General features: G+C 38.3%; 2 protein-coding genes across 2 annotated transcripts; one reads left to right on the forward strand and one right to left on the reverse strand.

The window, feature by feature from the left end:
* Positions 1 to 14526: 14526 nt before the first annotated feature.
* Positions 14527 to 22832, forward strand: PPIC (peptidylprolyl isomerase C). Its single transcript, XM_030969240.1, has 5 exons — positions 14527 to 14681; positions 18488 to 18601; positions 19096 to 19189; positions 20856 to 21040; positions 22273 to 22832. The coding sequence occupies exons 1-5, from the start codon at positions 14583 to 14585 to the stop codon at positions 22399 to 22401; spliced, it is 621 nt and encodes a 206-aa protein (XP_030825100.1). The 5' UTR covers positions 14527 to 14582; the 3' UTR covers positions 22402 to 22832.
* A 1533-nt stretch (positions 22833 to 24365) lies between these two features.
* On the reverse strand, positions 24366 to 111479 carry SNX24 (sorting nexin 24). The gene is made up of 7 exons (XM_030969241.1): positions 111371 to 111479; positions 66295 to 66378; positions 59478 to 59582; positions 30607 to 30701; positions 29463 to 29495; positions 28535 to 28599; positions 24366 to 25201 (listed from the first exon to the last, which is right to left on the reverse strand). The coding sequence occupies exons 1-7, from the start codon at positions 111428 to 111430 to the stop codon at positions 25131 to 25133; spliced, it is 513 nt and encodes a 170-aa protein (XP_030825101.1). The 5' UTR covers positions 111431 to 111479; the 3' UTR covers positions 24366 to 25130.
* Between the last annotated feature and the right edge of the window lie 5583 nt (positions 111480 to 117062).

Raw genomic sequence — 117062 nt, forward strand, 5'->3', positions numbered from 1 at the left:
AGGCTATATGCAGTCAATGGGAAACTTTAAAACCACTTTTCTTTTGCATTTAAGCAAAAATGGAAATAGAAAGCTGGGCTGAAAATATATGTTTCTTAGTGTAATTTTGTCTTGTTCTTATTACTTCTGTCCATTCTTCTTTTTGTCCTGTTGTCATTTCTTATACAAAATAAACATTAACTACTTGTCTTTTCACTGAGTCTTCTCTTAACACTTATGCCTTATTTCCAGGATAAACAAGAGTATGTCTGTTCTCCAAGTCCTGTTGAATTTACTGCAGTGATCATGATACGGGGACAAAAGTGTTGTTAAGGGTCTAAGCACCCAAGATTTGATCTATACTGGTTTTGTGGTGATACTGTTTTGAACTGGCCACAATGCACTTCTTGACACCAGACTTTTATTCCTGAGTCAAGGCCTTCTGGAGTCAGCTGTGTACGAAGGCAGCTTTGATGGCACCTGAAGTCAAGCCAGGCATTCATGATTTCTGTTCACTCACTCTCTCTAGTTCCATGGGCATCTCCTGGCTACCTTTTTTTTTGACAATTTCTTTCATAATTTCTTTCAGCACTTTCTGGGCTGATATATAAAATTATGACTCTGTTTTGAAAGGAAAATCCTCAAAATACAAAGCTCTTTTTTCAACTGCCAATCTTTTTTATGAGAGAAATGGAACTGCCACTGAAAATTCTAAAGTTTAACAAGTAATTGAGTCTGGGTCAGAGATGGATGTGACAGTGTGCAAAGCCTGCACATTGTCCTCAGTCTGAGTCTTCTTTACATGGATTATTGTAATTTCTGCTGCTTCAGGACTGGCAGCTGCCAACAACAGAGGTCTGGTGCTCCTTCAATTTTGCCGAGATATTGTTTGTAATAAAATAGCTAATAATTCATGATCTATGATCATTTCTACTGAGAAGGAGCCTGTAGCTGATTCTGTAACAGACATTTTCTTTCTTACTGAAGGCAATTTTGAAAAACACTTCTTTGGGAAACCCAGAGTTCTATTAACAAACAATTCTATTAATCTGAAGCACAATACCTTCCCAACACATCTGCTGTTCCAAAGGCAAAATGCAGATAATTTGCAACTGGTTAGTAGACTACAATTTTAGAATCAAGGAAGTAATTTAACTGAATTCAACTGTTTGAATTGTGCATGTGCTCCGTCTTATAATCATTCCCTGCATAATATTAGTGACAGCAAGTGATATTACTCATAGCAGCCAGGATTGCTCATGCCAAAACACTTGGTTTATTTTGTTGCTTTTCCCTGCTTTCCCACACGAGGCATGACTATAGCTTCTGCAACTCTGAATGCCTGTGAAGACCCTTTGAAAATGTGCCTTCCATTAAATTTACTTGTCTTGCTGACATTACTGCTAGGTAGACACATAAATGCAACATTAGCAGGCGATAGAAGCAGGAATTTAGGGAAAGACAACTGCTTTCTACCTCATTCCACTCACTCAGACAATACATGACTTGGAAGATGATTCTGCTGAAAAAGTAGATGCAAAACTGGACAGGAGCTTAGTGACTGATGGTCTCCTCAAAGCCTCAGGCAGTCAGCTTCAACTGAAGCAGCTGAGATTGTTCAAGATCTCAGCAAAATTCACTGTTTGCTTTATCAGGTACCTTGCCCAGCAGGGAGAGACACAGCTTCCAGGCAAGATAAATGTTAAATAAAGCAGTTGTAGATACTGACACTATCTGGTTATCCAATTTCAGACAGGATGCCAAGGCTTCAACGAGTGTCACAGAGCTCCGTACACTACTGCAAAGAGTATCTCAGGCAGGTAGTCAAAGCATCAACTCATAGCACACTTTTGCCCTTACTGTGATTCAGAACGAGCTAATTGCACAGCAGCTCTCTTGTCAGCATCTGGATGTCTTAATAGAGGAGGCAATAGCATCACTGGAAAATGGAGACACAGTTGTCATGGTACTGCTGGAAGCTGCTGCCAAGGGAGCTCACCATTTTCTCTCATAACTTTTGAAAAATACAATGGAATCTGCAATGGAGCCACTGATGTGTATGTAGCAATGAGGTAGACAGATGAGCTACATTTTTTTGTAAATCTCTGAAAGTGTCAGTGGGAAAAGAAGAGAAGGAAGGAAAGGGAATGTGAAGTCCTAACATCATGTTTATCCTGGTTTGCCACAGTATGAACTAGTCTTCTTGGCTTCTTCACAGATGGTCTGCTCCTGTTCCAGTGTTCATAGAGGAAATCTGTCTAATTATTTGATCTGAAATCCATGGTCATCTTATTTTCCTCCAGAAATCAGGATTAGGATACCTTACAATTTTTCTTATTCAGCTGATGGCTAAAATACAGCTTGTGATAATATCTGTAGTCACACAGTCCTATTCTAGGTCTGAAAGGAGAAGAGTGAATCACACCTCTATCTTTGAACTGGTAAGGCAGACACAACTATGGATTCATTTAATCAGATCATGGCTGTGTAATGTCTCTTCTACCACTCATATCTTCTGGCAGAAAAGACCACATGTGGACACTCTTAGTCTCACTAGAAAAACATCCTTAGCCAAGTTGATCCTTAAAGGCTGCCAAATATATAAATCTTACACCAGCAAATGTAAAAATCCTACTCAGATAGAAAATGCAATTAATGGGGAAGCATCACAGACAGAAGACAGAGAGAAGAGAGGGTCAGCCAACAAGGACACTCCTGCTGGAATGCTTCACTGTTCCTGTGCTCTGGAATATCCTGCTCTGACAGAGGCAAGCACAGTGGTTAGAACTGAGTTTACACTGATGCTAAAGAGGTAGAATAAAGATCCAAGTCCTAATTTACATTTCACTCACTTTTGGAATGAACTTATTTTGCTTTTGTAAATAGTTTGAATTTAATTTTTTAATGACATTGTAATTTATGAACCATGCCATTAAAAGACAACACTTTAGCTGTGGATGACATTATTTATCCTTTAGGGGAACATTTGCTGCATTAGGCATAATATACATAGCCAATGTGTTTATGAAACAAGTACCAACTTTGTCTTCATGTTCAGAAAGATTTACTGATTCAAATTTACAGATTGGTGTCCTAAGTGTGAAAACAGTAGTTTGCACGTCACATGATATATCCATCTGCTTTTACAGCAGTGTTTAAGCACAACAGTTGTGAATATACACTGGATTTACAACACCACTGAGGTCTTCTACAAAGAGATACATATAAAGCTGTCACTTCCCTGACTATGTTGTCTGAAGTTGGAGATTTTTGACGCAGAACATTGCTGAGTCTAAAAAAGTCCTGGCTTTCCTGTCAATGGGGAGAGAGACAGAGCCCCGAACAGGGAAAAGCTTTCCTAGAAACAAATTTTAAGTATTCATTGTGTCTTCAGCAGCAGCTACAACTGGCAGTCTTAGAGCTGACATTTTTGCGCTTGTCAGATTGATGGAAGCAAAGATATGAAGAAAGAGATCTGTAAAAAAGTGAGTTTCCTAGAAGCCTGCAATGCCAATGAAATCATAAGAATGCTAATGTTTAAAGAAGCCTGAACATTTTGGAACAAAGCAGTACATGGACTTTATCAATCTGATGTTTTAATGAGAACAAAAATGCCACCAGTAATTTGCCAAGCCAAAATTTCTCTATTTCTAAGAATACCATTGACATATCCTTAGATACAATCAGAGAAACATCTGCTTTGTTTCTACTCTGATGCTGTTTCTGCTAGAAACCAGGGCTGTATTTTAAGATATGTAAAAACTGACATAAAAATAAGTCAGCTTCCAGGTAGCTTTTGTGGGATTACATTTAAATCCACCAATGTCTATTTTGAACTGAAAACCAGTAATCAATGTAAGTCTTTGGAGCCTCTAATGAAGATTGTCTAGAATTTAATGGATCAAATAAGGGAGACTCTCCAATCTGTTTTACCATACAAATCATTATTTTGTCAACCAAAACTGTGGGATATACCATCCAACTCATTATGATATTAGCATAGGCTTCCAGACACAGAGAAATATGGTATCCAGCAAAGTATAAGGAATCTAAAAACTGAAAGAAAAGCAATGCTTTCAATGGTGTTAACAATTACACTAAGTAATTTGGCACACGAAATACAATGTGAAGTTTTATTTCTGAGAGCATTTCCCAGTGAGGTGCTATTAACACATCTGATCTTTGAGCTATTTATTCCAGGTTCCTTTGCTTGCAGTGACAAATCTGATCACCTTCATGGAATCATAGAATAGTTTGTGTTGGAAGGGGCCTTCACAGGTCAGCTAGACCAAATGCCTGCCATGAGCAGGGACATCTTAGACTAGACTAGGTTGCTCAGAAACCTGCTCTGTTTGCTCAGACCAACTGAAATTTCCCAGACTGTTCCTACTTATTTCTTACAATTCTTCATATCAATGGGCGACAAAACCAAAAATCAGTAAAACATTTAATGACAATATACTAAGAAAAAGTACTGACATTTACAGCTCAACAGTCTTGCTTCACAGGAAACACAGAGAACACAAATGGCAAGTGGTAAACTTGCCATCAGCATCAGTTTCTGACGAATTAAAAATTGAGAAGTGACAGCTGTATGAGCAAATTTTCATTCCAGACAACTGCATTTCCATACATTATGCATATTCTAAGTATTTTGTAAGAAATTCTTGTTTTAAAATGCCTTTGTGGTCTTCAGGGCTTAGGAGGTTGATGACACTTTTAAAAAATCACTAGAACGCTAGTCTTTTTCAGTAGCTTAACTGTAAAATATAAAAGAAGTACTGAAAAGTTCCACTATGGCTGAAAGCTCCTTTCCCAAAAGTGAACAATGTATTTAAAATCCCCAACTTTTCATGTCAGACCTCCCGGTTTCTCTGTTGACAAAGGGAATTCAAAGCTGAGATCCTCCACCTATCCCCGAACACCAGAACTGCGACTATGGAGGTGCACTGGGTCTGGCTGAGGTGGGCTCTTTTCTCACAGCAACCCTTGCCCTGCTGTGCTGTGAGCTGGTGGCTGCAGAGGTGCTGGCCGTGCCCTGGCTGCTGCTGAGTGGCTCTGGCACAGCACCAGCACTGTCTCCCCAGTATTCTGCCTCCCCCCTCACCCCAGCAACTGGTACGTGTACTGAAGCCGTAACTCCTGGGAAGTGGCTGGATAACACCGGCATATGGAAAGTAGACAAGAGATCTTTTGCTTTCCTTTTCTTCCATGCACAACCTTTGCACTTTCTTTTTTTTTTTTTTTCTGGTTAAACTTCCCTCTTCTTAACTCATTGCTCTTTTCTCCGTCTTATTTTCTTCCCCCTCATTCTGCTGAGGAGAGTGATAGAGCAACTTGGTGGGCATCTGGTATGCAGCCAAGGCCCTCACCCCACAGAGAGGTCCGGCTGCCATCAGTGCAGCTCTCCAAAACTCTGAATCAGAATTTTTTCCAAATTATCTACAATTCCTTTCTCAAAAATAACTCACACCTCCATTCATTACAAGCATTACAATGATGAAATGCAAGGTTGACTGCTGGAATAAGTCACTGGACAGAAAACATAGCATTTACAAAGCACTTGAGAGTAGGATTTTTATTGAAAAAAATCACTTAGAAAAGATACAATTGACTTAGCATAGACAATGGTTAGAGAAAGAAGAATAGTTTCAATGGTGTTTATTTGAACATACACAACAAACACCACTAAAATGCCAATACATGCACAGTTATTGTATTGTGCTCATCAGAATATTTTCTTTTTCTTTTATGTACGAGAAATCATTACATTTTCCTAGATACTGTGACATGGAAATTCTCAATAAGCATCACTGTAGAGAATTTTACCTCTGACTGACTGTAGCACTGTTCAAATAAAAGACACTAAGTAAAAACACCAACTATATATATTTGCTAACAGTTGACCACTTAGTGCCCACCTTGTATGCAGGACTATTGTCCTTTCCTTGATCCTTACACAATCTTGGCAGAGTTCCTCTAGCTGTTGCACGGGCTTAATATACAAAAAAGCATACAAAATTATTTCATATAGATAAAGGATCATGGTAAGTGCTTCTCAGAAATTTGATCTTTGACTGGCAAGATCTCCAAGAAGAATATTACAGCACTAATAAAATACTTTGCCTTCTTCAGTGTGTATTTTCTGAAAGACCTGAAACATGCAACAAATAAGGCGGTATCTAAGTCAAGTGTATGCAGTTACCTGTATATACATAAGAATAAAATCTTAATAAAAGTTAAAGTAAATATAGAGGTGAAGAACTAGACATAAATCTTTCTTAAGGTAGATTAAGATATCTTTTTTACACAGTGTAATCTGTCAGATAGCAAACTAATACATCTTTTCAGAACCACTGCATCTTACTGAATAGAAATTAGAAAGAAACTAGACAGATGAGGTCCTTGACCAGACACTACTTTTAACATGGTAATAACAATGCAGAACTTCAGGGACACCTAAATTACACCTATTTTTTCCCCCTGTATCTTCTAACCCACATTTCCTGTACTAATGAGGCTAGCTTTGAAATTCTGTCAGCACAGCAGGCTCCAGAGTGAGTTGGAGAGAGAAATATCATGCTTCTTCACCTTTCACTCATCTTGAAACAAACTGCCAATATATTTTCCTTCCATTTAAAACTATCCTGGCAGCAGCTTCTTCCCTTGTTCTAGATGATCAGGTCTTTTCTAAAATGATCAGTTTTCATACAAAATCTCTCTAATTATTCCATAGTTTCCTTATGATTTGTAAAGGAAAAACTCTTGTCATTTTAATTTTCCTTTTCAACAGCTTCAAGTTTCATTTTCCATTTTTATTACTACAACCTCATCTGGTATTTGGAAGGTGAGGGCCAAACCCATTCACATGCCTTAGCACTGCTGGTTATGTTTGTTTTCTTCTGAGTGCTACTCCTGGGTTGCCATTTACCTCCTGGACAATTAATGAGCTTTCACTGTTTCACTCTTCCTACCCTTCTTTCCCTGTCTTTCTCCTGCTCCACCACCAAGCACAACAGTAAGAATAATAATTGCAAATATCACATGAAAACAACAAACTTGTGCCTATTCTTCACCACAGACATGTGATGGAATGATACTTATTCAGTTTCCCATTTCCATATTTGAGGAAGGAATTATCTTTTTTCTTAAGACCCCAGAAACACAGACTATATATATTTATATTTGCACCTCTGGGCATTATCAGGCTGGAAGTATAGATCACTGGAACTTAAATTTGTTGAAAAAGACATACTTTTGAAACACCTATGTACTTACCTTTAGGTGTAAGTAGTTTCACAGAAAATAGATCACAGCCATAATTTAGGGACATGCAATAGTGTTTGGAAAACTGGAATGAACAATGTATTATAATTGGAAGTAATATTTGGGGAAGGGAAAAAAATAGGATGTTATGCAGTTCCAGCTTTTATTTTTCCTAAATTTTAGCTTTTTTGCCTTGAAAACAAAGAAATCTTACTGTACATTTCCTCACAACTATGCTTTACTGAAAAAAAATTCAGTTTTGCCCTAAGGGATCTTATGCAACCACAGATGCTATGAAAACCAGAATTTAAATGAATGACTATGTGCTAAATGAGATGTGCAATTACAGATAGCTCTGATATCCTGTAAACATATAGGCTCAAAATGGTTCTGCCTCCAGCTGCACTATTTTGAAAACACATTGCTGGTATCACCTAAATAAATGCTTTGACCATTAGAGTGGAAAGGGTGACACTTCAAATCGTGTTTGGATACAAAATTTAAAAAGCTTAAAAACTATTCACCAGAAGGAAGACACTTATCCGGAGCATAGGACACATTCATTTTGCATAAGTGCATCAGATGACAGGAGCAGTCTAAGCCATTTTACAAGTGGTTTAATAGAAGAGACAGCACATACAATACACTCCATCTTTCTGAAGTCACATAAAGGAAAAGACAAAAAAACACAAACAAAACTTCCCATAAACCTCTTTCTTCATTATTCAAGAGGGCCATATACAGTGACTTACAATTTGCAGACCTTAAGCCGTTTTTTTTTTAACTGTTGCATCTCAGAATCATATGTCAGGTCACAGTGGCTCTGATCTTTTAACACTTTTAACCATTTTATAATTCAGCTGGTATATAAGATGTAGTGGGGCATTTCTTAGTCTTTATGGGATTAAAGCTTGGCTTTAAACCTATGATTTTATTCTGCCAGTGATACATTAAATAAACAAGACAAGTAACACTATGGCAGTGTGAAACTTTATGGACAAAGATCAGTCCTGGAAGGGATGATACATCTTCAGTGATTCAGCTCTGAGAATCCAAACCCCATTTCGAAGTGACAAAATAAAAATAAAAGCTCAGTTACAGTAGTCTTATGGAACACAATGCTTACTCCAAGTTATATCCTGGCAGCTATCAAGCAGTTAACACCAATGAAAGTGCCTACAGAACCATAAAGCATTATTATGTGTACCAGAATTCTTTTACCTGTATAACATGATATACTAGAGCAATTTGGATATAAAATATCTCTATATAACTACAATAAATCATAGCTCATACCATGCCATAGTGATGAAGGGATGTCTAGAATTACTGCCAATGCTAGTACTACTAGAAATCAAAATCTGTCAGATCCTATACACTCAATAGTTCTCTCTTCTGTACCCATTTTAAATTGTAGAAAGCCTGTAAGAAACAACAAAACATGTCATTACAGACACTATTACTTAAATCGAAGACTGTCAAACAGTAGCAGATTATTCTTTTAAAAGGTTGGTGACTTCAAGAGACAAGCACCCAAATAACACATCAGCCAGCTCTAAAATGCAACATGTCCCCACCATAACACAAACAGAAGACAGCCTGAGCACTGTCTTTGAACGGGCTACATAATCTTTGCCACAACAGCCTTATGTCACCAGAACTACTTAAAAACAAAGGAAAACAAAAGGGGCAAGAAATGACAAAATGTGCTTATCTGTAGTTTCTACTGATGTGTAAGGACAAAGGTAATATTTCAACTAAAAGCTATACATCCAGATGATGCCTGGTCTAATACTTGACCCATGTGGAAAGATAGAAGGAATTGAGGTTGTTTAGTCTACAGGAAAGAAAACTGAGGGAAGAAATGATAACAGGTTTTTTTCAAATCAGCTTCACTGAAGAGGTGAACAAATTGCTCATGGCTAGGAAAGATGGAACCTGAAAGAATGGTTTTCTGTCATAGACCTTCTCTTGATTTTGCACCTCTTTTAAAAATTTTAATATGGAGAAGCTGTCTCTGCAAAGCCCCAGTGCATTCAGTGTAGTTCTCAGCACACTGTATCCAGCTGGTGTAAAGAGTTTGCAAAGACCTCCAAATTCTTCAAGAATGTGATGAATAATTAAAGCAGAAAAATAAAGACTTCATAACAAGTTCTTACACATTGCCTAGCTTCACTGAAAGAATTCCTTTCTTTTCACAGCTAGCACAAAGTTCACTGTTTGTCTGGCTTTTGTGTACTTCCTATTTGATAGTCATGACATCAAACTCCTGCAAAAAGAATGTGTACTTCTTTTAGCATCAGGAAGAGATTTTCTGTGTAAAATTGACTTTTCACTGAACATATTAAGTTTCTGTGTCTTTTCAAGATTTCCTCTTTAAACATTGTTTCATCTTCTTCCAAAAATTATTTAGCAGCATCACCAGTATGCATAAACTTTCCAAGATAATATAAACCAGATCCCATCTCATCTTCTCATCTTGCTGTTTTTAAAGATCTTCAGTGCTATCAAGTACTCCTTTCATTCTTTCTGCCTCATACTGCCCTCTTGTACACGGATGAAACATATTTACATGTCACTAAACACCAAAGTCATCCTTGCAAACACCAACATTTTTATTGAGGGAGAGTGAAAGGGAACTCTTGGGAGTACTGTGACTTGATAGTGTCATTCAGCATACCTACATACACTCTGTATTAAGGAGTATTAAATTAAGGAGCCTCCCATACAGATCATCTTCTTGTGTCTTCCCAGCTTCTTGCTCATTCTTCTGCACCTCCTGGTTTGAATCAATGTACTACTCTGACTGAATTGCTCTGAGACAATACAGTCTCATCAGCCAGCCTTGGTCTTCTTTCAAACTCAAAATCTGGAATTAGCCTTGGCTCCACCTTTTTCCTGATTTCTTTACACATTCACCTGGTGACCCACATGCATTTGAAGTAAAAAAAATGTTCTGTCCCATGCATGTCAAAATTAAAAATACTTCAAATTAAAAGATTAAAAGGTCTAAGTTAGATATTAAGAAAATTCTTTATGGTGGGGGTGGTGAGGCACTGGAGTAGGCTGCCCAGAGAAGCTGTAGCTGCCCTATCCCTGGAAGAGTTCACAGCTAAGTTGGATGGGCTCTGAGCAACCTGGTCTAGTGAAAGGGGTATCTGCTGATGGCAAGGGAGTTGGAATTGGATGGTCTTTAAGGTTCCTTCCAACTCAAATCATTCTGTGATTCTATGATTCTCTAAACAGAGATGGAAATGGTAAGTTTACACCTCCTGAATTTTAACTACTGAGACTTATGTGATTAGATACATATGTGGACTGAAAATGTTTCTGTCACTATTAGACAGAATCCTTAACTATTGTCTAATGATTTTATAAAGCAATACAGTTTTTTTAAAGTTTATACCCAACTACTGGAACAAATCAGTAAGCCTTTGGACTTTGTTATATTTCTGCAGTAAATCTTAATGCCATAGTTAGTTGAGCACCATTGCTACGTGTTTGCAGCGCAAGGAAGGCAGCTGAATCATAATATTAAATTCTCAGTACCTTATCTAACTGGCAGAGAATATAAACACAAGCAGTTTACTCTGAGTAAACTCTCATACTAACATACCTGCAGAAAGCGCACTGACATATCAAAGAATATATCATATAAGACATGTTTCCTTTTGGGCCTGCTTTGATATTTAAAGGATATTATTGTTCAATATTGTGCTCATTAAAAATGGGATCAGAGAAGTGCCATAACCACCTACACACACATGAACTAGTTTTGGTTTACTAAAATGAACAGATCTGAATAGTTACAGGATAAATGTCTTGAACCATGCCCTGAAGCTCCAAATCCCCTAGTGCTGATGGCAGCCCCTAGGGGCAGGGCTTTGGTAAAACCCTCAGTTGTACAAAATGCCAGCACATAGGTCAGACGTCAAAGCCAAGCCCTAGATTAGTCCAGATTGCTCTTTGACTCAGGAAGTACAAGTATGCTTATACCTCTTGAGGAAAAAGGATCTATTTGTGTCAGTCATCTATTAAGCAAGATGATAATTTGGTGCTTCTGCTTGTGTGCTATGTAATGCAGAAGCTGTAACCACATCCTTTGCTGTGCCCGTGAAATTAATTTTTACTGTAGTCACCTGATGAGAAATCTCATTACACTCAGATACACTTGCGCAGGCAGCATGTGGGCAGAATGGAAAAGAGCAGAAAAGTTACATACCCTGTGAAAGACAGTCTGTGATCACCCCACAGATTCAAAAGTGAGCATCAGGGTATGCTATGTTTTGGATTGGATGAGGAATGAATTTTGAAGTGGATCTTTCCAGTGGACCAGCTTACCATGTTTGTTTCAGAGAAGCCTTGCCGTACATGAACCAGATGCCTGACAAATGTCTACATGAGAGAACATGTTCCACAAGCGTGCCTGAACCCTTCAAGTGTTGTAGGCATTTGGTCAGCTGCACAAGACACCTGAAAACACACAGCAAAGACATTGTCTGTTCATGGACAAGTGCACCCTTTGCTGCCCAAAACCAGCTGGACAGCCAGGCCCAGAGAGTGGAGGTGAATGGAGCTACATCCAGCTCCTGGCCACTCACAAGTGCTGATCCCCAGGGCTCAGTGCTGGGGACAGCCCTGTGTACAGTCTGTATCCATGATCTGGATATGGGGATCAAGTGCACCCTGTGTCAATCTGCTGGAAGGTAGGAAGGCTCTGCAGAGGGATCTGGACAGGCTGGATTGAGGGGCTGAAGCGAAGATTATGAGGTTTAACAGAGGAAATGCCAGATCCTGCACTTTGGTCACAACAACCCCAAGCAGTGGTACAGGCTGGGGGCAGAGAGGCTGTAAAGTGGCCCAGCAGAAAAGGACCTGGGTGTGTTGGTCAACAGAGGCTAAATACGAGCTAGTTGTGCCCAGGTGGCCAGAAAGGCCAATGATATGCTAGTCTGTATCAAAAATGGTGTGGCCAGCATGACCAAGAAAGAGATTGTCACCCTGTATTGAGCACTGGTGAGGCCACCTCAAAATCTGGGTTAAGTTTTTGGCCCCTCACTACAAGAAAGACGTTGAAGTGCTGAAGTGGGTCCAGAGAAGGTCAACAAAGGTGAGGAACAATCTGTTGCTCAGGTCAGATGAGGAGCAGCTGAGGGAGCTGGGGATGTTCAGCCTGGAGAAAATTATAACCAGGGGGACACCTGATCACTCTTCACAACAACGTGAGTTAGCCTCTTTCTTGCAAGTAGAAAGCCTTAGGACAAGAGGAAATATCCCTAAACTGTGCCAGTGGAGGTTTAAGTTGGATATTATGAAAAATTCTTTCATGAAAAGGGCTGTTAAGCACTGAACAGGCTATCCAGGGAAGTGGTAGAATCACCAACTCTGGAGGTATTTAAAAGACATGTGGGTGTGGTGCCTAAGGACATGGTTAAGTGTTGGCAGTGCTGGGTTAATGGTTGGACTCAATGATCCTAAACAATTCTATGAGTCTGTGGCTAGAGACTACTACTTGCCAGCTGAGGCACAGTCTCAAGCTGAGGGGTTTGGCAGACATGCAGCGCATGTGCGTGGCGCAGAGCACACACTCCCTTGGGCACTGCACCTGAGCTCTGGGCTGCCTTTGCAATTGTCTGTGTAAGCGCTATGCCATACACCCAGAGCCACAGTGCTGCTGGGTTTAAGCCTGAGCGTGTTTACATAAGCCACTGACAGCTTCCTGCTTGCAGTGTATTGGCATCCATTTCAACTTTCATATGCTGGCAGCTGAGAGGCCACAAAATTTCAGCGTGCTACAATTTACAAATTTTCTAGGGACTGCAGCAGCAACACCATTTGAAACAGGTCCTGAATGCAAATGATTTTTTAGCACGTAATGGCTTGGGAGAAATGTTTGTGTTTGATGAATTCCTTCAGCACTTCTGTTTATTGTCCAAAGCCAGAGGTGTGAGCTGACAAGCAGCGCACCACCACAGCTAACACAAATGAACCCAAAAGTGCCTCACAGGCTCCTGTAGTTTCTAGCACATTAAATACAGCAAACATGAAGACTAACGACCCCCTCCCAAAATCACAGAATCAAGAACTGCTGAGGTTGGAAGGGACCACAGGGTTGTCATGTGGGTTGTCCTAGAGCACACAGTACAGACTGAACCCAGATAGTTCTTCAGTATTTCCAGTAAAGGAGACTCTGCAGTCTGTCTGGGCAATCTGTTCCAATGTGCAGACACGTGCACAGTGAAGAAGTTCCTGCTTGTAATCAGGCGGACCATCCTGCGTATCAGTTTCTGCCTGTTGCCTCTTATCCTGTTTCTGGGCACCACCAGGCAGAGCCTTGTCCATCCTCTTGACACCTTCCCTTCAGATACTCATAGACATTGATGAGGTCCCATCTCAGTCATCCTTTCTCCAGGCTGAGCAGGCCCAGCTCTCTCTGCCTTTCCTCATAAGAGACATACTCCAGTCCTTTCTTTCCCTGCGCTGGAGGGAAAGAAACCTCCCTCCGGGAGCTTCACACTTCCCTTATGCTGAGGAACCTAGAAATGGACAGAGCACTCCAGATGTGTCTTCAGCAGGGCTGAGGAGCAGCATCACCTCCCTACACCTGCGGGCAACACTCTTTGGAATGCAGCCCAGGATACCATTGCCCTTTCCCACAACGGCACACTGCTGGCTCAATCTCTCAAGAGTTTACTGGTTTTGGCTACTTCACCCACCTGTGGGAGCCTGCTGGGCACACAGCCCGGCCGAAGCCGAAGGCTGCGCCCCCCTCCGGTACCGCAGCTCCCGCTGGGCGAGGCGGCCCGGGGGAGGGCACACGGCTCCCCGCCGCCCATCAGAAGGTGCAGCACCGAGCCCCCGCCGAATCCAGCACCCGCCCCAGATCCAGCCAGGGCGCCGGGCCCGTCCTGGGAGTGCCGGGACCGGAGCTCAGCCCCGGCGGGTCACCGCTCCGGCCGAGATGGTGACGACTTCCCCAGGATAGGTGACCGATCCCTGGCATGCGTGACCGCTTCTTGGGATGGGTGATCACTCCCTGGCATGGGTGGCTACTCCCTGGGCATGGATGATGGCTCCTCAGGATGGATGACCGCTCCCCGGCATAGGTGCCCTCTCCTCAGGATGGGTGGCCTATGGCCTTTCCCCCAGGATTGGTGGCCTTCTCCCCGGGATTGGTGGCCTTTCCCTCGGATGGAGGACCGCCCCCTGGGACTGGCACCCTTTCCCCGGCACGGCTGGCCGCTCCCTGGGGCGGGCAGCTGCTCTCCGGAGTCCCCCGCCCCGGCGGGAGGAGCCGCCCTTCCCTGGCGCAGGCGCCGCAGCGCTCGGCCGGCGCCATGGCCCGCGGGGCGCTGCTCGGCGCCGTGGCCTGTCTGTGCTTCCTGGCCCCCGTGGCCGAGGCCTTCAAGAGGAGGGGACCCAGCGTGACAGCCAAGGTGACTCTCGCCCGCCGCCGGGAAGCCTCGGTTCGGGTCGGGCGGGGCCCGCTGCCGGGATGTCCCGCGGCCGTGGCGGCGTGCCGGGGGAGCCGGCCGGCCTCTGCCCTGGCCGCTCCACAACCGGCCCCGCGCCGCGCCCCGGGCACACGGGGCTTGGGGCGGGCTTGGCCTAATACCAGAGCTTTACCGTCTTATTGGGTTTTCTTGGTTGTCTGGTTGGTTGGTTGGTTACTTGGTTTTTAACCCCTTTGGGCATGCCGCCTTTCTGTAGGCGCTGGCACATCGCGGAGCTCGGGCCAGCAGAGCCTCCCTCTGGCTTGCAGAAGTGTAAACTTTTAAATTCCTCATCCCTCCAGCGCTGCTGCAGCCTCTGCTGCTGCCAGGGCTGCTGGTGCTGCCAGTCTGCCCCGAGCGGGACGGGGTTTGACTGCTCTGGGGCTCGTCTGTGCCGTGGGTTTTATTCATTCCTCTTCTCTGCTGAAACTCTGGAGGGGATCCAGCGGGGCGCTACTGAGTTATCGGGGGAGTGCAGCATCTCTCTTGCCGGGAAGGCTGGGGGAGCTGGGCTTGTTCAGTCTGGGGAAGGAATGACTGAGAAAGGGCCTTATCAATGTCAATGAGTATGTTGAGGGGAGGGTGCCAAGAGGGTGGACCAGGCTCTGCTCGGCGGTGCCCAGCTGGTACACAGGAAGTTCCACCTGAATATGAAGAAGAACTTCTTTATTGTGCAGGGCACAAAAGTGACTGAGCACTGGAACTGATTGCCCAGAGAGGCTGTGGAGTTTCCCTCACAGGAGATATCCAAGAACCACCTGGACGCAGTTCTCTGCCCTGAAGAGAATTGATGGCCCTGGTTGAGTGGGGAGGTCGGGTCAGATTGCAGTGGCACTGCCCAGGAGATGGACTTGTGGGCTGTGGGGCTGGCTGGCTGCAGTAGTTAGGAGGCACCTAATACTGCAGCATGACAGCATCTCTTTCCAAAAAATTTTTGTTTGGTGCAGGAGGTGGGATGTTTAGTCCAGCTTTGGAATTCCGTGTTTCAACCCCCAAATGTTTTTCCACCTGCAGTCAGGAGAGAATGTGCCCATGCTGGGAAAGACACCTACAGTTATCAAGGTGTGACAGGGAACGGCAGGGGCAGAACTGCTTGCTCTAGCATGGCTTCAGTATCCTAAGCCATGGACTGTGCATCTCTGTGCTTCATTGCCTCTGTTGTCTGCAACTGCTTACAGTTTCATTGTCATGGACTTCTAGACCACAGATTTGATTTTTTTGGGGGGAAGGGTAAATTTGACCTTCAAATAATCTTCTGGATATATATTCCTATTTAATTATAAATAAAGTACTTTCCTTCTTCATTTCTTCTGCCTGGGCTATAATGTTGTGTTCTTCTCTGATTGCTGTGGCACATAAAGAATTGCATTGCCAATTTTTTGTGTCCTAGGCAGCGGTAACTTTACAGAGCTCATCAAATCACACCAGTTTTCTCTCTTCCAGTTTAAGTAGTTTTCTGTAACCTTTCTTCATATAAAAGATATTCCATACCTGTTGGGCATCTGTTCTGCCCATTTTTCTACAATTTTTTAGGTTGGTTTTATCATTCTGCAGTAGAGAGGCCAAAATTACATGCAGCACTCAGGGTGTGAACTCACAGTACAAATGTAGCTATGCTCATCTCTGTACTGTATCCATTTTAATTATTTCTAGTATTTGTTTTCCTTCTCTGACCTTCACAAGCCCAAAGCCAAACCTTTCACTAAACTACTCAGGATGATTCCAGATGTATTTTGGCCCCCTTGTTGTCGCTTTACACTGTATACAGTAATTTTGCATTTATGAGGTTATTACATTAGCTGGTCTTTAAGAATCATGAGATCTTCCTTTCAAAGTCACTTTAGTTTCCTTAAATAATTGAATGCTTCTGTCCATTTTTTCAGTTAGATGTACAGCATCTTGTGTAAATTATATATGAATCTTTTTATGAGAACCAGCCACTCTTACTGGAGTGTTCATTTTTCATTTCAGTCTTGAAATACTTAACTGCAGATTGTAAATACGATTAAATATTTATAAAAATATTAATAAGACCGAAAATTTGTAATATTTATTTTCTTTCAGAGTTTTTGGTGAAGAATTGAGCCAGATGTTTTTTGAGATTTAAAAATGCTGTATCAACTAGCTCACAAGTGTCTACGTGCTTACTGAATTTCCAGGGAACCTGGAAATACACTCAGGAGAACATGGCTTTTCTATGCAGAAATAGTGTCTAGGGCTACCACATATTTCTGTACTTGATTTTGTGGCCAAAAATGTGCAGAGACACATTTTTAAAAGTACTGGGTTTGTTGCTTAGGCAAGCAGCAGTGCCACGTATGAAGCCTTGTGGCTGTGATAGGCTTGCAGCGTATGACAAACTTGTCTCCTTGTGCTGTCAACAAAGTGTATGATGTTCGTGCTCTGTGGGGTGACTGTTTGGGAGCCTTGGTCTTGTTACTTATATGTGCCCATGTATTTCAGGCAGTCCTACTAGAACAACATTTCCAGGCAAAATAGACAGTGGTTTTAGGAAATGTAGGAAGGCAATGCCCCTTACCTAGATAATCCTGGCGGCACAATTCAGAGAGATTTGTTTATAGAACCGTTAAAAAGTTAGTGAGAGTGAGCTGTTAATACTTTGGGAGCCACACATCTAAGAAGCATGTTATTCAGTGCCAAGTGTCAAGGAAATGAATGAGGTGTATCAAAAGGAATTTTATTTCCTTTATAGCGCTTTTATAGTGTTAGCCAAAAGTTCAACAGTCAAAACCACATAGAAGATCAAGAAATGGTAGAAATGTTTAGTAGGAGAGCGTGAAAGAGGCATTCACATTGGAGAGACTGTGGTCATTTATTATCATTATTGGACTAATTTCTTAACATTACAGACAAGTAATACTTGGTTGAGTGCCACAAGGAACAGCAAATACCACATCATAGGAGTACACATTGCTGTTTCCTAGAAGTTGTAATAGCCTTTATGTAACTTTTTCAGAACTTCAAAATGCCTCATTTCCTGACAGCTGTTCCTATTTTCAGTAATTATTGGAACATTTTTGCACGTTCAAATATGCATTCATAGATTCATTAAAATGTCTTGTAACTCATTTGTCTTTTTGAAGTTGCTTTTCAGTGACATATACATTGAAGATTTAGGCAATCAGCTGAATAATCTGGCCTGGTTATTTCTCTTCTGGGTTTGAATTCATGTTTAGAAAGGCAACTGCTTGCTTGAGCCAAAGGATTTTCTTCCCACTCTTCGTCAATTCAATGGAACTTAGGCTTTTGTGTATACTGATACCTAAAACAGTGAAGATTATGAGTGAATAGCAAATGGTCATTTGTGGGGAGTGTCAGTACTATAGTTCCTTGTTATTTCCCCCATATGGGAATAGAATTGTTGTTCTTCCTTACTTTCATATTTAATTTTTTCCATTCAGCTTTAAAGACTTACATGTTTGGGAAAAATCTTCTTGAACACTATCTTCAAACTTGAGATACAGCAGTTTCACTGAGCCATTAAAAGCAGTAAGAATCAAAATATGTAGTCACCATTTCTCAAACAGTTTTCTGCATAACCTGATTTTGGTGGCTCTAAAAGGGTTTCTCTGAAACAGCACCCTTAGGAATTGCAGGGTACTATTACTACAGACCAGCCAGAAGTAATTTCTTACCACCTTTGAAATTTCTTATCAAGCTTTGAAAAGCTTGGCTGTTTGCTGTGCTCACATCTATATCACTTTTGTTCCCTTCACAAAAATATTCAGGTGTTCTTTGATGTGAAGATCGGAGACAAAGATGTTGGCAGAATTGTAATTGGATTGTTCGGAAAAGTTGTCCCAAAGACCGTGGAGAACTTCATTGCGTTGGCAACTGGAGAAGTACGTTTGTGATTTTCTTCCACTGTGTACTCAAGTTTGGCTTGGGAAAGCAGTGTGTGTGTTTAATGCTGTTTCAGTTGTGAACTGTCAGTCTTCATTCACTGGAGCGTGTGCACAAGTGCTGTCCCCAGGGATGTGCACCAGTGTGTGTTTTCTTAGGTCCTTGGTTTGCAAGATGTAATTACGAGATGCTGGATATGAGCACCTCAATCTGTACCTGCCTTGCAGATCTAGCATGTGGAGTTACTGAGGTCAGATAGAGACAATAAAGTCAAATAAAGACAATGGCTTTGATCAGTTGACTAAATACCTTCTTTGTGGCAGTGCAGTTTAGGCGTTTTTACCTGCATCTCCGTTTAATGTATTTCTAGACAGTATTATATCCCTTGGCGGTATATTCTGTGGAATCTAGCTGTTCACAACTTGTGTATTTCCTATGATTGTATATAGAACTGGATGTTACATTCATTTAAAGAATTATTTCATTTTCTTAGAGAGGATATGGATACAAAGGAAGTAAATTTCATCGTGTGATCAAAGACTTCATGATTCAAGGAGGAGACTTTACAGCTGGAGATGGATCAGGAGGTAACATACTTAGTATCTTCCAGGTTCCCTTTTCTTTGTTCAAATGTCTGCTGAAAGTATGGGCAAACCAGCATATTCCTTCATGGTTTCTGCTCAGATAAATGAAAAAACCCCAAACCAGCCCACATTTGGTTTAGAGCACCTAGTACTTTTCCAAGTGTCTTGTAGCCTAAGCTGCAGCTATTTGGATTATCTGATTTATAAGTATGTGTAGCTCTTCCTTTGTCCTCAATTTTTGCAGATAGCTCTTTTCTGTCTGTGACTTGTCCCCATTCAAGAAGCATGGCTTTGCGTGCTGGGCTGGAGCCACGTGACCAGCTGAGCTGCTCCTACAACTTACCGTCTCCAAAAGATGGATGTCTCCACCCTTCCCCTGCTCTGGCTTTGTGACAGCGCTCCTTCCCTGAGGCACTCACTGATTGCATGTATAGGTGAACCAATCCAAGTCATCCAGCAGAAGTCTAATCCATGATGAAAAAGTGAAAGCGCGTAGAGGGAAGGCAGGTAGGGAAGGAGGAGGCTGTCCTCTCTGCCCTCAGCTCAGTCTGTTCTGAGGAACCTCTGAAATGTGCTGTGAGAAGGAATTTCTTAACAGGGAGAGAGAAAGAAATTAGAAGATGAGGGTCATACCCTCTCCCTGCTTTTCTCTTACTAAAACTGAAACCATAAACTTGCTGGTGCTGTGAGTCCTGGCTGTGTGTATCACTTCTGCCTCCTGAGCCTCCAGAAGAACAGTTCAGTACACTCGGGGGTGATGCCAGCACAGCATCTCTTGCACTGCACTCACTCTGGCTGCAGATTTCTTCTCTTCCTTTACATGCACATTTTTGACATGCTACAATTTGAACTGTCTGCATGATTTTCCTGCTGGGATAGAATGGAAAACATTCATTCCTTTTCATAGCGGTCAGCAATGGGGAAGACCATAATACCAAAGACATAGTTTTAGCATTAAAGGTAGGCAGCAATTATTTGCTTGCTGATGTTGTTTATTGGGATAGCATCTGGTGGTGGTGGCAAAAGTGTCCCCATTGTGCTAGGCACTGGACAAGCAAAGAGTGAGACAGACAGCCTTCTCTTTTCAGAGTGATGGTGGTTTAACCATGACTGATGTGTTTTTTCTCTGAACTATTTTAAAAACATCAGAATCTTTATGTCATGGTTGTACACATATACACCAAATATTTTAGTCTAACTTCCATTTGGTCTTCATATGCTTGTAAACATGCCTAAAGCAATTTCTTAGCATAAGGGAAAGGTTTAAATACTGAAATTGTCACAAAACATTATTTTGTGACAATTACATCTTATTGTTGGTGGCCATAAGTATGTACTTTAATTTGCTGAACAGGATGAAGTATACTATTATTCAGTGGTGTCTGTAAACCAGACCTTTGAAGGTATTCAGCTTGCTTAAATTCAAGGGATAAAGCATCATCAGCTTTGACTGTTCCTTTCTTATGTGTGGTGGTTTAGCTTACCTTTACAGAAAAAATGATTTTAGTTATGGAGTTGCTGATGGTTTAACAGTGATGCTGCTGTGTTTACTCAAACAATGAATCTTCAAGCGCTGAATTCATACTTAATTTTCCCCATTTTTGAACAAATAGCAGCTTTTTTTTCTTTTTATTTTTTTAAAGTCTGCTTTCTTATTTTTTTGTCATAGGAAGAAGCATCTATGGAGAAAGATTTCCTGATGAGAACTTCAAGCTCAAACACTATGGCATTGGATGGGTTAGCATGGCTAATTCTGGCCCAGACACCAATGGATCCCAATTCTTCATCAGTGTGACAAAGCCTTCCTGGTTAGATGGAAAACACGTAGTATTTGGCAAAGTCCTTGATGGAATGGTAAGTTTAAAGTAGTGGTTGATCTGGACAAATTGTGTCCCATTATACCTCTGTTACCCCTGTTCAGAGACAGTTCATTATTCATCTAATATGTACATGGTAGAAAATGATTGTGAGGAGCTCCAGCTGGACAATTTAGAACTGAAATACCAGAAATGGAAACCTGTACCATGCTTTTGGCTTTCACAGCCCTTATTTAGACTGCTAAGCACTGAAATCAACACTTTGCAAATTACACCTTTGCAAATTACAAATGAAGAGAGTTCAGCTCCTCCTTTCAGTAACACTGTTTTCTACAGGCTAAAAAATTTTGTAGTGCATGGTAGTTATGGGTAACACTTTCACTTTAAGGGTTTTTAGAAACATGTGACTGTAAAGCAGGCAAACACATACTGATGAGAGGCCAAATCAAATTTTCAGCTAAAAAATTATGTTTTCAAGTGATTATACTTTTATTAGTCTGGTTCTCCTTACAAATTATTCCTTTTTAATCTGTGTTTTGAAATTATTGAGGAAAACATAAGCTGCTGGACTTTGAGGAGTTTGAAAACCTCATCAGAACACTCGCCCCTCACTCCCACCTTCATACTGAATTCCATTTTCATGATCTATAGTAGTAGCTGTAAATTTTTGAGAAGCTATTTAGACTTAAGTTTCAATTTAGTCAGATTAATGGATAAATATAAAAAACAAGTTGTCAATATACCTAAATTAACTTTGTCCTTTAAAAATACTGGTACCACACTAAAATCTGTATTTGTGTGTTACATGCTAAAGGTAAAAGCAGTAACCAGATTTCTGGAAGCGCAGTTATGCTGTACAATTAGAAAAATAATCATGCTTGCCTTTTGTAATCTCTGGATTCACTTTTTGCTCATAGGCCACAGATATAATCCCGTATGTGCCAGCTTAATCAGCTGAATGTACATTTTTAGTTGCCCCTTCAAAATGTTTTCGTTGGCTGAAGGATTTTCTAGGAGGGCAAACAGCCTTCTCTGTGCTTCTGTCAGCTGTGTTTGATTTACAGAGTGGCATAACTGCTGTGAGTCCTGGCTGGAAATGTGGAAAGAAAAGGATATGGGAAGTTGACAGGGTAAAGGTCTTTGTTCACAAATTGGTTAATAAGCAGTGATGTTAGGTGCACTTTTTTGTTTCCATGGCACCAGCCCTCAGCCACTGGAGTTTCTTTGGCTAAACTGAACATTTCTGTTTGTTCTTTTTTTGTTTGACAGTCTGTGGTGCACTCGATAGAACTCCAGCAGACAGATGAACATGATCGGCCCCTTCAAGACTGTGTGATTGTGAACAGTGGCAAAATAGCTGTAAAGGAGCCATTTGTAGTTGAAGTTGGTGACTGGTGAGACTGATAGTCAGAATGAAAAGTAGAACTTAATCACTTGTCTTTAATGCTGGTTTTTGACCAATCTCAATGATCCACCGAGTTTTCTCCTCAAAACAGCTGAAGTTACATTTAGGCAGTACTTATCATTTGCCAAATACTGAAGGGATATGACTATTTCTATAACAACTTGTTGGAGCTGCCACTCCTTGAAATTCAAGACATATCCCACCAAATTCTAGATCTTGCAGAAAAAGTCTTTAATGAAAAATTATAGCAGTAATTCTATTTTTCCAGGGTTTAAAATATAGTAATTTTGTTCTGTTTGGAAATTTTAGCAATATTTTTGTCTTTTCAACTGAAAATATTTACTGTAATACTACCAGCATTTCTAAAAACTTTAAAAAAATGGTAAAATATAGAAGTGTTTTGAATAAATAAACTTTGCTTTCAGATAAATACTTGAGAGCATTTTTTACTCCACCTCCCCAGAGTCTTTTTTTCTCACCTCAATTGATTCCACGTAATATGCAGGGGGTATTGCTTTTCAGGAGATAAGGTTGTAAGGTTAGAGCAGAGATGGTAAATTTTCCTAATCTAAACATGTCAGTCCCTTCTGTCTTTCAGAAAACCACAGTATTGAGATACCATTCTGTGATCAAGAACAAGCAGCTTTTCTGTCTTATTATTGAATAAGGTAGTCTGTTAGAAACTGATTAAAACAGAAGAATTCTTGTTTTGGTGAATTTTATAACACTTAATTAATGTTACTCATTTTAAAGCTCAAACACTTTTTCTTTACGTTTTGCTGTAAGTTTGAGAACTTTAGGTTCATTTTTTTTGTTATGCTTCATAAGTAACTCTTAAGCTGACAACTGGTAGCTTTCAGAGGAGGTCAGTGTAGGGTAACACTTAAGAGACACCTATGTTAAGTTCAGGGCAGATATATGGATTTTTTCATTTTGAGTGGACTGTTTTAGGACTCAAGGTGGAAGAGGCAGTGCCAAGATCTGATGAAGGGCTCATCCACCTGTAACACAGGCAGGCAGCTCTTTGTAGTGACTCATTTCCTGAAGGGTGTCCTGAAGGAGCTCTGAGGTGTATCCAGAGCCAAAGTGATTCAGGGAAGAAGAGGCTGCTACAGCACAGAGCTTGTAGGTACCTATTGGCATTCTACTCACAAGGAAACAGGAAAAAACTGTGGGCAGGGATTTACCCTAGGTTCTCCTGACATTATCAGTTGCTGTTACAGGATGCTCCTGCTGGTTCTTCATCCACAGCCCTGGGGCCTCTCCTGAAGGTAAATACTGACACTGCTTTTCAGAGACCTGTGAAAGGATTACTGTCCTCTGCAAACAGAACTGGAGGAGAACTTGGCAAGGGCCTCTAAATTTGCCTAGGGCTAGGCAATCAGATTTCCATTTTGCCTCTGATCACTTTTCTTTCTAATAGCTGTTTAAAGTAAAGTTCTCTGAAAAGCAGCTTTGGGAGCAGGTTAGCAAGCAGGAGTGAGAATGCCTCAGTCTGCCAGTAGCTGAAAGCTCTCCTGGAGGCTGAGCTTACAGACCTCCAAGTTACGGTACCTGAACATGTGCTGCAGTCACAGGCCTATCTTTTTTTGAAGTCCCAGCTTTCCACTCTCCCCAGATGGCTTCCAAACACATTTACCAGTTAGAGCAACCTGTGTGTCTCCAGGATCTGACTTAGGTTTGTGCCCAGCTTTACCATTGCTGGTTTTGTGTAACACTCTCTTCTGCTGATGAGCCCAGTGACTTACTCTGTGTTCCATTAATCTTAATTTTTTTCACCAAGACATACAGTTCTGTAAGGCTACCATGTTCAGCTAAGAGCTTTAAATGAGCAGACACACCGGTATTTTCTCACACTTCGTGGGAAGACAGACATCTGTGAAACCCATCTCAGAGAACGGAATCTCAGAAAAACGTCAATAGAAAAATTTCACAAAAAAAACACTGAAGTGGTACATTCATGTCCTAGTAATTTATTTTATAATGTCCAGCAGCACACGTACAAATTTCCAGTTAAATCTGAACATACATATATATGTGTAAGTTTTAGTTTGATCACAATCTTAATAATATTCTTGCTTTAGTTTACCACAGAGTTGTATGTTCTGTGACTTATAAAATGTTAATATATGGAATACAGTCAGCAAGTTGGTGTGGAGAGTAAACAAACACACAAATTAGATGTTATAACTGAATGGAGATGTGCAAAAGCCATAGAGAAGCTCCTGGTAAGTAAAATCATTTAAACTGAAATCTAGAAAATTTCCTCAGAGAGTGCTGTGTGTTTCAGAATGTGAAAGCATGTTTCCAATTCTGCACACACTCTCTTCAGCACTTCTAATCCATCCAGTGCCAGCAATGGGTAATGTGCTGGGAAAAATCCTGGTGCAAAATGGTTTAGTGTTTGCTTTAAGAGAAATTATAGAAATAATTAGTAAAACTTTTCAAAGGTTAGCATAATTCAGTGTATGACTTAGAATATTTAGTGTTAAATAGAGCATGTCAATATATAGAAAGTATAAATAACTTCAATACTGTTGTTTCCATATCTTTTTTAAAAGCAGCAACTGTAATGACAGTGATTTTATTTAAAAAGTCGTAATGCTTGAACTTAATCTGAGATTGTGCCTCTTGCTTCTGAGCATTATTTTCACATCACAGAATTTTATTCCTGTTAATTCTGTTAACCATGACTTCAGCTTCTTCTTGCCTCGTATTACTTCTACCTAGGCAGTAAGTGAGGATAAAATATTCCATGTAGAATGCCGTCTATAACTACGTTTGGAAAGTCATCTGAAAAAAAATGGAAAAAAAAAAGAAAGAAACTTACTTTCTTATCCATGTCAGTACAATATAAATGTGTTTGTGAAACTTAACTAGGTAAGGCCTCATTTACTTTGGGTTACTGCATCACTCAACTGCTTATCCATGTTGAGGATGTGCTATTAGTAATGCTGTTTCAGCACTAAAGTCACTTTAGGGTAGCAGTGGGCATTGCATGAATGCGCTGCCAGATTTGTAGCTTATTGATTTAAAGGGATGTTCTAATACTTAAGGCTGCTAGGTTCCAGCTCTTTATCTGAATCTTTTCTCACAAGGAAGATGGATTACACTGGCAATTCAGTTTCTAACAAAATCTCAATATACTTGAAGAAATTTCTAGATTACTACTGGGAATACTTCAAAGCTGTTTTCTGTATTGTGGTTTACAGCGATGTTTAGACTGAGAAGACTTGAGGATGCCTGTACAAAAATGATTATTTGAGAGAAGAAATTTTCAGGTTGTCCGATCAACATAAAATGTCACGTTACAAAATGTCATCCAACAGTACTTGAAGGAAAAAATTCCCACTACTTTGTTGTCACTGATGCAGAGGAAACTGCCAGTTAATTTTCACGTTCCATTTGGCATGAAAGAATTGCCTGATAGAGCACAATAATAGATCCATGCACATGGATATACACTGTTGAATTAAAAAGATTTTTGAAATGCACCAACATCTGATGTTTTAATGAAGGGTCTATTTAAATCACCAGACATTAAAACTAAGAATTTCTGATCACATCTTACAACCTTAAAATTGTTAGTATACTAGAAATGGATTTCCTGCTAAGAGTAGACGGTTCCTGATGAGGAACTTTCCACATGAAACAAAGCTTCAACTATCAGCCTACAGGTATTCACAAAGGGAAGATTCAACTTTTATAAAATCATTAGTATGTGATAAATTAGATCACCTAATGTGGGTGGGAATTAGGGTTTGCCCCTAACTCTTTCACATAAATAATTTTGGAATTAAAAATACTGAGCAAAGGTAGATTTGGACCCTATAAAAGCAATCCTTAATGTTTTAAATGTGTTATTTCATTGTTATTAATAAAGTGATTTCAGATTACAGATGTTATGAACATAGATACTTTAGGATGTTTTTATGAACGGTAACTTCCCCTGTAAACAAGATATGCATAATTCTACCCAGCTTCTCATAGTAAGTCATAATTATTAATGACTTGCTGATATTTTGAATCCATTAGTGTTTCCTCAAATCCTTTAAGATATCTGTCCCAAATTACCCTGGCATAATAACCCTATGCAGCTGTCATCAATGTTACCAAAATAGACTGGTGCTGTCCTTGTAGATTAAATGTTCCAGAAACCAGTTTTTATTGGTTCTTCTATAACATACAGTATATATAGGAAAATAAGTATTAATTTTCAAAATTATGCATCCTCACAACATTAGATTTAATGTGAGCCTTTTCTGCTTAAAAAATCAAGCATATCAGTTTAAGTTAAATGCAACTAAAGTATACATATATATATCTATATAACTTTAAGTATAAACACAACAAAGCAGTCTTGCAGATCTGTGACCCCTCCATGGCTTAAAGAACCATCAGAACAATTTTCAAACAACTGACAGTAAATCTAAGATCCCACTTTTTTAGCTTCCAAAGTATCATCTCCAGTTTGAAGCACATTAGGTTTTTCCTTCATTTTTCTTGAGAACATTATTTTTTTCTTTTTCCCCACACCCTTACACAAAAAGTAATGTACACTTGGGCCCTCAGACTGTTAAATACATCTTGAAAAAGGGAATCTGAAGATCAGTGAGGTTTTGTAACTGTGCATCTTATTTCTGGAAAAACTGTCTTGCAATTCAACAGTGCTTAAAGCCCAGTCACTAGAGTAATGGCAAGATTGTATTTTATAATGACAAGTCACAGTGCCATGACAGGGTAAAAATGTTCTTTGAGTATTATATTCCAGAAATAGTTTTTTATTTTGTTTAAAACTCACACTATTTCCTGCTTTTGAAATATGTTAACACAGGCATCCCTGTATTCAGGAAAGACTTCTGATTGAAATTCACCTTCTTCAAAGACAACGTATAATAAATAGTTATTTGTTAATGGACACTTACTTTTGGTCATAGGTTGAACAACCTTGGCTGTTTTTACAAAGGAATCAGAGTCTATCAAAGTAAGAACTGATCTGAGAGGGAAAATTTTAGAAAGCTCAAGAAGGAGCACCTGCAGGCAGTTGCCCAGGACCATGGCCACGCGGCTTCTGAGTGTCTCCAAGAGTGGAGACCCAGCACCACTCTGGACAGCCTGTGTCTGGGCTTGGGAAAATATTCCTTATGTTCTAGTCCTATCACTGGGCAGCACAGAAAAGAGATTGGCTTTGTCTTCCTTATGCCTTCCCCTCAAGGATTTAGAGAGATCTTGAGAAAATATCAAGGAAGTACACTCCATTGTCTAGGGAAAGCTAAAAAGTGTTCTTTCCTAAATTTATTCTTAAAAATTTAATTAATTTTAAGGCAGTGTGAGATTTCTACACAGTAGAAATGAAACAAAATGCCACATTAAAAAAAATTATATGCAGCTCAGGGAGAAAATTCTCTTCTGAAAGCATATTACATCTTAAAAATAAATTATTTATTAGAAATAACATGTTCAAACAAGTAAAATGACAAAGCTAAGAGTAACCCACTCTGAAAATGGTACTTTTTTCCCCTGCACACACTGAATTTGAGACAGGGTAAATTCTCTGAATTATTAATTCAAAGAACTTTTTATATTAAAAGAAGACTTTATAACAATTTCCAATGCTCTTTTGAATTGCGTAAGTCTAATGTAAATGTCTTGTGAAATATATCACTTAAAGTACACCTTTTTTCCCCATAAAGAGCTCCAGAGGTTATAAATGATAAGAAATAATAATAATAATCCAAATGGAAATACAAACATGCTTGCAGTAGACCAGCTGTTGTTTAGGGAAAAAGCACTTACAAAGGACTGGGCCTCCAAGTTCAAGACCTTCAGGCAAAACAGCCAAAGGGTCAACAACAAGAAAAGAAAAGCAGTGTTGTTCTTTTGATTTGAATTCTCAGTAGGTTTGCCTGAGAGAACAACTAGGGGGAAAATTCCACCCTTTTACAAATCACCCACCCCACTTAGTGTTTTAATGGTTTCTTACACAAGAACTATCGTTTTATTGGCAGGTTATTAGATTTTGGACCAGTGTCATTTGACTAGGCCAGTATTAATAATAATAATGTGGTTTATGCAGTGCAGGGTCAGATCAGTAAAGTGCTGTTAACAGATGACAGGTTTGATTACCGTTTGCTTTAGGCAAGACATATGGATCCCTTAGGAACAGCAGCACAGGCTGGTGGGACAGTTTGCTGGAAAGGTCAAGAACAGGGATGTCAGTATCAAGGGACAGCAAACAGACTGTTCTACAAACTAGCTTTGATAAAGTGAAGTGGTCGAGCTGCTGGGAACCATGCAGTGCGGTTCCACACACCAGGGCTGCCCAGAAGGGCAGGCTCCATCTCCAAAAAGCAAAGCTTGCTGCTCCTCAGCCATACACTGAGACCCTCAGTGTCAAGCTGGAGTGAAGGGGCTGCATCCAGGAGGACTGGCTTGCAGCTCTGAAACTTCCTGATGCTGCTCTGCTCCCTGGCACGTGGTCATGCAGGCTACAAGACCACCTACAGCCAGGGTCCACAGGCTCTCCAGGCCACCAAGCTGACTCAAAATGCCACCGTGTTTTTACAGCCCCCAAAGCAGTTGCTGTATCCATCACTTGTGGAGAGAAGCCCTTGGAAGCCCCTCAGGCCTGACTCTCACCCTTAGCCATATCACAGACAGCCTCCCCCAGCCCTCTCCACTCTGCTCTGTACATACACATTCCAAGTAGTGCCACCAGATGCAGAAGCTCTATCAAATGCATGGGGAAGAACCCAGATCTTGGATTCTAATTCCTTCTGCTAAATCTTGCTACAAAAAATACATTCCCAGATGTATTTCAGAGCTGGCACTGTTCTGTCAGTTTTGTAAAGAATTTCTCAATGCTAGCATAAGGATGTTCCAGCCACACTAAAAATGGATAGATATAGCACAGCTGATGGTAATATTTAACAAATACAATTTTAATGCTAAACTACTTCTAATTTGTTAACTGCAAGTAACAAATAAAATAAATGGCAATAATTTAAGCAATTTATTAATCAGGTGCCCTATAAAGAGTAGAAATCAAGCTCACCTTGATTCTTCAGATTCTGTTTCATCAAAAGAGCTGCAAGTAAAGTGACAGGAAATTTGGTTACAACAAAATTAATTTTACAATTAAAACCCCCAAATCCTTTAAGAATCACCAAAGGGAGCAATTTGCTGGTCAGTGGCCACATAATGCCACATAAGGAAATATACATGGGAGATTGTATCATTTTATAACCACCACTATTTGAAAATGACAGCATCCATTTTACTGTAACAGATTAATTTCCATCAATCTATCTGTGAAGTGCTGAGGTGTAGTACCACTGAGGATACTGGCTGATGTCATTAACTGCAAGTGAAAACTACAAGCCTGATAGCTTCTGAGTCACTCTGGACACTGCCCTGTGCCATAGAGACCTCCAAGGATAAAAGGGCCTCAAAATTATCTTCAGGTAAATTTGCCTTTTCACTACTATGGATTCAAACAGCCTGCCCCAAAGTGGAAAAGGGCCACGTGGCTTTCTGGGGAGCAGAATGGTAATGCTTCTGAACTATCAATCACATCATCTTACATAGCAAAATAAATTCTGCCTACAAAGCTCACAGCTGCAGATGGTAACAGAGCTTCCAGTTACACTGGTTTGGGTATTTCTGTAGCCCTTACACTCATCGTCCCAAGATTCCCTTCTGCCACTGGCTAGGAACCCTTCCCAGAGGATGGGCAATCAGGTCACTGGGGTAATGTCATCAGAAAGGTGAAAGAACCTCATTTTTGAACACACAGAGTGAGATCATAAAATTATCATGGAATGATGCACTATGTTGTGCAGATGCTATGATCATAAAACACATGCAAAAGCTTTCTATGCAATTTTACTAAGCGCTTATGAATATCTTACATTTCAGTAGATACTTCATGATCTACAAGAAAGTAATATTTTTCTCATCTAAGCTCTCCTTTGCTTTCCAATAATATTACATTACACTTCCCTTCTGTCATGAACATGCTGGATTTATTTTACAACCTTTTGGGGATATATAAACATACTTAACATGAACCTAATGCCCATTTATTTTACAGTGTTAGAGTTGGCAGCAAGACCATTTTAAGTCAATGGAATTGCATCAGCACTGAGTGGATGTGGGCCTTTTGGCCTCCATATATTTTTCGGTAAAGGAGAGCTTACCCACAGCTTTCTGCTTTTGGCAAGGTAGGTACATGACGAACATTCAGAAAGTCAAGAAATATCTTAGGGAGCTCTTCATTTTCTAAAATGACTGTCTGTAAAAAAAAAGGCACAATAGAAACCCCAGTTTAAAAAAATTTTTTAGATATTGCACAGTTCCATTCAAGCTTCTAAAACATTTCTCTCTTGCAATACTTTTCAATTCTCCATTTTTACACCTATTTTGGAATGCCTCATTTTGATAGGAAAACCACAGTTCCTGATGAATCACTCAGAAATACATTCAGCTTATGCTACTACATTCTTTTTCACCTGCCATCACTGGTGCCAGCATATATTCCTCTCAGGCAGAGATGTCTGATTCTGGAACTAAGTTACTGGCATGCTTATTTGTGAATGAAGTTCTGTTTATTTAAAATATAAAATAAAACAGCCTCACCTTAGTGCTTTCATGTTCACCTCACAGAAGACTACCATCTGGCTTGTGAGCAGAAGAACTCTTCACTTTGTGCAGTTTTATTAATGCACGTCTTGGTAAACGACAACAAGGGAAACTCCCTGCTTGGCTTGACAGGTCCACATACAATACACTCCATGTATCTGCCCTACAGTTCTGAATCACAAAGCTCTGACCATGCAGCTGCTGGCCAGACTTGCCACATTCTTCCACAACTGTGATACAATGGCCACATAATGCCCAGACTACATTCTCTGTTTTTCCCTTGATGAGACGATCTATAGTTTTCACAGGGCAAAGAAAAACAGTTCATAAATTCAACCAACGTCTCACCTGAAAGATAAAGCCGCTATTTCTTTACTATTCATACTGACATGCATTCTGAAAACGTGTACTTCACAAGAAAAATTACGCCATAAGCTTTCTTAAAGAGATATCCTTAATGAAGGCCTGGTCTGAAGTGAATGTATGTATGGAAGAAACTTCACTGGATTTAAAATTAAATTGACTACTAGAAGCAAAGCTTTCCATGTTCATCCTGCTCACTTTCCCACCCCATGATAGAAGTAATAAATATAGAGAAGAAACAAGTCTGGAAAGACACGTTACTCTTACATTCAGAAGGTAACTTACTCCTGCGTGTGTATTCTTTTACATTACAATATCACAAGGGAGACACTGGTATATAGAGGATAGCAGGATGACAAAAAGAAAAAGAAAGGTTGGAAGAGACATCTAGAAGTCATCTAGATTTTATAGCAGGTTTTATAGCAAATGGTTTGGTTATTTGTGTAAGGAAAACCTGCTCAATATAAGATGTAATGGACTTAAATCATTTAAAAACAAAAGTATTTGAGAACTGGATTTTTTTATTTTACATTTGCAGGTCTGAATGCAGAGGCTATGCTTTCTTAACAGCTGAGGCCATCACTAAAATTTTTGAATAAAAGATCAGTGAAAAATGCAGCTTTTGAACTTTTCTGTTCCAGATTTTAAGGGATACAACAAACAAGGAGGTCTAAAATGTTGGTAAGTGTTAAGCCTTTCAGTTCACCTCTATATGAAGATGCTGCATTAAAAATGCCACTGTTTGCATTCTGCAAAATCAGCACTCTGCTGCTGAAAAATTTATCCCGTTCTGCATTTACGTTATGCACAAAAGAAAGTGTGGAGGTGGATGCATATTCAGAGAGTGTGTGAATTGCATAGAAATGTGTATGGCTGGATCAAATAAAACCATCTTGCTAATTATATGCGATGAGGAACTGCAAAAAGTTGTAGAAAGATGTTTAAGGGCATCCAGTGCTTATGTGCAACTTCATACATAAACTCTTGACAGCTTTTTCTAAAAGCTGAGCTGCCTGCTGAGGCTGCTGAATGGAGCAGGGAAGAACAGAAGGATACACCATTTTATAAAAGAAAAACTACTGACAGGTCTTACAAGCCTACTTGCTTCTACTTCCACTCACTTGAGATTAATATCTCATTCTATTTTGGTTTGGGTTTCCCCCCCACCACCCATGTATCAAGTCAACCCAAGCTCTGTTAATCCTGGCCTGACCAAATACCTTTCACAAAAAAATGTAAGCAAGTAGTATCCATTTTAGTCTGTTAAGCCATACAGTTTCTTAGTGGTCAATAACTCTGCTTTAGTGATCACTAAACTTGAAATGTAGAATTTGAAGAGAAGCAAAGGCAATTTTGCACTGCATTGTATTTGTACACCACCTCTGCTGATTGGGAATATTGTCATTTCCAGAGTTTTATGAAGGAAGGAATGACTGCATTGACCAAAGGAGTATTTTGCAAGTGATATAATATAATGTGACATGGATTTTCAAGTATTAAAAATAAAAATATGAAGTTTACAAGTTAATTATACTAATAGGGGGCAAATTATCTTCTGGCTTGACTTCATTGGCTTTGATTCAACAAGGGGCGAGGACATAATCTTGCCATTTAAAATACACAGTGGAAACCAAAGGAAAGGAGAAAAAACAAAGCCTGATAACAACAGCAACAACATAACTAAACTAAAACAAAGAAAAGCCAACAAAAAGCCACACAAACCCCAAATCCACCGAACCAACCAATACCACAATAAAACCTCTAGAAGTACCAACCAGCCACAATGGAGTAGGCGTGTGCATGTAGAAAAAAAAAATCTAAGCATTCTCAGCTTCCTACTGAAGTTAGAAAAATTACTCTTAAATCAGAAATGTTATTATAAGAGATTTTTTACTTCTGTCTGAAAACCTGTAAGAAATCCATATTTTGCAAACCTGACCATCTTTACATGATAGGATAGTTCAGAAAAGGAACCAGCAGGTAAAGTTTCTCAACCATTACCTATAATTTGTGATGTAATATGCTCAACGGCAGAGTTTGTTCCAGTGAATATATGATATTGGTTTGTAGGCATGACTAGCTATCTTGTTTGCTCTGCTGCCAGAAACTGAAATATAAATATTTTCAAAGAAATAAAAACTCACACTTAGTTCTTTGTAATGTGAATTTTTGTTGCATCCAAATTCTATCAAGATCATAGCAATGAATTTCAAATATGGGCCTCAGAGTGCTAAGTAAGCTAATTTAAGAAAAAATCCACAGGATGTGTATTTCCTTCCTAAACGAAATAAAACTCCCTCTTCCCCCAAAACTAAACCTAATACAACCTCTAGCAAGTGATTTGGGAAGTGACTCCAGAAATACATTTTTCAACTCATTGATTTCAGCTGAACTAAAAGTGCCATATTTTCTTAGAAAATTGTAAAGGGTATTTATCTTTTACTGTCAAACTTTAATGAACTACGCTGTGCTTCAGGAGAAAAACCTGAACACAACACAACACAACACAAGGGAAAGTCTGATGTTTACATCAGTAGAAATGTCTTTTTCATTGGAAGGGTGCAATTATTATTATGTAAGACAAATCATAAAATCCCCGATTTTTCTACCTTATCAGTTTCATAAAATCATGTTCCCTAAGGATATCATTGATTAGTTGCACATGTTCTTTCAGTGACATCTGAAATACTTAATTGTCGGTTATTTTTTCTCCTTCAGTAAGTAAAATATAGTCACAAAATTGCAAAGGGACTTGTTCTGCCTTAACCTTAGCTAGATGCCATCATGCAGTGGAAAACAGTGCTAAAATATCACAGGATAATGCTCTCCAACAAGGGAGACATATAAACAGCATAATGATTTCCCATGAGTTTCCTTTTTAGAAAATTGTCACTAAAGCCAGGGTAAGTGGTGACATATCTTCACAGAGGACACTGTGAAATCGAACACTGGCATTCTAGTTAGGCCCAAACCTACTCATCAGCCAATTATAACAGTAACTGAACATCTCGCTGAAAACCTGAACAAGACCACTTTGCTAACCTTCAGAGATCATGCCACAGATATGCATCATTTTCTATTATTACTATTATTACTATTATTACTATTATTATTATTATTATTATTATTATTATTATTATTATTATTATTATTATAACTGCTGGTTTAAATAAAGGAAGTTTTTAAAATCAATTTCTTACAGTAATCCATCACACTTTCTTGAGGTTGCTGGAAGAACTGTGGGAAAGGGAGAAAAGTGAGTGGGAGCTGAGTTACAGGGTTTTTACAGACTTTTTACAGACTTTTCTATTCAGTCGGGTTTAGTTTGAAAGGCTGTACTGTTAGGGTGAAAAAGTTCATGACAGTTTTTCCTCTCTTCACAGGGAAAGATGCTTCACAATACCTAATTCAGTGGTGCAGCTAAAATGGGGGAAAAGAAAATCAATACATTCCAGCTACAGTAAGTAGGCTAGAGTGTCAGTCTCCACTGGGACCAAAATCCACATCTTTTAGAACATTTTAGAGTCTATATTCTTCTATTAACCTGCTTTTCCTGAACTGCTTTACACAGTCCCATGAAATGATAAAAAGGTTATCAAAAGAACACATTAGCTAAAAACCAAGTAGACAAAGGAACCAGACTTGAATGATTAAACTTTTCTTTTTTAAAGTAATAGCAGATACAATCATGTTTTATAATATCCATTGTGAAGAACTATGAAGAAACTCACTCCCTTTTTCAGTGAGGCTTGTTAGAGGTTATTAACTGGGATTAATTCTAAAAAGAATTTCCACTTTTCATTACTACCACAAGTATTCACATATGTAAGAATAGAACAAGGTTATCAAACGTGCTTAAAAACCTGTATTCTGTTTCAAGAAACATGCAGATACATGTACAACAACACAGAGGTGATGCTCCATATGAAGCATGAGCTAATTAACACTCCCACACCGTGTATCAAAGGGAAGTCAACAGTAAGAGTGACATCCATGCAGTAGAGCTTGAAAGGGAAACAATACTGACTATAAGGATTATAAAACAAAATACATCCAATGAAGATCCAGAAGTTCCAACTGAGCTATCTGAAAGATAATGTAAAGTCACAAGAGTTTAAAAAAAAGAAGGACAGAGGGGAATTGCACATCTGAACCTCAAGACTGGAGGATACTTCCTGTGAGCTTAAAACTCCCCTCATATCTCATGAGTGACAAATCCATCTATCATAGTAATCTCAAGCTATGCAAAGGATAAATTAGATGAAAGGGAAGCCCAATAATTTAAATGACTACTGGATCATCAGTGAAAATGTGTATGCAGAAATTCATGACAGTGTCTACAACTTACACTCCAAGGCAGTTTACTGATTTTAGTTTAAAAATAGGTCTAAAGATGACAGCACCTTAGCTAGAAAGGCAGTTAAAAACACAGTTACAATTCCAACTAATATTTAACTACTAAGTGCAGACTTGTGGTTAAGTCTACAGATATAACCCATTTCATGTGAAAATAAAATATTGAATTTTTTTTCCAGAAAACTGGGAACATAATTTAGTGGGAGCAAACAGTGAACTTCTCTTCAGTAAAAGAGGAGACTAGTCCTTGAAAGATTAGAAACAAAGTGCAAGAACAGTTCCTTTGAAAAATACAAATGAAAGGAAGCGGTCAATACAATTTCCTGAGACATTGCTCAAAGGATTGGAGGTGAAGACAAAGCTGGATGAGAAATGAAGAAATCAACAGAGCAAAAGGAAAAGAAACAGGCAGAAAGGAAAAAAAAGGGCAGGCCAAGTTAATGACGTTATAAAAACTTAGCAGGAACAAGAAAGGCTTTTAAAAATAAGTGACAGGAAAAAGTAATACAAAGAGTAAATATACCCACTAATGACAGACACAAAATTAGATGCTGATTTCAAAATGTGTAAATTGAAGTATTTTTCAGAAGTAATCGACCACTGGGAACATGAAAAATTAACAAGTAATAAAGACAATGTGAATAGTGGTGGTGATTACACACAGGTGCAGGAACACCTGCATATATATATATATATATATATATATATATATATACGCATATATATATATATGTGTATGTATAAATTAGTAGATCCAGAAAATACACATTCTAGGAAGATACAGAAATTAGGTAGTTAGGCTTGGAAAAGTTCTCTCAAGAGTACAGGGGAAGAAGGCTTATAAAAAAGCAACCATATTTTCTATTGCCATACACAGTAGATTGCAGTACTGTTTTCTAAAAGCTTAAAAGAACTAAATACAAATATGCTATCATTAAAAAAAAAACCCCACTGAACATTCAAGAGAAGCAAGGTGCCTCATTTACCTTGCCTCATTTACCCAGTCCCTCTCCCAGGGCAAGATCCAACTGGCAGTGCCACGGAGCACCAGGATGCTCACCTGAGACAGGCAGCATCTGAGACCTCTTACACAACCCCCCAGACCAACAGAGTCATTGGTAAATGCCAGAATTTCCTCACAAAACACTCTAGGTACAAACCGGCCACAAGAACTGCCTGCACACAGCACAGTTCATATTACCAGAAGTGCATGTGTTTTCCCTGTTCATGAAGTTTCTGCTGTTCACTACCAGAGCTTTATGAGACATCAGTTATCTATAAATTACATTTTGGAAAGCATAAAGGGAAAAGATCACCAAGACAAATAGAGAAAAAGAAAAAGAAAGATAAGAAGCGTAACAAATGTAGTTGCAAATTATAACACGAGGGAAATTTCAAAATTGATAGGTTTTTGCTTTCTGTCAGTCAGGTATTGCCCTCCTTCTATGCTGATCCTTGTGCATCAGGGAGAAGGTTGCATGGGAAAAAGAAGCAAAACCCTGCAACAGATCTGACCAGGTAATTAAATACTATCATAAATACATAATCTACTTTAAAGTGGAAATGTCAGTTCTTCATTTTTCAAATTTGCAAGTCCTAATCTTCCTCCTCTAAATATCAGGGTTTAGTGTACATTCCTGTCTACTTAATATGTGACAACCCTCTTAGAATTGTAGACTTATTTAGGTGGGAAAAGGTCTTTAAGACCAACCCTTACCCAGCACTGCTGAACCCATCACTAAATCAATTTCCTAAGAGCCATGTCTATGTCTTTTAAATAAATATCTCCAGGGATGGTGACTCAACTACTTCCCTGGACAACTTGTTCCAATGCTTGACAACCTGTTCCTTGAAGGAATTTTCCCTCACATCAGATCTAAACCTCCCCTGCCCAAGTAGAGGCCATTTCCTCTTATCCTGCCACTTCTTATCCGAGAGAGGAGACCAACCCCCATTCTGCCACAACCTCCTTTCATGTAGTTGTATAGTGATCAGGTCCCCCCTGAGAAAAATTTTCTCCAGGCTAAATCTGCCCAGCTCCCTCAGCTGTTCCCCAGAGGACTTGTGCTCCAGACCCCTCACCAGCTCCACTGCCCTTCTGGACATGCTCCAGTGCCTCAATGTCCTTCTTGAATTGAGGGGCTCAGATCTGAATGCAGGATTCAAGGTGTGATTGTGATTCGGTGTCACCAGTGTCCAGTACAGGGGGACAATCCCTGCCCTGCTCCTGCTGGCCACACTATTGTGGACACATGCCAGGATGTGCCTTCTTGGCCACCTGGGCACAGTTGGCTCATGTTCAGCTGATGTCAACCAGCACCCCCAGGTCCTTTTCTTCTGTGTAGCTTTCCAGCCTCTCTGCCCCCAGCCTGTACCACTGCAGGGGGCTGTAACAACCCAAGGGCTGGACACAGATCTTCGTCTCATTGAACCTCATCCAGCTGGCCTCAGCCCATCATTCCAGCCTGTCCAGATCCCTCTGCAGAGCCTTCCTACCTTCCAGCAGATCAACACTGCTACCCAACTCAGTGTCATCTGCAAAGTGACACAGGGTGCACTTGATCCCCACATCCAGATCATGGATAAAGACTTTACAGGGCTGTCCCCAGCACTGAGCCCTGGGGATCAGCACTTGTGAGTGGCCAGGAGCTGTATGTAACTCCATTCACCTCCACTCTCTGGGCCTGGCTGTCCAGCAAAGAGTATCTGTTCAAGACATGAGCAGCCGTTGTGAAGCCATCAGCATTCATCACTGTCAGATTTAAACTCAAAATATCCACCATACACTTCCATTTTCCCTTTCTTTTGGATCCCCATCAAAGCATTTCCATAGTTGAGATCATAAAACACACAGAAAGGGATTTGCTTTTAACAGTAACACATCAGCAGGAGCACAGTATTCCTTCAAAGAAAACTTATTCATTTCTGGATTAACAATGGTGTATAACATCTTGTTTATATCTGCTTTAGAACCAGAGAACTAAAAAAATTACAGTAATGATGATGATGATGATGACAGTAACAAAAATAGTAATAGTAATAATAATAATGATGATGGCAATAGAGTACCATGAGAGAACTGGGTATTAAAGTAATATGCCTGTACCAGGAAGATAGTAATAACAATAAGAAGTAGAATTATTGGCAACAAAGATATACACATATGAATGGAAACATATCACAGAACTGCTGTGATTGAAACAGAGAGACTCTGGATAGATGGTTACTGACTATAAACTACAACAGAGGAAAGAGACTCTGTTTCAATACCTACTGCAGCTCCTGAAAGGATAGAGCCTACTTTCATTTCTAAAAAGCTTTCAACAAACCACGCCCACCCCCCACAAAAGCCTTAAGGCAAACTCAGCAAAGATAAATAAGTTGTTACAAGATCCTTGCAAAGATAAGTAAGTTGTTATGAGATAGGTTAGGAGAACACTGCTCTGAGTGATGCATATTGGAAAAAATGTAACAAAACAATCACGGAGCTTAGAACAGCCATTAGTGAATGGGGGAGTGAGTTGCTGATGGCTATAATAGCATTTTCACTTTTTAGCTTCACGAGGAATCTCCCACAGCTCTAACTCATTTTGCTGGCTTTGCTCAGAACAAGGGAAGAGACAGATGTTTGGTAAGGTCTGAGGAACTTATCTATGAAAACAAGTCCTGCTTTCCAAAAGAATAACAATTTTATGCAAATCTTGTATCAAAATTTAAAAGCCATCTGAGCATGGTTTTCTCATCTGCATTATTTCTACAAGATACTGTAACAAAAATGCTATTGAACTCTACAATAACTTCTTATTTTGTATCTCTGACATTTTCTTGTCAGATGTTTTGGGTCAGGGTAAACTCTTGAGAAATGATTCTACATTCCCTTTGAAACTAATTAGACTAAGCAGCAGGTACCCTCTCCAAAGTCCAAACAAGAGAATGTAGAAAGCCCAGGGAATTCACTTCACCTGGGGTTAATGAACTCAATTGTGTCATTTTTGCAGAGGTAAAACAGGGGTAACATAGCTGGCAAAATATATTTAGATTTATATAGTGGTGTTTTTTGGGTTTTGTTTGTTAGTTTTGAGTGTTGGTAGCCCTTTCAGCACAAAACACAATGTTGAATGTACTCCAGGCTGTTTCATAATGTTGGAAGTGTAGTTACAATGAAATTGGCAAGCTTTATTTTAAAAATTCTGAAGCTTACTTAAACTTTAGTCAACAAGAAAATACATGCTGTGTGCAAGACATTTACTTACTTTAATTAGCAAAAGAAAGGTAAAAAATCTGTGTGTAGGGCTGAGTTTTTTTGGTTGGGTTTTTTTTCATCTGAATAGTTAATATACTAACAATTTACTTTGGTATCTTGATTCTGTACTTGAGGGGTGATTGCTAACAATGGCAAAGACGAACAAAGTATATTTTGACCACTGACAAACTTAGAAATGGAGAAAACAAAACTGGAGTCAGTTCTAACAGTACAGGTATAGAACAAGAATATGAATGTATTTGTTTAAATTTGTGAAAGCAAAGGGCTTTTTCCTAGCAAGAGAAAACCCTGTTTTAAAACACACACTTATCCATGTTCTTTATATTAACTTCTGTTTGTGAACATTCTTATGTTTCAAACATTTCCATAGGCCTACAAGAGAGCAAGACCAAATCAACTCAGAACAACACAATAAATGCTGTACTGATAGTATTAGCAATTGATTTAAAAACATCTGTTTTCCTTGCTTTGACAAACATTCATAAGGAATGTCTACTATGTATTGGAACCAACAGGTTAAAGTCAAAGACACAAACAACGTCTTCTTGCCTGCTTATGCCATAGAAACATCATAAGAAATGGTCAAAATGTAATGACACTTAAACACATGGATATTAAAAAAGCATAAGACAGCATTTCATAAATTACACAAGCAAACTGAAATCAATGTCAGAGTGAACAGAAGAACATTTTTAACAGATGCTGATATGCATGTTTAAATTAAATTCTTGATAAATAATTAGCTACTAACTCTGCTTGACAATGTTTTGCCAGGGGTCATAACTCAGTCATTATTTTCATTAAAAAGAAACATAATACAAAAGAAATAGAGGACAGTAGAGCAGTCATAATGGAGCAAATGATTTAATTTTATTTTCCTAAACAATCTAAGAACAGGAGAATGCTCAAGACTGTCCAAAAGCAGCTGTAAGTGTTTCTTGCAGTAAGTCACTGCAGAACAGTCAGGTGAGCAAGAAAGGCTTTAATCTGTAACACTTATCCAGTTTTGTCACCACGAGTCTGAATTTAGCTCTCACACTACAACACTTGTGGATCTTGACAGATGGGTTATTTCTATGTGAAAAGAGACTGATCAAGGACTGTACCCTGATCCTCAATATCACCCACTAAACTACTCTTGCAGGAATAAGACTACAAGTTAACTAAAATGTTTTGTCTTAGAACAAACATGCCTATACTATATTTGCTGACATCCACTTCTATCACATATCTGCATTTTGTTAAAATCTGCCAAAGAATTAGAGATCTTGTTTATGCCAAAATTCTGCGTAAAATATCCTTCCACATACATTTTCAGAGAAAGCTGACTTTGTCATGCCTGCATGTCCTCCATTACAAGAGAGATCCAGCAGCAAATTATTAAATTCTGTATTCTTCAGTCAAATTACCTGTTTGCATAATCAATCCCAACATATTGCAGTATGATTTTGTCTTGCTAATGAATCAACAGTCTTTACACAGGTAGGACCAAACACATATAAATCAAAAAACCACAGCAGTTAAGACTTGTGATGTGGAGCCTGTGATGCTAAATTCTGGCTATTTTAAAAATCCTAAGTACTTGCTTGCTCATGGATTCAGTCTGCATCAGGAATTAATGTCATCAGAACTGCCAGAACTGGACAAAGTAATTCCCTTCCTCTGCAAGCACAGAACTCCTGCTTTTTGTTCGCACAGGACTTCCATGTTTTTCTTGTAAAAAACTCACAACCCTAAAACAACCCTCATAACCCCCCATCCTTTCTTTTTTCACTCCTGCCACCCTGGCAAAAAAACCTCACCTCTCTTTCAGAGAAATGAGCATGCCTTGTTACATGCTGCTCTGTAACTATAGGAGCAAATCAATAGCAGCTGAATGCCATCTGCTTCGGGCAGCAGAACAGCACCAAAAGTGTGAGCAATGCATCTTCCCTTATTGAAAGGTTATTTTATGCAAGTAAACAATTCATCGTCTTCTTGCACGCTTGATGCTCATTTACCACTTTTGATCAATAAAATATGCAAAACAACAAAAAAATTGAATCCTAAGAGTAGTTCTGATGCCAGTGTGATAGGTAATCAATACCAGGTCTCTGTTCAGTAAGGCAGCCAGTAGGGAAACTCCTTTATTGTATGAACCCAGGAGAAAGTGTGGAAATGTGTCTCATACCTATAAAATGCAATAAAAGAGTGAACATCACAACTTCTATCCTGGAAATTAAAAAAAAAATAAAATAAAATAAAAAGGGGAGCCACTATTTTAGTTGTGTTTTCCCCCTAACTATGCAAATGTTACTAATGTCAACTTGCTTGATAATTTCTTGCAAAGAATCAGCTGTTATGGTGTTGCTAGACCTCCACTATCATTAACACAGATATTTGGTTAAATTGTAGTCATTACAACTAGACAACAAACCCTCTTCCTTCTGAAGCTGCTCTACCTTATTAAGCCTCAGTTTTCAATGTATTTATAGTTCAGGTGAACTCAGTTTTTCTGTTAAAAACAAACTGCTATGGGAATTTCTTCTGCACAGTGTTTCTTTTAGTCAGACCACAAACTGCCTTATTACATTAAGCCTCTTGACAATTGATTCAAGTAGAATACTTCTCTCCCGACAAAGAAAACAACATCATTTTTACAGATACTGCAGAACAAAACCTCCAATTTAAACACTTTCCTAAAATAATATAAAATACTTGAAATAACAGCTGCTACCCACAAATGCTCTCTAGTTTAGTGTACCAGATATCCTAACATAAAAAAAAATTAAAATTACTACTCTCTCATTTGAAGATCAATTTTACAGATTGTATCAAAAAGCCACAAGTTATGCTGCACACTTCTGTATTCTGATCCGCACTTCACACCAAATTCTCTTCAGTCTTCTTTCCTGCCTATTTCTAGAAACACAATTATTTGGGTATGTGACCTTTACATACATTTGGTTATTTGAACTGAAAAAAAGCTTGATATTCTTCTGTAGAAGAGTATCTTATGCAGGGCTTCCATTTAAGAGAACTAATCAGTACAATTAAAAAAAAAAAAAAAACCAAAACCAAAAAACCTTGATTTTTTAAATATTTGCAATGCAAGGCATTTTCCAACGCACAGGCTTTGAGAAAAGTTCTATTAAAGTAAAACCAAGACATACTGACTAAAACCCTATTTCACCATAAGATTATAACCAAACAGTAAGTTGTAGTCAAGCAGCAGTACTTCTACATATGAAAGGCAAAAAAAATCTCTCATTAGCAGTTCAGTTCTCATTATTATTGCAAAAAGAAGGCAACTGGAAGAACATATCTGTAAATCAGTGTGTATAGAATTTTTAAGGTAATTACTGGTAATTAAAAAAGAACATATTCACACATATGGAAAAAGTCCTTCTGAACAATCAATGAAGCTTATTGAATGTAAAATAGATTTGGGATTAGGATTTATTTAAATCTGTGAATTAGAGGCACGTTTATAAGCGACAGTTCAAAATTTTTCTTTTATTACCTTGTAAGACCCCAAACATTTGTAGTGCTAACAAGCAACCACCCCTTCTGTAAAATGTAGCTTGGATCATATTCCTCCTGCATCCCTTCTTCAAAAATGCTTATGAGTTTATATGAACTTCAATATATGTCTTGCACACATTTATAGAAGCCAAAACAACTTTGATCAAATTAATAATACAGAACATAGTAGTGAAAGTGCAGTAGCTTGAAGTCAATGACCCAACTAGCAGCAAGGGTATAATTTAAAGTCAGAAATTTCCAGTGCATGCACCGTTAGCCACAGTGAACCTGTTACTGCTCTAAAGGGAATTGTTTGCCTCTTATTAGATTTTCTACAGCACAGCCATAAGTGATAAATGTACTGCTGTACTCACTGTCAAGTTAATCAATGCTGCCAAAGTTTTGTTGACCTAACAGTAATCCATAAAGTGAGCAGCATTTTCTCTATCCCTATGACATCTCGGTCCTCAGTGGGGATACAAATCTTACAACAGCTTCTCAAAAAGAAAAAAAAAACAAAAACAAAGCAAAGCAGGGGGGAAAAAGATATTTTCAAAATTCTGTCTTGAAATTAGCAGACTGTGAGAATGTCTTGCTTCTCTGACAAATTGCTTAAAAATGATGGCCATACAATGGAATCAGTTTGATGGCTAAAATACCAGCAAATGGATGAATTCATGGAGGATAGAGCCTTGTCTACTAAAGAGAAGGTAAAAAACAGCTTCATGAGTCTTTCACCGAAACAGTTGTGAACACGATTTACATGTAACTATAGATTAGTGCACTGGTTGGAACAGAACACATTGCAGCAATTCTGAAGACAGTAATGTGAAAACAATACTAAAAAATCACCACCAATAAAACTTGTCTATTGCTGTGTCTAGCTGTAATTCACAGTCCATGCAAGGCATCACCACTAGAAAGAAGAAAAAGTCAGGAAACAAACCCTGGTAGAACAAGCTGCTCTATAAACAAACTGCTGCCATGCTCTCACAAGCAATTATAGACGTATGAAATATGAATTGCCATTGATTTTTCTTCTAGAGGTCATTCTGTTCCATGTTTTACGCAGTCTAGGCATTTATTTGGGTGGCAAACTGACAGGTTTTTGCAGAATTAACAGAGCAATGTAATCCTTGCTCAATCACAGGTACTTCATTATGGTTCTATTCCTTGACACTTGTCCCTCCCAAAACTCACCAGCAAGAGAGTCCTTCATAAAGGTGAGGAATGATGCAATTACTTGTGAAAAGAGACCATCCTAACTTGGTCAGTGAATGCTTATTTACCTTTCTGTGCTGATGGCATACAAGTGGCATCAGCTGGAAGGTGGCACTTGTCACACCATAGCAGTTCTGTGAACAATGTTCTGATTTGGCTAAAAACTGTCCATATTCTTGTTATTGAAAGAGGGATAACTTCTCCAAAACAGAGAAAAAATATTTCAATTTAGCCTGCTAACAGAAGCAGAAGAATTATCTGTATTTCCGTTAAAAATTATCATAACATTAGAATGCTGCAAGAATGCCAAGATGTTCTCTATAAATCCTGTATTTTTGATGCTATATTCTCACTTAGCAACTACTTGATGTTCCTCACTCACAACCAGAGAACTACTTAATTATGGTCAGCAAACTCCACAAATGAGGCTGAAATTGAGTATCACAGATTAATGAATCATATATTCTGGCATTTTAGACAGCAATCTTCCTTATTTCTATTACTCACTTTGGCACAAATATTTGGTCTCCACGTTTTCCACACAAGAAGAATTTGTAAAAACACGCTGTGTTGCACCTCTTCTTCCCAGTGGTTATTATTTCTCTGAAGGCTCTAACTTACTTTTTAAGAAAGCTGTGGCATCTGAAGCTAGGTAAAAGTGTTATTTAAGTCACACCTCATAGTGCTTCAATGAAAAGGCAACACAGTACTATATACAATGGTACAGAAAGATTAATCAAACTCTAGACTCCACGATGAGCAAATAAAAGCGAGTATGCCATCAGATGTGGATGTAGTGTAACAGTTCAGAAAGGATTTATAGTAGATCTGAAATCCACAAAACACCTATCATTGCCTGTTGACTGGCCACAGAGATGACCTTCAATACATGACCATCAGAAGACAATACTAAACTGACATGTAGATTGAATTGAATAAGATTGAATAAAGTCAAAGGAACAAAATTAAATAGCAGGGAAAAAAACCAGAACAAAAAAGGTTGAAAGATGGAGAGCTGAAAGATTCTGAAGTTGAAAGAATCTGCTGTAGATATAAAAAAAGATAATATGGTGCTTAGAACTGGCAAATATGCTACTGGAAAAATAATTTACATGTCTCCATACACACAGTAACAAACCCATCAGTCTAGTCTGATGATAGACTTCTCTCTGACTTCCTTGGTGAACATCACTGCTCTATAAAACTGGGCAAAAATAATCGACAAACTAAAGAAATTTCGATTATTTTTGGAATTTTTTGCCACTTAAAATTTGGGTTGAGATGTCAAGCCTGGCTGCTGGACCTCTTCACTGAAATGCTATCTATACTTTTACATTAATAATACAATTCCTGAGTTTCAGCATTGAACCCAGTTATCAAGAGCCTCCTACAACATTAGAGGGCAAATTTGTCATAAAACCCACTAATCTTTATTTCCAATACTATGAAAAGACCCCAATATTCTGTGGTAACTTACTCTTGCAGTACCTGTTCTTGTAATTCCAGCACTTAAAACTGGATAACTAATTCAGGTCACATAATTAAACTTGCCTGAATTTGATTAATTATAAAAAAAATTGCCCCTGTAAGGCAGGTAAGCACTACTGCATGGCATTTAAATACAATATCATTACAGAAACACAGATTGCTTCTTAACTGTGAAGTTATACAACTGCTGCTGTTCAAAACTATTAGCACATATCACTGCTTGACCTTGACTGAGCCCAAATACACAGAGAAATGTCTGAAGGGATAATGTGGAGATGGCTGCTTAAATGCTGCTGGTTGCAAGACTGCAGACTCTGAATTCTGTGCAAGGTCTTTATTCTTCCATACTCTCCTGTGGCTTTGTGAGTGCTTTTCTTTACGAGTGTTACATACAGGAACCTTTCCCACTGAACTATGTGTGAGAGCTGGATCCCACAGTGAAAGTCCACTTGAAGATCTGGATGCCTCGACATCCGAAGAAACTAAGAGAAGTTTCACCTGTCTAATTTCTTCATCATTTTGGGGAGATAATCTGAGTTTTTCAGAATCCAGCATTAAGGGGAAGCTGCTCAGAAGACCATGGCTACACAGAAATACAACTGTGATCTTATTCAGGCGTGACTTGCCAGAAAGGATACAAAGAAAAATACTGTAAATTACCTGTATTCTAAGTTCTGTGTCTGTTAAAGCATGCATGTTATCATCAGTTCATGAGCCACTATGACACCATACTATCATGGTTATGAATGTTGAATTCTTCTAATGATGATGATATTCCAGAAATAAAAAAATATGAAGCTCAAAAAATGGAGGATGAACTCTCCCAGTCAGATACACATAAGTGGAATGACATTTTCTCAGAAGGTTTTATTGGGAAAGTTATCACTGACCTTTTCATTTTCCTAGAATAGATGTACCCAGTGGGTTGCAACAGCATAAGAAATAAGATTTTTATCCAACCATATTAAAACTGTAACTCTGCAAAAGTAGACTCCAGCTACATTGCTGCTGTAAAGGCCAGAGATGCACCACACAAACTGATGCTCTAAGAGAGCAGTTTTAAAAGTTGTGGCAGCTTGTATATTTGTGCTGTCAATTTATGGGAATGATGCCAACACACAAAGCAGCAATACAACTTACCTAGCCAAGGTAGTTCTACAAAAACTGAAGAAATTAGTCTATTTCATGTGCCCCCTTCTTGATGGAGTAGATTACTCCAAAGCAGAGTATACAAAACAATTATCAACAAGCAAAAAACTTGTAAAACAATTTTAAACATATTTATACTCGAAGCCTATAAGTTTATTTCAATATCTCAGGTGACAAAGAGACTTTCTCCTCATGATGTGTGCTGTCAAAATGCTGACACCAGCATCCAGGTGCTTTTTCTGTTTTGTCATTAAGAGAAACATCCAGAGGATGCAGAATGATGTTTGCACCATGTGGACCAATGCAATTTGGCATGCACAGGCAGCTGGAAGAAAGGAACACCCATCCAAAAGGTCTAGATATATAGGAACACAAACCTGTACTAAGAGAGAATCAAAATACAGTGTGTAAGCTAAGTCTCTACCAAACACAGGGGTTACTGATTATTAACATAAGCAAAGCACACTTCGAGATTACTGTGTCTACAAACACAAGTGCTGAAGCATATGCAGGGCTTTCTTATGCTTTAGATGCAATTAGTGTGATGTCTCTGAATTGTATGATCTGTGTTTCTCCCATGTCTTTTATTTCTGTATCACATATAAAATTTTCCTTTAGTGCTTAGTGTCTACTCTCAAGTCAGTTTTGCTGCATCAGTGCTTCTTACTGCTTTATGTAAAATTTGCATTCATTGATAATGTTGGTTCAGCCTAACTGTTATACTGAGCTTTGAACTAATTGCTCTCAATTAATCTGTTCCACTCTTTGATAGCTTATTTATCAGATTGGGAAAGATAGATTTAATGGTGCTTGCTGGAAACAAGTTCTTTAATTGGAAATACCTGAGTGCTTAGCTCACTTTGTGCTCTGGCAATTAAGGACAATTTGGAAAAGCGTTTTTCCCCCTACTTGATTAGATATCCAAAGAAGCAGACAAAACAAATGACAACACCACCTAGCAATATTGGTTAAAATAAAAGCCCAGCAGCCAAATTACTTACTATGAGAAATGTGAACCATCCCCATCAATTCCAATGCTGTGTTACATTCATTTTGCTGTATCTTTGCCTCCCAAGTAGGTAAACGACAAAATTTCTTTCAAAATGCATAGCTCTATGCCTGCCTCTATACAATTATCCCTTTCCACAAATAAGCCAAATCAACAGAAGAAATTATTTTTCTTGATTAAGCTCCCACATTTCTCTTGGGATGAAACAAAACAAACAATTAATCTTTCCTTATTTGTTCTCAGAAGAACCTGCATCCCTTAAATGTACAATAACCAAGGTACCTGTGGCAGGCAGTCGGCAGCAATTAGGCTTGTGCTGAAAACGAATGGACTAGAGTCAGAATGCCTAATCTGCTGAGAGTTTCTACAGGAGGGCAAGGTTAGACCAGGAAAATTCCCTTGCTATGGAAACACTGTTAAAAATTACCACCTGACTTCAGCATAATTAACAAGGTTTGGGAATTTATATGAACTGAGTAATTGAAAAGAATTAGCAAGAGATATATACATTAATCTTCGCCAGTTACAACATGCCTAATGAAATTAAAGGTTCTACTTCTGCTTCATGCTTTGTTTCTGCAAACTTTTTTCATCTATAGAAGAAAAAGTTTATTAGATAAAGACAATTTTAAGAAATTAAAAAGAAGAAACTGCACCACAAGCCTCAATTTTTACATCAATACTTGAAAATTTTCCTATATATAACTCAAAGTGTTTATCAAAAGTAACCCTCGAAGTTTCTTATTTTAATGTCCATATTTTCAAAGTCTACAGGAAAAATCCATATCAGAGTTATAAATTTAGGCATCATTCAATATGTATTTGTTTGCAAATGTACGTTCACAGAAATCCAAAACTATCTCAATCAAAAAATTCTGCAATGAATGGGTTTAGTAAAATGAGCTTTTTTACATGTAACTAAATCTATATTATATTTGGAGAACACAGACAATAAGCAGGAGGGGGAAAAAAAAGACAATCAAAAGTGATGTGGGTAGAGCTAGACAATGTTAGAGAAGATAACAAACATTTGTTATTCTTCTAAGCTACCCATGACCACAGGACCTTCCCCCCCTTACTTCACCTTGAAATCCTTCAACATCTCTCAGAAAGGAGTCATCTAAGACTGCATAAATGCCAAGAAAAGGCAGCACACACAGACACATGGGAATTATACCTACTGCAGGAGCATTCAATTTACTACAGAACCAAAGAAGAAGGCTCACTACTCTGCCATAAACTGTCTGAGGAAGACTATTTGCCTCTTCCTCTGCTCACCTCTCTTAGCTACTGATAGACCAGCTCTCATGTTTTGCTTAGCAGTCCTTCTTGCAAAGAATTCTTCTGTTCCTATGCTCCTTCCTTTCAACATCTAAACCAGAAGTTCAAGAATTACTGCTTGTTTATTTCGGTATCTTTCTGGTAATCCTCTGTGATTAGTTCCACAGCTTGTTGGGTTTTTGTTTGCTTGTTTCTCTGGTTTTTTCTTCAGAATGGTCTATATTAAATGATACAAACGATATTGGACAATAAAGTTATTATGGCACACTAGAATCAAGCTTTAATTCAGCTTTCTTATGTATAAGGATTTATTTAACGTTGCTTACACATGTAGCATGAACCTACACTACTTTTTCCCCCAGAAGGAGTTCTTTATCCAAAGCACATAGTAAATGGTTCAGTTATTTCATATTTTGTTTTCTTCCTCTGGCTTCCAAACACAGGCTGTGCCTTATGTGCAAATTCAAGTCCTGATGTAAAAAAATAATTATTCACTTATTCATGAACATTTTCCCCCTGCTCTCATGTGCAATTTATAAATGTGTAAAGAATATTAATGGTGGATCTTCACTCACACAAAGAGTGTATGCAGAAGAATGCTACCAGATTGTATAAAGTCAATGCAATCTAGGTCTAAACTATACTCTAATTTAGCGCTGTATACTACTGAACAACCTTAACGAAACATAGTGTGTTACACTATACCTGCAATAATAAAATACTCCTTCAGCAGAAAATAAGTTTATCCCTTTATTAGCAATTCATTAACTTAACAGACTAATTTTGAAGAAAAAGCTGGGGGAAACCTGAATCGTTCTACCAAACTTCAGTTGGTGATAATAAGACTGCAGGAATTACTGCCCCCTCCTTCCTTCTTTATTACAATGGACAAACATTTTTTGACTTCCTTCCACCTTCACCAAAGACCTTAAGCAAATCTATTAAATACCTATTAAAGAAAAAGAAAATTTACTGCCTACACATCAAATGTGGAGCTGCATTCAGGAAAAGGAAGGTAACTTTTTTACCACAGCTAAATTAATTAAGTATTTCATACTTTGTATGGATTTAGAAGAAATCAGGGCTGTTAGAATAGTCATCAGCAGATTAGAGGAGTGTGCCAGCCTTTGAGTTTTAATACCACTAGTTCTGCTTTCATAGATTGTGACTTAGATAGAGAACTTAATTTCTTTCTCTCTCCTCTTAAATATTTTCCACTTATTCTCAGCATGTATAGTCATGACAGAGACCATTTCTCACTATATGGAAGTGCATGATTAGTACACTTTGATATTCATCCTAAGTTTGGCAAAAGAATGTAATACAATATCATTATGATACACAGTATAATGAAAAGGGAACAAGCACTTCAACATGGTTTCTAAATCTGTCACAACTACTAATATAAGTTCTGTGCTTAACTGAGTAAAATTTATTTTGATCACTCTAACATATAAGAGTAAAATAAGAAAGTTCACGCAGCACAATTCTATACAGCAAAACCAAACAGATTATTGAAGATGAAGGAAAAAAATATTAATCATAAATCACAACACAGCACAAGTTGAAAAGCAAAAATTTAACTCCTAAAACATAAACCAGATAATTTTCTGAGCATACTTGAAAAATGCTTTAAATAATTCTTCATAAATCTCTGCAGACAGACACTTAATAAATGGGTCTCCTTTAAATTATCTACAGAATTATTTTGCTTCCCTGTTTTCTTTGGCCTTCTGCTTCCTCTTAACAAATATGCAATCCTGCATGTGTCAGGCACACTACTTTAAAATCCACAGCCATCGAGACCCAGCTATGTATCTTTACCACCAAAGAAACACGTATGCACAACAGAATCTTAAAAAAGCTGGTCACAGCAATGATGGATTTAAGTTATTAACCGATCAAAAAAAGATGGATGGTGGTCTGCTTTTCTTAATCTACATCATCATCTAGATCTATTTAAGGATATGTGGTACACTAACAAACTTAGTTAAGGTTTCGATAAAATCAGTAGAATAATCTGCCCGGTTACATTGAGACTGTATCGATCAATAAAATCACTTGTACTAGGAAAGTACTGTTAAGTACTGACAATCCCAGCCATTAATATTATTTAACACTCGGCTCACAATCTTTAATGAGGACAAAGAACATTTTGTCTTTTTATACTTATCATACCATTGCTTTTCGAACTCCTTACAGAAGCTGCTCAGCCTTGATTACTGCACACTAAATGGAGTTAGAGACAGAAGACACTGAATAATTTTGGATAATGGAGAGAATTTTCAATGTGATTAATAGATGTGGGTGATTCAACAGACTTTCCAGCAAAACATTAGTTAAATCTTATTTCACTGAATCCAACTTTTTTTTGCAACTTTCTAATGCTAGGCCCTTTCTTCTCAGCATATTCTCCTGTATGTAAAATAAAACTGGTTTCCAGAAACAGCAATCAGGAAGATAAGCATCTCTTCTGGACTTGATGGGAATTTTTTTTTTCTGTAAATAAGCCAATTTGATCTTAAATTCGTTAGAAATAGACCTTAACAGCAAATGTGTATATAGGACAAAGGAAAGGACTGCAGAAACCTTTGTGGTGCCTAATGAATGATACAAGGAAGTCAAAGTAATTTCTATCCACTCCTGCTCACAGACATGGGGAATGGTTAAGCAGAAACCTAGTGGGAAAAAAACCCACAGGTTAGGCACACAGAGGATAAGGTGGAGAAGAAAAAAAATAAGCCCACATTTTGCACAAAACTTTCACAGCTTAAAATTTCAACCTCTGAATTCAGCTTTTAAGTATATAAGCAATTACCTCTCATGTGTAAAGCATTTGGTCTGAAAAAGCCTTTACAAGTGGCTTTGCACAGTCACATCACCTGCATGCCTCTTCATTATCTATCTATCTATCTATCTATCTATCTATCTATCTATCTATCTATCTATCTATCTATCTATCTATCTATCTGTCTCTATAGATACATCTCAATTATTCAAGTATGTCTTCTCAACCACATAATCAACTCCTTTTTCTTTTTCAATAGTGGTCATGATATATACAGGGCTCCGTTCTTGAAAACACAATAATGTTTAAACAAATATAATAACAACCTGAAACACAAGCATGTCTCTAACTGATTTAAGGATTATATAAGAAAGGTCATTGCTTCAGACCAAAGATCCATTTAGGACTGTATCCTATATCCCAAAATGGCTATAAATGCATACCAATGAAGAGTATAAATGTGCAAGACTACCATATAAGACATTTTTCTTCAAAACAAAATCAGCTTCAAAAGTTATTTCCAATTAGAGGACCTTCTATGCTTGATATAGGCTATCCTTTCATATACCTTTCCAGCCTTCCAATTGAACTAACTCAAAATTTTTTGTTCACAACACTCTTTGGTGAAGGTACACAGGTATGTGGGAACAATTAAATGCTTGATACAGAATGGATTTTTGAAAATATATAGGAAAAAAAATTGTAATGAATGGATAAATGTGGTGAATGAACATGGACAGAATGGATAAATGTGATGAATGTGAACTGCACAGAAATAAAATTTAAATAGTTGAATATCATTGAATAATTCTAAGATCATTTTGCCACTGCATTTCCATAATTAAATAGTATGCAACTTGATTCATTTTTGTTGAGCAAAGGCAATAAAATGTCCCATAAAAGTGCACCTATCACACACAGGGATCTCAATAATTCTAAACATCTCCAAAAGCACCAGTCACCTCTACAGATATTACACATGTAACATCAAAAACTGTTCCACTTGGAAAGCACTTACAGATTACATCCGATACTAGAGGTCTGTATCAGCTTAAGCCACAATCAAGATCTTCCTGTCTTTATATGAAGTCCTAGTTTTTATTCTGTTTAAGAGAGCTCAGATAACTTTCATGTCCTACTACAGGACCATTTTTTCCTCTACTTCAAAGAGAAGAGAAAACAATGAAAAACCGTGTACATCACCAAGCATTTCTTTTCCCCAAATAAATTTCTTTTCTTTTCTGATCTTACTCCTACTCCAGAGTTCTGAAGCAGGATTTCAGCTGCAATTATAGAACAAGCTATTTGGCTATTGAAAGGCAAAGCTCTAGCAAACACATTATGTAGAGTACTTGCACACTAGCATCAGGAGCCCAGGTGTCTCATTTTAGAGAAGAGATCTCTCCAGTCTTCTTGACAATGGATAAGGTTATAAATGTCTGACTTCACATTCCTTCTTGTTAGAATAGCAAGAGGTCAACAGAAATTGAATCAGTTAAGCAGTGAAGAACTAATGAAGCTCCTCACAAGGTGATGAAAAACTTTCTTCTTCACAATTTGATAAAAAACCCTGAGAAATCACATTAACACAGCCCTCAGAATGATAGTGAAAAGGGACAACGACTGAAGCTTTAGGAAAGCAGAATTCTTATCCCCAGCTGAATATGAAATGCCATACTAAGTTTGAAATGCTCTGCAACAGAGTTTTCAAATCAACAAAAAGAACCTTTCAGTATTTTCAACTGAATCTAAAACTTTTATGAAGTAACATCACAAAATTAGATCAACTTAAAAGAAAATAGTACAAAAAATTTGTTCATATCCACTATCCAGTCAGGAAAGGCTATTTAGTTATTTAAACTTTACCACAAGGAATTACGTATCAATGCTTATTGAAGTAATTAAAGAAAATCATAGTGGCCCATGAAGAAAAGACACCTTGAGCCAAATTTTCTATATTGACAGTTTGTCCTCTGCAGTCTAACTAACTACAGAAATAGCTCATTTGTCCTCATTTTTTGCAATTGCAGTTGAACTGTTCCCCCAAAAAGAGTAAAAAAAAGCAATATAATAATGTGTACTTTTCTTCTTTATATTTCTGATGAGCTTACTCATAAAGCAACTACACATTATTCATTACATTATTACATTCACTGTTTTCCTAACTCCACCCTGCTGGAAACTAAGACAGCTAAGGAGTATAGAATTGGAATTTTAATTTCTTAAAAGAAAAATTATAACAGATATGGTTTTACTTATGGTTTTCAGGAAAGACTGGTAGTTAAAATATTTTTAAAGAGAATTGCATTCTGATGAATACTGAAATATAGGTCAAAGTGCTTCTCAGATCTCCAGATTATTTCCTTAAATGGAAAACAAATCTCTAGTCATGTTTCATAAATGTCATAATTCATTTTTAAGATTTGGATTCCTGAAACTACTGGAATGTTGAAGTTCATCAAGTCTTCATGTCTCACAGCCAAGGAGCACTTTAACCAATCTTATCTCCAGGAATCAGGACTGTTCTCTTTGTAAAAAGTTCAAGAATAAATAAAAGGCAAGTATGTTTTCTTGACCTCAGCCAAGAGAGAAATATTAGCTCTACATATTAATTCTGGTTAGAGACATATGTACATAGAGACCCTAAATTTATACAGAGAACTTCAGAAGGTCTACAACTCTCTGTTTTATATTAGAGCCTTGCTAGTCACAAGAAGAATTTGTTCAGGTCACCCAGACCACATGAAATGAGTTAGTACTCTGAAATTAATAAAAAATATGGGCCTCCTTCAAAATCTCTCCCTATAAGCAAATTATTTCAGTGAAGACTAGCAGCAGCTATCAAGTCTCATGCTGAGGTGTGGGTGCCACTTCAAAGAGAATTCTGTTAACGATGCTTGTTATCTTGTTGGACTGATGATATCAGCAAATGATGAGATTTCTTTGGCCCAAGGGGGTTGAAAATATCTATTCCATTGAACTTTAAAAGGCAGACCTGTCAAAGGGCAAGTCCCTGGGGTAGACAGACTGGATGGCAATAACATCCAGTGTCAGCTTACTGGGACAAGGATATGACCTAACTCCAAATGAGCAGGTGGCTAGATCAAATTCTTCCCCATTACCAATTCACAGGAAATAAACTCTGTAAAAACTGCATCTCCAACAGTATATAAAATAAAATGTATTTTATTTTATATGTATATTTTAAATGTAACAAATACTGATCTGATCCAAAGCAGCGGCAGCTGCTCTGATAGCCAGTTAGATGAGGTCCCTCCAGTGTCACCCCTCAACGTTCAAAATAAGACCCCAACTACCTGTTCACTTGATGCATCTACAAAATGACTTACTGAACTCAGACACAGTAAAAACTGTGGGAGTTTTCAAGTGATTTATATCTCATTTAAATACACATACAAACCAAATCATATTTCGTATTGCTTTGTGATAAGTCAGTCCAAGATTGGACAGTGGATAAAAAAAACCCAAACCAAACAAACGCCATCCAGAAGCTACAATGCTGGTTATCAATCTGCTTCATCATCTTCCACACTTACCTTCACCTTGTAGTACTTTAAAGCAAATACACTTATCTACACTCACTACCATGAGGAGTCACAGGTTTTCAGGGCAGATCTTTTACGCAGTCCTTCTCAAATTATAGGCGCCACCTTATACAACCAGCTGCTTAAAATCTTTATCTTCTACCTTTCTTCAACACAAAGCTCCTCATGAAGCTTATCAAGAGAAGATATTTCTAACTATAAATAAATATGAAGTCCAAATCTTACTGCATACTAAAACTACTATCAAGAGAGATTTTTGTTAGCAATAGTGTAACCCAGTGCTTTATTTTACAAATTTAAAATCAAAACGACCTGGATTCTCATCTCTGCTGTACTGCAAGCTACAAGATTAGATATACAAGTAAGTAACCATAAAGTTACCTAGCCAATGGCCACTACAAGGTAGTAAAAGCTGGTTAAGTACTCTTCTACTGGCAGTAACAGGTGTTTTGAGATTCAAAGGAGACCAAGGGGAGGCATCATTTTCAACATCCTCAGGAGAGGAAGAGGAGGGGTAGGCACTGATCTCTCCTCTGTAGTGACCAGTGATAGGACCCAAGGGAATGGCCTGAATTTGTGTCAAAGGAGATTTAGGTTTGATATCAGGAAAAGTTCTTCATCCCAAGGGTGGCTGGGCGCTGAACAGGCTCCCCAGGGCAGTGGTCACAGCACCAGCCTGACAGAGCTCAACAAGTGCTTGGACAGTGCTCTTGAGCACATGGGGTGACTCTTGGGGCTCTGCTGTGCAGGGCCAGGAGTTGGACTCAATGATCCTTGTGAGTCCCTTCCAATTCAGTTTATTCTCTGATTCTGTGATTTTCTTATTTAGCAAAGACTAAATCAGCTAAGCTTATGTGCTTTGTGCTGTAGTTTAAGCTCATGCACAGACATTTACCATGATAAACAGAGTAGTAATAGCTTATTTCTTCACACTAATTTGCTTTAATGTTTGGGGCCACAATCTGTCATTCACTTATCTTTGCATCTGTTTCCTCATTAATAAATTAAACATAATCCTTCTTTCCTCTTGTCAGTCAGTTGATTGTTCTCAGTATTCACAAGGACTCTGTAAATATTATACATGCAGTTGAATTACTAAGCATATTAGTGCTCTAGTCAATTGTTTCACAGTATAAAAAACAAAAGTAACACATTCCAGTCAAACTTGTAAAATATGAAAGTCTTACTTAAAAATAGTGTAGATAAATCATTCTTTCAAAATTCTAATAATATTGGTCTACTATAACAAGAAAAAGTCCTGATGCAACCTTTCAAAAACAGAAGTAAAATAAGCAGTCTTATGACAATTAGCTGCCAGTGGGTACTGATACATTAAAAAATAATAAATAAATACTCTTTGTAGGTCACAATTTAATAATACTTCATTTATTTGTAATTTTGGTGCTCTTCAGAAAGATATAATGAAATGTTTCTGAGCTCCTGTCCATCCACTCCAAGAAACAAAAAACATGTGCTGAAAGCATTTAGAAGGGCGGTTTCATCATGAAAAGATTACAAAAAGTAACAAGGTCCTGCCAACTGCAGCATCTTCTGTCTTAGACAGAGGAATGTCTTGCTTTCTTTATTACTTAGTAGAGAATGATTCTACCACCCTCATTTCATGTCAATATTTTTATCTACATTTAATTACAGGCAACTATTTAGCTGAAAATTTCTTAAGAACCCAATTAGGTTAGACCTTGTCAGGTACAGGTCTGTATTTGATGGCCATCTGCATGGTATGAATTCATTGAACATTTTATCTATGTAATACCTTAGTATTTGCATATGGTTCTGGCTGGTTTTACACGAAACAGTTAATGACTGGCATGTCTTCATAAAAATTTATCTGCTGCACAAATGTCTGGCTACAAGCCACTGACTAGTGACAGCAGTAGCCAAACAACTCCTACAGATAAACTGTCAGTAGTACCACCTGAAAACATGTTTGCAATATTTTACATAAATGGTGTTAAATAAAAAACTGATCACATTTTCTGAAATTGTAGTATATTTCTACACTGTGCTTTGGCAAATGCTTGGCACTATTAAAAAATGCCTCATAACTGAAGTGCCTTAGTACGAAATTTTTATTGTCTAGAACCAGGCTCTAATTATCTTAAATGTTAAAATTTTGCTGATGATTAATTCTGCTTTCTACTAGTGGGCACAGAAATTAACTACTATGACAAAAGTATTAACAACTTTTCTTCTTGTTTAAATTAGTATGCACATTGGTATGCATATAACTTAGAGGCTTGTCATGTTTTTAAACAAACGATGCCCAGCAGTCCCTTCCAACCTAAACCACAGCATGTTCCTATGACAGCCAACAGCAATAGAATAGAGGTAGAGTTAATCAAACGTGCAAGACTGCAAAAGAACAAGAACTGACTAACTCTTCCAGTAGGGGGAGATGTTCTTTTACAGTTTATCAGCAATTAAAAGTGATAACCAGATTACCTCTCTACCTTTTTAACGAAATCAGCTGCTTAAGACTAACTGGTACATGTGCCTTGGTAGTGATTATGTCCAAAAGAAAGTTGTATGGAAATCAGAAAAACCAAAAATTCACTGCAAGTGGCCAATATGAGTAAAAATAGAAGACTGTTATTCTTGCCTTCCTCCCAAAACAATTATGTTTTGATATTTTATTTCTATGAACCCCTTCAGTAAAACAGCCCTTGGATTAGTGTAGCTGAAAGTGCAGTGAACTGGGAACATGTTTAGAGGGACACCTTCATCTGGCTTTGCCACCAGAGAAACAGCCATGAACATACACCACAGGACATTTTTTAAAGCAATCATGGTGACAACAGAAATTCCATTTATTAAAAATGAATGTGATATATTCCTGATATATTTAGATGTCTATACAATTGCATCATTCCTGAAGACTCCTTTTATTGTCTTTATCAAAATCGTGACCCATCTAGGTAGAACCTAAGACTTAAGGCAAATGTCCAAACCAAATGAGATTAATATGAGATGACAGGTGCCTATTTCACCTAGAGGAGCAATTCATATACAGGCACGTATAGCAGAGTGATATGAATTTAATGAGCTGATGCTTCCCTAGTCTGTTTAAATACAGGTGAGCTAACTGAAGCTTCCTTATAGTTTTTCTGCAACATTTTTCATTGGTATAGCCAGAACAACTTTGGAAAGAATAACATTATTTTCCCCATTTTAGGCGGAAGAATATGAAGGTTCACCAAAGTCAATGAGCAGCCTTTGGAAAAATCAGGGAAAGAAATGCAAAACAGTCTGGATTTCTAGCTGGTAGTTCTGCTAAGTGAACAGAAATCACTGCTGCTGGTAAGTATACAGATCACTTCCCACTTCTAAAATTGCCTATCAGTAAATGCCACACTTCCTACTTTCTAATGCTGTAGAAATAGATGCTGCTTTTACTTTCAGCAGGCTGCAATGAGACACACCTGCAAGTACAACTCCAAGCCTTGTCGTCGCTGCTCCAGGACCTTGGGGACCCAGTTTCTCACATGCTTTGAAGGGATCTCTGGTGTTCTTATGAACTTCTTGAGCTGCAAGAAAGAAAGAAAGAAAGAAAGAAAGAAAAAGAAAACCAAAAGCATAAAAACCTATGTATTGAGGACAACAGCATGGAAATGAAGTTACTTACAATCATCTCCCTGAAATAATAACAGCTGTCATACCTACAGAATGCGGTTAAAAATCTTCACATCCAGTTGCTCTGGATAGTAAAGAGGAACCCTACTAACAATCTTTCATGACTAATAGCCTGAAAATGAAATAGCAACCACTACATGAGAATATTTGAAATTAGATTTTCCCATTAGTCTACCTGGGACAATACCTCACAACATTACCATGACACAACCGGATATTACCTTGCCAAGTGCAGTGAACACACGATGATGGCTTTTAATTCCAGACTTAGGCAATTATAAACAGGTGTGAAAAGTACAAGGAGGAGTGCTAACCATTTCTCTAGAGAGCTGGCAATCAAGAGAGAAAAATATTGATGCTCTCAAAGTGTACCAAGAGATTGACAGTCTGTGTTTAATATCTTACACAGAGAAACAGCAAGATTGTCACTGATTATATTTCAAAGAAGCTCCATAACTATTCTTCTAAAGATTCCCACAGGAAACCTTACACATGTATCTACATAGATCTATATATAACATGTATCTATATAGATCTATATACACACACACACACACATATATATATTTATATATGTATACATATGATAGTATATACAAAGACAAAAACATTCAACCTGAGAACACTAAAAATCCCCTTGGTGGAGCAACATGTTTTTTTAAAATCAAAAACCATTAATGTTTTACTGAAAACTACAGAGCAAAAATAATAACTGAAATAGACTTTATTGGATTTTAATAGAAGGTGGCATTCTTTCTGTTGGATATTGCCTCTGAGTAAATCTGAAGCAAAGAATGCAAGGACAGAAACTCAAAATTGACTTTGACATGCATACCCATGGGAGACTGAGAATTTACATTTCATCTTTGAGCTTGCTGGGATGTCACTATAGGAAAAAGCAGTGGCAACATATCAACGTCTCTGCAATCACAAGTATCGAAGCTGCAGCCGGGAAACCTCAATTGCTCTGGAAACATTTTGCAACTTCCTTATTTCTTAACAGTGCTAAATTACAATTAAACGTGAAGTGAGAAAAACAACTTGAAAATAAAACTCCAAATCCAGCTACGTTTACTAACTGATCTCAAAAACAGAATACAACCCCCCATTCTTCCCTCTAAATTGATTGGGGATGTTGAAGAAACTTCGGTCACTGCTGTTGCGAACTATGACAGCACCTGCAGGCAAGCAACAAATGAAAAGAACGCTCCAGATGAGTGCAGACAAATCTGAAACTATACAAGCGTCCACCAAGACCCAGCTGCTTACAAGATAAATACTCTGTGGCTGGTAACTCAGCTGATGATTAACAATCCCCTTATGCTCTGTGGCCCTGTTACATATAAAACATCCAAACCCCAACTATTTAATGTGCTGGCATAGATACTGGTTGTACGTATAAAGCCAACATTATACAGATATACAAAAGATATATTAAAAGCCCATTTTCTTATGCTTACAATAATCCAGTCATATATATTGCTATAAATAATTATAACAATGTCAAGGAACATTAAGCCAAACTATGTATGTATTAGCTGTATTGCTTCAGACTTGTCCCAACACAAAACAAAACATTTTTATCTGAGGACTATTACTGCCCACAGTACCTTCCTGTCTGTAACACTGACCTAATGCCTATTGACACGCTGTAGTCTCTATTTCCTGAAAGACCTAAAGATGGTGAACATGATCAAACAAAGAGTTATTTGTCCAATTGTGGAAAGACAATATGATGTAGAGTATACACTAGTTATTCTAAAATTATAGACAACTTGCAAAAAAAAGATGTTTTACACTTCAGTTTTTTGCAAATTTCACTGCAGTGGTTTTAGCATTGTGACCTTCTAGCATAATTGTATTTTAAAAGAACTACCAATATTTATTAACATATGGGGAAAGAAGTATAAAAAGATATTTGGGGATAAATATGAACAAATGGTTGTATTTTAAACTATGTTATACACCTAGAAATAATTTAATTCTTGCTAAAAAACTTTCCAAATAAGAATAATAAAACTTTTGTTCAGACATATATAATACTGTAAAGGGTATGGTGCGTAGCCTGACAGGCAAGGTATGTTGTTCATAATCATGGCAAAACATAATGGTCTATGCAAACTATTTCACAGAAGCCAACATCCGTGGGTCGTTTCTGTGAAAAGTATAAATTGTACTCTTGGTGTAATATAGAAGTCTTGAAAATATTTTAAACCTTTTCCACTACAGCCAGATTACACAGGAAGTGGGGATTTACTTTCTTATACAACTGGAATCTATGAAAGATTGAACCCAAGACAGAAATCCAGATGTGTTCTTGAAAACAGCTTTGTTTAAAAAATATAATTAATCAAAACATTGATTGGCATTCTGATGAATGAATAATGTCTTCTAACAGTCCTCCTTCCTCCCCACAATGCCAGTGAGGCACACTGTTCTCCAGCAAAAGGCATAATCTCCTCATCAGCCTCTACGTCCATTTTCTACCACAGGTGTTCTCTACAGAAACTTTATTTCTCCTGTCTACAGACATCTCCAACATTCAGGGCACCTTGAATATGCAGCAAGTCTAAAGAGACCTTTCCAATTGCCATGTACTCACAGGAATTTAGAATGAAACATACATTTCAAATTAAAGGGGAAGAGAGGAGGATAAAGACCATATTGGCATGCTGATAGCAAACTGATGCAAATACTTTCTCTAGGATTTTTGTAACGCTGAAAGCACTAAGGTTCAGAATATGAGCTGTTCAACAATACTAACCAAAATTTTACAACTTCAAAAAGTAAGACTTATTGGAAAGGTATATTGTTACAAAGATATTATATATGTTTTGCATCTGTGCAGGAACAAATAAGGAAAAGTCTCTATTCCTTTGCAGAGTAATATAAATAGCAAGTGAATAAGAAAACAAAACAAAGTGAAATGTGGTGCAAAGTGCCTGGTTAGAATATCTGTTTTTCAGATTTGTTTATTTTGCTGCTATTTCTGCAGAGAGAGAAAGGGGGCATCACTTATGGTTTTTCTGGTGTTATAAGAAATCTCTGCAAAAGGAGTTATTGCTGTGAAAATGGTGTACAGGAAGACAAATCTGAGAGTGAGACTACGGTCATCCATGACTTTTACGTGGAGTAATTGTGCAGCTCCAGAAATTACAGTGAAGTTAGACCAGCTGTCCCATCTCTCTGGCCAGCTGGGAGAATGCCAGTTATGTGATGTGGACCCTCCACCAGTTCTGCTACATGTCCATCCTGCGATGGGCTGAGGACAAGCCCAAGTACCCCCTCTGCAAGAGGAGCATACTGTCAGTCTTGCAATCATTTCAGCTCGATGATGACTGCTTGGAGCATGTCACCATACCCCTGTGACATGAGTCACCCACCAGGTGGGTGTGGCTCTGGGACATCCATCATCCTGGAGCACCACAAAGGTGGGCTTCAAGAAGGAGTGCTCAGGTGTCCTGTGGGTGGCATCCAGCCTCCGTGTGCTCATTGAATTGCTTTCAGAACCATGGTATGCTCCTCCAGACACTGCAACCATGGATCCATCACGGGATGGAGATATTTGGCAACAGTGTTGGATGAGCCATGGTGGAAGACACCATCACAACCATCCCAACCAAACACAGGATGAATGCAGAGCTGCTGGGCTGGATGCTGGGGCGGTCCCTCCAAAACTGCGTAGTGACATTCATGCAGCAGCGTGCGTGTGTTGCTGTGCAGTGCAGCAGCAGAAAGGCCACCTCCTCCACTGCTGCTGGTGGGGATCCTGGCAGCCACCCGTTGGCTCCCATTGCCATTCTACAGAGCAAGAAGGGCCCCTGGCTGAGTCAGGGAAGGCTGTGCCCAGGGCTGCTACTTCCAAATGGCACAGTAAATGCTCCCCTGAAGGGTCACAGCAACTCCTAAAGAGAAGGGAAAGAGACCCCCAAGGCCTCTCCAGCAAACAAGAGACCAGCACCACATCAGTGATGTTGGAAGGTGCCTTGGAACATGGCTAAAACAGGACTGGGCATCAGCTGTGGAATGTGTCAGCCCTTAAAAGCTCCCAGCCCCAACTCCTGAAATAAAATAAATATACAAATCTATGGGGAAAGTCTCAGTGTTATTAACAGTATAGATTCTGGCCTCACTCTTTTTTGCTTTTTTGCCAGGTAGGATGGAATGTTAATCCTGATGGCTCCTTCTACTTGTGTCAGGTACTGTATCATTACTCCTCTACATGCAAGCACTGCCCAGCTGATCCTGGGACAGGCGTTCCCAGATGGGGTCTCCAGACCCAGCCCATGACCCACTGCTCATCACCCCAGGCCTTTTTCCTCTTCTCTGTACCTTCTGCTCCATGTCCCTGGGCTCTGCTCTCGTACCAGCCTGCACTGCCTGGGGCAGCCTTCCTACAGCAGCACCCAAATCTCTCCTCTTGCCTGGAGACACAATTTGGTGCTGCTCTCTACACCATGCCAGTCATACCCTGCCACAGCAGAAGCCCAAGAAGGGGAATTATAAAGTCCTGCCCCTGTGAAGGAACAGCTGCACAGCTGCCCAGATGGTGAGCAGCCTGGGAAAGGCTTCTGCCCACAGCCACAGGCTTTCTTATCCCTTTTCCATATCCAGCCTTGGTGTTGGCTTTTCTTCTCCTTTGCTTGCAAAGGACCCACCTGTATGTGCTCAGCAGATAGATACCAAGTGGCTGAGGACACTGAGTTTGCTTAGTTTGGAGAAAAGTATGATGAGGGGTGATGTCATTACTTCCTGAGAAAGGGAAGTGGAGCAGGAGGTGCTGAGCATTTCTCCCTGGGATCAAGTAACAGGACATGTGGGAATTGCTCATAGCTGTGCCAGGCGAGGTTCAGAGTGAACATTTCTTTACCAAGAGGATAACCAAACACTGAAAGAAGCTTCCTTAAGAGATGATGTCCTCTTAAGGATGTCCCAAGCCTGTCAGGGACATTTGAACAATGCCCTTAATATAATGCTGTAATTTCTGGTCATCCCTGCATTGCTTAGGCAGTTCGACTATATAATTGTACATCTTTTCCAACTGAAAATATTCAATTATATTTCTAATTCTAATTCTATACTACATTACATTATACAGTACTATACTATTCTAACAATAGGAGACTGCCTACCTGGATAGGGCACATTTTAAGGATATAAATCCTGATTTTTCCCTCTTAATGTGCCCTAGCCTATTTCACAGAATAAATTCTATTCATCTGCTTTACCTTCAACTGCAGAATCATTTTCATCTGTAAAACAAAGCACTCATATATCACAAGGCTTAGTAGTGGGTGAGTGAGTTATTTTACTGTTTCTGGCAGTGTTGCTTATTTGGTTTCATATTTAATATGAACACAAGAATGACAATATCTGAGACATATCTGTAGTAAAACAATAAACAAGGAAATGAGTATTAATAAATGGCAGATGATACCACTACTGAGGCAAGAAGCAAATAGGCAAGAAGCACTAGCACATCTTAATTATGGTGCAGTAAAACAAATGGGTCTTGTCTTTAGATTTTGATGGGTCAATAGTTGCCTTTTGCTCAGACAAGTTTGCTTAAACTTATTCACCTTACAAGCCTGGCAAAATCATCCTCAGGTTAATGCTTCTTTCCTGAGCTAATTCAGGACCACCAGCAAACATAATGGTGGAAATAAACTCCTCTGAAGTTGCACTGGCAGGAGCTGTAAATATCCATGCTGGTGTCTGTTATTTGCAGAGGAAGCTCTTCCACAATGAAGGCAAGCAACGTCACTCAAAGTAGCTGATTGTGCCCACACCCCACTGCCACTCAGACCTACAAACCAAGAGACGTTTAGTTGACCCAGATCCTAGGACTGAAGCTCTTCAGAACAGTCCCACTGCTGTTAATGGGCTGCAATGCTCCTCCAGAATTCTCCTTCACAATACCTGGCCTCCATAAAGTAAAGAAAAAAAAATAAAGCTTGCCTTTCAGCAGCACAACTGCACAGCAGTCTTTCAGTTCAGCTTGGAGAGAAAAATTCATACTTTAACAAACAATGGTCAAAGCAATTTACAGAAGTATTAGTGGATAGCCACCCTTGAAAGCACCAAGCTCCCTTCTATATGTTACTGAGATGATTCAATAGACAAGCTTAGCATTTATTTTATATTACATTAATTGAGATGCTTTACTCAGTCATTTTCGTATCTGGTTTTCTCATGTACAAAAGTTGTTTCCTCATCTTTACATCTGGCAGGTTAGCAACAAAATGTATAGATCTAACAAATTATTTGCCTAACTGGGAAAAAAACCACTCTATTTGTGGTTGACATGGGATTTATTTTGTGACTTTACAAGAAGACAAAAGCATACTACAGACAGCATTTTAGCCATATGGCATGTAAACAATAATCAAAAAGAAAATGAGACTTAGTAATTGTGAGAAATCATCACGTGCTTCTGCAAAACAAAGAAATTGAGTTAGGTAGGAATTAATTTCCAGAGGCATGAATCACAGGATGTATTTTTATGATAAACCATGTACAAGAGAGAGGAAAACCACAATTACAAGAGAGAGGAAAACATCACTGAGGCAAAACAAAGCAACATATTATAAAGTAAAAGATCATTACCTTTTTATGAAGTGCATGGAATTCACTATACCTCTTCTCCACAAAATGTTTCCTTCCACTCACCAGAACTTCTATTTTAAAAACCTGAAAATTATAAATAATAAAAAAGAGGGTAATGTTACTTGCTCAAAACAGTTCAGTGACATGGCTGTGACTGCACATTTTACCACAGTCATTCTTCTAAGTGGTCCCAAAAAACCCAATGTGGCTCATGAGCTGCAGAAGTACAACAGTGATTATTGCTAAATATGGCTGAATCTTCTGTTAACCTGTTCTTTCAACAAACACATAAAAAAACAGCTTAAGCGTGGACTATATGCTTTACATTAAAAACCAAGCATTAAAATATCTCCTTTCAGAAAGATACAGTATACTTTGAACTAATAAAAATAAAAAATAATGGTAGGGACAGAAAAAAAAACAGGGAGAAATTGGAAGGGACAGAAAAAAAGAAAACAGGGAGGGGTTTAATTCTTCTCCCTTTCTTAAAATGCAGCATACTAATACATTCACACATGTCCAATAAGAGCTGGACAATATATGCATTATGTTATGCATGGAAATAGAGAAATAAATGCAAGCACTATATTCTAGGCTGATTTCTTCCTAACCTACAAATTCACCTCTAGTCTCAATTGAACTTGTGCTATGTACGCTCTATGAAAAAACAAAACAAAACGCACACAGGGCAAATGCTTGTTTTCTTTGTATGATACATGTGACAGCTTTTGCTGCTGCCTCTGGAAGGTTGAAAGGCCAGGAGAAGCAACTCTCTGGATCCACTAATTAGTAGTCACTAACATGACATTTTCTTGATTCTCAGGTCAGCAGTTCAGTTTCGAGGGCAAGTGATGAGAAATATTTTGAGGTACTCAAGAAAATACGGTCTATTAAACGAAGACAAAATCAACAGAGAAGTAATACAGAAAAGGTGCCTGTTCTATCTAGGAGTTCTTTGTTTTCTGTTTTGCCCAGAAAATGTTGGAAATAATTATTTTCAGGACAATGAGAAACAATGTTCAGCACAGATGATCACATCAAGACCCAAAACTTAGCCAAATAAAATGTTCTTTGAAATAAACTTGCAAACCGTGTTTATGCCTGAATGCAGAAAAAAGGGGTTTCTGTCACAACATGCCCAGCTAGCATTGATCAGAGCAAACCCTGACATACCATAGTGGATAAACACTTTCTACTGTCCACTAGAACCTGCCTTTCAAACAGGTCAAAATGCTATGGTTTTCACTGGCTAGCCAAACAACATTAAAAACAGACAACATTTTATTTAATCCAGACTGAAATGCTTTTACTTTTGTTTGAACACAGTATGGATAGGACCACAGCCATTTCCCGCCAATATTTACATTACCAAAATTCGTTTGGGTTGCTGTAATAACCTGTGCTACATTCTACATCTTTGAACAGGACTATGTCTGTGTCCTAACAGTACAAGCAGATGATCTTATTTGGGTGCATTGATTTCCTGCCCCCCACCCCCCTTCTATCTAGATTACTTTGGAAGGAAAGCCAGCAACTATGAAACAATTTTCCTCCACACATGAAAAAACTCCAAGGCACCCCTACAACTTTAGGTTCAGAGCTGTAAAGAGAATCATACACAAAGGAAAATCAATGGAGACATTTCTCTTTAGTTAAGTCTTAACATACTAATTAAATGAGAGGAAAATATTATTTACATTTCATATTCTACACACTACATGAAATAAATAGTTTTGCAAGAAACAATTTGTTTTGGATTGCACAAGAACAAAGGAGTTTTTAGGATAACTTGTTAGAAAGAATGGGTAACAAAATATAAAAGCAGTTAAATGAAAAGTGATCATGGGTCTCTAGCTAAGGTGTTGCAACAGTTTTGTATTTACTTGATATTAAATCTCCAGGAATTACGAGGAACTTATAACACCCACTTACACGTAAGTCAGCTAAGACTCACTCACCGCTTTAAGTTTAGCACTTCTGTTGGCTACAGGATTTACCAAACCATTTGGAGAAGTCTAAGGGGCTCCTCCCTCAGCTACAACCACTCCCTTGGCAGGTAACTTTCTTGTGAATCACAGGTTGGCAGTGAAGTTCCATTTTGATTTTATTCATTTGTGTGTCTTCAGAGAAACATCTGTCCCTCTGAAATCTAAAAACTCATTTTTTCATAAAGGAGAATAGTTGGATTATGTGAAATGAAATATAAATCCCTATGTGGACCTTGTTTTCAAAGAACGTATCTATTTTGTTCTGTGTTTCAACATGGGTTAAGAAACCACATAAATGGTTTCAGAACACCAAAAACTATGCTACATTTATTTATTTATTATGCTTCATCCTCTTGAGTTTCATAATTTTTGCAAATGTAATGACATTGAACAATGTACTTGACAGTTGCTTTCACAGAAGGTGAAAGAAGGAAGCATTAGCTTCTCCTGAAAAGTAATGTTATTTCAAAACACAGACACTGCCACCCTTACACCCTCAACTCCTTGCACCAGTGTAAAGGCTTTAACTTGCCCCTCACTATCCAGAGGCCTCAGATCCAGCTTTAAAAGACACCTAAAATTTACTAAAGCAACAGCAACTGCTATGGTTGAAGTTGAGTATCACTGAAAACAAAACCGTGCAAATGATATTTCTAATCTACTCATTGTGGCACCTAGACCTTGGAAATATAAAGAAATTTGTGAGAAATAAGTGGACAACCCAGAAATGTTTTCATCTAATTTAAATCTAAATATTAAACTGATTTACAAAGTAATTTGTAAAGTAGAAATGCAAGAAATAACACAATTATGTTTATAAACTTGTATGATTACATGACTTAACTCAGACTGCATAAATTGCAGGTTTGCCTCATCACTATTTACCGGATCACAATTCACAAGAGCAAATTAAAAAACATATGACTTAGTTTCTGTGCCACTGTTTCATAAAATGACATGGCTTTGTGTGAAAGACAAAAAATACATTAAGCTGAGAGAAAGATAGGATCTCTTAATGGATACAAAATAGCTATAAGCAAACCTCGCACAAATTTAACTGTGCAATTGCAGGCCCTGGCAGAAAAACAATATAAGGAAACTGGTGAACATAGATGAAAGTGCCAAAATAAAGACGGAAGAACTATGGGGGAAAAATTGCAACAGTGCTAGGAAATTACTTTTCTAGTAAAAATGTTCATGTTCCTTGAACAGATAACTCTCAAAAGATAGATGACTTTTTATAAGTGAAAGATACTTAAATGAAAAATGCAAGAATTAATCTCTGAATTAGACAAGCAAAACACTTTTCCCATAGCCATTGGAATACCAGAAATTACACTTCCCTGAACAATTTGCAGTTCACCCTGACTAGGACATAAGGGACCACAGATTTTAAGACACCAATTAGAAAACTCCAAGAGTACTTTGAAACTAAAAACATCTCACTGTTCTTGGTTGCTACCACAATAGTTATCAGTGATGTCCGCACATAGTTACAAGATCATTAGCCATTAAAAGCATTCTTCCAACAGACTTTAAAACACATTAACAATGCACGGGGCAAAAATCTCTGCATTGGATATCAGTATGAATAATGCTCATTTCTTAAGCTAGCAGAATTGCAGCTCTGCCACCGTAATTCATAACCAAATTTGTGATGAAAATTTCAAAAGAAGAATTCCTAAGGTCTTTGTTAATAAAATCGTAAAAACTTTCAGGTCTGAGTATAAAACAAATTTACACATAATTTTTTTCCCCCTCTTCACTTTGTTCCAATTATATGGATTACATTCAGATCCTGGAAACCATTTTCTTTTCTTATTGTTAGCAACCATCCCTGATTTTTGCCATTTTCCTGAATTTATCTGTTTCTGATCATTACCAAACCTCTAAATGAATGGTCCTTTTTCGATACTTTCAAGAAGAACATATACATTTCTCTTCTTGTTGCAGAACCTTGACAGTTCTACATAGCAAATAAACTGGATTATATATGGGCAAAATTTGGTACTGTATCACTGGGAATTTTGAAGACAGAAAGCACAAATGGAAGAACACAGGAACTAATAAGATGTACAAAAACTGCCCACAGTGCCCAAAAGTGCATATCATGTATTGTGGGTAACATTGACACCACCTCCTGTCAGTTCTTACCTATGTCACATATGTATATAGGACACAAAAGGACATATTTTATCTGATAATCTGATGCAAAAATATGCAGTTCCTATAACTTAATCTCAAAAAATCATGCCATGATCAATTTAACAAAAAAAATGCAGACAAGAATGATAAACGTGACCATGAGTAGGGATGAAAACTAATAGGTGTAATAACATCTCAGCTTGGTTTTCTATTACACAAGAAATACACAGATGACTGTCACATTCACTCAGAGAAATTATGCTGGCTATATGGTTTACTATTATGGTAAATTAATCCTAACACATTGTGCATACTTATACATGAAAAAGTGAATTGCAATACTTTTGAAAAATTATAGTTGCAAAAGAGAATTGGGGCAGTGTCATTTAGAATAAGGAGATACAAAAAACAGAAGCAGAAAAAGATAAATTTACAAAAACCAGATACATTGGTCTAACATTCACCAGGAAAGAAGACTCCACAAAATTCTAGTGTCATGTTTTTATGTCTCAAGACCAAGGTTACTGACCCTAATTCTATTTAATATATTACTTACAGAAATAAATACATCCCTTCAGATGCTTCGGCATACTCGACAGACTTTTGTCTGAGGAACAGCTAATGCATTCAAAGTGTCAAGAAAACTCAACCTTAAACCTTTGCCATGGCCATATGGAAGGAATTCCAGAGCAAATGAAATGACAGCTACGGTCCATGAAACACTAATAGGATTTCCACGTGTTTAGTGTTTCATTATTGCTCAGACAATGGCACATTTTCTGTCTCGGTTGTGCAACGACTACAACTAGAAGACTGCAGAAAATAGTAGAGATCAAAAGATAACTTTAAGCCTATTTCCATCCTACTGTTTCAGGGGAAAACAATATTTTACATGATCAGTAAGAGCATCTGGGTGGTTGTGGTAACTGCACGTAGCTGCAACAGCAGTTCTGCCACTTGGGAATGTCAGTTCCTCATGGCAATGCTCCATACTTCTGAATGCCCTCCACAGTAGAGGCGGAGACGAGGAGAGTATTTAGAGCCAACTCAAACTTCAGAGACGCCTTGATAAAACTGAACCTCACTATTCCCCAAATGAAAACACATTAACTTATTCTGACTTCATCTTTTGGAAAGCAGGGCAGCAAAAATCAGCTCTGCAGTGGGCACAGGGCAGCTCAAGGGCATGGAGACTGACATGGGCCACAGAGGCATGAGGCAAAGGAAATCTCCCTTTGGCTCTCCAAACATATTCCCCCCAGTTCTAGTTCTCCTTTGTCTAGCACCCAGTGTTTACTTTGGTTATTGCCACCATTTCAAGTTACTGAGACTTCAGGCCTTCTGTTCCTTGGGTGGGTTGCTTATAGTCACATCTGTTGACTCCTCTCTTTAGAAATTGCTCTTCTACACAAGCAGCCCTTACATGAGCTCCTGCAGTCTGCCCATAAGGAAAGGGCCCCTTTTCATCTGCAGAAGTCGGAAACTTGTTGGGGCACAGTAAAGAAGGAAGCAGTATAGCCCCAATGAGACCAGTTTGCTCCATGTGGTTTTGCTTTGGGCCCCAAAGAAGAGATGAGAATGTCTGCCAGAGGCAGCAAAGGAAGAGAAGTGAATGCCTAAGGAATCGAGACTGTTGGGAGGGAGTATGAACAGGCACAGAGCTAAAAGTCATCCATACTTCTTGATATCATCCTCACACATGCTGAACATTTTCCTGATGGCTATGAGAGCAGGTAGAATGCCAGAGCTGCAGTGGGGCAACTCAGCTTGCACAGACATTTGGGCACTGGTCCTTACAGCTTCTTCCACCTCCCTGCTCGCCTGGGGCAGGTGCTCCTTGTGCCTGCGCCTCGCCCTCCAGCAGTACAGCTCTGCTCAACACACACTTCACTTCTATTGAGGGGCCCCAAAGAGACTCAGACCTACTGCATTATCAGTTACAAGATTTGCTTATCTCACCTTAAGTCAGCTCAAAAGTTGGGTTAAACTCAATCCCTTCCCTTACCCCAAGCACTGTCATGTCTGTTATATGAAATCAGATCTTGCACTTAGTCCCAAGTACAATATACAATGTTAAGTTACAGCACAAGGAAAAAAATACACAGTTTTATTGACTATGGAAATGAAAGCCTGGTATTATCCAATTATGACACTGCTTTGTCCAGAGTTTGTGAGGGAGAAAAACCATGACAGAGAAGTGAAATGTTCACTGTAGGATCTCCAGAGTATTCCCAACAGCTCCAGCCTGTGTGAAGCAGTTCCATGACCTATTCTGGCCTGGGAAAACAGCCTTACTGCTTTTAACATACAAAAATAGATTTTCTACTGTGACATAAGAGAACAAGTCTGCTGTTTCACTGACTCCTTCTGTTAAATTTCATGTTTCTGCAATCTAACTTGGGCTTTCATTGCTAAAAAGAATAACTAAATAAAAAGACGTGTACGTAAGAAAAATCACTTGTTCTTATGAATGTGACTCCTAATTCAAATGCCTCCTTACCAATTTATACAACCTTCACACTTGTTTACTTAAAAAATTCTCTCTTCCCTAACAGTTACCAGTTTTAATGGTACCAGTATCTACCTAAATCAGATTACAGTCTCTTCAGGAACCTTCCAGCGTGCAGTTCATATTTTCCATCAACAATACAAAATAGTTAAGGATTATTTCCTTATGCTTCCCCTACACTCTTTTGCAGTATGACTCCTCCAGTTGTAAAATGGCAGTGTTAGTAGGAATAATGTACAAAAGGCATGCATAGGATTCAGGGATATTCTTCCTGAAGATGGCCTTTTAGAGGTGTCATATTTCTTAGGGTTTGGAGGAAGAGATAGAAAAACAATTTATACTGCAACCCAGTCAGGCAGTTTTGTAATTCTTATAACATGGGAAGCTCAAGGGAGGTTTCTGTGGAGCTGTCACTGTTGAATGAAAGAGTAGCTGACATGTAAGAGTAAGTAGTTTTCTGATTTTTTCAGCTCTCTTTAAACCAATCTTTTCCAAACACATGGTTCATAAAATCCCATAGGAACCTCTCTGTCATTTCCTGAAAAATAACTTATTTGGCTTTCTAAACTAAAAAACCTACCCCTTGCCAATGATACACTGGCTATGGAAATCTAATTTGTAACCAAACCAAGATGCTACAAGATCTGATTTGTTTTTGGCATTTTTCTTTATTGGCCCTGCAGAGGACAACTGCTACATAGATGACAGACATCCTTTTCAAATTGCATTGTCACTGTGGTTACCTATTTGGCTAACTTCCTTACAGTCAGACTTAAGGGAAAATGTGTTGATCATTTACTGAAAAAGGAAAAAGTTTACAACCCATGCTGAAGCCTATAGTTATGCAGACAAAAAATAAAATTAGCCTAATCTGCTCTATTTTCTCATCTGGATCATCTCAATGCCTCTTATCTACTAACAGAAAAACTATGAGCCTATTTATGGAAAATATTAGCTTTCCAATAGAAACAGTAAATTGGGATAAAATCCTTGAATACTGCAAAAAATAACTGATGCCAGAAGTGTATTTACAAGAAAAAGATTAAATCTAAGTTGGATAAAATATAAGGAATCTTCTATTTTGTCACAAAACCCTTTGCTATTTTCTCTGGAGAGTCTGTAATGAATCCTCTCACTTCCCACGGCAGGATGCAATTCCTAACCACAATGAAAGTACCCTCACATTGCAGCCAACTAGCAGCAAGAAGCTCCTTTTTGTGAGAGGTTAGATACAACATTAAGTTTTTTCCCAGAAACATTGAGTCTGTTATTCTGTTTGCACTTGAATTTGCTGTCTGGAGTGAACGCACCTGGGTGACCTAATGCCTCCAAAGCACAGATATTTTGTTTACAAACAGAAATGTAAATGGTGCCAGAGAACACATAAAAAGATAAACAAGCATCAGGGTAATAAGCATGCGAAGGAACTGACTTACCACTGCCTCATTTTCCTGGGTATGTCTACCACAGCACATGAATTTAGACTTTTTCTCTCCTGGTGACTAACAAAACACATATGGATTCAAAACACAACAGGATTTAGTCAAGATACCACACACACAAGCTATTAAAGTCAGCTCCACATTCATCACGGTGATTAAAAACCAGGGGGAAAATATAATGTATATCCACTTCGCAACATTTCTTATTAGGGTCTCCACAGTAATCCATCTGAGAAGTCTCTGCTCCTCTTTATCACATAAGTAGTTCATCCAAGCAAATTTTTAAGAGCAGTAGTCAAAGGAGTTGTTTTTCTAAATGTCTGTGCAACTTAGCAAATATCCTTCATGTATTACATTTAAATACTGTGATTATCATATTTTCAGACCCAAATGGGTTATTCTGTTAATATGTTATTCTGTTAATAAGAAGATGAGCAGTCAGGATCCATGGAACACATTCAGGCACTTACTTTCACTGAGTTAAATCATCCAAACTTCAACTAAATTGGCATTGGCCTGTCTTCCAAAATGGAAACCTCATTACCTCCGCAATTGCCTGCCACCTGTGTTACTCTTACACACAACTAACAACACTGTTTCAAACATCAGCACTCATTCCTAGAGAGACAAGTCACTGCATCAATTTATTAAAGAATGCCATCCTGCTCACCAAAGGTTTCCCTTGCCCGGTCAATCTCTTTGGAATGGTAATTCAAAGTGGGACAAAGAAATAAGCTCAAATAGATATAAGACAGTTTTGTTTCTGGACTAAGCCTGCTGTGACTGAGAAAAGACCTAAAACAGGTTACCAGAACGCAGTTATCAATGTATCCAGCTGCAGAGACTCAAATGCTTCTTCATGTGCAAGGAAGATAGAGAGAAGTGACAAACTCTGCATAACTACTGAAGAAAATGCAACAGCAGCTACCACAAACAGTGCTCAAAGATAATAAAATATTGCACCCAAACTGAGATTTAAGTTTTCGAGCTTCTGAATATACACACTGTGACTAACAGAGTATTTATATAGTTGTCTTGTTGGACATAGTGAATACAAATATTCCTGAGCCAGATTCAAACTGGCTCAGGGACTGGTGACAGCATTAACAGTAGCAACAGCATGGGCAGCACACACTGCAGAACTCATTGTAAAGTCTGGACAAAGCTCAGTGACAAGAGGGTCTGTTCAAAGTATGTCTATGGGACTGCAGTGCACAGCAAGGTGCAGGCACACCACAAAAGGGAGAAGGTAAGCATGAAGTTCAGAGTAGGGTATGGATTTTACTTGAACATAAAAAAATAACACAGGCAAGAGAAACAAATATTTCCTAACTTGCTTTGCTTACAATAGAAAACACAGCAAATACATAAATCAAAGACACTTCAAACAGAGAACTACATTGACATTAGCGGAAGAGCTAAGGCAGCACAGATTTTGACTCAAACAGCCATGTCTGAGAAAAGGCAACATCTAAACCAAAATTATGGGAACTACTTTCAGCACAATTGTGTCAACAGATTGTATAGCTTCAAAGGCAGTAGAAATACTAATACAAACCAATATCCACCATAATATATATCATAAAAGTATCCCATTAGTAATTTTGTGATACAAGATTGAAGCTATCCAAGAACAATGGCTGTACAGTCGTGTATTTATATTTCAAAGACATGAAAATTGATTCAGTGAATATTATATTATTTTGCAACTAGTCTCTCAATCACTTGGAAGATGGTGAGGCAAATATCAGCTAATTACATGCCTGCAGAAGTATTCAGCCAGATAAGGTTTTATGTATCCAGCACATTTCTGAGAGATTTTAAATAAGATAGAAATTGAGTCTGATGCATGAAATACGTAAAAAAAGCAACAGAATGTGGATGACTGAAAATTGTGCTGTTTTTAACTGCTGTCTGTTGCAATGATAATACAATGTGGCAGTCTTCTCAAATGTTAATTCAAAGCATCAAACAGCACTAAAAATCCTTAACTGCTTTTTCCTCAATGAAGACAAAAATAGAAGACACAGCCCAGCACAGACTACCAAAGAACCAACTTCACTTGAACACTTTGGTAACAAAAGCTAGTATCTACCTAAAAACAGTATTATTAGGAAACAGAATCCATACACTCATTTAAGCACAAATATGAGTCCCATTTCATGTCCTATTCTTTCTTGCGTGTGAAAGAAATCTTCTACTAGAAAACTTGATGTTCATTACCAACAGATACCAACCAAGTTCCCTATTTAAATACATACAGACTTAAAACTCTAAATTCAGTTGGTCAAAAATACTACCAAGAAAATATTAGAGATACCACTAAGAAGTCTTACAGGTACAACCTGATACTGTCACATGTATCACTCCTTAGTTCATTCTGAGGCTTCAAAGTTTCTTCTTGCTTTATTAGGTACTCGACAAAAACTTTACTCACCTATCCAAACCTTTGAATCTTGCCATTTTCCTGGTTTTATCTTTTGTACTGAATAGAAAAATTTCTGTCATTTATTCACACAAAATGCTGCCATAAATAACTTTTTCTAATATTTTTCTGTTACAAAGGCTCTATTATTATGAAACTGCTGTGTGCCCCTGAAGGCATGCAAATGCCTTGTTAAGTCTAAGTTCTTACTTGCAGCAAAAGTTGGATTCTTCCACATATTTAGATTAAGCGTCACTTTTCTATTTATAGGGCAAAAAAAGATGCATCCTACATCTGACTGAGAAGTCATCTCCAACTGCCTCAGCAAGAAAGTACTCATCTTTCTGTACAGCCTCTGTCCCTACTTACCTTTTCTTTCACCTGCATGTTTTTCATGGGTAAGAATTCTAAAGGGGTAATGAAGGGGGGCATTCATCTTGCATCAACTAATTCCTCACCCTCCTGTTTCATGCTGCAGCTCAGACACATTGATGTTATTTTTCTTTTTACAATCTCAGTAACATCTGAAGAGGACCTGAGATGGAAGTAATTTAATAAAATGCATTATAGAATTCAATGGCAGAGCCAGGAGCAATTAGAATAATCTAATAATTTCCATTACAAGACTGTTCTCGGTTACTTATAGTTTTGCCAACCTTTAATTTTTGGGCTTAGATTTTCTGTATCAGGTATGTGATTCAGACAGAAAATATTTTTAGAAAGTTACAGCTGAGACAGTCCAAACACATACTTAAAGAAAAATACATTTTACATTATCCATGCCAAAAAACCCAATCAAAACCCCAAAACTCAATCCAAAACAAAACCCAAACTGCTTCACTCAAATTTCTCCAAGATGTGGACAAGAAGACCAGGAAGACATCTGGGAGGAAAATTTGGCCAAGTCATAAACTTCTGGAAAACTGCCTAACTACTAACAAAACTTTGCACTGAGTATGTTCATAATGTAGTTTTTCCAACGGGATAGGCACTGCTGGTGCTCTGTTATTTTCACAGCATGTCTGATCTGATTGAAAGCTCATGGCTTCTCTAAAAGTTAGGATAAATTTCAGGCCTATAGAACACCATACTGTTAGAAGTATATAGAAGACCATACTGTTAAAATAAGGTGGCCAAGGAAGATCAGGAGAAGGTACTTGTAGTTTGAAATACTCCCACTCCTGCATTTTTAAAGGGAATGCACAATTCCACTGTGTATGAATCAGAAGTGTATGTCACTGCACCTGCTTGCTCTGAAAATCCACTGGTAACACATGGTACTCCTCTCCCTCCCTGCACAGCTGGTAGGGCAGTTGGATGACAAAAACCCAAGTGTCTCTTAGTCAAGAGGTCTGTACTGGGGACCTCAAAGGTCGACATCAACATATGTCTGGGGTGGTACCTATACACAAACCATATATTCCTTTCCCTTCCCTTAATTCCCAGTTACCTGCTCAGGGATGAAAGAAGTAAAAGGGTAAGTAAAAGAAATAAACTGCTAAGAAACAAGGGTTGTGAATTTAAGTGCACACAGTGCCATTTAAGCTTTTCACACAATGCAACCCACACTGCTGCACATACCTACTTGCAGCATTCAGTCACACATTCCTTTTGCCCACTGAGTGTCCACTTGGGTCAGAATGCATGACCAGCTGTGGTGGGAACAAATGAACAAAGGACAACGTCTTTATGGGGTCCTTCCATGTAAGAACTAAAAAAAAAACATTTAACAAGGAAAACCACACATATAGAAAGTATGGCAAATAGTAACATCATGGTTACTTTGGAACCTTTAGATCTAAAATCCAAGCGCTTCTGCAATGCCGAACAACTTAATTATGTTTGTTCTTAGAAAAACCTACTTAGAGCATCCAGATTGGGCACAATTCAGAGGCCCGAAGTTAAAAGTCCAAGCCTTAAATGCCTATCTTTCTATTATATTAGGATAGTCTGTTATAATTCTATTCCCACATCTTTCTTTCCACTGAAAACATTTTCTATCAAATCTTCTATCCGTTCTTTTTAAAGAACCAATGAAAAATTACTGCATGCAAAGATCACTCATCTTTTCTGGAAAAATAAGACCAGACCTAGCGCCAAATCTGGTTTATTTAATAGTTTCATTGGAAAGTGTATATTAGATAAACACTGGAGCTGAGGCCCAGAGAAGTAGTGGAGAAAGCCAAAACATGATAGGACATGACCCTGTGGAATCTGATCTACATTGGCCCTGGGTGGAACAGGGGTGGTGGGGGGTGTGCCTGGTCCTCCATGGGCCCCTGCCAACCCAAATGACCCCATGATCCTATGAAAGCTCCTTCCAAGGCAGGAGGAAAAGAAAAAAATTTTAAAAATTGCTTCTTTTTCTATGCTCATGTTTTTGGAAGACACTTAGAAGACCCAGTTATACATTCACAACTGTCACATATTTTACAGGTTTTTTTCTTTTTTTTGTTTTTGTTATCAAGCAGCAATTTGCTCTTTAGGTTTGCAAAGTTTCTCTGAAGATCCTGTTGCAATATTTTGAAGACGGTGAATAGGATGAAGATGATGGATATTCCCATTAGCTTCATGCTATTTCTCTTTTTAAGACTCTTTCATCTTTCTCACCAGGTACAGAAAAAAACCAAACCGTAGGTCCAAAAGTTACTATCAAAACAGCAATTTATTTGCAACTGACAAATTCCTTCCAAATTACAAAGAATGCTTGTTTGCTCTTATGGGAATTCCAGTGACACAGGAAGGAATCTCAAGCATGACTCACCTTTCTGGTTCCTTCCATTTCCTCTGTGACTCCTGAAGTGCTTTCTTATAAATTTATTTTTTCCACTCCAAACAAGGAAAATATTAGCTTTTATGGGTTCTACAAACAGAAGTGAAATGTGTCAGGTTGCTGGTGATCTAACAGTGGCTTCACTGCTGCTATCACCATACAGTACAGTACACTGCCTGTAACATTAGCAACAACTGGAGCTTTCCCTATGTCATAAAAGTTGCTGGATTAGTGATGAAGTCTATCAGATTACCAAGAGTTACTATTAATTAGATTACCAACAGTTACTATTAACTAAAATTACACACTGATTAATATATATGCATAACAATGAAAGTAAATATTTAATCCTACGCTATGTGATTAGGATTTAAGGTGAAGTTTCTAGCTGAAGAAGCCTCTTCTACATTCAGAAACGCGCAAACATCAACCTATGTTCAATGAGACATAATAAAAATTGAAAGTTCAGCAACATTTTGCAATAAAATGAGTTTAACATCCAATAAACTGTAAAAACTTACATAATAAAAACTCTATTTTCATGTTTATCAAAACTAATCCACAGTGTAATAAAAATTACAAGATCTATGCTGCACTAATCGACACCAATCCAAATCACCCATGCAAAATGTGCCTAATTCTGCATATGCATTCTAAAATGCAGCAGAAGAAAGCATTATGCTGTCAAAGCAAACTATTATTTAATGTGCAGCATGTAAGAGGAATTGTACTGTTGGTTAAAAATAAGGGTCTCCAAAAATACTGAAAGTGTCAACTGATTTTTAGGCCCAGTGTCTGTTTAGCAGATTACTGAAGCAAAAACCAATCTCAATATGCTACAAAAGACCCAAAGACACCCAAATAACCTCCATCAACTAACACTGGCTCAGTTACAAAATGAAAAATGTAAGCTTTTAAGAGGCAGAACCAGTAAAAAAAAAAACAGAAAAAAACAAATCTTGGTAAGCACAAGCTTTTACATCCCACTAACAATACACAACCATGAAATGATCTTTTTACACTGCCAGGTCTATATACATTTCAAAGTTGTTTAGGTTTTGGGGCATTTTTTAAATTTTGAGGTAACACAAAACACCTAGCAATTAATGAACACATTGAGTTTAATACATCAATCAATCAATCAATCACACAATCCCCTGCCTGCTTGTACAGAGGCATTTAAAATATTAGCATATCAGGGATAGAAGCCTGGAAAGAGTTTTCATGCTTTCCCATTTGAATTCCCATTTTTCATTCTTAAAATGGGAATTCAAATGCCATAAATTTTTAGTGGAAAGTCCCACTGCTGACTAAATGCTGATACAATACCTCCTCTCCTCTGCCCCCTTCATACAAGCTGACTCACAGTGCTCTGATACCACCCTCAACAAATATTCTTCCACAGATCTAAAACAAGAAATTAAACCATGTTTCCTCTTTTCCCACCTTGCCTATAAAGTATTTTAATCAGTGAAAAGTTAGCACTTTCTAGACTTTTGTTAATGTGAAGAAAAAGGTTCTCTGACTAAAAAAACCTCAGGTGACTTGCTTCCAAACCAGATTTCTACTGTCCCCTCTCAAGACACCTATTTACATGAAATCTCTTATAGTTTCTCTACTGGTATAAAATGCAGATGCCACTGCACATCAGGCCTGTGTTTGCCTCTTTGCACAGACAGTCCAAAACAGTTTTCCTGATCTGTTTCAACTTGAAATGTTGTCAATATATGGATTGTCTTGCTTTCTAATTCAGTGAAAAATCTAGTTTTCCATTAGTCTCTGCCTTTCTAATTTTCGATACAGCTTTACTAAATGTAATTATTAAAGGCAGATTCAAGAAAGCAATTACTGAGCTACTGGTTTGTATCTCTGAAGTCTTAATAAGGAACAAGAAGTTGAAGTGACAGAAACACTGCAAAATCTGTAAATGAAAAAAAAAAAGCCAAACCAAAACAAAAAACCCAAACCAAACCAGGTCATGTGCTTACTTTATTATGTACAATAAAACAGAGAGAAAAAGAATAGAATGGAAAATCGCTATATATTTGGGGCAACCACACAAACATGTGTTACCACAAATGATTTTTAATCTTTTTTATCACTGGGTCATACATTATAATTGCAAGTGTATTTCAAAACTATAGCAGACATAGCTCTAGAAAGAATCTTACAAATATCAGATCCGGAATGGGACTGTGAACAATGGAAAGTAGCATTTTATACCGTCTTTTGGGGGGATTTTCAATGTGTTCTGGAGGTTACAGTATTTGGAGGTGTTGTATTGGGCTATGAGACATCTAATCTCACTTGCCAGTATAAGGAACTAAGTAAAAAAAAGGAGACAATTACATTAGACTGGTCTAAACCTAGAAAGTATCCTAAAGCACAGGCAGGGGCTAAGTTGAAGCAGATCCCTGGAGCCCTCTTGCTAGTTTCTAGAAAACTTGAATAATTCTCAAGATTTGAGTCCAGACATAAAAGACTATACAGATAAGATATAAGACTACTATAAGATACAGAATATCTTCCTGCTGTGTAATGACCTCCTCCACAAGTCAATCACTTCCTTTTCTACCCCCAAAAAAAAGTGGATAATGTCCTGGTGAAAATGAATTTAGTTACCAAAGTCCTACTTAACAGCTACAACATGACATCACTCTTTTTGTTAACATTATTGTATGCACATTAAGACTGGTTGGTTTTGTATCAGAAAAAATGACATTTTTTATTTGCAAGACACACACTACTGGTTCTGAGTGACTTAATGAGATAAATCAGAAATAAACTCAAAATAATTTTCTTATTTAAAATAAACATCAGCCTACACAGAGCTGTCCAGCAGCATCTCTTTCATAGCAATAGTTCATAATTCACAGTAAATTAACTGAAATATGCTAGCAGAGTGACAACTGATGACTTAGCATCACATACTTTGCATTTCACTGTGCTCCTTACAAATTTATAATAGCAGATGAGCACCTGGTCATTCCCTGTATACAACACAAAGCACCAAATAATTGACAATGTAAAGAAAAGATAGAGGTATGATCTGATGTCTGAGAAAACATGGAATGCATGTAATTTAGGGTGGTTATGCTTGGCTATTCTTAACCAAGTTTCATGCCAGTCTCAAGAAATCTGTTTTAAATGTTCCAGATGAGGACAACTATTGCCTGTGTTGAAAGCCTTGCAGAAAAAACCCTTAGAGACAGAGGTGATGGAAACCCGAGAGCCCAAATTAAGAACTCCAGAATTCAATGGGAATCACGACACCTGCTCTGAATCCAGGCTTCTTAGCTGAGACATCCTGGTGTATATGAACAGTGTGGCCAGTAACTGTTGAAGACCCAATCTCCAACACTTAAGCACTGACCTCATGGCACATGCCCAAATCTTGGCACAGCAGAAGCACAGGCTTTTCTCCATACAAATTATACTTCAGTGTAGTGGATAAGAACACTGAAGCATTACAACATTATTAAGGCAGCAAAGATACTGAAGAAACACAAAAGGGTTTGGGTTGGATAGCGGAATAAAGATCATGTAGTTCTAACTCCTCTGCCATGGGCAAGGATACCTTCCACTAGCCTAGGCTGCTCAGTGCCCCATTCAAGCTGGCCTTGAACACTTTCAAGGACAGGGCATTCATAACCTCTCTGGACAACCTCTTCTAGCACCTTACCACACTCACAACAAAAAATTTCTTTCTTATGTCTAATTTAAATCTACTCTTTTTCAGTTTAATTCCATTGTCCCTTGTTTTATCACTACACACTCTTGTTAGAAGTCCCTCTTCATCTTTCTTGTAGACTCCCCTTAGGTACTGAAACATCGCCAGAAGGTCACCCCAGAACTGTTTCTTCTCTAGGCGGAACAATCTCCAATTCTCTCAGCCTTTCCTCATAGAAGTGGTGCTCCATCCCTCTGATCATCTTTGTGCCATTCCCCAGGACTTACTTCGACACGCTGGTGTCCCTTCTGTGCTGGGGACCCCAGAGCAGGATGCTGCACTGCAGGTGGGGTCTCCCTGGCGTGGAGCAGAGGTGCAGACTGGGAATTCCATACATTCCTGTATGCACATGCACACACCATCACACAGAGATAACACTCCCACTTTCTCAGCAGTTTCACCAGTGGTCAGGGGAGCAAGCTAGAGTGCAAGCTGGTATCAGTGACATTGCTATCATAAATAGCCCAGAGTTCAGATCAACACATCAGTAGCTATTACTTTAAGTTACAAAACCCATAGAATTTTTTAGAAACAGATTTTATTTTACTAACATATTTCATTTCTCTTCAAAATTATGACTTCCATATTTTGCTTCTCACACAGCAGCAAATATTGTGAAGAAATATCTATATATGTCAGGATTATATATATATATACTGCATAGGAAGGATAAAACCAACATTCAAGATGAAAGGCCAAATACCATGCACCTGTTCAAAAAGCTTAAATGTTTATCTACCGCCAACCATTTATTACAGAAACTTCCTCTCTTCATAGAAAACTGTGTTCTGGAACTCATAATGTAAATTTCTTATGGTAAAATAGGAGCAAGTATGTTCCACAGTGCAAGACCCATAATACAGCAGCTATAAATGAAACACTGAATAGTGCTAAACTCTTTCCTCTTCATCTTAACTCCAGGCAGTTGATCTTCATTGGAATCATAAAGCATCTCAAAAAGACTTCAAACTAGAAAAAGCCTGCATATTCCAGCTTCAATTCCCCACTATGGAATATAACTGTTTTCATAGTTAGCCCTCTATCGCCATTTTTGAAAGTATTTTTAAGCTTCTTCACAACTGAAAAACAACACAAGCAACCAAAACATCTCCAGTTTTTTGATTCTGTAGTGAAATATTGGAGTTCTCTTTAGTGAAATATTGGAGTTCTCTAATGCTTTGAAAGAGTATGTGAGCATGAATAGATATTTTCACTCATTGTATGCTGCCTGGGCAAACATTTCTAATATTTATTTATTCTTCCTTCATTTTAGCATCAAGTAGAACCCAATATTTAGTACCAAAAGGCAAGAATAAAAATAAAGGCAATCTGTAAGTGGGCCATTCTGTTCAGTGCTCCCCTTTTTATTCCCTTTGGTCTTTTTGAATGATTTGACTTGTACAAGCCAGAACCATTTTGTTGCATGCTTATGGAAAATGAAAAATCTTGTCTGTAGCAATATCAAATCATTTATACACAGCAGACATCAGCTGTCATTTCTGTCTATCCCAGCAGTACACCCCCTCCCACACTTCTCTCTTTAGTCTAGGTGAGCTGTCAAGTTTCTAGTTTCTGATGTGTATTTACATCACTCAATGACATCTGACAGTAGTGAAAGGCCACAGAAAACTGCTTATTGATCAGAGCAAAACTAGTTGACGGAACAGATGAGGTTGTATCACAGAAATGCAGCCACACTCAGGTGATGACATTTTGCTCCCTTGTATACAAGTGCTTAATGGAATACAACTTCATTATATCATGCCACTAGTGTTTAAAGAATTGCACAGTTCTCATGAGTGTTTTGTCTATGCGGTGATGAGGACAATCTATTTGTACTGGTACCAATATATTACTAACCTGTTTTGCTCATGAACACTTGCAAACTACCAGCCAATGTGTCCTGATGAATATAATAAGAGACACTGAAGACTCAATCTTGCCAAAATCTAATTGAGCTGACCTTTTAAAAAAAGATGGAATTACCATTTAGGGAGCCACATCTACTTGAGATTTAGTTCTGCAGAATACTGTGCTGCTTAGTAAAGACATTTTAAATGACCACTTTTATGCTTGGGACCGGTACAGTTTCCCAGTGGAAGTGATAACTCATCATTAGTATTTCAGAGGTTATTATATCAACTTGTATGAGAGTCTTTCAAACTGTATTGATTTAAATGCTGAGGCATTCATGAGCAGAGGCTCTCCATACAAAATGTCCTGCAGCTAAAATATTAATTTTCTTATTTTCATTACTTTTTTCTTTTGTTATCTTGGACAGAAAACTCATTTTCCACCAGAGTAACCTGTCAGAGTATAATTACACTATACAACCATTTCTTACAGAATCTATGTTTGCATTATCAGTCTAACTGGAAAACAAAAGGATAATGTTAGCACCAAGTAAACTGCAGTCATTCAAAAAAAGCCAGTATGTTACAAGTAGTACCTGAAGGGCTTGGAATCATGAAACTTCTAGGGGCACAGCACAGACATCAGAACTTGCTTTCCAGTTCATATCTTACAGAAGGCAGCAGCCGTAGGTTTTTGTTTTCAAGAAACAATCCAGAAGAAGATGCTGATGGTCCAAAAGTTGCTCTTTTACCATAGGTAAGTGATGACCAACCTTTTGCATTTAGGCTAACTGCTAATAAATGAATACAGTGAATATAAACAAATCAGTCTTCTGATTCAAAACAAAATTATTCACCACCTCAGACACAGAAATTTCTTTCCATTTCAAGGAGAAAGAGATAAAACACTCAGTTCTCAGAGAAGGCATTTCCTATACCTTGATTTAGGCAAGCAGCATGAAACCAGAGGTTGACTAAATCCAAATCTTATACAACTAGAGAAATCCAACCTTTGAAAATAACATAGAAATGCATGTGAATAATGTCTTAAACAAACAGAATACATCTTCTGTTATTCCACAATAGAAACAATATGGACTAATCTCTACAAACTCATTAACAACAAAGGAAAAATGTGGAAGCAGCCTTGCTAATTTTCAGTCCAGTTGTTATCACCAAAACTTCTTTCAGACAAAACCAATAATGGTTAGAAGTGTTTTGTTCTTTTCTTGGGGTTCTTGTAATGCACTTTCTGCAAAAAACCTAGAAGAATTTTGCTTTCAGACTCAACTTCGGGTAAACTGACATTTTCAGAGGTCATCTGGTTAAGACTGGTACAGAGCAATTACTTTTTCCACTCTAATAAAACTTTTTAATTCCCAGTCCAAAGAGAGGAAAAATAACGTAGCACAACAGTTACATGATCAAATTTATTTTATTAATTCTGGCAAAACTATTTTCTCATTTTGTTGGCGGTTTTTGTTATTTTGTTCTTCTCAGAAGCAGATGCATTATATCACTGAATCTTAAGAATTTCAATGTGTACTAATTATTTGTGATGGAAAATTTCAGCCCAGAAGCCAATATTTACAATTATTCACAATATATACAATTATTAAGTGAAACCAAGAACTCATTCCTAGCAAACAGCTTTCAAATACATCTTTAACATTTTTCACAGCTAGCTTAGTCTGCATCTAAAAGAAACTGTGTCATCTCAGATGCTGTGGCTAGCTGTCAGCATTTATTTGCACATACACAAACCCATGTATATTTAATATATACAGACCTAAGGGGAAAATGGAAGATAAAGAAACATTCAATGCATATGGTGACAAATATCTAAAAAGCAAACTGCCTGTAATCTTGAAGTCAGTGGGAAGGAAAGAGGAAGTACCCCAGACAATGGAAAAGTATAGATAGGATGCTATTTAAGGTATATTTATGAAACTTATTTCAGCCCTGAGGTTTTTTTAAACAAAGAAAACAAAGACATGTTCTGAATTCTTCTGTAAGATCTTCTACTGCATACACTTTTACTCACAAGGACTCAAAATTATCGAGAAGAATAGAAGAGTATCTTTAGACAAGAAGTTGAAGACAAATTACGTTTTGTTCTTTCCAAGTCTGGTCTTTGTACTTTGTGCTTATATAGAAAACAGGAAATTCTCTTCATCTGAGTTGTCTGATATGCATAAATATCTTGGCTGAAAGCCTTGACACTGATACTGGTGACAGCAGCAATTCCTAACCAATTATGAAAAACAAAAATCGCTATGTGAACCTACTTCTAATTTAACCCTGGATCTAAAACAATTTATTTGAAATGCAAAGTACCTGTCCAAAGCACAAGAAACATCTATCTTCCTTCAGTGAAATCACCCTGAAAATTAACACTATTCAGTATTAATAATTCCCAAACTGCACTAGTACCTTGGAGTCAGTTCTCTCGGGAAAAATATGAAGCCGTACATGCCCACCCTATTAGGGCAGGAGCTAAGAGAAATGGAAAGAGAAACTGTATAATATGCTGCTGACATAAGGATGTATAGAGGATGTGCAGAATTTGAAAGTGATTTACGATGAACACACTTCAGTCTTTTAGATAATCTCTTTCAGTCTTTAGATAATCGAAAACAACTTTACATCTGGTAATGTTATTACTTAACTTCTTTTAGATTCAGCTTTCATTTTTTTATGGCTTATCCTAACTGTATCATGCAATAATACAAATGGCCTTCTTAAATTTAGGGCACCATTCTAGTATTTCTTGATTTCCTTACACAAAATCATATCACAGGCATTTGTTTCTGTTTTAGATGGCACAGAAGACCTTTTCTTCCCTGTGAATAATTCACAGAAAGCCACATCACTTCAAAAGAACAGAAACTGACTCTTTATGACAGGGATATATGAACTGGGTAAATGCCCAAGCCATTGCTCAAAGCATGCCTGTAGCAGTATCACCATTTCTTCCTGGACAGGCACACTTAGCTGAAGCAATGACTTTTCTGTTTTCTTAGTTAAACTCAGTGGAGTTAAAGTCAAAGTCAAAAGAAAAAAACTAATACTTGGATTCATTATGCATTAAAGGCATCTTCCTTTGTTAGCGAGTAAGTACAGACTGTAGTGCCATAGACTGTTGTCTTAAAAAAGGTGCATGATACACCAAGAACCCAACATTTCTACAAGGAATCCTGAAAACCTAAGGAAAACAAATGCATGTAGTCACAAACATTACAATATTTACCATTTTGCAATAATTTACAGTTCTTGCTGTAATTTTGAATTCCAAAGCATGAAACAGTACAACCTGCATCAACCATATAATTACATCTTTCCATTAGCAAACATCACTTAGGAGGGCTCTTTAAAGCAGGGATTCATCTTCGCACTGAAGGCACACCACTCAAAAGGAATCTACATTGAGCATCTATGACAACTTCAGCAGCGTCACTTTCTGATGCCTCCTTCAGCATCAGTCTTCCTACTCTGCTCCTTGACAAAATTATCAATTTTTGTTCTGTACAAAGCTCAGTGTACACAAAGTAACTTCCAAAACCAGTATGACATTTAATACTGTATGATAGAACATGTTTTTTCCCTGTCTTTAGGTGGCCTGACTGACCAATTCTCAGTTACATTACTGCTTGGGTTTTTGAAATCTTTTTCCTTTTAAAATTTTTTTGTACTACCTTTCACTTTTTTTAAAAGTTAAGTTTAAAGCTTTTTATGTTAAATACAAGTATACTTGAAAATGAGATTGAGTTTAAAAAAGGTAAATTGATACACCTGTGGTTTAAGAAAAGCCAAAATAGAATCAAAATTTATAATGTACCTACAGAAAAACAGTACATAGACAAAAAAAGAATCACATGTTTAAAAGAAACCACAGAAATACTGTTTAAGTCAATAAAGTGAGAAAATATTTTATCTTCTCAAATCTTATAACCTGTTCCCTTTATCTGGTCCGAACATACAAATCTAGTGATTTTGTCAATATTCTTTAAAAAACATTTTTTTTAATATATTTTGAAGAAAGTCCATCTATTCTCTATGGATGAAGAAACAAAAGGAATGTTTTGGTTGGGTTTTTTCTGTTATGTCATCCACCAGGTTGCTGTGTGAAAATATAGTTCAATATGTTGATATTTGTCATATTCCTACTTCACATCAAATCCCTGAACTCTCCAAGTCTTGTTTCACTCTGACTCCAAATAGATAGCTTTTATTAAGAAAAAGGTGCATAAATTAATACAAGTAATCACTGACACAACCATTTGCTGTAACCAAATCGTACCTTAAAAAAAACCCAATCAGACAAACAAACAAGAACAAAAACAAAACAAAACAAAACAAAAACACCAAAAAATCCTCCAAAACCCTATCATCTCCCAATTATCACTACTCATTTATCAGTAATTATTAAAATAAATAATCTGTGGTCATGTTAAGTAATGTGGTGTGGTAAGTATTAGCATTACCTAACTGAAACTAATAATCTCTGTGTTATCATGTTAGCAACAATACTGTAAAGCCACTGTAGAATTTTGCTACATGCATCAACCAAAGAGGTGGAAATATTCACATGTTCACTCTTTTAAAGTTACAATAAACATAGTAAAACAAAATAAAGTATTCAAAATTAATTTGAAATTAATTTTGGTGGGGATCTGGAGTTAGACAAGCAGCCAGGTCATGGTACACTGGGCCAAAAGGAACTGTGCTTGATCCCCACTACTACCTCTGGAATCCTCAGCATAACAGACATTAAATTCCTGGGGCAGGGCCAACAGGGCTTCAAAGGTTTTTAGGGGAGTGGAGAACGTCTCTTACAAGGAAGGCTGAGGGAGCTGGGACTGTTTAGCCTTGAGAAGAGACAGCTAAGAGGGGACCTTATCAATGTCCGTAAGTATCTGAAGGGAAGGTGCCAGGAGGCTGGACCAGGCTCTTCTTGGTGGTGCCAAGCAACAGAAAAAGGCAATGGGCAGAAACTGATGCACTGGAAGTTCCACCTGAACATGTGGAAGAACTTCACTGTGAGAGTGACTGAGCACTGGAAAAATTGCTCAGAGAGGTTTTGGAGTCTACCTCACTGCAGGATATTCAAAAGCCATATGGACACAACCCTGAATAACGTACTCTATGGGGCTCTCCTTGAATAGAGAGATTGGTGAAAGTTACATCCAGTGGCTCCTTCCAACCTTAAACATTCTCTGATTCTGTGAAAAGGAGAGCAAGCTTTTTTTTTAAAGATCAGTTTTGGAGAAATAAGGGCTACATATAAAGGCATTAAAATATGTTAGGCTTAGATGATCAGAACAACCAGTACACCTGGGGGCCGAGAGAAAATAAAGAAAAGCTATGATTTATTTGAGCCATAATGACTTCACTGGAAATGCAGAGAAAAAATACTGCAAGGGAAAACAAGCAGTCTCACTGAAAAAAGCACACTAAAGTTGAATTAATTTTGTGAATTCAAGCAACATTTGCTGGAAAGATGCTAATAGTTTTTATGTTACAGGATTACAAAATTTCTTATTCCATTCCAATTAAAAATGCAGCATTGTCATTTAAAGACATTTTCCTGCTTGTAAGATACAATTTTCTTAACTACTTAAAGAAATAAAGTATCAGTTTTATGAACTAAGAACACAAGGAAAAGATCAATACTCTCCTTATTTCTTCACCTTTCCCTTTCTTCCCTGATACACACTTCTAAGTAAAGAGACAACACTTAACAAAAAGAAAAAACTATACTCTTTACTATAATAAAATGTTACCAACATAAATAGAATTTCAACCACTTCACTGAAAAATGGAGATAGAGATACACCTGAGCTGATCTTTTGTTTTCTCATCAAAGTGCAACGTACGCAAAAGTGATCAGCACAAGTTTTCAGACACCCTTATCAATCAAATTAAGCAAATCTCATCAGGCACAGAAAAACAAGCAATTGCTGGTCCTTACTACCTTGCTATTACTTTTTCTGCTACCATCTGCTCTTGTGTCAGTATTACTGAAATTAATCACTTTATCCTTACAGGCAGCCTCTGAAGCAAAGATCATGAATATTACAAATATGCTCTTCCTCTCCATCTGCTTCACCTGACTCCACATGTCTACCCATGCTTTTATGAAGCAAACTACCAGACTACTTTGACTTGCCTGAGTCAGAAACTGAACTCTCAGGTCCTGGATTTCAGCTAAGCCACCAGATTGGAGTGATTTTTGCTGGCCTTTTTCCACAGACCACTTACATTGAAGATTCTCTGTGGCTTCCAGCTCTTTTGAAATAAGAGCTGAACTCCGGTGCACAACTGTGGCACAGAAAAACACAAATACATAAACTACTGCAGTAAGTGTGGAAGAGGAGGTCATGGAAAGGATAGGAATCTAAATAGCATATCTAGTTCCATCAAAATGTGCAATGTATCCCTCATTAAGAAATCTTAGTAAAGAAAGTATTATGAAGTACAAATCTCAGTCTTTAATTTAAAATTGGATAAATGCCCCATTTAAGAAAGGATTATGTCCTTTCACAAGCATTAAAATGCTTTCAGCTTTCTCCAATCTTATATGGAAAACATTTTAAATACTAAGATACAGATTTTAGAATAAAACAGGAGGGAAAGACATATTTCACAACACTGCCACTACAGAAAAACTGGAAACAGATGGATCTTATATATTGGTTTGAAGTGACTGCATTGATCATCAACTAGTTGCACAATTAACTGCCTTAGACTTAGAAGACTGGCAGAGATATCTTTACCAGGATATCTCTTTCATTTCACAGATGCACACATACTTGATATCCTTCTGCTAGAGTATTAAAAACAGCCTTAAAGTTTGACTTTGAGAGAAATGGAAGAATACATCACTGAAATATTTATGTGGCACATTGACATGCCTCACCAGACTTTCCAGCCTTTTTTACTGAGTTGGGGCATGGAAATGCAACAACCCCAACCAGGATCACTTTCTTTTCTGCACACTCTCTTTCAGCAAACTGTGAAGACTCTTTCAAAAACTCCTCTGAAATTTTATCATATCTGTGAAATAGCCATGCTTCATAGCTAGTTTATAATACGTTAACTATTGTACATGCTTTGTACAGATATTCCCAGCTCAAAGAAAAAACAGTAATTTAATAAACAATGAGTAAAATTCTCCTCTAGGATTTTTTCTTTTCAAGAGTGCTAGCATATGCAATTAAAAAGAGTAATTAAAATTACTAACATGTTCCCGAAATTCAATGCATAGAGTGACCCCTACTGGTCTGTTAGGCACCCCAGCAAAGACACAAACCGGTAAGAGCCATCACTCCAAGGACTGATCCTGAGCTAACTTACATGGACAACCCTCAGGCTGAGCACACATACCTTATTCAAGCTACAGAATGACTAATACTAGTAGCTTAGTAGTCGCAAAAATATTCCAGTGCTTCCTATGGCCTTTTAAACTTTAATTCCTCTTGTAATTATAAACACCCAAAATTATCAAGTAGATGGCTTGTAAAGAACACCACCCATATACCAGTATCTATAGCTGAAAACCATATTATTATGAAGAATTTTAATTAAAGAAAAAAAAGCAACTTAAAAGCCACTCAGAAGAAACAAACTTTAGTGTACTAGATGTTTCTAAATGAGAAAAATGTATACTTCCTGTACATTCACAATTGAATATTAATGTGAATTACAACAAGCCCCCAATATTCAGATTTTGCTTGCTTTTATTTTATTTTTATTTGCTTTATTTTATTTTATTTGCTTTTATTTTATACATAAAAAGCAAGTCACAAGAGCATTTCATTATTTGTCTAAATACTGTCTGCTTTAATGCCCAACTAATAAGTGAGGTAATCAACCGTGCTCCATAACACACACAATTTATCAACTAATACATTCTTCTATTATTTTAATTCTATAGTAGAATCTGTTCAAGACCTTAGCACTAATATGAGTACATTAACAGAAAAGTAAAAGAAGGGTACGGCTGTTTATTTGAACTGCTGAATGTTCTCCTCTATTTCTAAATAAACAAATTAGACACACATACACATACTTGGTTCAGAACCCAGCTAGAATCAAGAACTAGAAAACAGCAAAATTAAGCTAATTGTGAATTCTAAATCCATTTCTTTGACCACTGGACTTTTTAGTAACAAACACAGGATTACAACATAAAGTGCAGGAACAAACAAAACTAATATTTGCCTCTGACTTCACTTCATCTAGGAGTAATCCCAACAACCCTGTAAGACAAAATAGTACTGATTTCCTCTTCTGAGGAAAACCTTTGCTTAAAAAGCTTAAGCAATTTCTCTGCTTCAAAATTTCTGCTAATTAGAAAGGAATATTCTGGAGTGACTGCAAGTTTCCATTGCATCTAAACCAAGTCAGTCCAATGTTAATCAATATGTGCTCATACTGGGAGCTTACAAAAAAAGGCTGCTCAGGAGTAGCTGAGCTAGCCTCCAGGTCCAGAGGCAAAAACTGGACTTCCAGCTGTTTCAGTGGCCACCAGCAGGCTGACCTGCACCCTGGCTCCTACTTCTGACCACTAGTCAAGCTGTTGAAGCAAATAATTATAGCCACCAGTTATTTTTAAAACACATTCAACCAGTTCTAACTTAGTACACCAAATCCCTAGAGCCTTCAACAGGAGCTCAGCATTTTAGAGAGATTTTATTTTTGGGAGCCATATTTAAATATTTACAGTGTTACACAAAGGAGAATAAAAAAAAAAAAAAGAAACCAACAGTGACATGTTATAAAACATTTAAGAAGCCTGTAACACAGCTATTTTTTCCCCAAACTATACAGTGAACTTTTCTATTGTTTTCACTGAAATGCTGAGTACTATAGTAAAGTATAAATTTAGACATTATTCCATCAAAGGAAATACAACAAAACCATTGAGGTTAAAAGTCAAGAACTCCAAAGTCACAGAATTAAAGAAATAATCCTGTCCATGTACAATTTAATCAATGCCACTGGGCTTGCCTCAAGTGATAATTAAAAACTTACTCCTCAAGATCTTCGCATTATTCATCGAGCAAGTGATCTGCCATTGTTGTGGTTGGTCTTGCTCATGTTTGATCCCAGGCCTTGTAAGTGCCCTCTACACAAAACTGAACCAAACACCAAGCTGAGCAGTGCAGTTCATTCCCTGAAGAGAAGGGATGGCATCCAGAGGGACCTTCACAGGCTTGACAAGTGAGCCCATACCAACGTCATGAAATGCAACATGGCCAAGAGCAAACAGCTTTGGTTAACCCTCAGTATCAATACAAGCTAGAGGATGAATGGGTTGAGAGCAGCCCAGCAGAAAAGGATTTGGGCTATGGTGAATAAAAAGTTGGGCACGATATGTGCTCACATCCCATAAAGTCAGTTGCATTTTTTTTGGGCAGCATCAAAAGCAGCATGGTCAGCAGGGAGAAGGAGAAGACTCTCCCCCTCTGCTCTGGTGAGATTTCACCTGAAATGCTTGGGTCCTCAGTAACATGAAAGACATGGATCTGCTGGAACAAGTCAAGACAAGGGACACAGAATTGACCAGAAAGCTGAAACATCCCTGCTGTGACGAGTTGTAAAGGAAAATAGTTGTGGTTGTTCAGCACAAGATGAGAAGGGTCTCTCCAGCAGGGAGATTTTGTGGCCTTCCAGTACATAATGGGGGCTTACAGGGAAGAAGGAGACAGGGTAATTTTTACCAAGGTTTGTAGCGACAGGACAAGTGCCAACGTTAACTCATAAATTAAGTGGGTAGATTTAGATTGGAAACAAGGAAGACTTTTTATATGATGAGAGTGGTGAGACACTGGAACAGGCTGACCAGAGAAGCTGTGGATATGCCACCACTGGAAATGCCAAAGGTCAGGCTGAATCTAACAAGGAACGTGAAGTAATGAAAGGTGTCCATGCCCATGGTAAAGAGTTGGATTAGGTAATTTTTAAATCAAATCGTTCCAATCCAAACCACTTCATGATTCTATGCAAGAACACATTTTACATTTCCAAGCTGTCTATACCAAAAAAGGGTCCTAAGTCTATTAGGAACCTCGATTCCCTTTCTGTGGTAGTAAAAAGTAGTCCAATGGCAAAGCCACTGCCAAGCCAGCTTCAGTAGCAAACGTACTACTAGGACAGAAGGCTATCTGATCAAACTACTGCTTTTTACCTGTTTTAGTTTCAAACCCCTGACCTCTGTACAGCAGTGCAAAAGTATGGTTTTGACTGCCTGAGTACAAAACCAAATTTGGCTGACTTGGAGATTTCCCTCTTCAGTTGCTTTTCTGAGTATGCTCTCATGGCATGTTGTCTCATCTGCTCTCCTCTAGCAGGTAAGCAGTCCATGCATGCACAGAGTTCTCAGGTTAGAAACACCCAGAATGAAGTTAGTCAGTAATCAAAATTAAATCTTGCGTCTCTGGTACATGCAGGATCCAGCACCGGGGCCTCTGAAAGGCTGACAGTCAATATATGCCAGTCATAAGATAGCTTACCTGGTAACAAACTTGCATTCTCTGGGGAATGAAAAATTAGTTCTCAATGCTGTTCTGCAAGTCTGCTCACAGTTTGTAAATGGAATCATGTTTTACTGTCTACAAACAAGAAATTAAAAACTCTTGTAATGTAGGAGGTAAAAATGGGTTTATAACTGGAGAGTGAGTAAATGTCAACAAGTGTTGCCTACTTATCATGCTCTTCAGCATAACCCCACCCTGTTACCTTGAGAAGTATAGAAATAGCCTATTTGAGCTATGAGGACTAAAAAAAAAAAATCTCTGTAATCATATTCCTTGTCAGTGACCATGATTCTTGCATACTAGGGATATTTAAATCACTTATCATCAAATCCCCAACTAATGAGAAAGACAGCAGTGAAATATGAGAGGTTTCTATTTAGTGTTTAGGACAGTGGCACATCACCATACTGCTGTGCATCCAATATTTTCCACCAAGCCTTCTGTTTTGAAGTACTACTCTTGCTGAAACTGCAGAAGATTTTTTGATGATTTCCATGGTGTGAAGGGTAGAAAGCTACATGTACACATGAGCAATAAATGGATTACATACATCAAGAATTAAGTGAAGCTGAACTATCTGTGTATGTCCTTGGCTAGGAGTAGCAAGAGAGAACAAGAATGGCAAGCGGCAGAGCACTATTCTTTGCTCTGACTTTGACTTCTGTCAAGGCACATGATCACATCATGGAACAGATTGTAGCAATGCTTAAAAGAAAGCACATGAGAACAAGCAAACAAGAACTTACTACGGAGAGGCATCACATCATGCCTCCTGCACCAGGGCAGAGACAATGTTCTGCGTTACCACTGAACATGCAAGAAACATCAGGAAATGGAGATGTTTGAGCACACACTGACAAAGCAGCAACTCGTCCCACAAAATTAAAATTAGTACATAATTCATTAATCAAATGAAAGACTAGGTGATACCTACACGAAGTTCTGCACATAAGGTATACAGTTTGGCAAAAAATTGTTGCCCTACAAATCCCTCTGAAATAATCTTTTAAAAATACAATTTTTTCATCAGCTCCTGAAAATACTTGGGAGTAATTGGGGGAAAATTGCTTGCTCTTCTGTTATTTCTGTCATTTAGTAAACCTGAAGAGCCTTCTAACTTGTACAGTCTATCTTCATGCCCTTCAGATGAGACAGGATTGAGGTGAAACATACCTGTGAGCAGGACAGGGAAACATACCTGAGCAGGACTCAGACCTCTGGCCGGACTCCTAACCCTCCTGTCCCCACACTGCTTTCTGTTTCACAGCTAAACTAATCTAGTCACCTCTTAAAACACCACACAACCAGCAATTTAAACACTCAGAAAGCTTTCATTTTGTGAAACAGGAAAAAGCATACTGACTGAAGTAAGAGTAGCACTGAATTTTTGCATCTTCTTGACTAGCTTATAGAGGGAGATGCCAGCCCTGATGTTCTGCACCTCCTTTCACTGCTATGTATATTTACAGTTATGGAACCAGATGCAGACTAGCATGAAAGCAGGATAAATACCAAACACAAATGCTTTATTGAATAATACTAGCTAAAAATGGGGGAAAATCTAGAATTTTTACCTCCCAGGAAGACCTTGAAAAAGGCTTACCTGAGCATATGAACAAATTACATTTTCTTCTCTTGCATGAAGAATCAGAGTTGGAAAAGTTCATGCTTGTTTCCAGCAACTGTTCCATTATGAGATGCTTCCACATTCCTCAGGAAAAGAGACAGAACTACTCTGTGTGGACTCTTAAATATGAGTTTTAGAAATAATTTGTAAGAGATAAAAGATTAGGGCAAAGATACAAACAAAATTTTTGAAATAACGCAAAGGATGACAGCCAAGTGTCAATGGGGGGTTCACAAAAAGGAGCCTGAGATCTAATCTGGCTCTATATTTCTTGGAGTTACCTGTCTCTTTCTGCTGTCTCTAGGCTGTACATCTTACCAACTGTACTTACTCTTAACAGAAACTTGTAAGCCTCATACAGACAAAGCTTCCATACCCTGCTCCTGAAGAATGTTCTGGAGCCATAGTAGGTTTAGGATTCAGGACCACTTCATAATTAGCCCTGTACTTCTGGTGGATAGGACAGATAACTGAACAGCAGAAGACCACAACACTGTCAATACACAGACCAACTGCCTCTGTTATTCAACAGTTTTTTGTTGCTGGAGATTGTCACGCAGTTCCTACCCACTGTTTTGTTTTCAATCTAAAGAGCTCCTTCACATTGATCAGAGATCCAGAAAGCAATGTAACTTGTTGTAAAAATGCTCCTACATTGCCTTCTTTTATCCACAATTTTTCTCATTCGCTCATGGTTCTTAGCACGCTCTACCTAAAACTGGACATGGTACTCCACACTTAGTATACACTTCACATCACTGACCTTTTTGTTACAATCATCTTTTGGAACCCCAATAGGCATTTGCCTTGTGACACGGCCATTTTATGATGCACGACAACTCCCAGATCCTTTCAGGAATATCTATTGCCTAATCTTTTGGATGTTACTCCATGTAACTGATTATTTTTTGATAAATATAACAATTGGCACCAGTCCCTATTGAGTTAGCACCTCATTTTCCTTTCTTAAATAAACTTTCCAACTTATGAAAATTATTCTAAACTCTACTGCTCTCCAGCATGATCACAGTCACTTCCACCTTGGTGTCAATGGCAAATTTAAATAAGGACATTCTCATTCTATCATACACATCACTAAAACATCAAGTCATACCGGAACTCAAACAGACCCTTCAGCAATACAACCCAGCAAATCCTTCCAATGCTGACAAATGCATGTGCTTCTGCATATCTGCACCCACAAACACATGTGTATGCATGCCCATCTACGTTCTGAATATAAGCATATTACACTGACTACAATACTTTGCTGGTTTTGATGTTGGTGTAGAGGCAACTGATTCAGGTTGCCTTCTGCACAAACAGAGCCTGTGAACACAGTATGCTCACTGGACTTAACTAACTTGCACACTCCGCAACCATCCCTAGGAAATCAGACAGAGATGTTCTGCTGATGCACAGTAGCATACACAAAGCCTAGCACACTGCAAAAATCTACGTTGTTTTAAGAAGTCATCCTACAAAACACTCCACCAAGAAATAAAAGAAAAATATGCTTTCAAAAGTTAATATCAAGCTTAAAAAGAAACTTTACTTCTTTTTTTCTTACGTGCAATATTGAACAGTGAGTTCTGGTCATAACACCGAATTACTCTGAGGAATGGTATAAAACAACACTATTTTTCTGAACATATTTAGAAGAAAAAAGGAAAAAAAATTGCAGGCTCATTTAAAAAATTTGCTTAGCTATGCAAAGCTGCTAAGCAAATGTGGAAGTTACTACAGAAAAGAAAGTGGCAGACTTGCACAGACTTGCTAGTGGGGTGCTCAGAGTTACACTGCTGTCAAAAAATTCTCCAGGTAAACATAAAAAGAAATAGTTTGTGCTGAAGCATTTTTACAAATTCCTCAGAGATACCTTAAATATTAATAAGAACATATTTTAAAACAGTCTTTTAATTATTAAGGCATGTGCATGTATAGTATATTAATGTACAACTGAATAAAATCTGTTCTTCCCACAAGACTCACTTCAAAGTGTGGGGATTTTTTAGTTTTTTGAGTGGGGGGGGGGGTTGGCTTGGTTTTTTGGTTTTTTTTTTTTTTTTTTTTTTTGTTGTTGTTGTTGTTGGCTTTTGTTTTGTTGGGTTTTTTTTGTTGTTGTTGTCTCTCCAGAGAAATCCTTGTTAACCCAAACTAACATGTTCAAATTAACAAAATCCAGTGATCTGGCAGTTTTTAAGAACCAATTACTGACATGGTTTTGAATGTTTCTTAGATGAAATCACTAACTAACACCTTCACATTAATCGATTGGTGTCAGCAGAATTCTAGAGAGCTATGCCGCAGGCTCCAACACCAAAGTAGTAATCAATTAAGGAAGTCAGCTGAAAAAAATGATGCAAAGATCAGAGTTGTCAATGGCAAAATAATCTCATCTCAGTGGTGTCAAAGGAAGAGTAAAATAATGCCACATACTTACTTCATAGCGTAAGAAAACAACTTCAAACAAAGATTTAGTAATCAAATCATTGTCAAATAAATATATAAATTAAAATCTATGAAGAAATTCTTCAGGAATATATATTTTGGGCCATATTTATATAATTTTACAAAAGATACATGTTAGTATAAATCGCATAAGCCCTCAAAAATTTTTTTATGGTATTATGTAACATACTTGCTAAAAAACCCAGGGATTTTTATTTAGAGAATACTAATACTTCAAACAAATAATAAAAAAGTAAACACCAAAACAAATGTATATCCAGTTTACTTCTTCAAAACTAATTAACATTTTTATACATTTTACAGACTTTTTGAATAGGGACAAAAAATCCACTGTTTTTCTGCTGTATCCTCTCACCCATAAATAAGTCTGAAGCACAAATAACCCTGCTTTGCTGAGCTGCTAAGTTCTTGGACCTGCTGAGTTAGCGAGGATGTCCACAGCAGGCTGTCGAGAAGGGGAGTGTTAAATACCATTGAAAATAGGGTTCTCATTTCTCCATAGTCTTTGTTTGGCTATCACCACCATGAGGGCCTCCACCAAACTGCATGCCATAGAAAGCTACCTGACACAATCTGTAGTGCATTCTTTACCTTCCACAAGCAAACCATCAGAATCTATTAAAATTACTTTACGCCGATAGCACTAGAGACATGACAAATCACAGGCCAAGAGTCAGATACCAAAGAATGTGTCTCAGGGCGTTGGGGCCAGGCCCATTTGCAAGCAAATGATATTGTGCGGAGCTGGCATGCTCAGTGCATGACAAACTGATGCAATTTCAGTACTGTCGGAGAAGCTGGGTGAGATTTCTCTGATGCTGGCTATGGTTAGTGTACAGAATTGTGCAGAGTTCCCAGATTTGAATCACTTGGGGCCTGAAAGGGCTTCACTTGACAAGCCACAAATAATTACACTACACTCTTTCTATTGTAGTCTATTACTTTGCCTCTTATCTCTATGCTTTGAGCACTCATGAACAAGCAAGGTCGCTTCTATTTTGACCATGATGCAACAAAACATTGTTCTTTTGTGATACGATAAATAAAACACAGGCCTGCAGACTAAACATTTTTATCAGGTCCATTTTCCACTTTTATAAGCAACAACAACTTTGGGAGCTTGTTAGAAGAGTAGAGGTTGGGAAATAACCATGCAGGAAAGTTCATGAGCTTTTCACTTAGGAGTGTGATATAGTTATCTCGTTATTGTAAAAACTCATTTGAGCAACAGGGCATTAAGTTCTTAGCCTGTAACAGATAAAAGTTGTATCTGTGATTACTTTAAGCAGGTTTTTACCCCCTTTCAAATCAGCAATTTTTGACAATTTACAGTAGCAAAAAAAAGCTTTGAACGTGCAGCATGTTACCATTTCTTTCCTATACACCAAACCCACTTCAAAACTAACCTATTCTTTTTCACTTCACAAAATGTATTATTTAAACACTTAGTCAATTAGGAAAGTTTTGTGTTAGTGGTATTATCCTGGCCACTGCATTCAAGGAAAGTAATGCTAACATTCACAATTTATTAAAAAACAAAAACAAAAACAAAACAAAACAAAAAAAAAAGCAAGGAAAAGAAAAAGTAAACACCAATGACTTTCATGATTTAAGTAACTAACTTCAAGTAATCTTTTCTTAGTATACAGAACAATTTATTTCAGGAGAAATTTCCTTCTTTCTCCCACTGGTTAGACAAAAAAAAATCACTCTTTTAATTTAGAGTCCTATACTATGAACCAGATGGTACCAGGTTTTTTCACCCTTAAAACTCTGTTTAGAGGTTTTCTAAAGCTGCAATTATGTAATTGCAATGACAAGCCAGGAAAGGAAAAATTAAAATATGAAGACTAAATGTATGTAGAGAAAAAATTATTCTAACAAGAACCCTCAAACTGTTTCTGGTTCCCATTATCACATTCTCCTTATTTTCCAGATAAATATATAGTAGCAAGAAGGTAGCAAAAGACAAAATGTTAAAAGACTTCCTAGCTGCAAGTGCTGAATTTCTCACAAAGTATATTTTCCTACTTTGCTTCTAATTCAGGCCAACATAAGGACTGGGTTACTTGAGAGAAGAAAATTACTATGCCAAAATAACATGCTCATCAAGATCTTACTGAATTTCTTTCAAAAAATATTGTCTCCCTGTTCTCAAATGGTAAAAGGAATCCATGGCAAAACTTGGATGTCTGATATTGAAACATTTCTGACAAGGGAAGGTAAAATCAAAATTAGGAATGGATTTTGATAGAGATGACAAATATGAAAAGGAAATCATTAAATAAAAAATTCCAACAAAACCCACCAACCCCCCAAACCAAACAACAAACACTAAACCGAAAAAAAACAACAAAAAAATCCACCCCAAGCTCAGGCATACTTCAGAATGTACTTGAGCTTTCTAGTCACTGTGTCAGAGGTAACGATGCAAAACCACTATTCCTACCAATCACACAATCGCACCCACATTCTGAACACTCAGCAAAAGGAAAGGCCTTTGACATTTCTATTCAACACCAAAAATAGATATTGTCACTAATTACTGACTTTCTATGCTCCATTGCTAGAACATAAACCTGGAAGGGAGGTCTTAGACTTTTAGTGAGAGAATGAATCTCTAATTAGAAAACAGTTTTCAAATGTTCTCTGTCTTGTTTGTAAGAATGAAGCATTTCAAAATTTTATAGAAAGTATTTCATCACAAGAGATAATTCTTCTTAGAATTTGGAACAAATAAGAAAAATAATAGGCTAATATGTTTTCTGATTCTATAATGACATAACTTCCAAATCCAATGTTGATGTGCATTTTTTCTTGAATATCCATTTCTTCACATATTTAAAGCAAAGCTAATATTTTTATTACATTCCCTACATTACCATAAATTTACTAGTCCATTAATTTACTATTAAACTGAAGACATAGTCCCTTCTTTCTTTCTCCACATCTTAAAAGAACAAGAAAGTCAGACTGTAATCACCATCACAGCTCAGATGCAAGGAAGACACATGATCAGTCCTATTCCTGGTAAGAGCTTGATTACTAAATAAAGAGTACAGAAGGGAATCTACACACAAAAAAAGAGTCCTGTGCAAAACCAGAAGTAGAAGCAGTTAGCTGTATTTCCCAACACACACGGTCCTTTTCCATAAAAGCAGTGTATTGTCATCAATGCAGACTTGTTGCTAAACAACTGATTATGTCATTACCTAATCAAGACTTTGTTTATCCTTTTGTAAAAGATTATAAGGAAAGCTTTAGATTTCATCATTTTCCAATCTGAAGATACTGCAGCACTTGAATACCTTCTGCTCTGGTATAAAAAGGGGGTCCATTTTTTAAAAATGAAGCAATCACAGGAGAGACAAGATATATAAAAAATAAAATAATGAAGATCAGTAATTCTCATCTTATCATTTTCAAGTTAACCTAGTGGGACAGAAGATTTTCACAGAAGTTTTATACTGTTTACACTCTGTTAAAGAATTAAGTACTCAAATAGTAAGAATATTTTTGGATATGCAATGCTTTTCACAGCATCTCATCAGGGAACAACTATTATCAAGTTAGCCAACCCCTTTAAAGAGTGACTTTTGAAACTCTGTGTAGCACGTACATTATTCCACACCTGTCTCACAGAGGCCCTGGACTTAACTGGGTCCTTTGTGTTACACAAACACTGTGACATCTAAATAAATAATACACTAGATGGAGGTTGCAGTGGAGGTTTGGCTATCACTTCTCATAAATTACTTAGCATAGTCAGTACCCTACAGTGAGGGCAAATTCAACATCCAATTCATCTTCTCAGATTTCCTATGTATACACTCCTAGAACCAAAGGTTTTTTTGAACGAGAGGTGGAGCTCTCACTGCAGCAACAGAGGAGGACTGAGAAGAAACATACTTTGTTTTGAACCTGGCATGGACATGGGCTCCTTACTCATGGTATACTCCTTCTGTCTCATCTTATTTCAATGCCTGAGAATATCCAAGCCTGATTGCTGTGCCCCAAATATTTTATTAACAGACAACATACACTTCTCCTTTCATTTTCTATTAAAAATACAATGCCACTTTCAAAGGGAACGACAACACATCTGTTTTGTCTTTAAAATCCTCTCACAGAACATTCTCCAAAATGCTATTTTAGTCTTCCACAAACCACAAAAATTTCAGGCTTATAGAAAACTGAAAATGAAGAGTTGATACAAGTCCTCATATAATTCCTGTAAACACAAAAATATAATGGCTACTGATAGCAAGAATATTCAGAATACAATGGCCTGAAAGCCTCCACTAGCACACTTCCATGATGCATACCTAAACCAAGGATTTCCACTGTACCCAAGTGCAACACTGCAGTTATCACACTGAGCACTCTGCACAGAAGCACCTCTTTGGTATCATATTCCAAGTGAAATTCCAAGATAACTTAATAAATTCCATAACAATGGTCACTAACTATCAATTGAACCTGGAATTAATTACATCAGGTGCTGTATTCAAATTCAAAGACCGATTAAAATTGCACTGCAGTAAGAAAAAGGGAGAAATCTATTCCATCTCCCTCATGTTGCATTTTGAAGTCTGGTGTGTTCTCACTCCTGGTTAGTGAAGAATGTACTATGTACTTGCTTAACACTATCTTTGTGGACAAGATTTTACAATTACCATGACTTGATGCTATCTGGAAACATCACCAGGAGCAGTTAAGCATGAACCCTCTGATGAAATAATTCCACTGATAGTATTACATTACTAACAAAATGTTGTCACCAATACCTCCAAAGATACAGTGGAATTCAAATATATCTTTATTGTGATGCATGTCTGAATGCCCTGCTACCTCCAATCTTTCTGAAAATGTAAATTCCTCATTAAAACTGCAAACCAGTAGATACTGGGAGAGGAATGGATAATACATGTTTTGCAGTTGTAGTGTACTGATAGAATGCGTCAACTTTTGCTCTTTCAGATGGAAAATTGATAGAGGTAATCACGCTGCTGCTTCTCTACTCAGCTGTCAACCCTCCCATCACAAATAAAGCAAAAGGTATTTCCTGGTCAGAGAAGCCTTAGATTGGCCCTTTCCAATAAGATTCCATGACTGTGAATCAGGGGCCTTCAGGCAATTGCCCAGCAATTGCAGATCACTGGAGCTATGTGTCTCTCTGATCTGTCCACAGCTCTAACTGATCACTGTATGCAAATTCAGCCAGTTTTCACTTTGGCTTTACCTTTTCCTATTTTCTTCTTTAGCTGTCATCATGTGCACTGCAAAAATTCTTTGTGTCTTTACACTCTTCAAGTTCCCACTGCATACCAAGTGGTCAGTTTCAAACCACTGACAAAAGTCTGTCAAACTGGAAAACTGACTGGAGGAAAGAAATTTAATCATCACTGCTGACAAATGCAGAAGTTATTAACTAAAAAAAAAAAAAAAGGAAAAAAAAGTCTTTTTAGAAACAGCAATCTGGCTTAAATTACCTAGTCTATTTCCTCCCCTAATATGTTCCACCTTCATTGGAACATCAAACTCACCAAAACCAATGATCAAAATAGTATTTTTCTGACATTACAGAACCACTGACATCTGTCAAATTATCTTTTATTGTCTTCGTTATCCCTGTAGGCGAGAAATGCATCTGTACAGACCTACTTTGACAACCGGTAGAAAAACCAGGACATTTGAAAATCCTCTATGAAGACACTAAAACTGTGAAAGACTAATTAGATCTAACAGATTGAGTACTTCTGTTTAACTTCCTTGAACTTGGATTGACTGCTGTGTCACTGATTTCTACTTCTGACACATGGTTAATACACGGTGAGCTTACAAAAGCCCGACCGGTAGGCAAGTAGTCTTCACGTTGGTAGATTTCATACTCAAGGCACTCAAAATCTGTTCAGATTTTTTAAAACTACCAAGTTTACAAAGTACAGAAAACTGAAAGTGAAAGGGCTAGAACACTAATATTTTGAAATCTTTTTACATAAATTCATAATTACTCCCTCTATACTTTATCATTAAAAAAATGAATAAATATTGCCCCCCTTAAAATCTGCTATAATGTCTTATTCTAGGTCTTCATAGAAGAACAACTAAAAACTTCCCTTTTTGACTCTATGTACATTAATTTTAACAGCAAAGAATGTTGAAATACATAAACTTTACCAAACTTTAGATCCTTGTGATTTTATACTTCCATGAAGAGAAGTATAGCCTTGTAATTAAACTGCGGCTTCTATGGAGGTAAAGCAAATGAACTTTCAAAAAACCCACATTAGTTTACGATCTCACATGTCAGATGTTGCTTCTACAATTGCAACTCCAGGAGCAATCTGGAGAGTAGTATTGGAAGTGTTAATTAAAAGTGCAGTAAGCACTTGTGTCAGTCAAGTATGCCCTCTGCTCTACAACACATTTAAATGTATGTCACCTTGACCTGCAATATACCACTGTAAAATTTTTTTGGTCAATATAAATCAAATGTACACTAATTTATTCAGTAAGTTTCCTGGGATCTGAATCAACATTAGAAATCTAACTAGTATTTATTATTCTGTTATTGACAAAGGGAGCATATTTAAATGACAACAAGAACACGTGGGTGTCATTTTGAAGTTGAATTGTTCTCTGGGGACATCCTTAGTAAGCGCCTACATTTAAAGGTCATTCACTGCCGAATTATGAACAACTGTTGCATTTATTAGCACAGGCTCAATAGTTTAGAAGCTAGTGTCATCAATTTAAACTGACAATGAAATTTAATTGTCCACCAAGAAAACTGACATTTCCCATATTCTGTGTTTCATCATTTTATGTACACTCCAAACAGAACTGGAACAAGTACAAGTTTACTCTGGGGTCTTTCTTTGGATTTTTTTTTTTTTTGTGTAGGGGATGAGGGAAAATGACTTTCAAGATTTTATATCAGAGGAACAGTGCTTTAGAAAAGCTGAGCTCCTGAAACAAACACTTTTGAAAGAATTGTGTTTCCCATTTACTTTATTGACAGAACCCTATCTCAAGCATTGCATAATTATATTTTTCCCTAATTTTTCCTTCTTATCTTTTATATCCCTAGTATTTTATTTCTCTGGTCAAGACTTCCCTTTCTATTTCATAATTGCACTGTAGTTTTCCCTCTGAAGCTAGACAGAAATTTCCACTTTCTATGGCAAGTCATTTCCTCTCTCTCTGCAGAACTGATGGATCTCTGGCCATTCCAGTTTTCAAGTGCTGCCTAGCCACACCAGGAAAAAAAAGAAAATAATCTAAAACAATAGGCCTAAGCTGAAAACAATCCAATCAGTTGGTAATGAATTCCTATAAAGAAAAGGACAAATACCCCTTTTGTGTCCTTTCTTTCCAGGAAGTAAGAACACAGAGCAGCAGCCTGCATCCAGGGGAACTGGATTCGGTTCTGCTAAAGATAAGGAACTAGAAACACAGGGATGTCAGGGAAGCATGCTAGGGTTGCAATGCAGAGCCACCACAGAGAGGAACAACTTTCCCTTCAGTCCCTCATTTCATGCAGGCGGTCATCACCATCACTGTTTCTAGCAAAGACACCAGGACAACCATCACCACTCTTCTCAGAAAACCACCCGTGACTGCTGCTTGTCTGCAATGGCTCCGGCAGCCACAGTGCAGAGGGCACCCTCTGAAATCCACCAGCATGTGACTGAGCTGGTGGGCAGTCTGCAAGTCAGCAATCTTCCATCTGCTTCCATCATCCTTTTCTGCTATTCTCAGTTGCATAAGCTCTGATAGTTCCTTGTTCCAGCTACTCCAGTACAATAAAACACTTCAATTTTGAGCAAGTTAGCACTTGTGGGAAAGACAACAGTAAAACGACCAACTGTGTAAAGTGGTACTTCTGTAATCACAGAATTGTGTGATAGTTTGGGTAGGAAGTGACTTTTAAAGGTCATCTAATCCACTCCTTCTGCAATGAGCAGGGACGTCTTCATCTAGGTCAGGCTGCTGAGCATCCCATCTAGACTGGCCTTAAATGTTTTTGGGGATGGGCCATTTGAAACCTCTCTGGGCAACCTGTGCAGGATTTCACTATGCTCACTGTAAAAACTGTGTTCCTTATGTCTAATCTGAATCTACTCTCTTTTAGTTTAAAAGCACTGTCTAATGCTGGGCACCCCAAAGCTGGATGCAGGGTTCCAGGTGGGGTATCACCAGGGCGGAGCAGAGCAGAGCAGAGGGGCAGAATCCCCTCCCTCACCCTGCTGCCCACACTGCTTTGGTTGCAGGACACGTTTGGCTTTCTGGGTTGTGAGTGCCCATGGCTGGGTCATGTCCAGCCTCTCACCCAGCAGCGCCCCCAAGCCCTTCTCACAGGACTGCTCTTCTCCCTCCATCCCCCAGCCTGGACTGATAACAGAGGTTGTCCCAGCCCAGGTGCAGCACCTTGCACTTGGTCTTTCTGAATCTCATTAAGGTCCCACAGGCTACTTCTGGAGCTTATGCAGATCCCTCCGGATGGCATCATGTCTTCAGCAGAGTAACCACACCACTCAGTTTGGTGTCATCTGCAAATTTGCTGAGGGTGCACTGGATCCTTTTGTCTATGTCATTGATATTAAATTATACTGGTCCCAGTACACACCCCTGAGGGCACCACTTGCCACTGACATCCTCTGGGACTCTGAGCCATTGACCACCACCCTCTAGATGTGACCCTCCAACACATTCTTGTCCATTTAACAGCTGATCTGCACAATCCACACCTCTCCAATTTAGAGAGAAGGATGTCATGGGGGCCCATGTCAAGGTAAATGACACCCACAGCCTTTCCCTCAGGCACTGATGCAGCCGCTCCATCACAGGAGGCCACTGGGCTGGTCGGGCAGGACTCACCCTTGGTGCAGCTGCACTGGCTCCCTGTGCTCCACGTGCCTCAGCAGAGCTTCTAGGAGGATCTTCCCAGGCATGGAGGGGACACTGACAGGTTGGTAGTTTGAAAGGTCCTCCTTTCTATGCTCTTTAAAGATGGGTACTCCTTTTTCCAGTCACCTCGCATTTCACATGACTTTTTAAATATCAAGGAGAGTGGCTTGGCAACTACATCAGCCAACTCCCTCAGGACTCTAGCATGCATCTCATCAGCATCCATAGTCTTAGGTACGTTCAGGTTCTTCATGACCCTTATCATCTCTTACAACTTACTTCCCCATTCCCTGCCTTGCAGTCCATGCATTCAAGAACTGTGGGGAAAAGAGACCCACAAATGAAGACGGAAGCAAAAAAAGTTAAGTAGCTCAGTCTTTTCTTGTCTTTTGTTACTAGTTTGCCAGTAGTGTTCATTGGTAGCACACCTTCTTTGACCTTTAAACCACACTTTTAAATGCTAATATTGTAAAGCTGCTGATGAAAACTAACATATGGATTACCTGTATAATTTCATAGCTAGTACAGAGCAATGGTAAGCTTTCATTAACCTCAGTTTTGCTGTAAGGAGGACATATAGTATACCCCTTTGAATTTCTGTACTTGGAACAATAATTATGCAAATTATTTACATAATCACAAATTGGCAATTAGACTGGCATAAGTTTTTCTCATGAATAGTCCATAAGCCCTTTAAAACACATAGGAAAGACACAACGTTATTATCAGGGCAGTTTTCCATATCCTCTCCTACAAGCATGCCCAACTCAGACAAACTTCAGCTACACTTCCTCATACAGTTTCATGGTCAGCATAAAGTATGATCATGGTTTGTACGGATGTAGAATAGTATCACCTCACCTGAATAAAATGGCAAAATAATCATGCAGGAAAAACTACCAAAATCTACTAAACTACAGCAACTTTCAGATCCATGAGACTGACTCACCACCAGTAAATGACTTGAGAGGAAAAATGCTGTAACAATCAACAGTGTTGTCACAGAACATGTTTGCTCTCAGGATCCTTTTCTTGGCAGACTCCTAGAATCATATAGTTTCATTTCTGATTTCTTTGAAGTTTACACAGCTTAACATTTATGAAATTTTAAAAACCCATATCCTCTAGATAGCAGGAGTCATAGACAGTATTACATTTAAAGAAACAGAAAGTCACTAAATGCAAATACTAAAAATAAACATTACTATGAAAAATCCTATTTGTGTAATATACACATCTTAGAAATCACTCTGTCATTTCAACTAACCTGCTCAACTAGGATGTGGTGGAATCAGTCTGTGCTATTGTAATTACACTCAGTCACATTCAGTCAAAATCTTTGAAAGCCAAGTCCCCAAAACCACACAAGCGTCTTGTAGAGAGTCACTTACATTTAAGTTCACCCAAGAGGCAAAAGTATTAATGCTGCTACATTCCCACATTAACACAACTAAAGTGGTTTACCTTTTGCAAGGCCTGCAAACACCTGTTAGTAGTGAAGCTCAAATAATATACAGCATAAGGAAGATGAACTTTCTTCATGGAAGTATGCCTACCTATATGGATTAATCTTCTAGAAGTTCTACAGGATTCAGATTTTTTTCTAAGCTACCAAATGAATTTATTTAATAGAGGAAGCAAGTTTTGAATATCCACTTTCAGATAAATATCTTGGGTTTTGGTCCACATGTCTCCACCCAGCACCGTGTGAATGTGCTACTGTCCAACAGTTTTGTGAGGTGAGAAAACTACTGAGAACAAAAAGAACCCCTAAAACCTGTGCAAACTCATCTGCCTGTTCAAGGGCAGTCAGCTATACAGCTGGCTATCCAGGATAGTGTCCAGCCAAGTTTTGAGAACCTGTAAGGATGGAGATTTCACAGTTCTCTGGGCAACCGATGCCAGTGTTCGACCACCCTCATGATAACAAGCTAGTCTTGTCATATGTTTAAAGAGCGTTCCCTGTGTCCCGGTGTTTGCCCACTGCCAACTCTCCTGACACCGGGCACCAACACGAGGAGTCTGGCCTTCTCACTCTGGCCATTCAGGTCATCTGTACATATTGAAGAGACGTCCTTGCCCCTTTTCTTCTCGAGGATGAGCAGTCCCGGCTCTCTCAGCCTTTCCACATGCAAGGGATACTCCAGCCCCTTCACCAGGACCCCGCAGGGGGGAGCGGCGAGGGAGCAGCTGCCTCCCCTCCCTTGCCGCTCACGCCGCACCCGCAGAACAGCGCCCGAGTGAGGCAGCAGGTGTCTGGCGGGCTGAGGCCATCCTTCCCGTGCCGAGAGGGGCAGAGCAGGGATGGGCTGCGCTGGGCAGGACACGGCTCCCTATCTGCCGGCCTGGACAAGGAGGACATGGCTGGGGTGCACAGAGCAGGGCTGGGATGGCTCTACAGGACACGGTTAGCAGGGCAATGCCGGAGAGAGCAGGGCGGGGCAAGGCTGGGCAGCGCTGGGGAGAAGGCTGGCGGGGCAGAACGGGCTGCGCTGGGCAGGGCACGGCTGGGCAGGGCAGGTCGGGGCCGGCCTGGGCACGGAGGGCAGGACGGCCCCGGCACACTGATGTCTGCCCAGCGCCGCAGCGCAGCCCCCGCTGGCTGCCGGCACTTGGCCTCCCCGAGGCGCGGGCGTGCCCCGCCCCGGCGCACCTCACCGTGTATCCCCGCTCCAGCTCGCTCTCCTCGTATCGGAAGGACGGGATGAACACCTCCATACCGGCTCCCCTCAGCGCGGCGGCAGCACCGCCGCCATCTGCGCCTCCGTCACGTGACCATGCACCGCGTGACAGGGGCGGGGCGGGAGAAGGTTCCTCTGGAAAAAACCTGGTTCGAAACAAACGGTGCTCCACAGCGTCGGCTTCTGGTTCAGCCGGAGCTGCAGCACTACTGCGGAGCACACAAAAAGCGGAGGGGAAACAAATTAAATTCCGGAGGACCGAATTTATCCAGTCCTAAATTCACACCGCAGCTCAAACCTGAATCACAGAATCATTAGGGTGGAAGGGACCTCTGGAGATCACCAAGAGCAACCCCAAGCCAAGGCAGGGTCACCTAGAGCAGGAGACACAGGAACACATCACACAGAGTGATGGGTTTGGAGAGAGGGAGAGAGGAGGACTCAGGCCCCCCTGAGCAGCCTGTTCCAGTGCTCTGCCACTCCCAGTGCGAAGTTCTTCCTCAGCCAGAGGTGGAATTTCTTGTGTTGTAGTTTGTGGCTATTACTCCTCGTACTACCTCTGGGCACTACTGAAAAGAATCTGGCACCATCCTTTTGGCACCCGACTTTGAGATTAATGAGATCCCCTCTCAGTCTTCTGCAGACTAAACAGGCCTAGCTCCCACAGTCTCTCCTCTCGAGAACCCTTATCATTTTTTGGCCTCCACCAGACCCTCTTCAGTAGTACCTTGTCTTTCTAGTACCAAGACTACAATTGAACACAACACTCCAGATGTGGCATCACTGGAGCTCCCTCTACCTGCGGGCCACACTCTTCCCAACGCACCCCAGGACACCACGGGCACTGCCAGCTCATGATCAACTTGTCATCCACAAGGACTCTCAGGTGCTTCTCCACAGAGCTGCTCTCCAGCAGGTCAGCCCCAGCCTGTGCTGGTACTTGGGGTTATTCCTGTATATGTTACTCCTGTGCATGACCCTACATTCGTTCTTACTGAACCTCATGCCACTTTTTGCCACTCAACGCTGCAGCCACCAAGCCCACTGAATGGCAGCACAGCCTTCTGCTATTTCTAGGTCAGTCAATAAACAAATGCAGCACCTTTAGTAGTGCCTGTTGGGAACAGACATGAAATTAAGAGGGGAAAAAAAAGTGGCACTCAGGAAAGTTCCCTGTATTGTGTGTGGTCCCAAGAAGCCACCTCTTAACTTTGTTATTTAGCAGAGAAAACTATATAATTTCAAAGAACTGTAGGTGATTCTTCACCACTGGAGAAATTTAATACTACTACAGAATAGGCAACTGTTTTGATGGCTTAAAGAGTAATGGAGGCAGAAACAGAAGGTTTCTAAATGCACACCAAGTGCATTTAGGAGGCCAGGCTGCTGGCACAGGCAACTGCTTGGACTTCACACAAATTCGCCAGTTCCAAGCTCCAAACCATTTGGAAGCAAAATGTCAATGAACTGCCACCGTATTAAACAGTGTATCTTAAAACTCACCTTGTGAGTCTGGAGAGTCTCAGGCACTACCTGAGACAACCTCACACTCTTACTGATCTTTTAGAGTAGCTACTGCGACAAATCCATGACCATAGAGGGTTTGATCTTCACAAGTAGTTCCAAGTACAAAAACATACCTCAAAAATGGTCAGAAAATAAATTTATCTGATGTCTGTAGCTTATGCTATGAGCTTTTTGAAACTTATTTTGAAAAACTAACTTGTTTCTTTCCAGATTAATAGCATGGGGGAGGGAGAGGGAGAGGGAGAGGGAGAGGGAGAGGGAGAGGGAGAGGGAGAGGGAGAGGGAGAGGGAGAGGGAGAGGGAGAGGGAGAGGGAGAGGGAGAGGGAGAGGGAAACATTACTGTGGTGGGGAAACAGCAGGCCAAAAGCCTACAAACTGAATTCTGACTCAAGCCAACAGAAGCCATGAGAGAGCTGACAGGTCTTGAGAACAGAGTTCTGCAGCAGTGAAAAACAACTTGTTTTCCCTCAGAAAAAGCTCTAAGTCTGTGGGAAACAACCTGGTTCCCCTGAGACAGAACTCTAGTACTGTGATAAACACTACCCACCTGTATAAACTGTTTTTACACCATTAGACAGAAAAATGAAAACTATCTCTCACAAAGAACTTTTCCTGCGTGTACACACCAGAGGTTTGAGTGACAACAACTTGTTACTGACGAGCTGGGGATAGACATGGGATGTTCTTTAAAAACTCTATAAAAAGAGGCGCACAAAATAAGCTGAGATCTATCCTTTTCTTCTTTGCACCATAAAAGTGTGTCCTGCATCTTTATCAAGTGCCACAGCGCCACATTACAGGCTCATTTTCCCTCCATATCTTTTTATTTTACTGAAAGGTAAATTTAATTATATTTTGCTCTAAGCAAAGAACTGTGACTTGAAGGATGCAATACAAAGTAGACATCATTTGACTTAAATCAAGAAGACTTAAGCAAACTAACACTATTTTGCTTTGTTAAGCTGAAGTGAAGTAACAAACCAAAATTTTTTGATAATTACCTGAAATCAAAGCCAGATATTTCTCAAGCATCTGTTTCTGCACAACACTGCTCCTGGGCCAGTGTCCTCAACCACTGACAACCAGCAGGGCAGTCCCAGCACTGGTCTGTGGTAGTAGTGACAAGAGCAATGTTTCCAGCCCCCGTGTGCTCTCCATCATGTCCTTCTGCTGAAAGGTGTGTATGAAATCCCATTCCCCCACAAAGCACCCTCTGATAAAGTTATTACAATAGTCCCGAGGAAAGATTAGCCATATGATAATAGTTTTATCAATCTAGTAAACATGGGCATACTAGGTAAAAATTACCATGCTATCATTACTGTTCCTTTCTGGTTAAGAATCCAGTCTTTAGACGTAGTTTCTGTTCTCCCTCTAATAAAAACCAGAGGGATAGGTCTTAGGACACCACTTGTGCCATAATGCATTTACGCTGAGAAGTCAGTAGAAGAATTTCATAGGAGGACTGTTTGTGGCTGTTTGCAACCTAATAAGCAGTAATTTCAAAAAGCTACTTTTCTCTTTAATGTAACTTATTAACAAAGAAACGTTTTAGACATTAATCTAGTTTCAAATTCAATAGAATATAATGGAACTTTTGACTGTGCATCAGCCAAGAGGAACAAGGAAGATTACATGGTGAGCTGAATTCAAATACGTCAATATGTTTTGGAATGTTAAATACTTAATTTACACAATATATCATCATTAGTTGGCTAATCTTTAAAGTTACATCTGAAGAAAGAAAAAGGATTTCTTCCCATGGCTGGCTGGCCAAGATTGTCTTTCTGTCTAACACACCAAAGATCAAAAATTTAAGAAACATTAGTGTGTTCAAAACCATCCAGGTCTTTAAAAGCCAACTGCACAGATGTTACAATAATTCTTCACACAAAACACAAAGCAAGGTGAAAATACTTCAAATGTAGCTTGACTTGAACTGGCATAACGTGCATTAAAATTATGTTAGTAATCCTAAAAGTGAAACTGTAAAATGGTTGAACTCTACTGCTAACAGTGACATAGACTGTCTTCAAATTCATCTGTTGAGCAGACTCTCAAAAGTGTGTTGACTCTCAAAAGTGTTGGTCTTCAGTGCTGGGTGTTGTGGCACCTATCTATATCTTGGGTTTTATTCTTAAATTACCTTGATCCAGAATATAAAATTAATTCATAATATACTGTAACTCCAGCTGTAACTATTCTCTAATCATCAGATTCTACCTAATCGTCCATAATTACAGAAACTAAGAACCATCAAACTATCCCTTTACTGGCCACTTCTGTGTTTATTTTTTCCCAAAAGAATCACTGTGCAATTCCTCATACAGGGAGGGAGAATTTAGCATTCATCATGTTAGAATGATTCACAGGAGTGAAAAAGGAATAATTACAGGCAAATCTGAAAGATCACTTTCCACTAATTCTCATGATTCAAGGACTTTCTGAATGGCTAATTTCCAGAACAGAAGTAGGCAAAGAAACACAAACAAAATTCTAATCTAAGTGATAAATCAAATACACATCAAAACAAGAGGCCAGATGAAAAAAAAGTCCTTAATTAGATCACAATCTAAGTTCGTCAATTTTTCAATTGCTAAAAAACTAATTTTAAGTCAACTCCCAAAATTCAACCACAGATAAATTATTTATCTCTAGTCTTTTCTTGCCCTTGCATTTCCCTTGCATATTTCTTTAATTTTAGCTTGCATATGAATACCCTAGGACAGGTCTGCCTACACTGCTTTGTGTACTCTTCTTTCTTAATATATGAAAAAAAATTTGGATTATTTTATACCCCTCCCCTTTGTTAATAATTTCCTCATTGATCTGGGGTGGGGGAGGGGGAAGAGAAGGAATGACTTCACCAGTAAAGTCCAAAGATTACTAGCAAGTTACAACCACTGCAATTACTATCATTGATTCAACTATGGAAGACAAGAATTTTAAAAAAAGGAAGAATTGTCCTAGCAGGTAACAAGTAACATTCTGAACAACCTGAAAATTCAGCTCCTAACCTGTTAAAATATTGCCTTTTTCCCCCCACATTTGTAATAGACTCATATTTTGCCAAAAATTAAGATTATTACATAGCCTGTTCTACTCTAAAGTGGAAGGAGAGAAAAAATATAACCCCAATGGGGTTTCTTTTCTATTTTTTTTCCTTGACACAATCATTTCACTGTACAGATAATTTTAGTAGATGTTGCCTGTTCTCTTAAATGTACAGGACCTACCAGCCAGCAGCTCATCTCTACAATTTGAAAGAAACTGACATATTTGGGGCATGAACTCCACAGAAGCTGAAACAAACTCCCATATGAGGCTTTCAGAGGGAAATAACTTAGGAGAGGTAGAAGAAAGAATAATTGATAGGGAAGCAGAATATTCTGTTTTAAAAGGGATAGTGATGAAAGAATTACAGACTTACTGTACACTGAACATCAGCTTAAGAAAGAAAGAATGACTTCAATTTGAGTCACTTTATGTTATTTACATTTAATTTTAAAAGGATGATGGACATGATGAATAGAAGAATTTGTTGCAAATATCTGCATTCTATTTTAACTTAAAAGGTAAACTAGAATTCAGTAGCACCTTGTCTTTCATACAGTATTCCAAATGCAGTTCATCATTTTGCAGACATTTACTTTACTAGCTTATGCTAGTGATTATTCAGCGGTACATTGGCTTGTAGTTTTAATGAAATGCATACTTAAATTTAGTACAATAGCTAGTAGTGAGGTGCACAGAGGGAAGAGTTCAGTAATACCTCCATTCACTTGGGTTGAGAAATTTTTCTGCTAATACAGATGTTAATCACATGAGGAAAGACAGTAATCAGAACTCCAATCTTCACAATGCAGGGGGAAGAAAACCAAAATAAATTTCCATATCACAGGATCTTTTGAGTTGAAAGAGACCCACAAAGATCATGAAGTCCAACTCCTAAATGAATCAACCATCTGGGACTTGAACCTAGAGCCTTGGCATTATCAGCCAATTGAGCCAATCTCAGGATCATTAATGGCTTCTTGAAACAGCAAGAGTTTTATGCTAGCGAAATGTAACAGCTGAACTGGATATTCTACTCAAGCTAACCTTGTGATGAAAAAAACCCCCTAGAATCTTTTGTATTAGC

Source organism: Camarhynchus parvulus, chromosome Z (assembly GCF_901933205.1).
Source record: "Camarhynchus parvulus chromosome Z, STF_HiC, whole genome shotgun sequence".
NCBI lineage: Eukaryota > Metazoa > Chordata > Aves > Passeriformes > Thraupidae > Camarhynchus > Camarhynchus parvulus.

Coding starts and splice junctions, on each gene's coding strand:
- PPIC (XM_030969240.1), top strand. CDS start 14,583: ATGGCCCGCGGGGCGCTGCTCGGCGCCGTGGCCTGTCTGTGCTTCCTG. Junction 18,602..19,095: donor TTGCGTTGGCAACTGGAGAA/GTACGTTTGTGA, acceptor TCATTTTCTTAG/AGAGGATATGGATACAAAGG. Junction 21,041..22,272: donor GCAAAGTCCTTGATGGAATG/GTAAGTTTAAAG, acceptor TTTGTTTGACAG/TCTGTGGTGCACTCGATAGA.
- SNX24 (XM_030969241.1), bottom strand. CDS start 111,430: ATGGAGGTGTTCATCCCGTCCTTCCGATACGAGGAGAGCGAGCTGGAG. Junction 66,379..111,370: donor AGCTGGAGCGGGGATACACG/GTGAGGTGCGCC, acceptor TATAATTTTCAG/GTTTTTAAAATAGAAGTTCT. Junction 30,702..59,477: donor GCTTGGAGTTGTACTTGCAG/GTGTGTCTCATT, acceptor TTTTTTTTACAG/ACAGTCATTTTAGAAAATGA.